The following is a 118,469-nucleotide window of genomic DNA, read 5'->3' on the forward strand; positions in this document are numbered from 1 at the left end:
GCATTCAAGAGAGGAAAGATAGCGTAGACAAAGATTTCTGTACAGATTTGTGCTCTGTTTTCCTGACTCTTACTTTTGTAAGAGAAACAAACTGTGGCATAAATACTGCATTAAGGTTTGTGGCTGAAATGTACAAAATGCAGGTGATGAAAAAGGTGACAAGCCAGGGATCACCGGGACTACACCAGTCACACACCTGGAAACAGCCTGGACGCAGAGCCCTGCTGTTTGTGAGGTGCAGCTGCACCTGGAGCTGCTTCTGCTCTCGCTAACAGTGACACTGGAAACCTGTGGAATTAAACTCATCCTACAGCACAGAAACATGGAATCAAAGTTCTGAGTTGGAAGGGACCCACAAGGATCTCTGAGTCCAACTCCTGTGACAGGACAACCCCAAGAATTACAACATGTGCCTGAGAGTGTTGTCCAAATCCTTCTAAAAATCAGACAGGTACTGTGGCCTTGGGAGCCTCTTCCAGTGCCCAATACCCTCTGGATATTTGAAAATATCCAACCTAAGCCTCTCCTGACACAGCTTCACACCATTCCCTCAAGCTCCATGTGTGAAGGCTGGTATTTCACACAGGTTCGAGCCTCATCAGCTAAAATCAGCCCTGCAAAGGAAGATTGAACCATGTGACTGAGGCCTTTGACCTGTGTTCAGGCACCCAGGGTGGTGGGGTCGATGGAGTCACCATTCCCAGTGGGAATCTCACACACAGGTCTCTGCCACAGCAGTTCAAGCACCCCCAGAATTACTGAGGGGGGATCTTATCATGGGTGGGCACAGAGGGTGTCAGCATTTCCTCCACCCATCTGCCCTGCTCCGGCCTGAGGAGCAGCTCCCAAAATGCCCATATCCCCTGTGCAGCATCCTTTGGTCTCAAAATCCCTTCTTTTTGAAATATGCACGAACTCCGTCAAATCTTGCCCAACCGCCAGCGAGGAGACAATGCCGGGGGAAACCCCTCTAGGGACGCATCTCCTGCGGCCGGCCTGGAGGGAGGGCAGAGGGGAGGGAAGCTGACACACTTTGTCTGCCCCCTGAAGCTGTGAGAGGCGCGTCCTCTCTCTCCTTCCGCCCCGTTCTGCTCCTCCCCGGCCGGTCCCGTCCTCGGCAGCGGCGCGGAGCGGCCGGCGGGGGGAGCGATGCGGCCGGGGATGGAGCCGGGGCTGCGGGGAGGCTCTGCCGGAGCGGAGCGGGCACAGGGAGCTTGTTCCGGGGCTGCCCGGGCACAGGGCGAGAGAAGAGACCCGCTCAGCTGAGGGCTCTGCCCTTCGCAGCGGAGCGGCTCAGAGCCCTGCTCCCTCTAGGGCTGCGTCCCCACCACGCTGGGCTACTGCATCCCAATGCATCCCATTGCATCCCAATGCATCCCATTGCATCCCATTGCATCCCATTGCATCCCATTGCACCACATTGCATCCCAATGCATCCTATTGCATCCCATCGCATCCCATTGCATCCCAATGCATTCTACTGCATCCCATCACATCCCATCCCATCCCATCCCGTCCCATCCCATTCCATCCCATCCCATCCCATCCCATCCCATCCCATCCCATCCCATCCCATCCCATCCCATCCCATCCCATTTGCTAAACCCTATTACAAATATATTTGTATTCATAATATTTATTATTTATTTCATAAATTATAAATTTTATCTATAATTTATTTCATAAATTACAAATATTATTTATTTATTATATTTATCACTTATTATAATAAATAACAAATAATTATTTATTGCATTTATAATAAATATTATTTGTTATATTTAATGAATATTTAATTATTAAATAAATATATAAATAAATATTTATAAATATATAAATATATTTTATATGATTTTATAAATAATTTAATAAATTTTATATAATAAATTATTTTATAAATTATAAAATTGATTTATAATGTATCTTATAAATAATAAAATTTATTTATAATTTTAAAAATAAATAATAAATATTATTTATTACATTATTATTTTATAATAAATAATAAATAATTTTATTATATTTATAGTAAGTAATTATTACATTTAATGAATATTTATAATATAAATATATAAATAAATATTTTATGTATATTTATTATATTTATAATATGTGTAATATATTATATTTGATCAAAGCAGTTGATCAAATCTCAGGCTGAGTTTGGCCAGGGGGTCCACTCTGAACCCCATGACTCAATGGGAGGCTCTTCCTTACCCTTTGCACTCTTATCTTTTTGTGTCTCTGGTCTCCAAGCAAATCCTTTTAAGATGATTTTGGTAATTTTCTTCTGTATGCTTCAGCAACCTAGGAAGTGACAGAGTGGATGTTGCCCATCAAACTCTGTTAAGTTGCAGTTTGACAAACTTTCATTCAAACTTGCTTTTGCTGACACCTTTGTCAGTGACTCTTTAAGTGACCTAATGACACCATCCCATCTCACCCCGAGGTGCCTGAGCCCCCCCTGCCCTTCTGGAGCACAGACCAGTTTGCACTCTAAAGGACTCATGGCCTGTATGATTCCAAGCTTTGTGCTTTGCAGCTCGCTCTGTCTTTCTCAGTACCATTCCCTCTAATTTTTGAACCTACTGGCTGGTCTTAACTTGATTTGATGGGCCATAAAACCAGAGCCATGGCCTTCCTCTGGGTGGCCTGAGGACAGAGAGAGGATGCAGACAGACAGACAAGTACTTCACTGCACAGTGATGCTGAATTCTAACAGGAGCTGGGCTTGGCCTGATGCTCTGGTGCCAAGGTAATTGCACAGTAAGTAATTATTTGTGTCAGGTTTTATCCAGTTTCTGCACTGCCCGTGGAGAACTTCCATTACTTTCTGTGTTATGTCCTACCACATAAACAAGGGCCATTTCCCAACTGAGTCCATTTTTTGCCAGGCTCAGTATTATGCTCCTAATCAAAGAAAGTCTGAATCTGTGATTCTTGGGAAACAACTCGCCCCAGGACATATTTTTATGTGCATTCCCTACATTTTTCTTAATTTCATATTCCTTTTGATTGCTACTCCATCTGGATTCGAGAGACTGCACAAGTCTCTTGTTGTTTCTTGTCCAAACACCTCACGGATCACCTTCACTGCCTGGGTTTTGGAGACTGCTGCTGTCAGCTCTGGGGCCAAAATTCTCCATGCTCAAAGCCAAGCCTGACCACAGCCTGATGGTCACTGTTTGCAGCTGCCCAGAGCAGTTGTGGCACCATAACCATGCCTGGCAGGACAATTCCTGGTGGCCAGGGCTGTACCTGACACTCACAGGGCTTTTCACAGCCAGGAACAGTGTAAAACCACCACAGGACTCCTACACTGAGCATCCAGTGCTGCCCAGCCATGCAATGCATTTCCTTCCCATGAAATGAGGGGTCTCCTGGAAACTGGAGGCTCTTTCTCCCCCAGCACTAATCTCCCCAGAAGAGCTGCTTCAGCTCACAAGTGCCTGAACTGGATGCAGTCTGGAAGCTGGGTTAATATCTGGGTCACCACTTGTTTGCTCTGCTCCTTCTCCCTGAAGCATCTGCTGTTGAGAGCAGAGATGAGTCAGGGCAGACCTTTGGTCTGACCCAGTCCTGCTGCTCTTCTGCACTAACCACACCTGCAATCATGCCCTGTCTGCTTGGGCTTGAGCAGCACCATTCATCCTGCAGGATTCCTGTTGTTTCCTCCTGGCCATGGTGTCCTTAATGAAAACTTTATCTTCCATCAGATGATTCCCCCTTCACTTGAGAGCCAGCTCCAGGTTTTAGCTCTGGTGCAGATTTTCATGCCCTTCAAAGAGCCCTTCCCTGTTCTGAGCACTGCCCACATGCTGTCTGTTTGGTGAGCCTTTATCCTGCTCCACAGGAATAATTTCCTTTTCCTTTACAGCTTGCTCATCCAGGAGTATTTTACTTAACATGTTCTTGTTTGCATCCTTCTCCTTTGCCCAGCAGCTGGCATGGGATGAACTACCTGTGGCAGGAAGAAACATGCTGTAATAATCAGAGGGGAAATCTGGAGGGCTCCAGAGGTTTGTTGCCCTTCAGAGGCAGATGCCCATATCCCTTGCACATTAACCATAACACAGGGCCTGTGCTGGCAAACTTCAACCCCTGGCCATGGAAACTCATTTCCCCTGGAGATCTTGGCATGGCAGACAGAGTGGAAGGAGAATAAATTTCCCTCTCCATATGCAAAGGGCAAAAGAGGAAGGGAGGAGAAGACCATCCTCTTCTCCTTGGCTGCCTCTGCCTGAAAACTGGCAGGGATGAAAGTGCTGCACCTAGAGATCACACCTACAAACCCCTGCCCATGCTGCCCTGCAGGGAGGAGAGCAGGGCTGGGAGCCAAGCAGTGCTCAGCCCAGCACTCCCACCCTGCTGTGCCCATCCCTCCTCCTGCCACCCCCAGACCCCATCACCACCACACAGCTGCAGCATCACAGGCATGACCCCCTGGCAGACCCAGTCCTCCTACTGTGGATGGTTTCTCTCCTCAAGGACGCTCAATTCTGGCTTGAAAAGCCAAATGTTAGCTGAGGAGGAGCTCTTTGGAAAGGAGCTGGGCTGGGATGTCAGGGCACACCTTGCTGCTCCAGCAGTCAGCCCCCCCCTCTTCAGCCCCAAGCTTGGGGCTCTGCTGAGGGCTCCCCTTTCCCTCCACGCTGGAGCTGTGGCTGCCTCCCCTGCTCCTGGCCTCCAGCTGTACCTTTAACATGTGTGGGCAAACCCAGGTTCCTGAATGCAGCTCGGTTCAAGGCAAAGGTGTTGGGGCACGTTCCGTTTGGGAGAGCAGGAATGACTGAACTGCTGGGGAAAGGCCAGCCTTGGACTGCCAAAGCTGGGAGAGGCTTCCTGATCCAACCCTGTCTGGGAAGGCTTTGAATGGACCCAGGGAGGAGGCAGAGAGGGATGGGATCGCTGGCAGCCACAGGGACAGAGGAAACAAGATGGGGTTGAGACATGCCCCTGCTGCTAAAGGTTCCTTCTGTGAGGATGCCAGAGGATCTGTGAAGAGAGTGAATGAACCTGCCTTGGCATCCCTGCTTCTTTGGAAATGTTTCCTCTTTCCATCCAGGTGTGAGAGCAAAAATCTTCCCCTTCCATGCAGACCAAACCAAGGCCAAATGGCAGAGCCGTGCTTCACACACACGTGTGCACACCCACGCACAAACAGGGGTTCTTGGGTTATCTGACAAGCTTCTACTTCTTCTTCCATGTTCTGTTCCCTCTCTTGCTTCTCCCTGGGCTCAGCTTATCCTTGCACAGCTCCCTCCATCCCAGTGAGTTAAGCTGAGGGTAAAGCTGAGTCCAGGTGGCTCTGACTCTGACTCTCACCAGCCCCACAGAGAACAGGAGTGGGGCTTGTTAACCCAAGAGATAACTTTGGTGGGTGAGTGCCTCTGGATGGGAGTCATCCATCCATCCATCCATCCATCCATCCATCCATCCATCCATCCATCCATCCATCCATCCAGCCATCCAAACCCTCCATCTCTGCACTCCCTCTTCCTGTCTCCATCCCATCCTGCCAAGCCAGGTCCTCAGGGCCACAGCTGGCCCCAAACTGGTCCCCACACAGGGCTGGAGAGCTTCTCTGAGCTACTCTGAGCACCCCAGGACCCCTTTGTCCTGCCCACTTTCCATCCTGCCTTCTCCAGAACCCGGCAGACCTCCCAGGAAATGCTGGAAGGGATTTTCTGCCTCTCTGTGCTGGGGTTTCCTCCTCCATATCTCCACATCTAAATCACCAGGGACATGCCACAGCCAGCAGCCACCCCAGCACTACCCCCATCCCTCTGGAGTGAAGTCAACCTTCCCCCAGAGCTAAACAGGAGGCTCTGCTCCCCACCCTCTTGGCAAGTCCATGGCTCACCCACAGGGGATTATCAGCCTTCATTCTCCTGGCCCCATCACTCTCTCCTTCCCCCCTCAGCCTCGGGGCTGGGGAAGAGCAGGCACTGATCTCTCAGCACGTTTTCCTAGCAGGACCCTGCCTGTGACCTCTGCCTAGAGACCTACAGAGGAGCAAAGTTGGAAAACATGAGCACAAACTGAAGGGTCTCAGCTTTGCAGCTGAGTTTGTTCATCTGCAGGCACCCCAGGAACGGGATTAGCTGTGGGGTCCAGCTCTTATCTGAGTACTTTGAGTCTGACTCTGCCTTGCTGAAGAAGAGATGGTTGGATTTCTTGTAGATTATTTAGGGTATCAGAAGTAGCCTGGCAACAACATTTTTCTCCCTTGCAGAACTCAGAATTAAGCCATGTGCTGCTTTGAAACAATGATCACACAGGTGATCATTGAAAAAAAAAAACACCCAAAACCTCCACTGACTCCTACCCATTTCCAGTTTTGCTCAGTGCCAGTGCCTCTCATTTCATCTGACTCTGATGATGACGAGGAGGATTCCAGCACTGGGAGGCATTGATTGACCAAGTTCCTCATCCTTTTACTCACTTCCCCATCCACCCACACGTGGCCAGGCTTCGATTCCCTGAAGGATCAGCCCTTGGCGTTCCTGGAGCCTCATCCACAGCAACAGCCAGCACAGATGCCCTCAGCAGGGTTGAACTGTTTGAGGGAGGGAGTGCTGATTTTTTGGTGGGAATCCAACGAATGATCTCATCCTAGAAAGGAAGCCAGAAATCACCATCTCCACCGGGCAAGCCATGGTGCTCGCTGTAAGCTGCACAGACCACCCCATGCTCTCTGCAGATGGCCTGTCATGCCTCCCCACCCCTCAGTCCCACCATCACCCCCACCTCCACATTCTTCAGCTTTGATTTCTTGGCAGGAATAGTCAGGACTGCTGTCATGGCTGTGACTGCCATCCCACCAAATGCCAACTGGACATCAGGCGAGCTGGCCAGAAGGAGAAGAAAACAAGTTCAGTGTCAGGGTAGCAAAACAAACCCCAGAGAAGAGTGGCAGAAGCAAGCAGTCTGTCTGATAGGGCTGGGGTGGCAGAAGCAAGCAGTCTGTCTGATAGGGCTGGGGTGGCACATGTGGTGTGGTGGGTGCTGCTGGGCCAGAGGCAGATCGTGTGTCCCTGGCATAGCCCCATCCCTGCACTGTCCCTTCGCCATTTCCCTGCTCTGGTGGTGGCAGGGCAGCCTGGCCATCCTCCACAGAGCTGGGGGCTGTTCTGCACTCCAGCTGTTGTCCCAGCCACCCCCTCTTCCCCTGCTCTGGCATTTTCTCAGCAGGCCCAGGCAGCAGCACATCAATGGCACCATGGCTGTTCTGAAACCCTCAAGTTGTCCCTTCCCAGCCCCGTGGGAGGAGGCCAGCAATGCCACAATTGATCAGCACCATTCACTGCTTGCACTTCTCACCTGAGCCCCCTCCTGCCTCTGAGCCCTTTCCTGTCTGCCTCCCAGCTGTGTTTTCCAAAGAGCAGCTACAGGTGGTGGTTTTGAAGCCCAGGAGCCATGCAGCTCCTGTGATGATCACTGAGCCTCCATCCATCACACTGCAGCCACAGCTGCACTCCAGACTGAGCCCTCAGCGCTGCCTTGCTGACCCAGCCTGCTCAGCTCCTGGAAGCAAGGACAGGGAGCACCCTGCCAAGGTCACAGAGAGGGCAGGGAGATGTGGTTTGTGCATGCCCACAGACACCACTGCAATGCTCCCACTGCCCGCGGGCCAGAGGCTCAGAGATCCCTCCTCAAGGTCTCTCCCTGACCTGCAGCAGGGCTGCTCTGTGGTGGAGTGGAGCCCTCCTGGCCCACCTGCCTCTCACACATCAATCCTCTTAGATCTCATCTTTGTTCTCTATCCCACTGTGACATCCTTTTTTCCACTCCTCTGTGTCTCCAGACATTTCTCCAGACCTCTGGCTCTTCCTTCCAGACTCTACCATCTTCACCATCTTAATTCTGCATCCAGTGCCTCTTGCCACAGCCCCCCATTTCACACATCTCATCTAAGTATTTTTGCTCTATTTCTATCACTCACCAGCACATCCCTCACTGGTTCCATTTCCCTCCCCAGCTCCCTAAAAACCACCTCCACCCCCTTCTGTCTGCTCCCAAGTGCTCTCTCTGCCTGCCTCCACCCACAGCTGCCCACAGCACTGCCTACCTCACACGTGCCTTTCCCTCCCCACCTTCAGCCCTCCCCTCTTCCAGCTCCAGGAGGGCACAGAGCCATCAGGAAAGGTTCTGCCCTTTTGGAGAGAAATCAGACCCAGATCCCCTTCCACAAGTGCAAGAGACAGCCAGAGGGAGAGGTGCTTTGGATGGGTGCCTCCCTTTGGTGGGAGGAATTGGGGTCCACAGGCAACAGGTTTTGGTTTCCTGGGCTGGAAAGTCCTGTGGGACCTCCTACCCTCCCTGCCTATCAGCCACTCTTTCCAGATAGCCCAGGGTACCCTCCGCTGAATGTGGTGCAGCTCCTTCTCTTTGTTTCTTTTCCAAACTCTGCAGTACCTTTGTTCCCTGCAGATTTCAAATTGCTGAAAGATTTATAAGACCACAGTAAATCACAAGATGCAACACCCAAACAGGGGCTTTAATTATCATCACAAAGGTATTAAACAGACATCCAAAAAGAGAGGGGGACTGCTCATCTCTCTGTGGGTATAATTCCCTGTTGATGTGTTTGGGTACATCTCTTCCCCTCACCCTGCATATTTGTATACCAGTGCATGAATTCACCTTTGAAGGCTTTACAAGAATGTATAATCTCTGCCTTTCATGTGCTTCCATATCTTTTCTCATCTCGATTACCAGGCCTCCCCTTCAGTCATGTTCACGTTATGCCATGAAAGGCATTGTGCACATCCATGGAGAGGAGCACAAACTGGTGTTTACTACCTCCAGACATATTTCCACATAAATACATTCTGCACCAACAGCTGCTTTTGCACCTTACAGAGACGTTTTGACACATGTGTGTGTTAAGTGTTTATCCCATGTCCCTACAACCATTCATTTCTGCACATGCACAACTTTGGGATGGTTTTCTCCACTGCTGCTGTCATGTCCTTGGCTCTGCACCATTCCCCACCAACCTGCCCCAGCCTCTGCATCCTGGCTGCCCAGCAGAAGGGAAACCAGAGATGTGAAGAGCTGCTGTATTTTACAGGTCACTTGTTTTATTTACAACATCTACCTTAGGTTAGCCTAAGATGTCCAACCAGCTTTGAAGGCAATCCCTTGATCCTAAAAACACCCCAACGTTTGTGTTCTTTCCCTTGGAATTACCTCTGCCTTCAGAGCTGGCTCTCATCAAAGGCCCTGGCAGAGAACAATCCCCCCCACCTTCAGTTTTCTGTCTCCTGAACCCCACACAGGTCCACATGTCTCTGTAAGAACAAAAGCACACTCAGGAAGGGTGGTGGAATACCACAGCCTGTGGTCACTTTGCCTTTACCCTCTGTTTACAGCCCATACATGCAAAAATCCACCACAGCAGAAGACATTGGCCAGGTACATCCATGTGAGGAGCTCCCAGGGATTTGTCCACTTGTCCATCTGGCACTCACATGCTCCCACTGCCTTGCTGGTCCATTCCTGTATAAACATGAGCAAGCTGTGGCCATCCTGTTGTTGTTTCCACGTTCCCCACAGCCGTTCTGCCCTCTGGTAATTTTGGACAGAAGCACTTGGGAAATTATAAACCACAGGTAATATAGAGGGGCCCTTGCAGTGCTGCTGGCAGTCAGGCTTTCTGTTCCCCATCCTCAGTGATTTCAGGTATGAAGAGAAAGGAGATAAATCAGAGATACCAGAACTTGTGAGAATCCACACACTCTCCTGTTCTGCCAGAAAACAAAGAGCAGAAGAATGTCAAACCCTGCAGCCAGGAAGCAAATGTCCCTGCTGTGCACTGTGGGGCTCCTGCCCATGCACACACTCCCTGCTGGACACACTGGGCCAGGTTTGGAGCCAGCCTGGCCAGCAGGCACACCAGCTGCCACAGGAGCCTCCTGACCTGCCCCACTCTCCAGCAACGCTGCAAGCTTTGGCTCAAGACCCCTGTTTGTGAACTAGGACCTGCCCTCACCTCACCCCAGCCTTGGCACTCATGCTGATGGATGTCCTGCTTCCCAGGACTCACAGCCAGAGCCAGTGCATGCCCAGCACAGTCACCCAGCACCTGCTTCACCCTGAAACTGCATCTCCCCAGTAAGAGCACAGCCCAGCAGGGAGGTTCTGTTCACCTTAAACCCCTTGGATTCAGTGGTTTGAAGCCATCCTCAGGGGCTCAGTCAGAACAAATACCAGCTGATGGCTCTCCCCCTCACCTGAGGATTCAGTCACAACCATTGATACCTCAGGGGCCCTTGGTGCAGGAGCTGCAAAGGCTGATCTGATCTGCCCTGAGAGAACTGTGCACAGCCAGGGGCTTTGGCTCTCCCCTCTCCAGCTCTGCATGCCCCAGGTTTCCCTGTAGCCAGCCCGGGGAGCTCCCACAGGGTCCAGCTCCACTGCACTTTCCTGTGCTGCTCTGCCCTTTCCCATCTGCTGCAGAGGTATGGTCCCTCCTAATCCCTTTATAATTTCTCCCATTAACACTACACGCTGCTTTTGCAGAAGGAAATCCTCTCCAAGCACCTAACAAAGATATGCCCCATCATTTCCTATTCATTTGGGAATCCTGCATGCTGCTGAAATCCACTGAGCTGTGCTAAGGACTGGCAGGGAGCTCACAGAGTAAGCAGTAAGGTAGTGTCTAAAGCAGAATTTCCTCTATAACCAGCTTAGGGAGCATTAAGAGCATATTAACAGCAATCTGGGCCTGGCCAAGGATCAGCCAGTGCAGATCCACATGGGAACAGCTCACAGTGCCACACTCCCCAGCAGCAGCAGCTGCAGCAGCAGCAGCAGAGACATTGACATCAGGGGTGTGTTCCCAGCTGCAGCCAGCCTGGGCTCCTCACACCCTGGGGCTGCAAGCAAGAAGTTCTCCAGACTTAAAACTGGATGAAACACCTGGCCCCAAGCTTATCTGAGAGCAGAGCTGTGTCTGGAGTGGCTCTGTGCAAGAGCCACAGCTCCTGTGCCCTTGTCCAGCTTTGAACAGCGTTAAATGAAGGGGCAGGCGGTGGCAGATGGACACAGAGAGAAGCACCTCAGCCAGCTGGGTGGATTTTGTGACAACAGAGCAAAAGAGAGGGGGCAGGATCTGTCCTCTGAGCACAGAAAAAGACATTAAGCTGCACATTGTGCCCCTCATCACGCTCCTGCAGGGCTGCTCAAGCTGATCTCAGCCAAGCAGAGCCCCAGCTGAGGCACTGGGACACCTGAAGAATTACCCCTCCCTGGTTGTGCAACGCTGGTGTGATTTGCATAACAGCAAACTATTGCCCAACAATCACATTTAGGCTGCTCACAATCATCCTCTGTACACACACACCAAGCCATGTCAGCATTGGCCAATATTTATTAGATCTCACCCATCCATCTGCCTGCCTGCATCCCTGCAACACTTGTGCTGCAGCAGACCAGAAGGCTGGGTTTCCCATGATCAGTCAAGGAACTGGTTATTTCTCAATTCCTGCTCTCCTGCTGCTTCCAATTCCATATTTCAGGCATATTTACTCCTCTGATTTGACACCAAGGATGTTCAAGCTGCTCACCTGCAGATTACTCATTGGCATTAAATAAAACCCTAACAGCAAGAAAATGCAACTGAGGTGAGACACTCTCCAGATACCAGGGAGAGCCCCTCAGAAGGCAAAATGACCCCAGTGGTCAGCCCAGCCACCTAAAGCACAGATATTGCCTCCAGAGCCTGGTGTGTGAACCCTTAGGTTATTTCCCTATGAATTCCCTAAGAAAAGTCACTTAATACCGGATGACTTCTTCTAAAACCCAGTATCAAATCACCACCCTCAGCCCCAAGGGGCAGCAATGGCACACAATTCACTTTTTAGTGAAGCCCTGGCCTCCGTGGGGCTACAGAACCGTGGGGAGAAGGTGTGCACCAGAGTCTGGAGAGGCAGGGATGCTGAATGGGAAGAAGATTCCTTACAATATTCCAGCCTGGGCTTTAGACCTCAGCCTGGCAGATGGTCCCTTTGCTGCCCAGTGCTCTCCACAGAGCCCATTTGCTGTTATTTACCTGAGTACAAGTCAGGCAGGCACAACCCTCATTGTCAGAGAGGAGCACAGGTTTTACAGCGGGGCTTTCTTCAGGCAGCTCGAGAGATGGCCGGGATATAAAACCCAGGAGAGCTTCGCTCTGGGTGGCACCCACCGGAGATAATTGCTGCTGGATACGTGCCTGGGGCTAGGGAGAAGTTCCTACATCAGCACGGAGGAGCTGCTCCCCAGGTACCCCTGCTCCTTCACCTCCTCCTGTCCCCCTTCCAACCTGCACCAGGGGAAATTCAGCCCCTCAGCGCCCAGGTGAGGTGGCTGTGAGGGGGTCCAGCAGCACGGGAGGGGTTAAACCGCAGTGCCAGCAGCAGGAGCCCACCTCCCACTCCCCTCCCTGTGGCTCCTGCCTTTTCCCGCTCCCCCCAGACGAGTTCTGGTTTGTCCTGAGGTTTGCTTCTTGCTTGCCTTGTTTATGTGAATGATAATTTTGGATGTGGTAATGGCAGAACTGTAGCAACATGCCTCCCTCCCAGCCCCCTTCCTCCATCAGGGCACTGAGCTGCTCAGTGCTGCAGCCCAGACACTTTGGGGCCTGGGAAGGACCAAGGTCCTCACCACCCAGCTCCCAGCATCCTGCTCACTGCCTCTTCCAACCCCAGCCCTGGTAACAGAGCTCAGAGCCATCCTGGCCAGCGCTGTGGGGTGTCCTTGGAAAGCCTCCCTGCCACGCTCCCACCACCCTCGCTGCAGCAGCAGGGGTGGAACCAGCTCTGGGCTTCACCTGATTTATTCCATGTGCCTTCTGTGGGCCTGTCCCCCACACAGGTCTAATAAATCATGAACCAGATCCTCTCAGAATAGTATTAACAGCCATGTTTATAGTCAGCAGATTGCAGGAAATTCCCTCCCCACACCTATCACTGTCAGGCTTATCACTGAACTTTCAGGGGCTGCGATTTTATTCTTGATTCCCGTGCCAGGAATAGACGAGCTGCAGATCCCTCACCCTGCCCCAGAGATGTGTATCTGGGATTCATCCCCTGCAGTTATTGATGGTGTGAATTACCACAGCACCTCTCAGCCCTTGTCCCAGGGTGCCTCAGCACCAGGCACGTGTGTGTGTCTGCCAGCAGCAACAGCACCAAGAAGGTGCCTGAAGGATGGTGGCACCACCAGGGTGAGGTCCCCTTCTGTCCAGGACCAGCAGGGAACAACCCCTTTGCTTGGTATCAAATAAGGGATGCATGGGTGGGTGGGATAAGCCGAGATACATCCTGAGAATGAAGGCAACAAGCAGGATGAGGAGATTCAAGTGGGTGCAGCCATGTTGTCCTTTAGGGACCTGTGTCCAGATCAGACACAGCTTTGCTGCTGCTCAGATCACTCCTTGTGTAGACAGAATGGAGCCAGCAGCAAGGCCCAACAATCCTGGCCAATATTCCCACCAGAAAGCTCAGGTCAGAGTCACAGCCGAGCACAGAGCAGCTCCACACAGGGGAACCACAGGTGGGATGTCTGTGCTCCCCACCACCTGCTCCTGCCCTTTCTGAGTGCAGCAGGCTTTTCAGTGACTGGCCACAGGGTTGCTTCGACCTGTTAGGGACATACTTTTGCAAATCCCATCTAAACAGATGCTGGATGATGCCAGGCTACCACCACATTAGCTTTTTGGAGAGCCCAAAGCAGCCTTACCCTCAGCTCCTAACTCCATTCTCCCAGGACCAGAGGATTTTGCTGCAAGTGGCTAATGCTCATCATGCTACAGAGTGTACCAAAAGCAGACAGGTCAAAGAGGAAGGCTCACCAACTGGCTTTCTTTTAAAACTGGTGTCAATGCCACAAGTTGTTTTTATTGTAGTAGTTCTTAATTTAAGAACTCTTAACTGCTCTGAGCCAGTGGAGAGCAAATGCAGACCACAGCAAATGAAACAGCACAACAGAAGGAGCACAAGGAGTCTGCTCCATCCACACAAAATGCCACCCACTGCCTGTGGGAGAGGACAGCTGGGCAGGCAGGATGGCCCTGGAGCAGCTTCCCCAGCTGGAGAATCCCCAGCCTGCAGCTGCAGCACAGGCTGTGGGAATGGCACAGAGACCAGCCCAGCTCAGGGCATGGCATGGCCATGTCCCCTCAGCAGTGTCCGTGTCCCAGCTTGCCTGAAGCACCAGCAGAGGACGAGCCACAGGGCTGGGGACAATCTGCAGCCCCTGCCGCCAGCACAGGGCAGGCTGGGCTGTCACAGACGTCTTTTATGAAAAATCCTTTCCTTAGGATTTTTCCTCCTGAGAAGCTGAGAGGCCTCAGGAACAAAATGTAAGCAATGGTTATCTGCTGCTGTGGAATGCAACAGGTGCATCTGGGATTGGTCTCATGTGGTTGTTTCTAATTAATGGCCAATCACAGTCAATTGGCTCGGACTCTCTGTCTGAGCCACAAGCCTTTATCATTCCTTCTTTTTCTATTCTTAGCTAGCCTTCTGATGAAATCCTTTCTTCTATTCTCTTAGTATAGTTTTAATATAATATATATCATAAAATAATAAATCCAGCCTTCCGAAACACGGAGTCAAATCCTCGTCTCTTCCCTCATCCTGGGACCCCTGCGAACACGGCCACACTCTGCTCTGCTCTGCTCTGCTCTGCTCTGCCCCGGGGCTGACAGCCACCAGAGTGCTCTGCAAGGCTGCACACGAGCAGCCAAGTGCCCCATCCCTGATTGTCCCCCTCTGCAAAACCTGCGTGCTGCATCGCCAAGCAGCCCCGGTGCCTGTGCAGGAGGAAGGCTGCCCACACTCCTCCTCTCCTCCCATGGCCCGTCCTGCTGGCAGCAGGCAGGGCTGGGTGAGCCACTCCTGGGTGATTCACTGCCCAGCAGGCAGAAATGCTTTCCTGGATACACACAGCTGGGCCCGGGGAGAAGGCGCGAGTGCTCTGATCCCGGCTGAATCACCGAGCTCCGGCGTGCAGGGACAGCGCTCGCTGGGGTCGTGGCCAGGTGAGAATTGCAACAGCGCGGCGTGACTCACCGAATGGCAGGGAAAATGGCATTTGGGGCAGGAGAGGGGAACGGGGGAGGAGAGAGCCCGCCGGGGCACAACCCGGGGGTGGAAGGCTCGGAAACACCCAGGTCTGTCTCAGGGCGAGGAGGGGAACGCACTCCTGCAGAGCGCTGAGAGGAGAACAAACTCCTGCAGGAATGGGGTGGGGTGAGCGAGCCCACCCCGGGAGCCTCCCCAGCCATGGATTCTGCACCCCAGAGGCAGTCACACAAGCCCCCATGAACAGAGGGTGCTCACAGGAGGTTTGGGCTGGATGCACCTCGCTGAATTCTGCCATGTCCCTGTACGGCGTTTATCTTCCATGCTGGGACTTCTGTCTTGGTAGAGATGAAGCAGTCAGTCAGTGCATCACAGCTCCTGAGATGCAGGCAGTCCATGCACATCTTTGCTCAGATGCTGTGGCATCTGGAATGGGAATGCTGCTCTTTGGGGCTGACACCAGACAGAAGCTTAAACTCATTTTTTTTATTGTCATGGCTGCTCAACAAAGCTGTCTGGGCAATTCAGAGACTGAGTGCTGTGACAGGTTAATGGTCTTCCAGTTGATTGATCACTAAGGTGAAAAAGTCTTTCCCAGCAGGGAATCCTGTGCCAGCCGCAGGATTGTAGCCTGCCATGTAGCAGTAATGTTGTGGTAATCGTGAAAGGAGCTTGGAGGGGAGGAGTGTGGAATCAGTGGCCTGGGCACTGGGAACTCTTATCCCTGACAGTGGCACTGCCAGGCTCTGGCAAAACCAACCCATGGACATTGTTCCTCTCCTCCCCTGCCCAGTCCCTGGGACAGCATGCCCTGCACCTGCACCCCAGCAGTGAGCCAGTGTCCCCATTGCCCAGAGTATGGGCACTGCTGTGGGTAATTCCAGTGGCATGCCCTGCACCTGCCCTACAGGGTAACAGGCTTTTTCCCACACCTATGTTCCTGAAGGCAAGGCAGCCCTGATCAGCATTTCCATGTTGTGTTGAAACAAGACACAAACTCCCTGGAGTGAACTGTCCTAACAGGCTTGCCAGGGGCAGCAGGAAAATGAGCAGAGATTCCCGTTCAGGTAACAAGACTTTCCTAATTCCTGCTAGGAAATGTGTGTCCCTAGTCCAGGGCACAGCCCCACCCCTACTTCCAAGGAAGGGTGAGAGCAGCAATGCTGAGCTGACAAGTCATGATGGAAAGCTGCACCCTCCTGCATCCCCCCAAACCAGCTGGATTTCCTCCTGGGGACTGCAGTGGAAGGGAAACAGGGCACCATGAACTACCCACACCCAGACCAGCAGAGGGGCTCCCCCATCTCCCTCTAATGCCTCCAGTCCTTGGAGGATTTCAGGTTAATCAGGCTGGATCATTAGCTCAAGCTGCAGCCCCGTTGTTCATGGATCCCTGGGACCCCTTGTCCCAGAGGGCAGAGCTCACAGCATCCCCAGAGCAGTGTCCCCAGAGTGGTGGCAGTGTTTATGTACATGACAACAGCATGTCAGAGCAGGGGTACAGAGCCAGAGCCCTGCTGTGCAACATGCTGTTCAAATAGAGAACTGCAAAAAAAGGTAATACCTATCTATATAAATAAACCAGGCACATCTCCATTGGGAGTTTCTGAAAAAAAAAAAAAAATCATTACCCTTTGGGATGCAAAGCAGCTAGGCCTGGAGAGCAGCTAAGAATTGTTATTAAATAAATTAATTAGCTCAGCAGAGCCCGCCAGGTACTGAACACTTTCCACTTCCAAGCAGGTAAATGAGTCCGTGGGAACAGAGGCTGCTCCACGCCTGCCAGGCAGCACAAGCTGCATTTTAATGTGCATGCAATTTCTGCAGCTCTGCCCCTGCAGGTGGCACTGGGTGCTGTGTGACCCCCGGAGGGACCAAAGAGCCCCCCAAACATCAGGGACCACAGCCACCTTCCCGTGTGCCCCAGTGCAGGAGGGGTTTGTGCACAGGGATGTCTGTGCCCAGCAGAGCCCAGAGCCTTCCCTGCAGGGCAGCAGCAGGTCTGGAGCCAGGGCTGGCACTGGGGTGGCACAGAGCAGGGCCAGGGCATGAGGAGTGCTGAGCATCACCTCGAGAGCACAGCCCCACGCTCTGCATGGCCCAGAGCTGCTGCAGGCAGCATGCCTTTGATCCCCTCCCCTGCCCTGTCTTGCTGCCTTTACACACCGACTTTCATCACCCTGGGGTCCGGCAGGAGCAGGCTGAGGGAACTCCTCTCCTCCCATGGTAATTGCAGGGCTGGCAGCAGGGACAGGGCAGCACTGCCCTCCCTGCCAGGGCCAGGGGCTCAGCTGGGCTCTGACCCGGCCAGCAGGAGGTGACCCAGGGCCAGGCTGGGGTCAGATATGCTGAGAGGAGACAAAGGAAAACAGGAGCTGGGAAGGAAAGGCGGAGGTGGTAAGCAGGAACTCTCCTCCCTCCCATCCTTCCTCCCATCCTTCCTCCCATCCTTCCTCCAGGGCAGGGCCAGCTGCAATGACCCTTCCTGCATCTCCCGCTCCAAATTTTCTGCATCAAAAGGTGAAGAAATCCCTGTTCTGCACCAGCTTTGCTGAAACTGAGAATTTCAAGGGGACTGTAGAAAACACCAGCAGTGCTCAAGCCTCCCTTCCAGGGAAGTGGGGAGTTAGATCTCTGTTACAAGAGGAAGTTCACAATTACAGCACAAGTCGTTACTGGAAAACAAAATTCCCTGGCATGTTGCAAATAAAATCTGAATTCCCCAGTCTGGGGTTCAAGACAGCCCACAGCCTTCATTCCAGGGCCCATCTGAAAGATAAAATGAGATGATATTTATGATGGCGGAGACAGATAAAAGTTGGTAGGGAAACAACTCCAGGAGGGCATTTCAAACAATGACTGTTACATCCAAAACAGCACAAGATTCACTTGCAGAAAGAAACCCACAGTGCTGAAAACTCCTGAAATTAAATCTCTGTGCACACCCTCCCCAGTAACCTGAGCAGCACTATTGCAAACAGCTCCAGAGAGCAGGATCGTTCTGCCTCTTCCTCTCCTTGTGGAAAGAGGGTTATTAAGTCACTGGGAATCTTTGAACAGCTCTTATTTTTTATTGTGGGTGACAGCAGCTGTGTCCAGGGCATTCCAGAGCACCCAGCTGCTGCAGCACACCAGGATTGGGGTCTCTGCTTTGAGTGCAGCCCTGAGGCACCAAGAGTGACCCACAAAGAGCAGTCAGTGCTCTCCCCACCCAGCAATGAATCCTCATTCAGGTTAATTCCTTAATGGACCCCAATCCCCACCCTGGATCAACCCTCAGCATCCCCCATGGGGGGAGTCCTAAGAGCAGAGCACAAGCTCAACCTTCTGAGCACCCCTGCCTGCCCATACAGATGTGCCTGCCCATATAAACACATCACCTGCCCTTTCCTCCCAGCCTCCTCCAGAGCCACCACAAGCCCCAGAAGCTCCCCAAGGGGCTGCAGAAGCCTCTCCTGTCACCCCACAGTTGAGCAATCCACAGATTTGCCACGATTTGGGCAGGATTAGGCAGAGCTGCTGCCAGGCTGATCTGCCCAGGGAGGACAGATTATTCCTGCCAGGAGCCAAGGCTCTGAAAAGGGACATTGTTTCAAGGATGATTTGCTGTTTTCCCCTCACACACACACACAGATCTGTAGCTCCAATCTGGCTTTTTTGTGAGGCACCTGCTACCACCTGTGGTCAGGGATGAGACTGGAGAGGGATGAAAGCCAGGCTGGTCAGACAAAGCCAGGATGCCCTGCTGAGGGGTGAGCTCTGTCTGGGTGCTCACCTTGCCCAAGCCCAGCTGCTCCAGGTGCTGCACAGTGATCTGAGGTCACCCTACAGCAGAAGATGCTCTGCTCCCCTCCCAGGCCAGCCCCCAACAGCCCAGCTATGCCCAGGATCCCCGTGCCCAGTCCTTGCAGCAGGGAACAGGTTCCCCATCCCATCCTGGCTTGGGTGTGCTGGCAGCTGGGCAGGGGCAGTGCTGCTGCTGACCTCAGGCCCTGCAGGAGCTGGGCTGGAGGGAGATGCACCCTGCCCTGGCCTCCTCCTGCCCCCAAAGCTGTGCTGAGCCACCAGGAGCCACAGGGCAAACTCAGCTGCTCAGGATGTGGGATCGGATTGCAGGGGCTGTACAGCAGCAAACCCACACCCCAAACACAGTTCCTCTGTCAAGCCAGCAGCCTTCCTTCCCCAGGGGGAGGCAGAAGCCCAGAGCTGCAGCTGTGGCTGCAGAGCTCTGTTCCTATTTCTCTTTGCCCTGTGAGATCCCCTGCAGCCCCTGCCCATGGCAGCACTTCTCTCCTCAGCACAGCTTGTTCCCCTGAGGTGGGATTACCCCTATCCTGCTCCAAAGCCAGCACTGCAGCCTGGCTTTGGTCACACCAATCTGAGAAGTGATGGGCAATCTCTTCTCCTGACCTTAACCTTAGTCTTAACCTTAACCTTAACTTTAGTCTTAACCTTAATCTCCAGCCAGCTGCTCCCCTCCCCTTTATCAGGCAGCAAACTCCCCACCTGCACATTTTCCCCATTTCCTTTTTCTGCCAGCACAGTCCCTGCCCAGGTGTGATGCAGGCAGACCCACACCAACCTGACCTCTAAACTTCAGGAATTCAAATTAAAATGGGCCTGAGAGATAAACCAGCCTCCCAGGTTTACTTTTAAACTCAATGCAACCAAAAGCAGAGGACATTTTGCAAAAGCCAACATTGCCTCCTGCTGCAGCGCTTCAAAACAAAAAAAAGAAACCCCTGGATTATGGGATGGCTCAGTATGAGGTTTGGTCCATGGGTCAGAAGCATCTGTCAAACATGCAGCCAAAGAGGATGGAGAATGCCTTGAGGTCTTTGCAAAGCTCCTGCAAAGGGCTCAGTGGGAGGATTTGCATCTGCCAAGCAAAGAACAGGGCCTGGGGCTGTGCCCCCAAGACCCACTGGTCCCAGTGGTGGGGGTTGCTCAAGCTCCAGGGTTCACCACGGTGCTGGGAACGGGGCAGGAGCCTGGCCAGAGGAGTCATGTTCACACCCTGGCTCCTTCCAAAACACTCAGGGATGGTTTGGAGCAGGATGCCAGAACCGCCCATCATCATACTTCACTTTTTTCCTTTAGTCTTTGCCTTAATCCTTTAATGAATTAAGTGGAGCAATTAAGCAGGATTTTTATTTCTTTTTAAAGTGAACACGCATGAAAATGGAGATGGGTATTTTTTGCAGTTTGAACGCTTAATATGATAATTAATGCAAAGCCCCTCAGCTTTAGGGATTCTCCACACCTCTCACCCAGGCCTTTTTCTGTTTATCTTCCTGGCAGACTGCCCCTCATTCCAATGAAGGTTGCCCCTTCCTCTTGCTCAGGCTATGCCTGAGCTGCACAGATCAGGGCAGGAGGGAGGGCTGGGTACTCAGAGCTGCTTCACAGCAAAAGCCCCAGCCAAGAAGCATCAGGGGTGGAGAGTGCTGCCATAGCAGAAAATGGAGAAACCTTTTTTCTGGGGAAACTCAGAGGGGACCAACCTTGCTCTCCAGCAGTGTATCCAGCCTTGATCTCAAACAGCTGAGCTGAGCCCTCATGCCCAGCTCACGGGGGAAGGGTTTGCTGGGCAGGGTGATGAGGGCAGTGCCTTCCCCAGCCCAGACAAAACAGAAGTTTTGGCTCTGCAGAGGAGGCTGGACAGGCTCACCTTCCCAGGCAGCATTTCCACACCCTGTATCTTCTGGCCCCACCAAGTCCTCAGGTCCCTGCTCCCTTCCTCTGCTTCCCCTCATCCATCTACTCCCTGTTTGGCTTAACATATTTGCAAGTATGGCTGAACACGTCCATGCCTCATTTTCCCCACCAGTGAAAAGAAGGTTAACAGATGCCCCTGTTTCCCTGGAAGGATGCAGGCACTGGGAGATGACAGACATTTGGGGAATGCCATGGGCCCAGCCCAACACTGCTGAGGCTCTGCCACCCCTGTTCTCAGCACACATTTTTTACCAAGAAGACTGTCAGCACTACAGACATCATTATCCCCTAATCCAGGAACGAAGAGACGGAGCCTGGGACTGATACACATCAGAGCAGCACAACTCCAAAGGTAAATTTCTCATATATTTCTCCAAATGCTTGGACAAAGTGCTTCAAGGATAGGGAAAGTCCTGCTGTAGCCCCAGAGGTGTTACCAAACATGGCTCAGTTGAAAGCAGGCAGTGGGCCACCAGTGAATCCCACAAAGGCCATCCTGACTGGGCTGGATGGTATCCCTCAGCACTAGGATTTGCTGTTTGGGAAATGCCTCTGCAACCTGCATTTCTTTCATTTTTCAATCCTTTTTTTTTTCCTCAACTTATTATAAACTTCTTCCTTTTTTCACCAAAACACATTTCCTGACGCAAAAAACTCCTGGTAAATGTTCTCTGACTCACTGAACTGCCCAAACACATCTGCCTCCACAGGAACTGGACCATCCTGTTTGTGGGTACCAGAGCCACCCCCAGCCGTGTGCCCAGGGCTGAGGAAAGCTGTTCCCATTGAGAAACGCTCCCTGCCAGATGTGGGCAAGCCCTCCCTCACATCTGGAGAGCAGTCAGACATTTTGATTTTCTCTCCCAGTTGTTTGTTTCCTTGTCCTGAGCAGGACAAGCCTTGGAGATGAGGCTCTTTGCCTCTTTCTGCAGAGCAGCTTTTTTTTCCTGTTGGACTGTGGTTTTGCAAACCCAGAAGGAAGACAATAATACCCCCTGAAAAGTAGCTTCAGTATTGGGAGGGAAGTTTGTCTCCTCTCTTTTGCTAGCCTGTGAGAAATCAGTGGGTTTTTTACAATGGATTTGTTCAGTAGTACAAATTCATGGAGGTTTGGGCTGCTGGGACTGTGTCCCTTGGTGGCCACTGCCCTTTACAGCACACCTGAGACCCAACCTCGTTCCATCCCAAGGCACAGAGTGCTGCAAAGCCTCTGGTGATCATGGCCAAACACAGCAGTCAATAAAGCTGATGACCTTTGCTTGCTTGTCCAGTCAGCCAAAGGAAACACTTTTCCCTTCAGGCTCCTGTACTAGATACTTCAAAAATTAGGGAGACTGCTCCCGTACCGTCCCTGGGAAATCTCAGGGACACACATCCATCAATATTTTGCAGTCTGAGACAGTAGCAACATCTCCTGCTACACTGGTACAAGCCCAGACACTGTGCTTGGCTTCCTGTAAACAAAAGCTGTTTAGCTCTAAATTCCTCTTTTGGCTGAGGCTGCCCTGGTTCAGGGAGGATGGTATCGAGATAATCATCACATGGATTGTGTTCCTGGGACTGGCTGCCTTGCACAACGGCGCCTCTTTAAAATGCCCTTGGAGCAAGGAACTTCCAGCCTGGTTTCTCTGCCAGGCAGGACTGGGTGTCAGGTCTAAGCACCAAGGCAAAGGAGAAGGAGAGAGAAGGATCTGAGAGGGGAGCATGGTACTCTGGGACTGAGGGTTAGCAGATTAATAAACATTTATGGACTGCAATGGGTTAACAGATTAATAAACATTTATGGATGCAATGCGTTAACAGATTAATAAACATTTACGGACTGCAATGGGTTAACAGATTAATAAAAATTTACAGACTGCAATGGGTTAACAGATTAATAAACATTTATGGACTGCAACGCAAAGGAGAGAGTACAAAGGACTTGGGTTGAAGAAGAACAGAACTTTTTCCCCAAAGCATGACAAAGCAGGAAAGGAGTGGTGTTTCCTCGGGAAAAGAGTTAGTGGTCCACGGTTTTTCAGGCCAGATCAGAACAAGCACAAATTATTTCCCTATTTCAAAATTAACCTCCACTTTGAAAGAGTTTCTGCTCAAGCCAGGCAATCGAGAGACATTTGGGTGAAGCAAGAGTGTGGGCAGACCCTGCTCTGCCTGTGCCCGATCTCCCAGTGCCCATGCAATCCCCAGCACACGATCCAGCAGTGCACTGGACTAAAAGTTAAACATCCAGTCCAAGCTGGTTGTGTGGCATCAGTGAGGGGAGAGACTCATCTTCTGGGAATGGCTCATTCTCCCTGGACAGACACCTGAACTATGGAGCTGTAATTTAACTTCTCATCCTTGCTCTACACTTTTAACTCACTGTCCTCTATCCCCCGCTCCTAATAAGACCCAAGCAATTCCCACCTTGTCCCCTCCTCTATTATCCACTGCCACCCACCAACACCAAGCTGAAGTTTGGTTTTGCATTCAGGGTGGTGGAAAAGCACATCTGTGTTCATCCACCCATCACAGCCCCAGCTCCTTCCTGCAAAGCTGGGCCAGCAGAAGGCACTGACCAGGTCCCTGCCCTGGCCACTATCCTAGGGTGATGTTATTATGATGCTTGCCTTGCAGTGCATGGTGGGGAGAAGGGGGTTCAGTGCAGCCACTTCAGAAAGACCTAATGTGGCACCATTCCTGGTGCACAAAAGCATGACCAAGCAAAGTCCTGTGAAGGGGGACCAGCTCCTGAGTGAGTCACACCAGGAGGGTTTAGGGGTCTGTGATACAAGAGGCATCTGGGAATGGCCAGGAATACTGAGAGAGAAACCTCCTGCCAGACCTGGAAGTCTGAGGCTGTTCCCTGGGCATGCCAGCAAGGAATTCACCTCATCCCCCACCACCCACTCTAGCCTGGTGGGCAGTTTTGCTTGAGATCATTTCCCCAGGCCTCGCTGGGACGCGCTGCCTCCTCTTCCCACAGCGTCCTGTCGAGGACTGCGGTGACACGGTGACACGGCACTCTGGAGTGAGGGCTGGTGGCACAGCCAGCAATGAGATCAGCCATCCATGAGGTCAGCCATGCCTGAGATGAGCCATCCAGGAGATCAGCCATCCCTGAGATGAGCCATCCCTGAGATCAGCCATCCGGTACACGGGGCAGGACCAGTGGCTCAGGATGAGCTCATGCCTGGATGGAGGGGAGGAGGAGACACACTGACTCACCAGCTCATCCCATGATGGGGGCCTGGTACAGCCTCCTGTCCTCCCAGGAAAACCTGCAGCTCCAGCCCCCAGTGGGGCTCTGCTCGCAGGGATGATGGCAGTGGGGCCATGGCACACCTTGGTACTCTGCCAGTGCGTCCCTACTGCCTCACCTGGACACCAACCCTTCCCCCAGGTCCTGAGCAGCACCTCTCCCCATCCCTTCAGGGTCCCATCTGTCTGTAGAGCAATGACATCCCCTCTGTGGGCTGGCATCCCAGCCTTCTGTTGCACTGAGCTCCTGACTTGTCCTGGTGCCAGATGGCTTCGGAGGGAGATGACTTCATCTCTTTTAAAGGGGCAATGGATCTATCAGCAGTGCCCTGCAGGAATCAATGTGCATCATGCTTGGTGGGAAGCCAACATGGGGAGCATGCCACAGCATCCTTATGATCCCACACGGGGCCCAAAGAGGCTTGGATTCCATTCCAACACTGCCAACAACCTCGTGCCCTTCACTCTCAGCCGTGTGTCATGCTTCATCTGTCCCAACAATAAACTTGTGGAGTGGGGGACCAACAGGAGCTCCATGTGATGCCCTCCTGAGTGTCTAAGGGCAGGGACTACCCAGCACTCAGCCTCACAAGCCAAAGATGTCTTAATAGATCCCACACTGAATGGAGGGGAGTGGTCTGCAGTGCATCAGCCTCTTATTCCCAAAATTATGTCTGATGGGTGGCCTGAGTCAAACTGATTCATCTCTGGACTCCTCTTGGACTTCAGGCCAGGATAACCTGGAGCTCAAAGGAAATCCCAGCTCAAATTTGTACTGGGTACAAAGGGTGAGTCTCAGAGTGGGAATGAGGTGTGCTAACAGAGATATGAGTCAAGGGCTGTGATTACCACTCTGCTGCAAGGGGAGAGATGGATCCAGCTTGTGCCCCTTGGGAGATTCCAAACCACCCAAACGTCCCTCTCCAGACAGCACCCCCTCATTCCCCCACAGATCCTGCCTGTCTGGGAGCTGCAGGGTGTTTTACTGGTCCATAGGAACGATCCTGAGTCATTGGAGCAGCCCTGGTCAAGGAGGCTGCAGCCAGACCCAGCTCAGGGAGCCGATCCCTGCCCAGGAGTGGATCCTCCCTGCCCCCAGCAGACGCTGCTGCTGGCTGGGGAAGCGCTGCCGCCGCCGTTCCAGGCAGATAATCGCCCCTTCCCTGGCAAGTCCCTGCACGCTGCCGTGCAAACAGACCCACAGAGCACGGCAGCAATGCAGGGCTGAAGGGCCAGACACACAGACAGGCTCTATTCCCTACAAAGGGGAAACAGGAGTCGTTTGTCCCCGAGGGAGGTAACTCAGAGACCCCTGCGCGCCCCTGAGCGGGCGCTTGCGCCAGGAGCCTGCTGCCCACCCTCACCAACACAGCTGCAGCATTCCAGCCCCCAGCTCACCCACACCCTCAGGAGGGAGGATCAAGGGGGTCACATCACACCATCGTGGCTGTTTCTGAGGGCAGAAGGGTTTGGAGTAAAACAAATCCAGTGCCACATCTCAACAGCACTGCCCTGACCTGCGGGTCCATGGAGGCAACACTGCAGTGGGGCCAGCTGCAAGTGTTGGCCAGGAAAGGCACATGCTAGGGAGGATCAGCTGGAAGATGGGCCTGCAGGCAGGACTTCAGGAGACAGGCAGGGCAGTGAGTCCAGCCACTGGCAGGGAGGCCCCTGTAAATGTTTCTTGCTGGTCCAGAGAGGCCCGTGGTGATTTCCCCGCCCCCAGCCTGAACATGCTGCTTTCTGGAAAACTGCATGCAGGTAACCCACAGCAGAACACCTTGGCTTTATTACATGGAGATCTTGGGTGGAACCAGGAAATGGAATCTCTCCCCATGATTAGGGAGAAAGAAGCACCCTTGCCAGCCAAGTGATGGAGCTCTGACATTCCCCACACCCTGGAAAGGTCCCATTGCTTCTGACAGGGTGAGATCCCGACAGCAGGACATGGTGGCATGAAATGTTGACAGCAGCTTATGGAGCGTTGCTGGCTTGTTTGACTGACTGTCTGAGTGGTGTGAAGAAGGACAAAGCCAGGCACCATGCACAGCCCCATCTTCTTTCTTTCCTCCTGGCACAGCTCCCCCAGCCAGGCCAATCCTCTCTGCTTGCAACCACAGGTAATTCTGCAACCCACCCCTTTCTGCAGGAGCAGGAGTTGCTCCTTGGGATAAACACAACGCTTTTCTTCCTAACCCAGTCTGACTTCAGGTTGAGCAGGAGAGCTGAGGAGGCAGAGCCAAAGAGTTTTCACCAGTTCCATGCTCTAGCTCACCACTGATATGGAATGAACAGCTGGACCCCAGGAAAAGCTCTCCTCTGCTTCTTGTGCTTCCTGGATCACTGGGATGGTAACCAATCCAAATGTGCTCTAAGAGACCATGTTTGTCTTTGTAAGGAAGGCAGAAGTCCATCTTTGTATTCTAGCTAACTATATATGAGGATTTTGGGGCTTCCATAGATAGGTTGCTGCTCACCCCAAAGCCATGATTTAATTAGGAAAGGTAATTTTGTTATTAAACCATCTGGTACATTTGGAAAAGCAGGTAGGCTTTTGGATAATCAAGCCCTCCTTCAGTCATATTCCTCATGTTCTGTTGCTCCATAGCCAAGGAAGTTTTTTTCTGAGAGCCAAGTCCCCTGCAGCCAACAAGAGCAGCACCATGCTCTGCCACCTCTGTGGGAAGGAACACCCAGTGCCACCAACCTGCTGGAAACAAGGTGGAGCTGTCAGTGGCTTTTGCATTCACTGGATATTGTACATTTTCTGTAAGGGGATCAGGTAATAACAGGCTCACACCCAGTTTTTCTGCAGGGCCTGACCGATACACAGCCCTTCTGTGAGCACCAGCCTCCCCAAAGAGCATTTCATCAGCAGAGCAAAGAAAAGGGATGAAAGAGGGCCCCTGTCACCACCTGGGAGAGCAAGAAGACAGTGCAGACAGGGAGAGCTGGCTCGTGGGTGGCACTGCTGAGATCAGCACTGCTGGCCTTGCTAGCTGAGGGTTCACACCTTGCTCCACAGGATGAGACCCAGTCCCCACTGCTCCAGAAGGAGCAAGGCACTTGTGCAGTGGTGAAAGGCTCCAAACTCAGGGAAATGCTGGTTCTTGCAGCAATCAGCTGATGCCCTGAAGCCAGAGGTTTGCTCACTTGCACCTTGGTGTGTCTAAATATAATACAGGTATTGTTCTGAGCCCTGCGTCAGCCCTGCTGAGATCCAGCCACCAATACCTGATTTTCTCGCCTTCCCCAGCTGTGAGACATGAGACATCAGCTTGTGTGAAGGAACTTTTCCTTTCCTTCCTCCCAAATGCACCTCCCAGTGCTATCACTGGCTGATCTGGCCTCTTCTCATGAGATGTAATTGAAAAGGAGCTAATTTGCAATTTTAAGGTACTGTTAGTTCTACTGTCACTTTCATAATCCTCAAAACTTCATTACAAGTTCTCCTATAAATCATCCAAACCAACCATCTGGAAAAAATGGACAAGCTGCACATGTAAATCCAACTAAATTTTTGCCTTCTTCCCATTCAGTTCAAACTGTTTCTGAAAGGCCATGATGAGCTTGAAACCAATGGCACTTTCCAAGTGGAGTTAAATGCTGTGAGCAGAGCACCCAACAAGAACATTTGAAACACCAAAGCTACAGAGATTTCCCAAAACCCAGCAGTGTCCCAGGGGAGATTGTTCCGTCTCACCATGCCATGCACATTTCCTTTCTCGTTTCTGGTACAAACTCCCTTGATTTAATCGAAATTCCTGACCAATTTTGATTCCATCAAAACCACATTTTCTGGTGAATTTACCATGTTGCTCTCACTCATCTCCACCAACAACTCCAAACAGTCCCAATATATCATGGGTCAACTTCTTCACATCTTTTTGGACTTGCACCATGAAATCACATGGATTTTCCAAGGGATTGGTGTCGTGTGACTTAAATTGATAGCGTCTAGTTTGAGACAAGTTCCAGTTGAGGCTGCACGTGTGGCCAGAGGATCAATAACCTCCTGTCTTGTGAGGCTTGCTGGTGACCAGTAAAGTGCAAGTTTGTGCCAACCACTCCTCCTCAAATGGGATGTTAATAGACCCTGTCTCTCTCCTCCACTCATTCCTGTGCCATCGTTGTGTGTAGTAGCCTCATGAGGAGCAGTCAGGCACCTATGTGGACAGTTTGAAGTTAAAATTTCCATACACTTTTTTTTTTTTTTTCCCCTAAAACTATACAGAGGGCTTTGTGGTAATTTCATCTGCAAAAACACACCAGAGGGGAAGGAAACTTCACTTAAAGCTGAACATTCATTTCCCATGTTGAGAACTGCCCTGTTCAAACCTCACTTCAATCTAAAGGGGAAATGTTAATATTTACTGGGGTTTGGGGTGGAAAGGAAGAGGGGAGGCAGAAGGGCACAAAGAGGACTGAAGGACCCTCACAGAAACACCCACAGAAGGGTTCCTGTCCTTCTACCTTGGTCCAGCCCTGAACAACTCCCCCAGAGCCAGGATGCTCCACTTGTACACAGAGAAATCCCCCAAAGCTCCTGCACGTTGTCGGGTCTCCCCACGCTGCCATCTCTCCTCGCTGCCTCCTGCCTTTTCAGGGCAGGACCCCCTTTTCATCCCCTCTCCTCCGTGCAGCACGGAGCCCCCGGGGCTCGCTGGCACCAGCCGAGGTTTCTGGGGGCTCCCCCAACACAAACAACAACAACAACAACCACCTTCAAAGCGCCTCTCGCACGCAGCTGCTCCGAGGGCAGATTCAGGTTTCCCCCACCCCCTTCTACCCATCCCTCCTTACAACACCCACCTGGCAGATAGCTAAAAACAATCTTTGAGTTTTTCAGGTGTGCTGGGAGGGATTTACCTGACCTATTCCACCAGCCCACCGCCACCCCCCCTGCAGTTGAAGCCCTGGATTTCAGGGCAGCGCTGGTTAATCTAACAGTAAAAAGCGCTGCAATTATTTGGCTTTAAGGCTTGGGTCCTTGCCCACTTCTGACACAGGCACACACACATACAACTTCACGGAGGGAGCGGGCGATGCCCTTCCTCCTCCTCCTCCTCCTCCTCCTCCCGCAGCCCGTCACGGAAGGGCTGGCGCTCCTGCGAGCCAGTTCCACCCCTCGCTACTTTCTCCCTCGCCGCTCCCGGCCGGTGCCGCCGGAGTTCCAGCCGGCAGAACCCCTTCCTGCAGGAGCTTCTCGGAGCCCTCTGCTCTGATTCGCAGGCAGCATGGAGCCCCGGCGGGCAGCGAGGTGCTGCTGCTGCCGGAGAGGATTTGCAGCGCAGGGAGCGCACAGACAGCAGTGAACTTCAGGAGAGGTGCCTCTCCTGTTGCAACAGGTAAGGCACGCTGCTCGCCGGTGTGGGGAGTGGGAATGACTCAGGGAGCAGTCTGTGCAGCATGGATGGAGGAAGGCATGGAGGATGCAGAGATTTAATCGTGAAACTGCTTTTGCATGTGAGTAACTTTTGCTGGGAGCAGCATTCACCTACAGAGAGAGCTTTGGGATGCAGAGCCCTTCATCTCTTCCTCACTTCTGGCAGCCCTAGCACGGGGTTTATGGAAGGAGGCAGAAAAAGTTTCATTCTTGTTTGCATCTGGCTTAGCTGGGAAGCTTCAGCAGGCTGCAGCCAGTGCAAGCAGGTGGGCTCCAGGTATCAAAGGCAAAAGCGACGCTGCAGAGCAAGGCAGGTGTGGAGGGAGTGAGCAGAGAAGCAATCCAGGTGTCTGAGCAGGGCAGGATTTCGGCAGGGAGCAAGTTTGTGCTGGAGTAAATGGATGAGCTGTGGCAGGAGCAGCGATGGCGTCTGGCTGTGGGCTCAGCTATTGGCCATGTACAGCCCTGCTAACCAGGGTGAGGTGGTACAGCTCCAAACTCTGTCCCCACGTGCCCCACTAAGCCACTTCCATTGTCACCTTGAACTGGGCTGTGCTTTGGGGATCCCCGAGTGCAGTCACAGCGCTGGTTTTCCCCTGCCCAGCTTCCCTCTACACCCTGTACATCCTCACCTGCCCTTGTGCCCCTCCACGATGGGCAGCAGAGCCAGGAAGCTGAAGCCAGAGGCACCTTTTGTGTGTCTGCACCTTCATTCACTGCCAGTGCCTTGTGATGGGATGAAATCCCAGACAGAGCAAGCCCAGTCCCACTTCAGGGCGTGCAGGAATTATTTCCTATGTACGTGTGCAGCCCTGATAAAAGAGGTGGAAATACAGGCAGGGAGGCCTGGGCACTTGGAGCCAGCCCTTCCAAACTGCAGTTATCAGCTAATCAGCCTCCCGGGAAATTGAAGTTGGACTCGGTGGAGCACAGCACACTCCAGAGGGGCAAAGATCAGCGGTCACGCGACTGGGGTTGCTTCAGAGGAAACCCTCAAAGAAAGCTCCTGCTCCTTTGCCTTTGTGGCTGCGGAGGGCTGAGAGCTCCCAGGTGGTGTGGAAATTCAGGCTGTGTGGTGGTACGAGCTGGGCAGGCTCTGCTGGGCAGGCAGGGCTGTGGCCAGCGGGCTCCTGCTCGCCCAGGGTGCCCTGGATTCCGGCAGGGGCACATGGATTGCTCTGTTCCCCCATTCTGGCACTCAGAGAGGCAAAGAGCAGGCAGGGGATGTGAAGGGAGCTGCCGTGGCTCTCCAAGCTGTCAGCTAGACAGACCTGTGAGGTTATAGGAGCTTTGGGATGGAAAGCAAACAGTCTGTATTGGGCAGAGCTGGGCTATCTCGGGATTCAGGACAGCAAAGTCTCCGGGCTTGGCATTGTGTGCTTTTATCATCTCCTAATGTGCAGCACACCTCACCTTATCAGGAATGGTTCAGGGACAGACACCTGTGTGCTGTAGGATTGGGGTTCCTGAGAGTCTGGGCAGGGAGAGGTCTCTAACACAGCCAGGGGTTTCTCCCAGCCTGCTTGTTGTGCTCAGCATGCTCTGTGACAGTCCCAAAATGAGCCCAGCTGCCTGTGGAGGGAGAGTGCAGCAGGATCTGCTCCTCTCCCGAGCCTTTCCCTTGTACCATGAATGCATTTCAAACCCTAATGTTCCCAAACCAGTGCAGCTCCCAACCCCACAAACAAACAAGCATCGCTCATGTACAGAGGGAGAGTTCAAAGGAGGCACAACACCTGGAATCAAACATCTGTGAGGAGCTAATGCATTTTGCATCCTGCTCTCCTGCCAACTGCTCCAAGGCAAGTGCTGCAGGATGGTTCCAACTACCTGCATGCTGCAGCAATGGCATTCCCTGCTCCCTGCACCTCGCTTTGTTTCGTGCCACGTGGGGAGCATGCAAGTGCAGTTGCACCTCGAGCAGTTAGCACCGGGCTTCCTCCTGTATCATGGACAAACATAAGAGGATTAAATACCCCTGAGCCCTTTTAAATTTTTTAAACTGGGTTGGCAGCATGGATGCTGCATTGTCTATTAACGAGCTGATCTGCTGAGCAAGCATTTTTTCCTCTAACCACAGTTTTTCCTTGGCAATGAGGCAGGTACTGCTTTATTAGCAAAGAAACTTTCTTCTCTAATTCTTGCAAGACGGAGCTCCAGGGAGGGGCAGGCTGCAAGGCCTGCTAGGAAGGTTTGTAGCTTAGAAATGGACAAGGAGCAGGGTTGAAATAAACCAAAGGAAACACTTTCCTTTTTGTATGGAGGGCATAATTAACTCTGGAACAAATTGCCACAGGATATTGCAGACACCAACAGTTGTGTTTGGCTTCTAACAAGGTTTTGATCCATTTGGGATGGATGGCTCCAGTGAAGGTTCTTAAATGCGATAGCCCAAGATCAGACAGGTACTTGCACTGATGCTGAAAAGTGGGAGGAGGAACAGGTTACCTGTGCCTTCTTTTTTATGCTCCTCCACTAAGCAATCAAACCTGATCGTTTTGGGAAAGAGAATAGAGAGGTAGCCAGGCAGGGCTACTTGGATGCTCTTCCATCGTGTGACTATTTTTGCGTGGCTGGGTTGCGCGTTGGACAGAAGCTGTGACTCAGGCAGCCCGGGAGACGGGGGTTGTGCCATGAATAGCCACTCCATATGGCCCCGGGTGACAGGGACACTCTGTGCCCAGCCTGCTTGTCACGGGTGCTCCACGCAGTGTCCACGCACCCGTGCTGGCCCCTCAGAGGTGCTGCGCTGGCAGGAGATCTCAGAAACACACTTAAAGCAGAGAGTCTGGAACAGGAGGGAGTGACCTGTGCTGGGAGAGCTGACAAGGACACACTGTGGCAGTGAGGCCAGCCTGGGCAAACGCGTCTGTCCTGCGGGTTGATCTTTTTTCCCGGTGAAACGCCGAGCTCCCCAGGGCACGGGCTGGCCTTGCAGCAGCTTGTGCAGCGCTTTGGACACGGCACAGGAGGTGGGAGGCTGCGGGCAGCTCTGGGAGCTGAAGGTTTTCTATCAGTTTGCATTCAATAAATACCTGCTGCAGGGAATTTTTGTGGCACGGTTAACTGGCGTGCTGGCCAGCCATCCTTGATGCCTTGATTGTCTCATTCATTTTTTTGTCCTCTGTGTCCTTACGCTGCCTCCAAAGGCAGGAAAGGGGCGGGAAGGAGCAGCTGGAGGCGGACAGATGGACACGGAGAGAGAGGGGCTGCAGGCAGAGCAGAGCTGCGCTCCGAGCTCACCTGCGGGCAGCAGGAGGGAAGCACCGGCAGGGGAAGGAGAAAAACCGTCGGATCAGTGCGGGGACAGGTCTGCAGGGTGAATGAGAATTGCCGGGTAGGAGGACAGGGTGAGGGCAGGGCTGTGCTGCAGGGCAGGCGAGGCTGAGCTGTCCCTCCTCACCTGCACCCAGCGGGGCACAAGGTCCTTCAGCAGCTTTCACGCCGAGATGCTTCTGGGCTCCTTCCCAAGGAATTTTAGCGATTTTAGGATAACATGTGTGTTCCCCACGGGGAATCGCAGAAAGGGCACTGGAGGTGATGAGGGCAGTGGCCTCGTTAGCAACAGCCAGGCTGAGTTAAGGTGGCAGTGGGGACTCGCAGGGTCAGAGCCCCTTCAGGCTGTGCAGAGCTGCTGCTCTCCCCAGGCTGGGGTGAGCCGAGCCCTGTTGGTGTCCGTGGGTCAGGTGTGAGTCGTGTGTGGGGACCTCTGCTCTCCCAGCTTTGCAGCACCTCAGTAAACAGCTGGTTTGTGAGCAGCAGAATTCATGAAGCCGGGTTGCCTGCGGCGCTCCCTCTTGTGTGGATTCTCTGATGTCTAATAATCGGGTTGGGCTCACATTAGAGCTTTTTCTTCCAGCTGGGAGTCTTAATTTGGATTTGTCTCCTCTGTCCTGCTGCTCTGCACAAGCTTGTGCAAAGTTAAATCCTTTCAAGTCTTTGCCTATCTGGTTAAATTTGGCTGGAGCTGGCCAGTGGATCTGAAGGGTAGCAGGATTGACAGTGTGGTCCCACACAGCCAAATCCCTCAGCAGTCTGCAGACAGGGGAATGATTATCAGTGTAAGGTAACTTGCATCCCAAGCATGAGGAAAAGGTGAAAGGCTCAGTATGAGTTTTGGCAGGAGAAAGCAATCAGAGAAGAGCCCAGGATCCCTTGTGGGCTCTCACAGATAGCTTGCAGTGACTGAGGTATGAGATCCTTGGTGCTACAAGCCTCCATGGCATCTGAATCACAGGGTGAGTGGTGCACAGTCCCAGCAGCAGCAGAGCTGGGGCACACTCACGTGAGATCCTGGCATGCTCCACCTGGCTCTTGTGCCAATGTGCTTGGGCTGCTGCCCAACCCCAGGGCCCCTCACCCCCTGCCTGGTGAGCAGCTCCCACCAAATCTCCTTCCTACCAACACTGGCTGCCCCTTCTTCAGCCCCCAGGGCTGTTTCTTGTCCCAGCCAGCAGGTGCCCCATTCCCATGACAGCCACAGTGGGATGTGCTGTCTCTCCCTGTCTCCTGGCTGTCACAGCTCCTCAACACCTTCTCTGGTTATCTGTGCAGTGGCAGCTTTTGGATCATAAGCAGGATTTACCCCTTTGCTCCCATAACTGGGGAGAGCAGAGGAAAGGGATCAGGAATGATGCATAAGGATGGTTCCCCTTGCACAGCCCTTCTTCACTTCCCTCCTGTCACCCTTGCCCTGGGACAGGAGCCAGCAGCAAGGCAGCTGGCACTGCAAGGTTCCCTCAAGCCCCAGACCCCACTGAGGGCTCCATAGCTCTGGAGCTGCTCAGTTAACTCTTGCTCTAGAATGATGCTGCAATGCCAAGACAGAGAGAGATCATTGACCCTCACAACTCTGCAGAGAGTTCAGGCGTGTTCAGGTTGTCCTGTGCCTAAGAGATGAGCTTACAACAGTGACACCTCAGCTAGGTGACACATCTGGGCCAGGCCTAGGTGTTGGCACAAGTGCAAAATCCAGCTTTCCCTGGGTTCCTCACAGAGCAGACAGAAATGCACATTGCAGGTGGAAAGGTGACCTTTGGCTTCACGTACCTGGCGATGCTGTGGGACAGAGGATGGCTTGGAGGCAAAGACACACAGCACCTGCTTGCTCCAATGAAGGGTCACAGCAGGGCAGCAGGAGCAGCACCAGGGCACAGGCAAAGCCCCAAGGATGGAGGAATGGGTGAGATGTCCCAGGGGGAAGGGGGTGAGTGGCTGGCTGGAGGAGGCCACAGTAAGATGTCATGGAGCAGGGTGCCTCTAGAGTCACTCTGGCTCTGAGCATCCAACCTGTGGAACCTGGCACGGTCACAAAGGTGGCAAAAGCACCCAGCTGTAAGGGGGAAGGAGGAGTTGGACATCAGAGTAACTAAATGCTTCCCAACTACCCTTCCCATCTGGAAGGCCATCCTGCCATCTCCTCTCTGGCTCTACTCATCTGTGTCTTGCACCACTCAAGGGACAGCATCCCCCCCTGTTCCCACCGTCAGCCCTGAAGGGTGGTCCTGGCAGGACCCCTCACAGGTCCCCTGGCCACAGCAGACCAGGTCTGGGGAGGGCAGGGCTGCCTCAGAATGAAGCATTTTCACCAAGCCCTGCAGCAGTACAGAGAACAAGGTTCTCTCTGCCAGATCCCCCTCCCAGCCTGGGGCCCAGAGTGCCCCACACAACTCAGTGTCTCACAGGCCTCCCCAAACTCCTTCAAGGGAGTCTCTGTTCACCAACACCCATAGAGGCTGCCAGCCCAAGCTCCTTGGGGAACCCAAACCCCCTGGGTTAAAGCACCTGCCTGGTTTAGCTGGCAGATGGTGAAGGAACATCTGTAGTGTTTTAGGGCTGTACCTGTTGTGCTCAGGGACATGTGTGTGACCTCCTGCCACGCTGGGCAGGCCAAGGAGAGAGTCCCTGCTCTGCATGCCAGCATGAGACTCATTAACCCACGGCTTTCCACGGCTCTGCAGCTGAGATGCCCTCAGTAGAGCCCACCCCATCAGTGCACAGCCCCTTTCAGCTGTGGAATGGCTGTGGCACAGGTCTGGCTCTGCCCTGACAGCATTTCATGGGACACCGGGAGCAAGGACAGTCCTTTGAGGTGAAGGGCACGTGCTCCAGGTTCTCCGTGTCCAGCCACCTTGCTCCAGGCTGCCCAGCAACCTGGAAACAATTTCCAAAACTCTGTCCAAGCCATTCAGGGATTGGAGAGTCGAGGTGGGGGAAGGAACAGCCCAACTGTGCCTGGATGGAATCTGCAAGTCCAGCAGAAAGCTGCACCCACACCAGCACAGCCCCCAAGCAGGCTGGTGCAGGCAGTTCTGCAAGCATCAGCCCTAAGAAACCATCCACAGGCGCTGGAAAACCCCGAGATACACTGAAGAAGGAAACACCATAACTTCAGGGGCTCTTTTCATTAGTTTTCTGGCTTTGTGTAGTACCTCCAGGACATGTTTCTCCTGTGCACTGCAAAACCAAGCAGAGACTGCACAACCAAAGGCAGGAGCAGGATCTCCAAGGATGGGATGGTTTTGTTTGATTCTTTTTCAAAGTCCAAGAAAACAGTTTGAAGGATACCCATCTCCACAGAGCATTCAAACCCCACGGGGTGACTGTGAGCAGCCATCAGGGAGCTCCCCAAATGGATCCAAAAGGATCAAATTCCCACCAAAATCACTGTGGCAGAGGAGAGGGCAAACATTAACCAAGCAGCACAACCTCCCTGCAGGGTGAGCACAGGCTACTTCAGCATTGGGAAGCAAAACATTTCACAGACGTGGCCAACACAGTGTCCATTTAACTCTGTGACTTTGCGACACTGAAAGCCCAGGCACTGCTTTCTGGTCAGTCCTGTTTGGGAGGCAGCTGTAAGGACATTGCCCCATCTGTAGCTGGACCCCTTCTGCTCCACCAAGCCGGGAGAACAGTGTCCCATCTCCTGCTGCCTTCCCAAAGCCTTGTACTCACCATCTACAGGATTGCTCCCTTTGCTCTCTGTTTCACAATGGCCATTGAAATGCATCGTTAAATAATTACTTGAACAGCCAGTCTCATCTCCTGTCTTTCCCTGTTCTTGCAGCCTCTGACAAAGAAGTTGATGTGTTTGGGGGTGATTTTGCTTGGTCCTTATCATGGGGAAGAGGCTGTTTCTTGTATTGAAGGAAAAAGGGAGAGAAAATGGAGGGAGGTGAGGGAAGAAAACAAGAGGCAGAAAGAAAACTTGTGATGCATGCTGGCAAAAGAGTAGTAAGGGAAGAGTTGTCCTTCTTTTCCAGTGAAAATGATGATTTTTCTTTAAGCTTCTGATCTCAAAACCTTGTGCCAAGCCCCCACCACAGCTCATGAGGGGAATGCTGCTCTGGGTGCACTCAGCACTCGCTTTGTTTTGTGTTTTGGGTTTTTATTGCTTTTAAATGCTCCTCTTGAAGGGAATCAAAAGGTGGGGCTGGGGCCACACCTGCTTCCTGGCAGGCTGCAGCACTTTCCTGTGATATGGCCAACAAACAGAGCAGCCCACACCTTGCAGGAGACCCCTGGGAGGGCCCCCAGAGACCCCCTGGCCCTGCCCCAGCCACTCACCCCAGCTGGCCAGAAGAGCCTTTCCCTGCACCAACCCCCCCAAATCACCCATCTCCAAGGTCTCCCCACGCACACACTTTGAATCTCAGCGCTGTGTTTGTTCCCTCGTTTCAAGCCAGCAGATTTGGGCATGTCTTTGACAGAGGTTCACAATTTGGATGTTAAATTTAGCCGCGCGCTCGGGCTCTGATTAGAGATACCCCGGCTGTTTACTGCCTTTGTGGGGAGTTTGCATCCACAGGGCTGAGGGGGAAGCCCCCCGAGGCTCTCTGATCCTCGCCTGGTGATTAGGAAAGGAGGCTGAATCACCACATAATGATGCCCTGGTATTTCCCTCAGTGGGAGCGAGCCCTGCCTTCCACACTCCATCCCACCGAGGGCTCCCTTCAGCACTGCTGCCTCCCCAGTGCAGCAGCTCCAGCAGGCCACCAAAGAGAACTGGAGCACTCAGGAGTAGAAAGAAATGGTCCCATGAGGTGAAGAGACCAGAGGCAAGTGAGGGTGTTCAAGTGTTAAATGCTTGCAGCTGGTCTGGCAGCCCTGAGGTGTGCATGGTCCTTGCCGCAGGTCCCATGGGTCGTGCACTAATTACTGACAGCACACGGACAGGAGGAATGGTTCTCTTAATCTGCATGAAAAATCTGTTTGATTTCACCCAGTTTCCATCTGGAGATCCTTGAAATCCGTGGCAAGGACCCCTGAGCTTGGCAGTGCTGCTCCTCCTTGGTAGCCACCTGCATTTGGGAATAAGGGCTGGTAAATTGATTTTTTTGCTGGTTTCATGCTATGCAGAGCTTTCAACCCATGGAACAAAAGTCATACTCTTTTCTGCTGGTTCATTGCTGTCATCTTCCAGGGTCAGTCCCAACAGGATTTTCCCTGGAGCTGAGCCAATTCACCAGATTTCCCCTGTCTTCAGAGCACTGTCCCCTGTTTTTCTGTTAATCTTCCCCATGGCCCTTGAAAATGTCCCAGTCCCGGATAATTTTGCGTTGTGAATGTGGCATAAATGATTCCAGAAGCAGAGGACAGATCAGGGACAACACAGACATCTCCTGGGGGATCTATTACACTTCAAATTGCATTAAAACCCTGCTGGAGAAAGAGAAACAAGACCCTCAGACATGATTGCTTCCCAGTGCAGCCTACTAAAGGAGAAACTGCAGCTGCAGGTCATAGGGGATGATTTCCAGGCCCAGGGTGGGAAGTTGCTGTCAGGGGACACAGGCTCTCTGTGATACTGCTCAACTGAGCATGGTCCTGACCCAAAGAGAAGCTCTTGAAAAGCTGATGGTGATGCCTCCCAGACACTTCTCCCTGAGTTTTGACCGTGTCTTTCAAAGTTTCAGATCATTTCCAGGGGAAATGAGGCTTCTGCCTCATGCCCCAGATGCGTAGTCACTCTCCATCCCTCATAATACCTGCTGAAGCCATTGATTGCTCTCAGTCCAGCTTGTAATTGAGAGCAAAGCTCTAAGAAATATTGAGGTCACAACAGGTTTTGAAAAATAATTATCTGGACAGAGGAGTAAAACCCTGCTAATACAGAGGGGGAAAGCAGCAATGTTAAGTGAAGCCCTTCTTAGATGTCAGGAAATAACACAGGGAAGAGGGAGGTTAAGTACATTCCAGGAGAGATTCAGACGAAAGCTTGCATCTTGTTAAATGCCAGAAAACCCACTCCTTGCTGAAGGTTATCCTCCCATATTGAATTGCTGGTGCCCAGGAAGGCATGTGCTCTGGATCCAGCTTTTCTTGTGGTTGTGGAGTTCATAACGTCTCTGCTTTGCGGCTTCTCTGATGTCTTACGAGAGATGAGTTCACATTGCCGTTCGAGTACAATTCAATTAAAAAGTCAATTAGCCCAGATACAAAGCCATCGGATTCATTAAGTCTGCTGTTGGTGGAGCAGCTCTGCTTTGGTTGCTGGTTGATTCTGCTGCCTTGCTGCACTCTGGGCCGTGTGGATTCTGGCCCCGGCGCTCGCAGCCACGCGTGCGCAGCCTGCCAACGTCTCCTCTCCAGGTTCAGCAGTTGAAAATGCTGCAAGGGAGTAGCTCTAGGCAGGTCCCTACATGCTGCACAGCTCTGAAGGGCTGTTAAGTAACGAGCAACAAGCAGAGCTTTTAAGAACATGGTTTTCGACTTCTCAGAAGGAGCCACAGTGCCTTTCTGGGTCACCCATCTCTGCCCCCCCGAGTTTTTCTTTAATTTGAAGTGCATTTGGGGTTATGTTGTGTTTCCTAGAAGTGAAATGGTGGCATGTAAAAATGAGTCTGAATTTTGTCAAAACTTAATTGTGTTGATTTCTCTCCAACGTCTGCTAGTTTGACTTCAGCTTCAGAGCAGTTGTTTCAAAAAGGAATGACCACAGAGAGATTTTTTGGATGGTTGGCTTCTATTTACCAAGGAGAAAAGGATTTGAAGCAAATATGAAATTTACAGCTTTGTATTTATCAGTAATTAGATACCTCAGTGAGAGAATATGACACATGCTCTTAGTTGGGATCTAACAATTTGTTCCTAACATTCAACTTGAGTTACAAATTGAACTAGTTCTGGTTCTTAAAGAGATGAGTCTTGAAAAAGTGTCTGGAAAAACAAGTCTTCCCTGTTTAAATTAGGAATGTGCCAAATGACTGGCAGGTACTTGATATATAATTTAAATTTAAAACAGGAAGAAACAGTTCTAGATAAAGATCTCCTAGGATATCTAGGGGAAATATATGCACCTATATTTAGCTTATCCCTGGTTTCAACCCCTAACTGCACACACAGCAGCGTGCACTTAGCTTTTGAAAAGAACAGGCCTTGATCCTTTAACAAGCTCTGCAAAGCTCCCTAATAAAGTTACATCCCTGTTAATCACATATGTGCTCCCCAGTTCCTCCTTTGATACACCATGGAGCCACAGTTCCACCTTTGATAAACCATGGAGCCACAGCTGCTCGGGAACTGCTGGAGAAGGGAGCTGATGGAAGGTGGTCATGGACAGCAGATCCTCCACAGGAATCCTGACCCTGGGGCTTTGCCATGAGAAGGCAGCAGCCAGAGAGATTACTCAAGGGCTGAGGGTGACATGGGCAAAGTGTCCAGCTGGAAACCTGCTCCTTCAGTCAGCACAGAGGAGAGAGGCAGCAGGGTCAGGCCTGTGAATTAGAAGAACTTTGAGGTAATTGAGACAGGGCTTGACTAGAAAGTGAGAGGAAGCTGTTGGAAAGACCACATAGTGGGGCTGCACATTCAGAAGGAATTTTTACAACATGGCATGTGTTCCCCATCATTACTGGGGAAGGACAACACATTCTGTAGCACAGGGAGAGAAAAGGGAAGACAGCCACAGAGAGGCACATAAATCAGTTTGTATTTTGACTCTCAAAGATAATTTTCAGAAACATCAGTGAAGAGAGAAGTTAAGATGGAGATGGGAGGCTGGAGAAGCAAAACAAGAGGAAGTTTGGATTATGGGTGGAGAGGGTAGATATGCTGTTTGACTTAGGAGAAAGCAGAATGAAGGGAGGGCAAGATTGTTCAGAGTAGCAAGTTAGCCTGATCAGAGCATTTTGCATGACTTAGCACATTTTCCCCCCTCTATAAAGACAGAAACTGAAGCAGAGAAGGTGAAGAAATTTGAGCCAACGTGGGGATGTGGGAGGACAGATCTGTCACTGGGACAGAGGGAAGAAGAGCTGAGCTAACAATTGTATTATCAATAAAGGTCAGGGTAGACAGAGCAGGGAGGTGAGGCTGAGCCCTTGCAGAATTTCATCTGTAACACACTGACCTTAATGAGAATTACCAATGTTCTTCCTTTGACACCTGCAGGGCTCAAGGAGACACCGCACCATGGAAGTCTCCATCAGGAGTCACTTCCTGAGTGTTGCTGTTTTCCTCATGCATTGTGTGGTCCACAAGGCCAGCTGTGAGAAGGGCAACACTTCCCCTCTGCACTTCACCCACTTCTTCTACAATGCCACCATCTATGAGAATTCAGCCCCCAAGACCTACGTGGAGAGCTACGTCAAGATGGGTATTTACAAGAGAGAGCCTGAGTGGGACATCAGGTACAGAATAGCTTCTGGGGACAACACTGGTCTGTTTAAAACAGAGGAGCACGTGATTGGGGATTTCTGCTTCTTGAGAATAAGAACCAGGAGCAGCAACACAGCACTTTTAAACCGTGAGGTCAAAGACAGTTACATGTTAATAATCAAGGCCACAGAGAGCACCTTTGCCTACGAAGCCTGGGCCAAAGTCTTGATTCATATTCTGGACAGAAATGACTTGAAACCTCTCTTTTCACCCCCCTCCTACAAAGTGTCCATCAGAGAAGACACTCCTCTGAAAACAGTGGTCAGCACGCTCAGTGCCACTGACGCTGACGCTGGCCAGAACGCTGAGTTCTACTATGCCCTCAACACCAAGTCCAACCTATTCACTGTGCACCCCACCACAGGGGCAGTTATGGTCACAGGCAGGCTGAACAGTACCCATCGAGGCAGGCATAACCTGCAGGTTTTGGCTGTGGACAGAATGAGAAAGATCACGGAGGGGAATGGCTTTGGGAATTTGGCTAGTCTCACCATCCAGGTGGAGCCATCTGCCAGGAAACCCCCCTCTATCTCCTCGGTGAAGGTGACATCACCTGACTCAGATGAAGACTTTATCTATGCAACTCTCTCTGTAGAAAGTGGTGACTCAGAAGCAGGGATTGATTCGGTCGAGTTTGTGGATGGAGATCCAGGAAGGCATTTCAAAGCCATCAGATCCTACTTCGGGAGCACTGAGTTCATGATTGTGTCAAACAAAGAGATAAACTGGTTACTTTACCCGTTTGGTTTCAACCTCAGTGTGCAAGCCAAGGACAAGAGCAAGCCACCACTGTTCTCTCCTGTCAGAGTTGTCCACATACCTCCCTCCAAGTATGTTTCTGCCAGGTTTGAGAAAGAAGTGTACCGGGTCCAGCTCAGTGAATTCTCCCCAGCTGGAAGCCAAGTTGTTATGGTGAAGATCACACCAGTTGTCCCAAATCTTAAATACATTTTGAGACCTACTCCTGACAGCACAAGCTTTAAGATCAATCCTCACACTGGACTGATAACTACAGTCAGAGCAATGGACTTCCATGAGCAGTCTAGTTTTGAGCTTGAAGTTACAAGCAGTAACAGTCACACATCCACCACTGTTATTGTTGACATCACCGACTGCAACAATCACGCTCCAAGTTTTACTCAGTCTTCGTATCATGGGGCCTTTGATGAAAATGTTCCTCCTGGCACCAGTGTCTTAACAGTAAGGGCTTCAGATGAAGATAAAGGAGACAATGGCTTTGTCACCTACAGCATTGCCAACCAGAAATCAGTTCCCTTTGTCATTGACCCCTATTCTGGTGTCATTTCCACCTCCAAGTCAATGGACTACGAGCTGATGCAGAGATGGTACCACCTGCGGGTGTGGGCGTCAGACTGGGGCTCACCCTTCCGCCACGAGACTGAGGTGTACGTCTCCCTCACACTCAGCAATGTCAATGACAATGCTCCTGTGTTTGAGAAGGCAAGCTGCAGTGGCACCATCCCACGGGACTTTCCAGTTGGGAGCCCTGTGGCCACGGTCTCTGCAATCGACAGTGATGAGCTGCAGCATATCAAATATGAAATCAAGTCTGGCAACGACTTACAGCATTTTGAACTGAATCCCATCTCTGGAGTAATATCCCTTAGAATATCTCTGCGAGATCTTCCTTCTGAACAGCCACTTTTCTACTCTTTGAAAATAACTGCAACAGACGGAGAGAACTACGCTTTGCCAACATCTGTAAACATCACTGTGGTCAGCCAAGGCCTCCCCGTCCAAATGCACTGTGAGGAAACAGGAGTCCTGAAGCAACTGACAGAAACCATCATACACTCCATCGAGTCTCAGTCTCAAGGCCATGGGCAGGATGATGAAACATCTCTGAACTTGCACCTTATAAACCATAATGCTCCTAAGTTTGATGACAGCTTTCCACGATCCATTGATATCATAGAGACTGTTCCCATCAACTCAACTATTGCTGACCTTTCAGCCATTGATCCTGACACTGGTTTTAATGGAAAATTGGTTTATGTGATCTCAGATGGAAATGATGATAGCTGCTTTACAATTGACCTGGAACTGGGTCTCCTTCAAGTCCTTTCTCCCTTAGATCATGAGCAAACCAGCTTTTACATTCTCAACATTACTGTGTATGACCTTGGCACACCACAGAAATCATCTTGGAAACTATTGGCTGTGAATGTATTGGATGCCAATGATAATACTCCTAAATTCACTCAAGGTGCCTATTGGGTGGCAATACCAGAACATGTAGCAGTAGGGACAACAATAGCTCAACTGAAAGCAGAAGATGCTGATACAGATGACAATGGGAGAGTAAAATACTCCCTCCTAACCCCCACAGACAAGTTTGCCATTAACAGTGTCACTGGAGAAGTGACAGTTACAGGTGCTCTGGATAGAGAATTGTGGCCTTGCTATGTGCTGAAAATAGAAGCTAGGGACCAGCCCAAAACAGGCTTCCAGCTGTTCTCTGTCACAGACCTCGTCGTGACTCTGGAGGATGTCAATGACAACACCCCTCAGTGCCTCCCAGCCCTCAACAGTGTGAAGGTCCCCGAAGACCTGCCCGTGGGGACCATTCTCCTGTTTCTGGAAGCTTTTGACCCTGATGCTGGCTCTGGGGGGGAGGTGAGGTACAGCCTCATCAACAATGAGGAGATGATGTTTCATGTGGATAAGCTGACTGGGGCGCTCCGTTTGGACAAGGAGCTGGACTATGAGAAGAGGGACTCTTACAACCTCACCGTGCAGGTCAGTGACAGTGGGAAGCCCTTCTCTCGCTCTTCCCTCTGCCACCTGGAAGTGAACGTCATTGATGTCAACGAGAACTTGAACCCACCACGCTTTGCCTCCTTTGTCTTCAAAGGCTGGGTGCAGGAGAACAGCCCAAAGGGCACGTCAGTGATGGTGGTCACAGCCAAGGACATCGACAGGGGCAAAGATGGAGAGGTTCAGTATTTCCTCCGAGAAGGCACTGGCCTGTCTGTCTTCCACATTGAAAAGGACACAGGTAAGGACTTCTTCATTTAATAGTGCACCTTGAAGGATTAAACTACCTAGTTTTGGCCTGGCTCTTTACAATGTTCTATGCATTCAAGCCTTTCTTGATTTTGCAGAGATGTACTAATTTACCCCTGGATCTGGGTAGGAACAAGCAGGAGTTTTTCTCTTTAAAATAATGGCAGATCAACGTCTGTCCTGCCCCAAAATACCAAGGTCTTCTCTATCACCCGTGTACCAAAAATTAACCTCAGCAGCAGCAAGCCCCTCACACAATCTCACAGCCACACAAGGTGGGTGTGAGAGTTTGCGTGTGCAGCAAAGAGCAGGAAGCAGACTTGAGACTGCTCTGTCATCAAGGAGTCTGAGTTCCTTAAATCCCTCACAAACACTCCCTGTCCTTCTCCTAGGCACCATACGGACCATAGGATCACTCGACCGGGAGGGAACATCTCACTACTGGCTGACTGTGCTGGCCCTTGACCTGGGAACAATTCCTCTGTCTTCTGTGACTGAAATTTATATTGAAGTCACTGATACCAATGACAACCCACCTCAGATGTCCAGACCTGTCTTCTATGCCTCTGTGATGGAGAATTCCCCACCAAACACATCTGTCCTTCAGCTTGATGCCTTTGATCCAGACTCCAGCTCAGAGGGGAAACTGACCTTTCACATCCTAACTGGAAATCCTCAGGGACTCTTCACCATTAACCTCCTTACAGGTAAGACTGACCCAGCTCAGCATCTGTTTTTGAGGCTTCCAAGTGCCCAGAGGATGTTACATATTCAATACAAACAGCCCACACAGCTGCCTTTGTCACACTTTTCTGCTGCAGCAAAAGTCCCAGTCTCCAAATACATTCTGTGGGGAGTCTGAGGATTGAAACCCTCAACCTGAGGGCTGCCATTTGCATCCATATGGCTCTTAGAATGACACAAATGTGCTGCTTTCAAAGCCCTAAACAGTTGCTTTTAATCTTCCCCCTTGTAAACAACTGTTGCACAGCCTGAGCCAGGGAACAACACCCTTCTGGAGGTGACTGTTCCTGACACAGACCCAGGCAGGATTAACAAAAATGAATTCCACTGCACTTAAAGGCTCCACCCATTCTCCAGCACCATTAATGTAGTAAGTGTAGTAAGCCTCTTCTGCCATCTTCCTAGACTATATCTTTCATCTGAGGATTATTTACCAGATCTTCCAGAGCCATCAAAACCCCGCTGATGTTTTGTGTAAACAGCTTCCTCAAAGTATCCCAGCAGAGCTGACATTGGGCCAGTCTGGCAGGGAAAGCTGTGCCGAGCCCTTCATGCCATCAGCTCCTGGGAGAGGAGGGAAGGGAGGGCACAGAGCCTGAGTATGGGAGAGGATTAATTGCATGACTTTGATCTCCTGGAGATGATAAAAGCAGTTCAGCTACTGCAGCGGGATGGAAGCTTGCTCTCAGATGAGGAGCTGGGTGGATTGGAAAAGGCTGGTGCTGCTCTCAGCTACGTGTTACCAGTGGTGTGATGGCTCTCTGGCAGTGCTCTACAGCTGGAAGAAAGAAATTATTATTATTATTATTATGAAATACTAAATTATTTTTGTCACAAGGTCGTCACAGGGTGTGTTTACATGGCACTGTATAAATGCACCTGGAGATGTCAGCTAACTGTGACCACTGCTGCCCACAGCTGTAGCTGTCTGTGCTGCCAGAAGCCTTTTAGCCTGCTCAGGACATTGCTCTGCATCCAACTTTCCCACATAATCCAAACAGCCATGCACAACGCAGCCCCAGGACAGCTTGCACAATGCAGGGTTCTGCAGAAATGTTCCTTCAGAAGCCCTGTGGCACAAAACCACTGCCTTTTTGATGGGATGTGGAGCAGGATGGCTGTCAGGACACCAAGCTGGCTCCCCTCTTCAGCTGAGCAGCCATGCACCCTGCAGGAAATTCAGCCTTTATGCTGCAGGCAAAGCTTTCAGCCCCATTTGAGTGCAAAGTCACGATCCAAGGCTGTTCCATAGGAAAATGAGTGACTGGCAAAATCCAAATGTTTGCTAATGAGACACCTCACCTCTGAGCCATCCCATTAATCCAATCTTTGACAAAAAAAGCTCTCTCAGGTATGAGTCATCTCCTCTCCATCTCTCCCTGTACTCAGGTGATTTGCATGAGAAGAGTGATAAGTTTGTCAGTTCTGAAAGAAACTCATGGGCTGATCTTATCTCTTGGACAGTTGCTGGAAGTCTCTTCTTTAAACCCTGAGCTTGGAGGTTGTTTAAGGTCCTGCTTCCAACCCTGATGACGATTCAGTTATCCATTACTTTACTTGCATGTCACCCAAAAGAACCTATAATTACCTGTGAACATTGGCATAAACGGAGCAGTTATACCCTCATGTTTACAGTATCTAAAGAGAAGTCATTTGCTGCTGCTGCCAGGAGGAATATCACAACTTGTCTAACGCTCAGGGCCCTAGGCAGCCTTTTGGAAACCCAGCAGTATTTTCATTCTGCAGGCTAGTTGCTCCATTTAGTAGAGTAAAACAATAATCTTTGGTCTCAACTTGGTAGTGCAGTGCTGGAAGATGAGCTGCTGTTATCCCCATTAGTACAGGATTATATTAAAAAAAAGTGTTATCCCGCTGCAGGGCTGAAGACTGTGATCAAGACATCTCCTTTTGGCCTATCCCACATGGTCATTTTCATCAAAGGACAGACAAATAAGTCGCACTGGCACTGAAATAAGAGCACAAGAGGGCCAGAGGTCAGTCTGAGTCTCTCCTAGGTAGGACATTTCTGGTAGTGGCCTCTAGGCAAAGGGAGAGGAGGAGGAGGAAGCTTGTTCTCATCCTGTGTCTTAATAGGAATTAAGGTCCTGATGTACTGCTACAACAGGTGTACCCACACCCAGAATAACCCTGCAGAATAGCTCTGGATAATCATTTAGGGCAGAGTGACACACTATTGCAAGTAACCGAATTCAGTTGCTGGTTGTGTGTTTGATTCAGTGTCTTGACATGGGGTGGATTGGCCAGTGAGGACATAACCAGCAGGGCCCCTTGACTTCTCCTGAGGCCTCGCAGGGGAACCAGGAACAGCCATGGTAACTGTCCTGGGCTTCTCCAGCATTCCCAAACATCACAGAAAGGCTCTAAGATCTCCAAGCTCTCAGTTCTCTAAAGAGGGTGGAGAAAAAGGAGGAAAACACATGAAAGGCTGATGAGAAGAGGGAACAAAACTGTGCACTGAGATGAAAGCTCTGTGCCATGGGCAATGGAATCTCTCCAGCCCAGCCTGGCAGCTGGTGTGGAGCAGGGTTTGTGGGAGACAGGGGTAGAGAGATACATGGAGAGATGGGCAGGTAGCAGGGCTTGGGGTGTTCTTGGGCTGGAAAAGTTTTCAGCTTGTTTTGTTCAGGATTTGATGTGAAGGGGGTTTGAGTGCAGACAGGACCAGGAGGAACTGGGAGGCTGTGGCAGGAGGAGTCAGGACAAAGCCATTCATCTTGCTGAAAGGCTGTTTGGAGAGTCCTCTTGCTCTGGATTATTTGTCTCCAGCTCTTATCTAGTGCTTGTTCTTCTGGTGTTTCTTCTGCTGTGACTGTGTCCATTGGCTTCCCCAGGGTGTCTGTGGTTCCCTGCAAGGAAAGATTTCTCCATAGGGAAGGACATCCTGCTCTTTAGGCCCAAGGGATGGTTGCATGGCTGCTCCTCAGAATTAACATAACACATAGCTGAGCATGGAGCAGTGCACAGTGGGGTCAGAACAAGAGGTGGGGTGGTAGGAAGAGAAAGATAAAAAGGTTAAATGGAAACAGGAGTAAGACAAGAGAAAGAGGGTTTTAGGAGGACAACCTCTTCCCTTCTCAAGCTCTTGTGAAAGCCTCAGTGCCTGCAAACCTGATTCTGGCTATTTTAACTATCTTAGATTTTCCCCCCTGCAGCAAGGGCAGGGGGCCAGCAACCTCCACCCCAGCCCTGTTCTTGCCAGCAGAAGTTATTATTATTTTTTGTTCCCTGACAACAGTGCCCTGGTAATTTTGGTGCTCTTGTTCCAACATGACCAGCCTTCCTCTCTGCCCTTTGCAGGCAGCAAGCAGGAGAGAGGCAGACAATCCTTTCTCACTGCTGTGTGTGGACCCGCTGCTGGAGCACAGTCTATTCTGTTGCATGCAGGCAACAGAAGGCATTGTTCCTGGACCTTCACCTGGCTAATTGGCCAGGTGCAATTAAGACCTTTGACAGTGTTGTTCAGTCTCTGTAGGATTCAGCAGAAACCATCAGGGCCTCATGCAAGAGCACAAATGCAGGACACCCACTCAACTCCATCACAGGTCCCATGGGACAGGCTGGATGGGGTTTTCCAGCAGGGCAGGGGACTGATAACTCACACACATGCACATGCACACACAAAACACTCATTAAAACTGAGCATGCACTTCCCAGGCCTTGTAGGGAACAGCAGAAAGAACCAAGGAACTGTGTCCCCAGGCCACAAAAGCTGATGGCAGCTCCCCTTTAATAACAGCTTCCAGTTGCATTTTAGCCCTCTGGCCTCAGAGGGTGTATAACCAAGCAGCAGCAAATGAAAATGTGCATTAATTCCAGCTGGCCTCTCTCAGGAGCCGTGTGCAGGGTCCCTCTCCCCAGCTCTGGGTGCTCTGTGCCTGTGTGAACACTGCTGTCAGTTTGTGCATCTCAGCACCGCGGCTGCAAACAGGAATTAGGGTGATTAACCCTAATTAATTGACCACAAGGCCTTTCAGATCCCAGCTGGTAACTGGCTCCAGAGGGGGGAACCAGGAGCTGTGGTTGGGCAGGAGTAAGGGACAGAGTTTGCCTGGGGTAGAGGAGAAGCCAACCCTTTGCCTTGTGGCTCAGCAGATGTGAAGATAAAGCAAAAAAAATTCCATCTGGTGAGACTCCCAGCTGGGATACAGCACAGGTTATGTGATAGAGAGCAGAGCCTTACTCTGAGCCATACTCCCCAGGAGAATGAGCATCTTCAGTGATACAGACATTCAAGTGTCATTAAATTCCAGTTCATCTGCCTTCACTGCAGTCCTTCTCCAGCACTAGAAAGCTGAGCTATGATCCTGCTTTCTTTCATTTTTTTCATTGAATCATAGAAGAATTTCAGGGTGTGGCCAAGCAAATCCAGATAGTTACTTTAGAGTGGTTGAGTTCCCTTCCATCAGCTGGCATGCAGTAATCCAGTACAAACAAGGTGTTAGTCTTCTGCAACTGGATTTTGGAATCTGATAAACCAGAAACATCCCCAATGTGCACATAGGTGTCTGTTTTCAATATCTGTGTGTCCTGTGAGCTTTTTGGGCCAAAATTATGAAGCATTCCCTGAAGTAGCTGCAGTTCTGGGCTCAATAGCCAACCTATTGGTAGTGAGGACAGGAACATCAGAGATCTCAGTGAGCTGCTGCTGCAATTCCTTCTCCAGGTCCCCATTAGAAGAGCATTTCCATGAATTTTGCTGCTAATGGAGCCATAGAGGCTCTCACTAACCTGGGAAAGTTTTAAAAGCTCCTCAGCCAGCAGGCTGTCTGCTGAGTCCTTTTCACCTGCTGAGATGTTAAAAGGATGATTAGGGAGAGAAAAAAACCCACTATGACAGACAAGCAAACAGAATTTTTCAAGCCATCTTGTCATAACGCATTAAGGAGTGTTGATTTATGATTATAAAGGCATCAAATAAATGTTTAGCACCATGGCTGGTGCCAAATGTGAATAATTGCAGAGAACAAGTGGAAACGGTGAACACGAGTCGTGTTCCAAGCAGCTGCTCCTTGCTCCCTCCTTCAGCTGCCTCGTGTTTCCTGCAGCCATCTGAAATTTTCTCCTGCTGTCATGCTCAGACAGACATACACAAAAACTATGGTACACCTGAAGACAAGACTGTTAATTAAAGCTGTCTGGTTTTGCACCAGAAGTGAGAGTAGAGACGGGTTCATGCAGCTGGGATGTACAAATCTTTTAGGGCGCACAAGTGCAGGTGCTCACACAGACATGGCATCCCATGGGAAGCATTGCCCAGGGTAGCATGAACCTGTGTCAGCGCTTGCCGTGCTCAGGGAAATTCACCCTGCCTTTTGTTGGTGTGAAGAAGCAGAACTTCCCTTCACAGGGAAGAGAGAGACTCCCTTGATAATTGGGAGTGGACAAAAAAACACGTGTGTCAGCCTTGATGACTTTCAGGAGGACAAATATTACATATACAATACAGTACAATATTACATATACAATTTCCATTGTTGGTAAAGCAGTTGTAAAATGATCTAGAGCTGCTTTTCCCCAAAAGTGAAGAGTCAAGGTACTCAGCAAGGACTGTTATGAAACCAGACATGGAAACAGAAGCCTCAATTCCATCCTTTTCACTCTTGCATCTACTCAGCTTTAGTCATTGACAGGCCAAAAAGGGGCAATTATGATGTTTTTGTTTCAACTCTAGTTTATTATAGCCACAGTTCTTCCCTCTTGCATCGAACCTATTCCCTGTGGTTAAACTACTGTGTATTTTTCAGAAATCCCTCAAATCTTGCAATTGTTGGAAGACTCACCCTGTGTCTCAGCAAGGCTTAAATAATATACCAACATTATTTTTGACTGTGTACCTTATTTTTAGCCTGAATGCATTTGTTCTAGCAGTTGAGCAGAGGGTATTTCCCAAGACAGGAGACAAACTTTTGTCAAAACACTGTAAATTACAGAGAACAAGGTTCAACAGAGGAAAAACAGGAGTAGAGACTTGTTAAGAGACTTGTTAAGAGGCCAGACTTGTGCCAGCACATGCAGAATGTTTCTTACTTAGAGGCATAAGAAAAGTTTTGTTTTCATGGTCCTGCAGCTTTTCTCACCTAACGCCTTGCCAACCCTCAACTGGTGCAGGCATCTGGTAGGTGTTCCCCCTCCTCCGTGGTCTCTGTGATCAGAGAGCAGCAGCAACACCTCCACAGAGGGATTCACGCTGGGAGGGGATGGGTTACCCTCTGGGGGTATCTGCCTTTCTCCTCTGATCACAAAGGGAGCCTGAAACAGGACAGGTGGGCAGGCTGATCTTGGGCATTCAGGGATCTGATCAGCCCTGGCTTTTCTTGCATGCTGAGTCTTGGAGCTCAAAGGGTTTCTTTCTTGGCAGGTCTGATTTCCACGACTTCACGGCAGCTGGATCGAGAATACAAGGCTGAACATATCCTAGAGGTGGGTAATGATGATTGTAATTAGCTTTATTTACCTACAAGTGTATTAAGTCCTCAAAGGGTTTTCCTTGCAAGTTGGAGCACAGAGAAAGAATCTCATCCCATCAGCTCCCAACTGCTGGGAAACTTAATTAAATGGTGTGTGTTAACCCCAGAGACAGCTGCAGCAGTACTGCAGGGTTTATTATTTTCTTGCTGAGGACTGGAGCAAAAGTTCTGTTCTGGAAGCTGTGGGAATGCAGGAAGAGGACTGGAACTGTCCTCTAGCAGGATAGTTTATACATCATGGGGGAAAGAACAAGCCAGAGAAACCCACCCTTGTTTATCCCATTGTATCAGATATTGCTGTGTAGCTTTGCTCACCAGCACCCATCCTCAGCTGCTCACAGCTGTAAGTATTCCCATCAGAGGGATCTGGAGGTTTTTGAGCCTATCAGGGTCTATCATTTCTGTCTGCAATGCAACATGCTGGGAGCATGCACAGGCAGGGCAGGGTGAGGACGGCTGGTACCTGGCCAAGCCATGGCAGTACAGATGTTTTGAGATCTCTAATCTGTGTGTGATCTCTAAAGACCAGCCTGACCTACTGCCCAGAGCAGCTGGAGGCAGGAGCCCTGCAAACTCACCCCCCTGTGCATGGACAGGCCCTGCACACTGCCAGACACAGCCACCAGGCTTTGCCCTGCAGAGAGGAGCAGTGCCTCTGAAAATGTTGAGATACAAATGCAGACCCACACAAAACCCCGTAGCTGAGTCCTTGCCCACCAGGCTGGAGGCTGGCTGGTCACACTCTGGGTCACCTGAGAGCCCCTGTCACCTACTCCCTTTGCTTGCTGACAGGTGGCCGTCTCTGACAACGGAGAGCCAGCCCTGAAGTCCACCAGCAGAGTCGTGATCCAAGTCCTGGATGCCAATGACAGCCCTCCCAGTTTCCCCCACAAGCTGTTCATGGTGCAGCTCCCCGAGAGAGAGGCCTCAGAGACCCCACTGCCGGTGTACAGGCTGATCGCTTCCGACCGCGACCAGGGGCAGAACAGCCAGATCACCTACACCATCGAGGAGGAGGAGGAGGGCATCTTCACCATCAACCCCACAACTGGCACAGTCTTCTCCAGGAAAGCTTTTCCTGCCTCCGAGTACAACATACTCACGGTGAGAGGAGAGGGAAGCACAAAGAGCTGATGGGGAGAGACAGGCGGAGGGGGAAAGAGAGAAAGGGGTTCAGAAAGAGAAAAGATTAAAGAGATGGAGAGAATGCAGCAGTGGAGAGGAGGAGAACTTGAATAAGGCAAATGTGTTAAGAGGGAGAGAAAGTGGGAGGGAATGGTAGGAAATGCAGAAGGTGGGAAGCTATTAAAAATGGACAATAAATTTAAAATTAACTGTCCAACCTACCTTCCGAGAGGAATACAGTGATCCATGGTTCTGTACGGATGTGGACCCAAACCTGAGCAGTCTTTGTGTTCCATCTTGCCTCTGTATGGCATTCTGATCAGGCCGTGGAGCTTGGATATGGGTTCAAAGCCTTCCCACAATCTGTGGGTCCTTGCAGACAAGACTTGTGATCCAGGTCTCTGCTATGGATAGAGCTTGGCAGATTTACTTGACAGTAAAGAGGAATTTGGGTTGCATGGCTCTGCCTTGGAAGCAGCCAGAGCATGGCCCACTGCCTCAGCATTTGTTTTGTGGGATTTTGGGCACACTGGGAGCTGAAACTTTCCATGGAGCTCCCATGAGATAACTCAGCTTTCTCCCTGGGTGCACATGCCTTTCTCTGCAGGTCAAGGCCACGGATGGTGGCAGCCCCCCGCTCTCCTCCCATGTGAGGCTCCACATCAGCTGGGTCGCCCGGCCCGGCCCTTCCTCAGAGCCTCTGGCTTTTGATGAGCCCCACTTCAACTTCGCCGTGATGGAAACAGATCCTGTGAACCACATGGTGGGAGTGATCAGCATCGAGATGGGCCCCAGCCAAGTGTGGTTTAATATCACAGGTGAGGCACAGAAATCAGAGCAGTGTCCGTGAGCGTTTGCTTCGGCTCCCTTGGCTTTCAGCGCTCACATGCCTGAGCTAATGGAATTGTTTGCTTTAGGTGTAGGTGAGCTACAGGGAAAGCTTTCTCACAGGCACAAGAGGTTTAAACAGCCATTAGACAAAGCTGCCCATCCAAGGCCTCTGGTGCCAAGTGCAATTACCCAACACACTTTTTTAATGGCAGTCTGGAACTTGCCTGTGTTTGAGGTGTTCTCCGATGTCGCACGAAAGGCAGGGCATGCCAGTGCCAGCTCCTCCTAGGAATCAAGTGACACTGTTGGTTTTGTTAAAACTGCCTGCAAGGATCCAGGTGTGTGGCTTAGTGTTACAGATACCCCCCGTATCTCTCTCCATGTTGAGTCTTGAGCAGGGAATGGAGAAGGAAGCATTCCTCAAAGACTTGGTCTGCCCCAACTTGTGGGGCTCTCCCTTCCTCCTCACCACATCCCAGGGGTGATTTAGACATGGAATGTGGAACTCTAGGGCCTCCTTCAAGACACAGGATTCAGAGGGGACGTGGGCTGTCACCCCAGGGGACTCTCCAGGCAGCATGTGCAGAACTGGTCCTACCAACAAGGGCCAATTGTGCTCATGTAATTTGATGTTTTGAAGTGGTGCCCCAATCAAACCTTGCACAGCCTTTCCCCCTGGTACTGCCTGCAGGGCCTGCCCTTTTCAGACAAAGCCTTAATTGGGCAAGTAAATAGTTTTTCCCCTTACTGTGTTAGGGCAAGGATAATGGTGTATAAATACAATTAACCAACAAGAGACACAACCCTACAAGGAGCAGACAATATCAGTGCAAGGTTTATCTGGCATTAGTAGTGTCTGCTTGGGTCTGCAGAATTAACGGTGTATTCCTCTGAACATTATCCCATTATTTCCCTGCTGAGTGCTGGAGCATAGATTGACCTCATCTTCCCCAGTTCCTAGAGCTCCAAGTGATGCTGAAGGCTCTCTTGGTTTCTATCCTGGTGGAAAAGGACAGGATTTCATTTTCCCTGCAAGGGAAGGAAAGCATCATGGTAGCTGGCAACCAAGGGGGTGATGCAGAGATCCAGGAGCCTTCAGCACCTCATTCAAAGTTTCACCTTCCCCAGACCACAATCATTCTGTCACTGGGATTGATGGAGTCTGCAAAAACTGACAAAGCAAATCATTCCTCATCTCTTTCCTTTTCTGGGCTTCTTCTTTCCGTTGGGCACTGTGCACAGGGAGCTCTTCTCTCTTTTCTCAGGGAAAGACATCCATGGGTCTCTCTCCCTCTGTCTCTGCTTCTTTGTGTCTCCTTCCCAGCAGGAGAGCAGTGGTGCAGATGGCTGGTGAGCACTGCCTTCCTCCAGCAAGGGAAGAGATGTAATTTTACAACCAGAAAAGATTTTACCAGCTGGTAATAGAATAAAGCAGAATCAGAACATCCAGTAGCCAGGAAGGAAGAACCTGAGACCTGAAATAAGTTACAGGAAACTGTTTCAGTTTCTCCGTATCTCAGAGCAGCTTTGCAGGGTTTAATGTGCAAGAGGGGCCCAACAGGCCCCAGCAAGTGAGGCATGAGAAAGGAGCTGCCATGCCAGGGCTGAGCAGCAGTAGGGTGAGGGACAGCCTTCTGCTGCTGAGCTGCTCAGGCCTGCTGTTCCTGGCCATTCTCAGCCATCTGGGTTGAGGCAACAGGCTCTGCTCACCCTGGAAGCACCGTCTGCCTCCCCAACTGTTGGAGTGTTGGGAATTCAGGGAGCTCACAGGCTCCCAGCCATGGTGATGAGGACCATTGCTGATACGCTCACAGTGTGACCTTGAATCAGAAGCCAACAAGAGCCCTGTTCTGCCCAGCAGGTCCCTGGTCCATGCTAAGCCAGTGATGGTGCGTGGCTGGAAACCTTGTGCAAATAAATCAATGCTCAAATGGGCCTGTTGCCAATCTAGCCAGGACATCACATGCATAAGTGCATCCTTTCCCCTTCTCTCCTCCTCCTCATTTCCTCTCATTCCCCTCATCTTCCTTTTCACACTCCTTTGTCACCATCTGTGATTATCCCTTTGTCCAGCTTTGCCTTGTCCTCCCCATCTCCTGTGTGCATCCATCTATCTATCTATCTATCTATCTATCTATCTATCTATCTATCTATCTATCTATCTATCTATCTATCTATCTATCCGTCTGTCTGTCTATCTATCTATCTATCTATCTATCTATCTATCTATCTATCTATCCATCCATCTGTCTATCTGTCTATCTAATCTATCTATCACATGGTGTTTTGAGTTTCCAGATTTGGAATAAACCTTACCTGTGGCACTACCCCCGGTCTGGCTGACTGTAACTGCCCTCCTGTTTCCCTTCTCCCCCGTGTCCCAGGTGGTGATGATGACATGGATTTTGACATTGAAAAGAGCACAGGCAGCATGGTCATTGCAAGACCCCTGGATGCAAGGAAGAAGTCAAGTTATAACCTCACAGTAGAAGTCACTGATGGGTCCAGTACAATCAAAACCCAGGTAATGTTTTTTTCTTTAGTGGAGACCCTGTTGAGAGGGAGGATATGCCAAAGGGAACCTTTCCTCTGGGTCTGCTGAGCTCTGGATCAGCTGCCAGGCACAGGAATGTCCTTACACTGTGATCCTCCATTACACAGTGACAGTGTAATGGAGGATCCTCCAGTACACAGATCTTATACCAAGCTAAAATTGTTTTTATGTTGTTAGAAGCACAGCTGGTCTAGGAAAGCTTGGATCTTTCCTGTTGATCCCAGGCAGCACACGGGGACACATCCACACCACCAGCCAAACTGGGGTGGCATTTCACACACTCAGACCCCAGTTTGGTCTCAGCTGCTCAGGCTGAGTTACAACAATCTGGGACAAGGGAAGTGTGTACACGGTTAGGTCAGGCTTGGGTCCGTGTTCCCATGTCAAGGTGTGTTCCTGGGATTTGCTAGCCCAGGTACAGCCAGCACAAATCCATCTGCAAGAGGTGAGGTCAGGCCCAGGGAGTGAGTGGGGCAGCTGCAGAGATGCTGTGTGCTCTGAGTTCCCACATATAAAGTAAGTGCTGGTAAAAGGAGGCACTTCACTCTCAGGCATGTCTCTGAGCCCTGGCTAAAATGATGAGATTTTGCCCATCTTTACTACCCTAAAGAGAGGTGTTCAAGGCATGATCTTTCACTAGTCATTCTCTCCATGCATAAGAGGCAGCCAAAAATCCAGCCCTCAATGCACAGGAAGACCTAGGATGTGAGTCACCTGTCAGTAATGCTTATCACAGGGAATTCTCTGTGGGGGATGATGAGTGAGAAACTCCACCATTCCTGTGAAACGTGATGCTAACGGATGGCCACATCTCAACTATCTTCAGGTATTGTTCCAAATAAACAAAGAAAGCCCCACCTTGCCTAGTGTGCATTCCATGCCACCTTGCATCTCATCCCCACGTTTATTTTGGCACTCAAGGCTGCTAGCAGATGTCAAGAAACCTGTTCGTGTAAAACCTCCCATGGCATGCTCAGGTTTGCTAAAGGAAGCCAATTATTACACTTGGTTGAGGCTTCCTAAGATGCAGGAGGCACATCAGTAGGAGGATCAGGACAGCCAGGGTAGGAGACCACACAGGAGAAAGCAGTGACTTCCCAGCAGGATTCAGGATTCCCAGTATGTGCTGTTCAGTGCAGAGAGGAAAACTTGGCTAAAAAGGGTAGAACAGAAATTTTGCTTCTCCACACACTTGCTGCTCTTGAGATGGGCCAGACCCTCCTTTCTTTAACCAAACATCCCCTTTTGTCAGCTTTCTGTTGAGTAAATAATGGGGGTTGCTGTGTAGGCACCAGCCAGCAGCAAAGCTGGCACCACGGCTGAGCTGCTGCTGCTTTCCATGGCAGGCTGTGACTGCTTCCCCACGTGCCAAGTGCAGGCACGTTCACTCTGAATGCCTTGCCAGACTGGAGGGATTTTGAACAAGGAGAGGAAGCAAACTGAAAAACACAAAAGGGGAAAGCACAGCAGGTTTTCCTTGGGATGAAGGACAAAGGGGCTCCTCCTCATCAGAGATGGCAAAGCTCCCAGAGTTGGAAAACTGTGATGGTTATGGCACCCAAGAAGCACCCAATGTCAACATCCAAGAAGGATTGGTAGCTGAGATTTTACATGGCTGCATGTCCAGTTGCTGCCCTCACTGTGCTGTCTCCCCCACAGGCATTTATCCACGTGATTGACATCAACCAGCACCGTCCCCAGTTTCTTCAGAGCCACTACGAGGAGAGGATTCCTGAAGATACCCCCCCAGGGAGAGAAATCCTTCGAGTCAGTGCAACAGACAAGGACAAAGGAAAGGGGCTCATCTACACCATCCATGGCAGTGTGGACCCCAAAAGCACAAGACTTTTCCAGCTGGATCCAGGCAATGGAGCCCTCACAACAGCAGAAGGCTTCAGTTCCCAGCCCATGCCTCAGCACACCCTCACAGTGATGGTGAGTCCTAAACAAGCCCAACCAAGCTGAGTCCACTGGTTTGGCCAGGATATATGGGTCACTGGAGAAATTAAAAGTGGTTCTAGTCTTTGAGGGAGGACTTGTCTGGAACAATAGGGAAGAGGAAAGCAGGGTGTTAACCTTTACTATATGGCTAAATGTAGTTAACACCCTGCATTCCTCTAACCACCTTCTTTGGAGGGCCACTGGATTCTTACAAAACAAAACACAGTGTGTAATAGTTAATGTTTGCTTTCAAATTCAAGGCTGAGCTTTGGTGCTGAAACTTCCCAGCCAAGGGGTCGGCACCATTGCAAAACACCCATCTCTGTAAAAGTGCTGATGAGGTACTTGGAAGATGATGCAGACAAGACTGGCTTGTCCCTGGGTGTAACTGTTCCTGCTCTCTCTCTCTGCCATTCAGGTACGAGACCAGGAGGTCCCCATCAAGCGGAACTTTGTCCGAGTCATCGTGCACGTGGACAGCTGCAACCTTCACCCTCCCCAGTTCAGCAGCATCCATTACGAAGCAGAAGTGCTGGACTCTGCAGCGGTGGGCACAGAGGTCATACAAGTCAGAGCCCTGGATCAGGACCAGGGAGCTAATGCTGAAATCCACTACTCCCTTCAGGCAGGTGAGAGCCATGCAACAAGATGGTTTAGGTTGTGATCATACCTGCATTACCATGCTCTAACTGGTGGCCACTTGACAGCTTTCTCCTTGCAAGGAACATCAAGTGGCTGCACAGTTCTAAAATGTGATTTTCTTCCTACGCAGAAAAAATCCAGAGTGAGTAGGTAATGGCCATATTATGGATTATTAGCATCTTTTCTTAAGAAGACAGCTTAATGTTGAGTCACTAGTCAAAGAAAAATAGTGACTGGATGAGTTAGAACAGCCTAAAATCTGATCCTCTTTTTCCATGGGAACTATTCAGTTGTTAGGCAAAAGTACTCCCAATTCCCACAGGAGTCATCACCATTCCACTATTTCTATCAAGAAATACATCCTCAAGGAATGGTGAGAACCCTCTCAGCATTGACTGGTGGTGGTTTTGAGTCATTCATGTTCAATGGGCAAATATTTTATCATTCACTATAAAGGTTAAAACTTAAGTATTTATGTCTGTGCCACATGGCCTATTTAGCCTGTAAACTCTTTGCAGGAGACAAGCCATCCTTTGCTCCATCTTTCTCACTGCAATTTAGATCAAGGACTGAGGAATTTAATTGCTCCTGAAGTATTGGTAATTACAAGCATGACAGGGCTTGAAGGAGCTAGTACTGTCTTTTCTACCATGTTCTGCACACGAGGCAAAAGCTTCAAGCACATGCTCTGCCACCACTAAATATGCTTAAATTAGAAGGGTGTTTATCTCCAATTTACATTTTGATTGATTCAAATGTTAGCTCACAGATCTCAATGGGTTTGTTGTTCTTACAATTAAAATTATTTAGAAATGAATTAATTTCTCTCAGTAGAAGAAATAGATGTTAATCAGGTCTGCAATCAGGAGAATCTATGAAAAAGAGTTGCAGAAAACAAAGACCAGTAAGGTGTTTGCATTCTTCACTCTGTAATTTCTCTTCTTGCAGGTAATGGGGAAGGCTTCTTTAGCATCAACCCATATTCTGGAATTGTTACAGTTGCCCAGAAACTGGACCCATCCAGGCAGGAGCGATTTACTCTCATTGTAAAGGCAGAAGATCAGGGCTTTCCTCAGCTTAAAGATTCTGCTACAGTACATGTTCACATTAGACCCTCAGATCGAACCCCTCCAAAATTTCCAGAGGCTGAATACATCACAGAGATCAGTGAATCCACTGCTATTGGCTCTCCTCTGATCCAAGTTTCAGCCACAAGCTTGTCACCAGTCAGCTATGAAATAAAAGATGGAAATGGAGATGGAGTGTTCTCCATGAACTATCAATCAGGCCTTATTTCCACTCAGAAGAACTTAGATTTTGAGCAGGTGTCTTTTTACCAGTTGAAAGTCCGTGGTACCAACATGGCTGGAGCATTTATGGATGCAGTGGTGCTCATCTATGTCATAGATGAGAATGACAATGTGCCTGTCTTTGTTAAGCCTTCCTTCATTGGCTGGATCATGGAGAATGCCCCATCCCAAAGCATGGTTCTGGATGAAAGCAATGCTCCCCTCGTCACCTATGCAACAGATGCTGACCAAGACTCCAATGCTTTGCTGACCTATGAGATTTTGGAACCAGAGGCACTGAAATATTTCACCGTGGATCCCAGCACAGGGACGCTGACCAGTCGTGCTGATATAGACTATGAGCTCACCCCAGTTTTCCACTTCAGTGTACATGTGCATGACAGTGGAAGTCCCAGCTTGTTTGCATCCAAGCCTGCCAAGGTCACAATCCACGTTAAAGATGTCAATGATTCACCTCCAGTCTTTCTCAAAGACACCTATGACATTTCTATCTTGCTACCTGCCCACCCAGGGATGGAGCTTTTGTCAGTGCAGGCAAAAGATGCAGACTCGGAGGTGACCTACAGCATCGTGGAAGGGAACCTTGACAATGCTTTCCATATCCATCCACTAACAGGTCTCATCTCCATTCTTAACACAACTGGCCTGAGGAGCTACCAAGAGCTCACAGTCAGAGCTGGTGATGGCTTGTATAAGAGCACTGCTCTGGTTAAACTAAATTTAACTCGGGCACAAGGTACCAGCTTGAAATTTGAGCAAGACATATATACAGCAACTGTGATGGAGAACTCTACAGATGAGAAGACTCTAACCATTCTTGGAGTCAAAGGGTATCAGCTAAATGAACCCCTTTTCTACTCACTTTTGAATGAAAAGGAAAGGTTCAAAATGATCCAGGCCTCTGGAGTTCTTCAGACCAAGGGTGTGAAATTTGACCGCGAAATGCAAGACATGCATGAGGTAGCTGTGGAAGTGAAGGACAACAGGAAGCCACCAAGAGTGTCCCAAGCCACAGTCAGAGTTTATGTAGAGGATGTCAATGACAACCCCCCACAGTTTGAGAATGTGCCATACTACGCCTCGGTGCAGGACAGCACAGAGCCAGGGGATGTCCTTTTTCAGGTGTCAGCAACAGACAAAGACATAGGGGATAATGGAGCTGTTACCTACTCATTTGCAGAGGAATACAAATACTTTTGTATTGACCCTTACCTTGGAGACATCTCCCTTAAGAGGCCTCTTGATTATCAAGCATTAAATAAATACAACCTCCGGGTCATTGCTAAGGACAAAGGAGAGCCTCCCCTGCACGCTGAAGAGGAGGTGGTGATCAGTGTGAGGAACAGATCCAACCCTCTGTTCCAGAGTTTGTACTACCGAGTGAAGGTGCCAGAAAACGTCCCCCCATACACATCTATCCTCCACATCCAGGCCCGCAGCCCCGAAGGCTTGCGCCTCATCTACAACATTGTGGAAGAAGATTCCCTGAAACTCTTCAACACCGACTTCAAAACTGGTGTCCTCACTGTCACAGGGCAGCTGGACTATGAGCTAGAGACAAAACACACATTCACTGTTAGAGCCACAGACACAGCACTTGGATCCTTCTCAGAAGCCAGAGTAGAGGTGGAGGTGGAGGACATTAATGACAACCCTCCCATATTTTCTCAGATCATTTACACAGCGTCTGTCTCGGAGAGTTTGCCACCACAGACCCCTGTTGTCCAGCTCTTTGCCTCTGATAAGGATTCGGGCAGAAACAAAGTGGTCTCCTATCAGATCATGGATGATGGTTCAGATGCTGCCAAGTTCTTTAATATTGATGCCAGCACAGGGCAAATAACAACAGCTCAAGCACTTGATTATGAAACAAATCAACAGTTCCGCATGAAAGTCAGAGCTGTGGATCATGGGGTGCCTCCTCTCAGTAGCGATGCCCTCGTAATCGTAGATGTGACAGACATCAATGACAATCCCCCTGAGTTCAGCCAGCTTCAGTATGAAGCCAAGGTCAGTGAAATGGCTACGTGTGGGCACATTGTGATCAAAGTCCAGGCCCTGGACCCCGACAGTGGAGACACCTCCCGGCTGGAGTACGTGATCCTCTCGGGTAATGACAACAGGCATTTTGCCATTAACAGCACTTCTGGGATAATATCCATGTTTAACCGCTGCAAAAAGGACTTGGAGCCATCTTACAATCTCAGAGTTTCTGCTTCAGATGGAGTTTTCAAGAGCACTGTGCCTGTGTATATCAACACCACAAATGCCAACAAATACAGCCCCTCTTTCCAGCAGAATGTGTACGAGGCAGAGCTGGCAGAAAATGCTGAGATAGGAACCAAAGTGATTGAGCTGCTGGCTATTGACCCAGATGGTGGCCCATATGGCACCATAGACTACACCATCATAAATAAACTTGCCCATGAGAAGTTCTCCATAGACAATAAGGGCTGTATTGCCACACTGCAAAAACTGGACAGGGAAAATTCCACAGAGAGGGTCATTGCCATTAAAGTCATGGCCAAGGATGGGGGTGGGAAGGTGGCCTTCTGCACTGTCAAAATAATCCTTACAGATGAGAATGACAACCCACCTCTGTTCAAAGCCTCTGAATACACCCTGTCCATCCAGTCCAATGTCAGCAAAGGCTCCCCTGTCATCCAGGTACTGGCTTACGATGCTGATGAAGGTGCAAATGCAGATGTCATTTACTCTGTTGACTCTGTGGAAGATGTGGCAGAAGACCTTGTGGAGATCAATGCTGCCACTGGGGTTGTTAAGGTCAAGGAGAGTCTTATTGGTTTAGAAAATAGAGCCTTTAACTTCAAGGTGAAAGCTGAAGATGGCAGACCCCCTCACTGGAACTCCCTTGTTCCAGTGAATCTCCAGATTGTCCCCAGGGAGGTGACATTGCCAAGGTTTTCTGAGCCCCTTTATACATTCTCTGCATCTGAGGATCTTCCAGAGGGGTCAGAAATAGGGTCAGTCAAAGCTTTTGCAGAAGATCCCATTATATACAGCCTGGTGAAGGGAACCACTACAGAAAGTAACAAGGATGAGGTGTTCACATTGGATGAACAGACAGGGGCTTTGAGAATCAAAAAACCTATGGATCATGAGACCACCAAGTGGTACCAGGTTGATGTCATGGCTCACTGCTCACATCTGGAGACTGAGCTGGTCTCTCTGGTCTCTGTGAATATCCACGTGCAGGACGTGAATGACAACAGACCTGTTTTTGAGGCAGATCCCTACAGAGCATTTGTCATGGAGAACATGCCTTCAGGAACCACAGTCATCCAAGTGACAGCTAATGACCAGGACATGGGAAGTGACGGGCAGGTGACCTACAGTCTGGAAGCAGAGTCTGGCAACCTCCGCGGGCTGTTCACCATCGACGGCGAGAGCGGGTGGATCACCACCCTGAAGGAGCTGGACTGCGAGGAGCAGGAGATCTATCGCTTCTACGTGGTGGCCACTGACCACGGCAGGAAGGTGCAGCTCTCTTCCCAAACCCTGGTGGAGGTCACGGTGTCTGATGAAAACGACAACGCCCCGCAGTTCACCTCAGAGTTCTACAGGGGGTCGGTCATTGAGAACGCGGAGCCGGGGCAGGTCGTTGTCACCCTGAGCACCATCGACGCCGACATCTCCGAGCAGAACCGGCGCGTCACCTGCTACATCACCGGTGAGTTGGGCCAGACTGTGAATCTCCAGTGGGCAAGGGGAGAGTGTCATCTCGAAGTGAGGGTTTGAGACCTTGTCTTACAGGTTGCTAGTACAGAAATAATGTTACACTGACAGTCCTGTCAGAAACAGGAGATGAAGGCTGAGCTCTGTCATGAGCTGGACTCAAATGAATCTGGGGAATACAAAACCCTTTAGTAACTGCAGTGGGTTGATCATTAAAATATGAATGATCATTAAAATAACTATCTCACCACTGAATTGACCTATTTCTCTGGGAATAAATAAATAAGATACATAGAAGTAATTATATATAACTGCAGTGGGTTGATCATTAAAATATGAATGATCATTAAAATAACTGTCTCACCACTGAATCGTCCTATTTCTCTAGAAATTAATAAATAAGATACATGTAAGCAATTACGCTGTTCTGTAGAAATATTTATTTACACTTTCTTAACAGAGGAATATTTAAGACAGTGTAATTGTAATAGCTATTGAAAGGACAGGAGAGGCAGTACAGCAGGAAGGAAGATTTTTCTCACACAGATACTGTGATCTGTATTTAAGTTCTTTGACCCAGCTATTTCTCTTGCCAGCACTGCAGTCAGTTTATACATCACATATATACCTGTAGCCTATTTGTGTTTTTTAATAACTATGTATAACTTTTTGGTATTGTGTGTTTCCTACAAAACCACTTGGAGGCTGGCATAGTAACAAGGCTGCAGATAGTCACTCTGCACTGGGGAATATTTAAGACTATCACGTCAATCTCAGTAAAGGTTTTGGCTAACAAGAAATACTAAAGATTACTCTTGCATCCCTGAAATATCACGTGTGCCAACTAAAATTAACCACTGCTGTAAAATAACTAAAAAGTTACACTGGAATGTTTGTTTTGTATTTGCACAAGTAGAAGCTTGCTTTTATGGTATTTTTTGACCCTAAAGGGTCTTTCTAAGACCTGGGGCAGATCCTTCAAATTAAAATGTTCGTTCAGGCTCAAACGAGGACCCTTCAGGGTCAAAACATTAGGCCAGATCATGCTGCAGCCTGTTATCTATTGTTGTAACCATCTGAAACAGGGGAGGAATGCTGGTACTTTCATTTGGTTTATGGCATGCCTCGGTATTTGCAAGCCTTTGAGAGGAAAGATTTAATCCATTATGCATTAACATTTCTGCCATCTTGAAGGTAGTAGTAACTTCCAAGTACTTTAAACCTGAGAGGATGCACACTTATGTTAGGGGTGAACACCTTGTGCTCTCTGCTCTGCACATAAAAACACAGATCAGACTTTACAAATAAACATGGACATGCAGCAAAAGAGAGGATTAGGTGAACACAGAGTCCAGCTTCCCCCTGTCCACATTGATTTCAAACACACAGAAACTAAATCTGGGCATAGGCTGGTGTTTCCCAGCATCAGAAGAAGAGCTAGTACAGGTGTCATAGTGCCTCCACAACCTCATCACTGCCACACAAATGAAAACAGAAAGGGAGTGAATTTAATTTATCCTACTGTGTGAGACCCTTCAGAGTCCAGCATGAACAGATTCCACAGCTAGCTCTCTTCAGTGACCCCCATTGCCTGTTGTGCCTGGGTCAGCAGAGAGCACCAGCTCCTTCCCAGGAGAGAGGGATTTTCCTGTGGCAGCATCCAGCCCATTTAAAATCCAACATATGTAACAACAGTAGGAGCAGCACGGATCTGGTGGACCAGAGAGCCTGCCTAGTCTGGATTTACCTGTCTCTCATCATTTGGCTCTTACAGAAACAAAAAGTAGCCCCAGAAAACAAAGAAAAAATGTTAAATACCTCTACAGGTTAGAGGAAGTACAACGGTACATGGTACCATAACAGTAAGATCCAAACCATGTCTGCAGGGTGTTTACAGCTCTCAAATCCTTTTAGGAACATGCAGAAAAAAGACTGACAGGCTTTGGGAAGGTGAGACAATGTGGTTTTGAGGCAATGAATATGCACATCTGCAGAACATTACTGACTTTTCTGCAGTCATTTGTTTCCTTCTGTCACTGTAATGTGCAGACAGGGAATAACTAAATTGTGCAGGGTATTTCCCAGCTGTGCAGTGAGGTTAACCAAAAGCTCCTCACCTGCTGGATATGCCACCAGTGCCCTCTCTGCATCACCAGTGTGAGTCAGAGTCATGGTATCATTTGGGTTGGGAAAGACCTCTAGGAGCATCCAGGTCCTTCAGGTCTCCTAAGGAGCATCAGTGGACACACCTGTATTCTGTTTCCTTACCCCTTCTGATTTTCAGCACTTAGTAAATGCCTTTTTTACTTGCTTCCTGCCCCCCTCTAGAAGGAGACGTACTGGGACAGTTCACAGTTGATCAAATTGAGGGCGAGTGGACAATTTCTTCCAAGAAGCCTCTGGACAGAGAAGATACAGAGAAATATCTCCTCAAGGTTATGGCTTCTGATGGGAAATTTCAGGCTACCACTGAAGTGGAAATTTTTGTACTGGATATCAATGACAATAGCCCTGAGTGTGGCCAGGTAAGACATCTGTTCTGGGACATCAGGGGCATAAAGGGAGATCCTGGGAGGGAAAGAGCACAATAGAAAAAAAGAAAGAACAGGCAGAGCATGTTAAAGGATTTGGCTTGTCATAATTCTTCTCACACGATCCTGTTGCTTTGATTATGCTTAACAATTTTAATTAAGCAGCATGTCAAGCAAGAATATTAAATCTAGCCTCCAAGCATGTTTGCCAGCAGCAAGTGAGAGCCTAAGCATTATGAAGAGTAATTTTTGGAGATAAACAATGCCAGGAAGCCTCCTGGGAAGGGGCATGTAAATTACTGAGTTTTATATCCTGCTAAGCTGGGAGATTCCCATCAGGAGGTTTGTTGCTGTAGAGAGCTGATTGCTGGTGTGGACGTCACCCGTGGTGAGAACGAACAGAGGTGGTTACTTCCCAAAGGAGATTCAAAGGCTTGTGTGAAATGAGCTCACTTGTCCCAGTCCACACCCCAGCAGCCAAGAATGGGAGGCACATTGTGTTCACCTATAAAACACAGAGTTTATCCTCTGTGAAGCTTCTGTGGGTCTGTTCTCCCTCCACATGGGGTGGAGGTACTTTGGAGACGGCTCAGATGCTAATGATTTCTTCTGTCCTGGCCAGATACTTTACACTGGGAGAGTCTCTGAAGATGCTGGGCCGGGTCTTTTAATTTTGAAGATATCAGCAAGTGACCCTGACGTGGGCAGCAATGCCCAGATCACCTACAGCCTGCACGGCCCTGGTGCTGAGGAGTTCCGGCTGGGCTCGCACACAGGTGAGAGCAGGGCTGCTTTCATCCTCTTCCTCACCCTCCCCTGAGAAATGCAAGCTCCCAGCATGGCTTAACACTTACCTCCTCTTGAGAAACACAAGGAGCTGTTTATTCCAGCTGTCCCAAGCTAGGAAGGAATGGCCACAGCAGAGAGGAGAGGGAGTTCTACATCATCCTGATTGCTCTGTCTGTTCTTTTGAAATGAAGAGCAGACACTATTGCTAGCAGCCAGGTCTCAAGGAGGAAAGAGCAGCAAGTATTTGGCTTCAGCCAAAGACACAAGTTCTAAATCCCAAAATACCTCTTACTGTGTCTTGGTCAGTGTATTTACCCAGACTTGATGATCATTCTAGAGATTGCTTGGGTTCATTTCATTGCAGAAAGCTCAGTGCAGTGGAGTTTAGAAGTACAATTTATTTCTGAACAGTTTTATCCCATGATGGCATCCCTTGGATGAAGTTCATCTGAACTTGCAGGACTGCCCATGCAAAGCCTTGCCAGGGCCCTGGCTGGCAACGATCTGAGGATAGCCCTGAGCAATGTGGCATGGACACATCACCACTATTAACTCAATTATTGTCTCCCACGGTTCATCCAGGAGAACAGCTGAACCTCTCTGAGGTCTTGTAGGCTGCAGCTGTGATTGCTGGAGACACGAGCACCTCCTGTTCTTTCCCACAGGGGAGCTGACGACATCTGCACCCCTGGACCGTGAGCAGAAGCCCGTGTACCACCTCGTAGCCAAAGCCACTGACGGCGGGGGCCGTTCGTGCCAGGCAGATGTGACACTGATCATTGAGGACACCAATGACAACGCTCCGAGGTTCTTCCCCAGCCACTGCGCCGTGGCCGTCTTTGATAACACCACAACCAAGACACCCATCGCTGTGGTTGCTGCCAGGGACCTTGATGAAGGTGAGTCAGAATGGGATTTATGTGTTGGTAGAGTTCATCTTTCATTCTGAATAGAAGCCTTTGAAACCTAGGGAAGTGCTACAGCAATGGGCTTAGATGATTGAATCTTGGCGAAGATGTGCCTGGATCTCATTGCTGACATATTCTTGACTACTGGGCTGGCATCAGCATTTTTGTGACCCTATTGGGAGCACAGTATCTGTAGAAACATGCAGACCTTCTTTGAGAATATGCTCAGTGACTGTGGCTGTGATGCACAGCACAAACTGTGACGCAGGGATCCAAACTGGACAGAAACTTGTTCAGAGGTGGGGACTGAGAATGAGTGTAATAAAGGAAAAAAGGAGCTTTAGGTATGGGTGGTGTAGGTAATATGGATGGAGAGGTCCTCCCTAAAACACAGAGATTCTCCGAAGTATAGGTAAGGTTCCTAAGAAAGGAACTTTCAATAAACCTCTCCAGCAGAGGCTGGATCATATTTATCTTCTTTGGAAGCAGATATGAAGAGAAATTACATTTGAAAACAAGGTAATTAAAAATGAGGAACAGTAGTCAATGCAGACAGCTGACACTGGTGGATAATGGTGAGGGCTGGCTAGATGACTGAACCTGCAGATGGGCAGGGGCACACTTAAAGTTTGTATGATGTTCATACAGCCTCCATTTATCCTGGGAATTGAAGATCATTCTGTTCATGTAGTCCTAATGCATTATAAATGACTAAACCCAGCAGCATCCCTACCCATGAATTACTGCAGCCTGTCTGTTTCCCTTCCAGGTCTCAATGCTGAGGTGGTCTATTCTCTGTCTGACTCTGCCAATGGGCACTTTTCAATTGAGGAAACCACGGGGGTGATCCGGCTGGAAAAGCCCCTGAAGGACTCCCAGCACTCAGCATTTGAGCTGACAGTCTGTGCCACCGACCGGGGCAGCCCGCAGCCCCTCTCTTCCCTCGGCACTGTCACTGTCTCTGTTGTGGATCTCAATGAGTACCTGCCTGTTTTCCTGGCCCCTGAGTACGTGGCCATGGTGAAAGAAGATGTGGCTGTTGGTACCGAGGTCCTCAACTTGTCAGTCCTGACAAGGGACAATGCAGAAAACACAGAGATCAAGTATGAAATTGTGAACGGCAATGACCACGGGAAATTTCAGCTCAACTCAAACACAGGTAAAATGATCCTGTGCCCGAGCAGGTCCAGGATGATCCAACATCAAAGGATGTCTTTGTGTGCATCTTCTCTGGTTCTTGCCCATTTGGCTCCCACTTCTGCTTACCTCTGTCTTTACACATCATAAGGGTAGGAAATAAGTCTTCTTTTCTACTTCAAATTTTACTGTCCACATCACTTAAGTAGTGATCCAAATCTTACTGAAACCAATGGAAAGATTCCTCCTACATGTATGAGACCTGAGACAGGCCCATGTGAGTCAGGGATACATGGAGAACAGGATGAGAAAATTTTCCCACTTCAAAATTCAGGAGAAAGTGTTTTCATTTAAAAAGTCTTTCCATCAAGATCCCACGAGGAACCTGCTGCCCAGGGTAACAGGCAGCTTTATTGAGTAGCACTCAATGAACATGGATAATAGTACCCTAACTATGGGCAGGTGTTGAGCCATGATTGCCAGCCAAATAAAGCCCTATTCTGTTTGCACAGAGATGTGATAAGAGCTGTTATCAGAAGGCCAGTGCTAACTCCCTGAAACGAGCCCTTGGCTGCATCAGCAATGGCCTTCTGCCCTCGGCTGTAACATCCTCATCAGTGGCTCCTCAGCCTCTCTGGTCACAAGGCTCTTGCTAATTCTTCCACATCAAGGGGGTTGAAGTTAGGTCAACTACACTGTTTCAGCTGGCAGTTTGGCAGTTGCGTTGGCATATCTGCAGTATTCCAAGAAATCCCATGTGCCGTTCATTTGAAGTATTTTCTGTCCTTTCCTTCCCATCTCCCAATGTAGGTGCCTTATACATCAATGGGAGCCTGGACTTTGAAGCAAGTCACGAGTATTACCTGTCCATTGAGGGCACGAGGAAGGGCTCAGCCTCTCTCAGTGATGTGACCATGGTGGTGATCAACATAACTGACATTAATGACCACGCACCAGAGTTCATCCAGGATCCCTACTCCACTGACATTCGGGAGGATGCTGCCATTGGAGAGATCATCCTCACGGTATGACTGAACCACGCCAACTGTCTTTACCTCTGCTTTATTTGTGCTATGCAATATTCACTCCTCTTGTGCACTTTTCTTTTCCTTGGACACAGTGACCTCAGTGGGCTTGTGGCATTCAACATCTAAGGTTAAAGCATGACTTTTAAAAAGGATGATTGGCGGAATTCCTGAAACTCCACAGGCATGGAGAACACTTTGCCTTATAAGACACCATTAAGTGAAAATTAAGGGCTTAGGAGCTTTGAGAACATCCCAAGAAAACAAAAATGCCTGAAAAAGGACCATGCCCTTGTGGCCTGGGGAAGGCAGAGGCTCACCTGGGCAGAATAGCAGAGTCCAAGGTGATGTGGAGTTCCCTGTCCAGCCTATAACCATCACAGGGGTGGTAAAGTCAGGAAAGGGATGAGGAGAAAACTGAAAAAACTATGTTGTCTTGAAAAAACTATTGGATGACACTTATTTGAAGTACCTTCCTTTCCCCCTTCTCATTTGAGACAAGCTCCAACCAATACCCTAAAATGAGAAAGTACTCCCATTTCTCCATGGCATCCTTTTTGGCCCAAGGATCCTAGTGGTTTGTTTTTTTTTTCCTCCAAACAGGTGTCAGCTGATGACTTGGATGGGTCCATGAACAATCAGATCACATATTCCATTGTGGAAGGGAACCCACTGGGACACTTTGCCATTCAACCCAAAAATGGGCAGATCAGCATTGCCAAGCATCTGGACAGGGAGGAGGTGAGCTCAGGAAAATGAGAGTGGGAAGGCTGAAACAGATGTGCCCAAAAAGACTGAGGGAGAACAGCTTCCTCAGCTACCTCCTGTTTTCTGAATTATTTACTCATAATATTGTAGGTAGAAGACAAGGCATTCATTTGTTTTCTAGACTCACAGATATTGCAGTAGGAAGGCTGGGCTTTAGGAAAGGCAGTATAGAATCATAGAATGGTTTGGATTGGGAGGGACTTTGAGGATCATCTAGTTCCAACCCCTTCCATAGGCAGAGACACCTTCCACAGCTCTGAGTTTTGGTCTCAATATTGAGAATGTTGGTTGTGGAAACCAACATGGTTGGGTTCTGCTTCTCTGCATTAGAGAAAACAGGTGTGGGGGGGGAGAAAGGTCACCTGGACAATCTCTCATTCATAAAACAGCAGCAGCTTGTCTCAGCCTGCCAGAGTTGAGAAGCCTTTGGATAACACTCTGAGGCACATGATGGAATTCTTGGGATGTCCTGCGCAGGAACAGGAGAAGATCCTGATTGGTTCCTTCCAACCCAGCTTATTGTGTGATTGTATGGTTCTTAAACAACTATTGGCAGGTGTTTGCCCAGCTTAGTTTCATCCATCTTTGCCAAGTTTCTCTTTTCTGCAACTGTCGTGAGGTTGATTTAGTTTAGCAATGAGCTTTGAGTGAGATTTATGGATGGAGAGCCTTAGCCAAAGGCAAAGCTGTTTTGGCCATGGTGCATGACCTCAGGCATTTCAACAAGCTGCAGGAGAATAAAACTGTGATGTGAAAAAGCCACCATTTTGCCCTTTCTCCAAGTAATGCTGCCCTACAAATCCTCCAGATCCCCAGTTACTCGCTGACAGTTCGAGCCACGGACAATGGCCACCCTGCTCAGTTCAGTGATGTCCCTGTGCACGTCCATGTGTCTGATGTCAATGACAACCCTCCTCGCTTCTTCCAGCTCAACTACAGTGTGGTGGTGCAGGTAAGCCAGGAGACAGTTTGTTCTCCCAGTCCCTCTCATTGCACTCAGGAACTCATTCCTAGGCTGCTGTTGGAGTAAAGTGGGGAGACAGTAATGAATCACGTTGCTGCTTTGTGCTCTGTGGGTTCTAGGGCAGGGGTGGGATTTGTTTTCCTGTCCCTGATCCAGCAGCTCCTGGGGTGCTGTAGGTTCCCCTGGGCCATTTCTCTTTGCTTGTCTTCCTCCCTCCAATAGAGTCTTTCCCCATTTCAGGAGAATGCTCCCGTGGGGACAAGTGTCCTGAAGCTGATTATGAGCGACAGAGACTCTCCAGAAAATGGACCACCCTACTCATTCCAGATCACCCAGGGCAATGATGGGAAAGCCTTTGAAGTCACCCAAAATGGTCTGCTGGTAACATCGTCTGTCCTGAACAGAAGAGTGAAAGAACAGTACCTATTGCAAGTCCAGGTAGAGCCTGTGTTACTGTCCTGGTGTCTGAATTCCCCAGTGAGCTTAAGTAGCAATAAAATGCGATTAGCATGGCCCAGCTGAACGAAAACATCTCTGGCTTTGAAGAAATCCAATCCAGGCACAAATTTTGCAGCTTGGAGCCAGCTGCAGAGCTCATTTCTCCACACAGTCTGCCCACAAGAAGCAGGGGGCCAGCTTCTGTGTTGATAAAATCAGATAATGTGATCATGAACAATACTCTGTCAGCAGTTTCCTTAGACAGATGCTTTCCCCATAATCATTCTAGTGAATTCCAATTTAAAGTGAGACCTGGATCTGGTCCTACAAGCTTTCTCTAATTATCCTTGTCATTTAAGAAGTGGTTTCAGTTCCTCTTCAAAAAGGATTTCTATTGTTGCAGAATGAATTCATTATTTTTCAACATTATCAGTAGGGGTAGTCCATTACAAACAAAAGGATAATAACATGTAAAGTACATACTTCTTCAGTAATGGCAATTGTTGCAAAAGCTGAGTACTATTATATTACAAACCTCAATCTCTAACTGCTTAGCATTAGGGAGAAATTTATCCCATAATCTGATTATTCGCATTTTTCTGTTTGAGGTTCCTTGACTCAATGCTAGGCAGACATTGTCAGAGGTGGGACAGGGGCTTAAAGAGCCTGGAAGGTGAGCGAATGTGTTGATGTGCGTAACTGCTTTACAACTCTGTACACTCAGTTACGCTTGGAACCACAAAGATTGGCAACATCACAAAAAATTATTAAGCCTAAGGAATATTCAGAGCCACTCAGAGGTGCCTCAGCTGCTGCTGAATGCACAGGGAAGTGAGCGTGACCCCACCACTAGCAGAGGGCCTCAGTCGGTCTCCAAGGCCTCATCAGTCTCCTCCATCCTTCCCTAAGGAAGGGAAGCTCCCCTTTCCCTAGGGCCTTCTCCAGGCAGAGCTCCAACACTGCTGCCAAGTTTTCCCATTCCTTCTTCACTCCCAACCTGCTGCCTGAGAGCTTCCACTCCCTTCTCCCTGAAAGGCACTCTCCTCTGCAAGAGCTCACCAGTCAGGTGAGGTGACAGTGAGTGAGTGTGTGGCTCTAACAGATCCTTCTCTTCTCCTTGCCAGGTCTCCGACAGCGGCATCCCTCCCCTCTCCTCATCTGCGTTTATAAACATCCAAGTGACTGAGCAGAGCCAGTACGCGCCCTCAGCCCTTCCCCTGGAAATATTCATCACCACCAATGAGGACGCCTTCCGAGGCGGTGTTCTGGGCAAGATCCACGCCACGGACCGGGACCCCCACGACACGCTGGTGTACACTCTGGTGGCACAGGTGCCCAAGGAGGGGCTCTTCTCTGTCGGGGCTGCAGATGGGAAGATCATTGCTGGGGACAAGCTCCCCCACGGGCACTACCTTCTGAACGTGACAGTGAGTGACGGAACGTTCACAGCCACCACGAGCGTCAGCGTCCACGTGTGGTGCTTCACGCAGGAGGCCTTGGACAAGGCCGTGGTGCTGCACTTCCGACACCTCTCCCCCGAGGAGTTTGTGGGGGACCACTGGCGCAACCTGCAGAGATTTCTGGGGAACATCCTCGTCACCCGGCGCCAGAACATCCACATGGCCAGCCTGCAGCCTGCAGCTGCCTCGGATGGAGTGGATCTGCTCCTGGCTGTCGGAGAGCCACATGGCTCCTTGTATGAGCCGCGGGTGCTGGCCAGCAAGCTCACTGGGTCAGCTGGGGAGATGGACCAGCTCGTGGGGCTCCGGATGAAGAAAGCGATCCATGTGCCCTGTCACGGGTCAGACTGTGCCCACCGTGTCTGCAAGGAGACCATCCAGCTGGACCCAGGCATGATGTCCACGTACAGCACTGCCCGGCTCAGCGTCCTCACCCCGCGGCACAGCCTGGAGCAGATCTGCTCGTGCAATGGTGAGCAATCCTTCTATAAACCTGGGCATGTTGTGCTCTCCTTCAGTACAATATAGAGCACCTGGGTTTTCCATGGAATTAGGTTGCCCAGTGACCAACAGTTCTGCCCACAACTTCAAAGACTTTAAAATCTGGAAGTTTCATATAGTCTCTTTTTAAAAATTTATCTCCTGTAGCATTTAATAACAGCAACATCTGTCTCTCTGATTGGGAAAAGTCACTCATATTTAGCAGGAAATGAAAGGTCAGTGATCAGAAGTTTTTATCTGTGATCTCGTGTGTTGATCCTGGACCAAAGCACAGAATAACAAATAAATTTGAGGAAAGCCAAATAAAATATATTTGTTACACTGGTTCAAGGATACTTCAAGAAATAAGTGGAGGGAGCAGGGATCAGTGACACTAGGGCAGGAACGTAAGGGGGTACCACAGAGTAATAGAAAACCTTGCTAAGGATGGAGAAATTCAAGGGTGTTGTAGACCACGCTGAGGGCACCTTGAAGGACAGAAATAGCCAGGTTGGTATTTCAGGGTTGCTTCACAGTTGAGTACATAGAGGAAATACTGGGAGTTCCTGGTGGGGCTGTGGGAGATGCAGTGCAGGGATCCATGAGTTGCTGTGGACGGGACTGCTCCTGGACAGTTGTGGCTTCAGGCTAGCAAAAGAGGCAAGGCTTGATACAGTGCACAGCCTCTAAGTGCCACAGAGATGAAACCTTTCTTTCACTCTCCTTTCAGGAACAGCTGTGAGGTTTGGGGGCCACAGCTACATTTGGTACCAGCACTCCCAGGCTGGCTCCTGGCACATGCACTTTCGCCTCAAGACCCACCAGCATCACGCAGTCGTGTTCCACGCCAACGGGAGCGACCACGCCACGCTGGAGGTGGGTATGGCACTGCAGGGGGACTTCTCTCACAGCTACAAAAACCTCACTCTCTCGGGGGAGGGAATCACAGAAAGAATATGCAAAAATATGTACCCTTAGTAATTTGTGAAATACAAGACTTGGGAAGCCCAAATGAGAGCCAAGCAGAGTTTGGCAATTGCTGCAACCACAACGGGAAATCATCCTCTATACATGTAAGTGCATGTGTTGGTCTCTGGTGTGACTTCTGGTGAAGTCATCAGACACCCATAGCAGGTCTACATCACCTTCTTTCTTGTTTCTTCATTCCTCTCTTGCATCTCACCTCTCAGGACAAAGCATTTATCAGGTGGACTTGTCCACAAACCATTGTTTGTTTCCACTTTAGCAAAGGGCAAACTTTCTCCCATACCTCAAATTAAAGGTCTTTTACAATAATGGACAGAAAAGAAAGAACAGGAATCCAAAATTTTATTTTTCACACACACACACACCTCTCTTCTCAACCACTTTCTTCAGATGGTTTCACTATTTTAGACACCTGCAGAGACAGGAATATTTCATTCTGATCACTCTTCCTCCCTTTGACTGAACACTGAACTTACCAAAGCATTCAGAGATCATCTCCCTCTTCCACTTTGGCAACAGAAGGAAAGCAGCAGATGACTAAAGAAAAGCTGTTTTATATATTCCTCATCAACTGAATTCAGACTAACTGGAGACTAAGATCACAGGACATGCTTACCAGCTTACAGAGATTTGTCCTTGAGACTGATCACATTGAGATCTACACACTATAACCTACCTGGAAGTGTTCATCCTATTTTTGGATTTCCCCATCCCTTCTCATGGTTTCACAACTCCATCTTCCTGTTGTTCCATCTTCCCACAGTTACAAAAGACCCACTCAGACAGGGAGCTGCACGGCAGCCAACCCCCACAGACATGCCTTTTGCACATATTTCAAGCTCCTGCTGCCACAGCCATCACTCCTGAAGAGCAGGAGCAGAGAAATACCATCCATGTGTCCTGTACCCATCTCTGAGAGTGATTTCAGGCTGAACTCTAAAGGCCCAGTGTGAAAAACTTCTCATTAAGGGTCTCATGATTTCTACCTCACCTCTGGGAAGGAGAGTCACCCAAGAGCTCATCAGAAGGAATCCAGCACTTTAGGTGGTGCTCAGGAAGTACAAGATGGCAAGAAACTCCACTGATCCAGGCCAGCACAGGGAGTCAAGGTTCATTATTGGTGGAGTTCAGTGAGCTCATGATGTGCCCAAGCTTGTCTCCACAATCTTTTCAACAGGAAACACTCATAAATCCTCCTCCATAAAAGTGTCTGTGAATAATTTCTTTCCTGACTCACTTTATTAGCAATATCTTATGGATAAAAAGGTTTCTAAACCACCTGGCCTGATAAAATTGAAGGAGTCCCTCAAGATTTTAAACTTTATAGACTGAAGTACTCCAGATATGAGCCAAAGCCTTGAAAGGACCATAACTGATGGTTTGTACATTTGATGAAGAGGATGAGCTCTCCCAAGAGCATGCATATCACCACTTTTCCAGTCTCTAAGCTCTCCTGATGTTCAGAAATAGGTTACAGGAAGAGGATGGCAGACCAGGCAAGCTGGGAAAGGCTTGGCAGTGTGTCAGTTCTTGCTCCAGGGAATCGAGTTCTCAGCTGTCTCCCAGCCCCAGAAATTGATAAGCCAAATCTACAGACCCATCTGAAGAGAAATCATGTTCCTGCAGATGAAGTGAAGTGACAAAGTTCTCTGGTGTGCTTGCCAATTGTGCAAAGGGATTTACACACGTGTTGCCCTGAGGCTCTTCCATGCCATGTGCCAGCTGCTTCTTGTTCTTTCTTCCTTCAGCAGTTGCTCTCTCCTCCCACTGTATTTATTTATACCATGGGCTCCTCTAAGAGTTAGCTGTTGTCCTGCTCTGCTCCAGAGTATCGCCTTCATATTGTGGGTGGGTTTCTCTAGAGTGTAGCCCATAATCATTGTTGCTCTTCTAACGTCTTCCAAGAATGAAACCCTTCTTGCTGTCTCTAATGGCCTCCAGGGACATCTCTCCTGCCTGGGATGAATTGCTTGATGTTACATAGCAGGCTCTGCAGGTTTCCCACCAGCACTTCATTCCATCTCTTTTCTCCTTTTCCATAGGCTCTTGGCTTCTGTGAGAGAGAGGTTTTATCAACAAAGCACTGGGGAGATAAAGGTGAAAAAGGGGTTTAACCCTGACTTCACCCTGAAACACACAACTAACTTTTTCTTTCTCCATCCTATATGACTTTTAAAGATGAATCTTGGGCCAGAAATAGGAATTTCTGATGTCCCCATTTAAGGCAGAGGACTTTGGTGTGGTTCAATTTTAGCAGCTCAGTGCTTTGTCTCTCTCCAGTCTGATGGAGATCAAGGATTGGATTGCAGTAACTTTGGCCTTGTGTTCCTGCATGGGTACAACAGTTATTCCTTTCTCTGCCTCCCAAGTCCTGCTTTTTCCTCCAGAGAAAGCTGCCAGTGCTTCTCCTCAATAAGATTCTTTCACCACCCTCACCCCTGCCAAAAGGGCAACTGGTCCAGCACCTTCCCCACTACCAATGAGACAGTGAGAACAGAACAAAAGCCACGTGGCCCAGAACAAGAGTCCATCTGTGACTGGTGGTGCTCTTATGGATAGTCTGAATTCCAGGGCTCTGATCAGGCTCAGGAAGGTGGGAGAAAGGGCAAGCAGCTGCAGCAGTAGCTTTGTGATCCCATGGCTCTATTGCATGGAAAGAGGGGCTTCCTTCCTTGCATGCTGGTCAAAGGCTGCCAGGAAGGACCATAGGTGAAATTGTGCCAGAGAGGTGAAGGTGTTCTGCAAAGTAAAGGAGTTGCAGTCCCTTAATTGATCCAGGCATAGGTTAAAAAGGTGAAAAAGGCTGCATTTGGTACTTCTTGGAATTAGAAAATTGGGAGTAATCTCAACTGTCAAGGCTGGGAGAGAGGGGAACAAGCAGCAGGAGGAATGTTGAAACCCTTCATGAAACAGCAGCCACCTGTGTCCCAGCTAGCTGTGATTCTGTGTTTTACAGATGGTTAATGGAGTGCCTCACCTTGGCTACAGCTGCCAGGGGAGCTCCTCTGGGAACCTCTCCTCCTCACGGTTTGTGAGCGACGGCGAGTGGCACTCAGTGTTCCTGGAGGTGAAGAACTCTTCCGTCCGCCTGCTCGTCGATGGCCTGGGCAACGCCTCCCTCCAGCTGCCAGGGACCTGTGGTGTCCCCCAGGGCAGGCGAGACCTGGTCTTTGGGGGCCTCCCAAAGTTGCTGCAGTCCCAGAGGGTCACACGGGGCTTCAGGGGCTGCCTGGACGTGGTTGCAATCAACGGCAGAGAAGTGGTTCTCCTTCCAGGGAAAGGGCAGTCGAGGGAAGTCTTGGAGCAGGTGGGGATAAGGCAGTGCTGCTCCCCCAGCGGTGCCTGCAGCAGCAACCCTTGCCTCAACAACGGGATGTGCTCCGAAACTCATGGAGGAGGTACGTGAACATCTCGCTCAGAGCTGTGGAGAGCAGTGAGCAGTGAGGGGGGGAAAGATGCAGCAGCTTTATTATCCCTGGGGAGGGGCTATTCCAGAGGGGAAGCAGAGATCCTCTGTCCCAGGGGACCTCAGGTGACTCAGTGCAGCAGCAGCTGCAGGGTGTGAGATCATCATCCTGGCTCTCACCAGTGGACCGTGGGCCCAGAGGGCAGGAAGGTGTTTCTAAGGAGTGTGCATGACATAGGAGAGCAGAGTGTTGCCAAAAACTCAAATGCATGTAGAGATTCCACTCACCCCTCTGCATCCTTTTTGCTTAAGGAGCTGTTAACAAGGCTGGAATCAGGCAAGATGGGATCATGTGGTGATGGTATCTGGGCAGAAACAAGCCAAGATCTTGGACTCTTCCCACTGCAGTGAGCGACTCCCCAGGGCTATGCAAAGGGATATGGGAAAACTGTAAGCTCAAATCCAAGAATCCCAGGCTAACGTGGGGTGCACACACCCAAAAGAGGTTTGATACGGGCTCTGCACCAGGCATTGTCCCTGCTGCCCCATTCCTGCCATCAGAGGGGCTCCTTGCAGTGAGCCGTGTCCTGTGTCACAGGGACAGGGGCTGTGAGCAGAGGAGCTGCTCCCAGTGATGTCCACCCGTGTGTCACTGCCCTACAACTGGCTGTAGCTGCCAGCAGAGCAGGGCTGCACCCCATAACACCCTCTATGAGATGGGTACTGCCTGTGCCTCAGCCCCTCAGAGGGGCAGTGGGGTGCTTCCCACGCTGCTGTGTGGGGCAGAGGCTGCTCCTGCAGCTCTCTGGGGCCCTTGCCAAAGCACACCCTGCCCGGCAAGCAAGTGAGGACAAAGGAGGCACCACCTTCCCCTGCCCTGCCCGCTGCCTCTGGGAACAAGATTCCCAGCCCTGTCGACTCAGCAGCTGCCTGGTTCAGGTGAACTTGTTTGACACCAGGTGTAAATGTACAGAACAGTTAGTCTGGCTGGCACTCACACCTCAGCCTTCAGACCCTCTGCACAGAAAACCTCTGGCTGGGCTGGAAGGGGCTCAAAGCCCACGAAGGGAAAACACATCTTTGCTCTAAGTCAAGGCATCCCCTGCTTTCATTGCAGAGAGAATACAGTGGGAGGGAGAGGTGAAAAATCATTCCTTCAGTAATAACCTAATGATCATCCAGCACCTTTCCCATAGTTTCCTTCTAGGATGAACAATTTCTCCTGCAAATGGCCCAGCTGGCCAGGAAAGAGCCTGTGGGACATGGCCCCAGGCAGGGCCCTGCTGCAGGGAAGGGATTGCCCAAGGGATGTTTATTTGGGAGGTCATCCTGGTTACCTGAGTGCCATGGGCTCAGTCCTGGGTACCCCAGGCAGGCAGCACGAGTTCCTGCAGAGCCCTGCCCAGGGATCTCAGTGAGTTCCTGCAGAGCTGTGCCCAGGATCTCAGTGAGTTCCTGCAGAGCCCTGCCCAGGGATCTCAGTGAGTTCCTGCAGAGCTGTGCCCAGGGATCTCAGCGAGTTCCTGCAGAGCCCTGCCCAGGGATCTCAGTGAGTTCCTGCAAAGCTGTGCCCAGGGATCTCGGTGTGGGATTGCAGCACAGGCAGCGACTCGCCTGTGGAGCAAGCCTGGGAAACCACGTGGCTGTGTGAGAACACAGCTGTGGGGAGAGCACCCAGGCCAGCCCAGCACCACCCCAGGACCACAAACACAAGTGAGCCCCACATCCAGGACATGTGTTTGGGCACACACAGGCCTGTGGGCAATGTCCAGCACCTGCTGCACCAGTGTCGGCACGTCCTTCTGGTACAGCCACTGACACACATGTGGGAACAGGCCCAGGTTGTTTGCCCTGTGCTCTAAAGCAGGGTTCTTCAGCTTGTGGAGGAGTAGCAAAGACTTTTCAAGTGCTCTGGAAGGTGCAAACTCTGAATTTCCCTCACTGCAGCACCAGCCAGGTGACGAGCAGGAGCTCAGCAAAGCCAGGGACATTCCCATGCTTAGGGCTGTGCTAAACAGCAGCCAAAAGCACAAACAGCAGGAGCCCCTCCGAGTCCCTGGCTGTGCTGGGTTTCCCTCTGTCTGTGAACAGACATCTCCTGCAAGCAGGAGAAACTCTGCATGTTGAGACAGGCACTTCATACCACGAGAACTCGCAGGACCAAAGACTCCTGAGAACAACAAATTACAGGGGATTGCACTCAACAGAGTCAGAAACTGTGAATCAGCCTGCCAAGTTCCCCTTCCTTTATCCCAGATTTGTCCCTCAGCTTCTCCATGCAATAAAGCTATGCCCTGACTCCATCTCTGATCTGTGTCAGGAGAGGACGCGCTTGACTTCTTGCTCAATCAGCTCCCTAGTGCCACTGTGTTGCCCCAGAATGGCCACCCAGCCTCCAGCAACTATGCCAGGTCCTGTAATGAACCCACCAGACCTCCAGGGATGGCCTGGGTGTCCCACAGCATCTCTACAGCAGCAAACTCCTGTGCCTGGGTAGCTGTGCAAGGGGCTGTGGGGGCCATCAGCACCAGGCTCTGCTCCTCTCTGTTCTTGCCCATTTTTTCACACGAATATGTTCACTCTCACCCTCTCCAGGTTACACCTGCATCTGCCCCGGGCTGTTCTCTGGTGAGCACTGTGAGCTTGGGGACAGTCCCTGCGAGTCCAAGCCCTGCCTGCATGGGGGAACCTGCACCCTCTCAGCCACTGGCTACTCCTGCCACTGCCCTGACTGGTACCTGGGTGAAAGGTAAGGCCTGGGGGGCTTTGGGACAGCTGACATCCCATGATGGGCTGAGAACATGAGCATTGCACCTTTCTGGAGCTCACCAGATCAACACACTCTGGGATTAATTGCAAATTGCAGGCGCCTGAGCGTTGCAGCCAGGAGGTGCTGGAGGGCAGAGCTGAGCAGAGCAGGACACAAATAACTCTGCCATCGTGTGGCCACTGCCTCTCTGAGCAGGAGGGAAAACAGAAACATCTCTGCTTACAGGTGCTTTGGTGGCTGCAGGTGCTGTGGGGCAGTGCAGAGGCTCTCTGTGATGGGACACAGTGCTGCTGACACACACTGCTACTCCCTGTGACAGGATCTGAGTTCAGCAGCAATGGGAACACCTTGGCAGTGGTGGGGGGAGCTCAGCTGTGACGGGGGGCCTGGCAGCAGGATACAGGCAGACACTGCCCTGGGTGGCAGGAGGGTGCCCTGAGGCTGGGAGAACCTGCCTGGCAGAGCTGTGAGGTGCCCCCTGCTTCAGTAGCCTGAACACCCACCCTGCAGGGTGCTAAAGAGGTTGTTTCTATCTGGGACCAGCTCTACGGAGTTCATGCAAAAGAAATCTCTGTCCCAGCTCGCAGCTTTGGGACAGAGATTGATTTGATTGGGACATCCAATTCAAATCCCAGCTCAAGACAGTGGGCATTACCACCCCAGCCCAGCAGCCCCTCCAAGACCCCCACCTTGCCTCCAGCCCAGCCTGGTCAGAGATTCCCAGTGCAGGCTCAGACAGCATCACACCCAGTTCATCCTTCTGCCTTGCCCATCACACCCAGTTCATCCTTCTGCCTTGCCCATTTAGCCAGCATGGACACTGGTCCTGTGGATCAAGGCAAAGGCAGAAATTACCTGTTCAGCTCTTGGAATAAAAGCGTGTAGCTGAGCATTAGGTGGCAGTGTAATTCCTGACATCAGCCAGACCCTGTGGGTGCATGTCACACACACCAGCTCACGCATCCTAAATCACTGACTACAACAGGAGCAGTGCAAACCTCACAGAGTTTGTTCAGTAATGAGGAAATAAAAAGGCATGAAAAGCTACTAAAGCACTGTATATTCACCCCAGCATGGGGAGGTCATTGCTCTTGGAAGGAAAGGTCCCCTGTACTGTTGGCAAACATTTAGGTTGTGTGTGGGGTGGAGTAGGACAGAGAATCAGAAATTCCATCTCAGTTCTGCAGATGCTCCATAAAAAATGTCAAAAAATTCTCTCCAGCAAGGGTGTCCATTCATCACCTCACGGGGTAGTCTTTTCCCAAATGTTTTCTGCAGCCTGCAGACATCCACAGACCATCCAGAGGCTCCACAGAGCTTGGAGGACATGGGAGGCTTCATAAGAGGTTAACACACCTCACACTGATCCTGGGCTCCCTAATTTAACAGGATGGGAGCATCTCTCTATGCAGTGTTAGCCCTAGAATTCCAAACTCCTCTGAGGCAGAAAGCCCCCTATTTTATTTTGGGTGTACAACTGAAAAATAAGACCACTCTGTAAAACATGGTCTCTTGAACAGCATCATTTTATACTCAAAGATCCTCTGTCAGGATAAGCAGGTAGCAAGAATCCAACGAGGGAGAGAGAGCAGACCAGGACAGAGCATCCATGGGTGGTGTAAGCCAGAGCCTGACCAGGATCAGGCAGTTCTGGTGCATCCCAGGCTGACAGAGGTCATCTCCATCCCTTTCTCCCCACAGGTGCGAGAAGCTGGCAGAGGAGTGCCCAGACAACCCGTGCCGCAACGCCGGGCGCTGCGTGAGCAGCCAGGGCTCCATGTACTGCATCTGCCCACCGGATTACCAGGGGGACTACTGCACCCAGCCCATCATCACCCCGGCCATCGTGCCCACGCACTGGGCGCTGGGCCCCGAGGAGATCGCGGAGATCGCGGCCGGCGTGCTGGGGGCGGCCATCCTGGCCACGGCCTTCGTGCTGGTGCGCAAGCGCTGCCGCCACCGCGCCAAGGCGCACAAGCCGGTGGCCCGCGAGGACCCCGACCTGCTCTCCAAGAGCGAGTTCTCCAAGAGCGTGGGCGTGGGCACCCAGCCCGTGCCCCCCATCGAGCTCAACATCCTCGGCGACACGGCGCACAACAACCTGGACCGGGCCACCCCCGAGCAGCGCAAAGGCACCGGCAGCCCCGAGTTCGTCACCTTCAACTCGGCCAACGCCCCCAAGCACCGGGGCACCATCGTGTGCAGCGTGGCCCCCAACCTGCCCCCCGCTGCACCCCCGTCCAACTCCGACAACGAGTCCTTCATCAAGTGCACCTGGGCCAGGGAGGAGATGGGTCAGTAGCCACAGATTCTTCTTGCTCTTAAATATCCCTCTTTCCCTTGGGAAGTGGATCTGAGGTTTGCAAACATGCAGGAAAAATGGTGTTGGCTAAAGCAAAGTAGCGTTGTCATCTTATTGCAAAAGTTTCATGCCTTCTTGGTGATTTCTCACGGGCACCTCCTTAAAGCACTGACTCCTTCATAGCACAGCCAACAAACTCCAGCTTCCTTCTCAACCAGCTAACCCCCTCTTTTATAGCACTCATCCTCATTGGACACAGCTGTGGCCTCTTAAGGGCAGGCCTATTCCTAATCTTTGGTAATCAGTACAGCTGCAACTCCTCAGGGGTGAGATTACCTTCTGCACTATCTTTATTTTCTTACATTCTATCCCCCCACAAAGTAGGGGCAAAATCTGCCTCAGCCCTGCTATAGGACCTTCATTGGCTCTTCCTTCCTGGTTCACCACTACATTGTCTGCTTTAACCTGCTTGGTTTTGTACACAATCAGCAGGGAAGCCATTAATGCACAGCAAGTTGTGATCCTGCATCAAAAAAGCCTATGAAAGAGAAAAACTGGAAAAAGAAAATTAAGATCCTAAAAGCCAGTAGGGGTTTTAATGAAGACATTTGCATCAGTGCTTCTGGGCAGAGGGATAACATTCTCAGGGAAACACCTTGAATGGCTCTGGACAGCAAGGTTACCCCATGCAGGAGTTCCTTACAGGAGTAACTGCAGGGAAAGGGAGAGATCCAGGGCATCACTGCCCCAATCCCTTCATAACATGAGTTTCTTGCATCCAAACATAATGATGAAGTGTGTCTTTTGGGTGCTGGAGTAGTGGATATCTGTAGGCTGGTGGGAACGCAGCCTCAGCACGCCCATGGGTGATCTCAGGTCCCCACAATTCCCAAAGTAGCAGCTACACCTCCCCTGTCCCTACATCTCCTCTTCTCCCTAGTCTGCCATATTTCCTGCAGGCTCAGAGCCTACAGAGGGAATTGGCAGGAGGGCAGAAGAGAGGCACCAGCTGCTAGAGCTGCATCTAACACAACTTTCTTTTGTTCCAGTCTACCCAGCAGAAACCACCTACTGGCCGCCCCGGTACCTGTCATCAGATGTCCAGGAGTATTCCCACTACGAGATCATCCAAGGCCCCCCTGCCTCCTCCTCTCACCCTCCTCTCCCGCCGCCGCCCCCTCCCCCGGCAGACGCGGAGCCGGTCGCTCTCTACGGGGGCTTCCCCTTCCCGCTGGACCAGAGCAACAAGCGCGCCCCCATCCCACCCCGCTACAGCAACCAGAACCTGGAGGACTTCCTGCCGCTGGGCCCCATGGACGTGGGGGCATCCCAGTGCCAGAACGAGTACACGGCCATCAGCTACTACCCAGCACAGCTGGTGCAGGGCGAGGGGGTCCCGTTCCAGCCCGAGCCGGGCTACAAGAGGGTCAGCATGCGCCTGAGCGTGGCCCAGCCCTCGTACGCCGACTGCGAGCTGGGCCACCAGCCCAGCATCCGAGCCCAGCCCCTGGCACCACCCAACTACGAGGGCTCTGACATGGTGGAGAGTGACTACGGGAGCTGCGAGGAGGTGATGTTCTAGTGGGGCTTGCTCCTGGGATGAGGAGAGAAGCACGTTTCCATGCAGGACAGAGGGCAGGGGGCTGGCACATGCTGCTGAAGGGAGGCTTGTGTGTTCCCTCTCAGCTTGCAGTGTCCCCCCCTGCATGGCTGGGTTGTAATTTTGGCTGGATCTTTCCCCTCGCTGCCCTCCATGGTGCTCCTGCTGCAAATGGAGGGGAAATGCTCCAGGCACTGCTGGGACATGGAGGATGCTCCTGGGATGCCAGTGACTAACCTGCCTCCTCACCAAGGGACTGCCTCCAGCACCATGCAGGACCACAGCATGCTACCTCCTCCCACGCCAGGCTTCCTGGCCACAGGGAGGATGAGGAGGAGGAGGGCAAGCACTGCAGGTATGGCAGCAGTCATGGAGGAGAAAGGTGTGGAAAGATTAGCAGTGCACAGCCTGGCAGTGCCCCTTTGTGGGGTACAGAGCTCCCTGCTCCCAGCTCTGGCTCCAAGGGCTTGCATCAAGCCAACAGTTTGATCATGGAATGGATCAGCTGCTGCAAACCCTCTTTGTGTCTGCTCCCTGACACTGGGGGAGGGAAGAGGGAATGCAGCTGGTCCCACCAGCACATCCCTGACTGGCTAACAGAAGTCCAAGGGAAAAAAAAAAAAAAAAAGAAAAAAAAATTTGTGTAGAAAAACCAAGCAACAAGGTTTGTTACAGCAGGAACCACCCACAGACTCAAACCAGGCTGCCCAGTTGGGCTGTGTGCACACGAGTAAGGGAGACCTGAGGATTGTGTGCACAGCCTTGTCCCCATGGCTGTCACAGTCCCACACTGATGCAGCTGCACACCCCGTGCTGTGTCCCAGAAAGACTGGCCAGCACTGCCTGGAATCTCTGCCCAGAGAGGGGCACTGAGGCTACTGAGCATGGGTTTGCCTGTTTGTCCTTGTGCTTGGACATGTATCGTTCTTCGTGAGAGGTTTGCTTTGGTTGGTTGTTTGATGTAACTTTTTTTGTTGTTGAATTTTTGGAAAGTATTAAAAGAGTTTGGATTTTTTTACTATTATGACATCCTTGCCTAGCTTCAGCCAAGGGAACAACAGCTTAGTTTGGGCACCAAAACCGTTCAGAAAAGTGCCGAGACAGCAAGTTAAACACTTTTTTGAGGATCCTGTAAGTGCCAGAGGGATGAGGCAGACAGACCCACAGTACCCTGTCTTGCTTTGGGAAACCATGAGCCTCCTGTATCTCTTAGCTCAGGAGTAAAGGGCTTGAAAGGACCCAAACTGAAGCTTTTGATTTTCATCCCAAACAAACACCACTTGTTTTACCTCTCAAAGCTCTCATGCACTTCCATAAAACTTTTTCACCAGCTCTGCTCAGCAGAAAGCAGTCTCTGCCTAGATTAGACCTCTTTTATGTAGTTGGTTTTATTCTGTTTGGTAAATTGCTCTGATCCTAAAATAATGCATTCCTCTACTTTGAGGACACTTAATTTTGAGGTGTCTCAGCAACAGGCACCACTTTTACCCATAGGGAAAACACAAATTGTTCTTCCCAGCAGCAGAAGCAGCACAAATAACAGTGATGTTTTCCTTTAGATTTTTTAACTCCCCAGGGCAAAGGCAGCTTGAGATGAAGCTCTTCTCAGTAATACCTGGGAAGGAGCAGCCTCAGTAAAGCCATTTCATGGGATGGGGACAGCCCTGCAATGCTCAGCCCTAAGAAAGGATGGCTGTGGATCCCACCATGGTGACTCTCCAGAGTCAGAAATACCTGAAGCACTCGGAGTGCCTGTGCTCAGCAGTCTCTCCTGCCCTGGCATTCAGGTCACCTCAGATCCACAGTCCCCATCAGCCTGCAAAAGCCTTCTAGTTTAAGGAAAAAATTCTGCCAGATTTCTAAAGATGAACTTTTTATAGCACAGATTTCCCAACAGCCCTGTAATGACACACTGCAATGGCATGAATTATTCAGCAGTGAGGATAAGCTGAGCTGCAGCAGTGCTGGCAGTCTCCCAGTGTGGGCTGACTTTTGCTCCTTTGATCTCTAGGGCGGATCTACAGCAGCTCAGCATCCCCCATCTTTTTTTCACATGCCAAGCTCTTTTTTTCAGCTGCAGCCCCACTTTTGGCATAAATATGGAGATGAAAAACCAAGGCCCAGCTTTGGTGAGGCAGAGAAAAGCTCAGCCCTACAAGCCCAGAAGCTCTGCCCACAACCTACTTGCACAAATGAGGTCAAAAGAAAAATTAAATTTTCCAAGCACCAAAGCTGGAACACTTTTATTTGAAACATTTACTGGGAGGGGAAATCGTGTGTGCTGTGTGGGGGTGGGAGCAGCACAGGATGGGATCCTGGCTGCCTGCTGGGCTCCACATCTCCTGCTCACTTCTTTTGGAAGAAAAACCCACACTTCACACCCCCAAAGCCTTTACACATAAAAAATAGATCATATTTATTGATTAAAGTAAGATACATGATTCAGGTGCAGCACCAGCTCTCCCGCTGGGCAGGCACCTGTGCTGTACACTGACAATATCCATAGGCACAAGACATGGACGTGACCATTGCTATATTTACACAGACAAGTTTCTTGGTTACTGAGCAGCCTACAATACACAAGTGTCAAGTTTCCGTGTCCATCATTGACCCCTGGCTCAGCAGAGCCCCTCACACCACCTGAGTCACCAGCACAAATTGCCCCATCTTCAAACACCCCTGCTCACCCCATTAAAAGGGAAGAGCTGCCAAACCCATTTAATGCTTCTGTGATATCCCAGCCCCCTGGGAAATGAGGTCTTCACTGCTGCTTGCAAAGTGAGTTTGGATACCCAGTGCCAGGCTGGGCACATGCCTTGGCACACAGCTGTCCCTAAAATGTGGCCAGCCTTCTTCAAGTGCTCTACTAGCAGGGCAAGGGGAAGCATCACACATCCCCTGCTCCTCACAGCACTCCCTCCTCTGCTTGACAGTTCTGACTCAAACCCAACCCCAAGGGCCACTCTGGGGTCAGTACACAGAGATGGACATGAATATTGCACTTGTCCCGCTTGTGTCATGCCCTGGAGCCCCTTCCCAGCCCTGGGTGCTTCCTCTCTATCCCCATGGTGCCCTCCAGAGGGAGGATTTGAGTTAAAGCTTTGCTCTGCTCCCGACCAAGCCAAAACCTTCCCCAGCACAGCCTTGGACGAGACAAGGTGAGCCCCAAGTGATGCAGAGAGCAAAGAGGGGCTGGAAAGGGGCAGAGACGTGGCACAGACCCACCCCACACCTGGCTATGGGTGCACATAGTGGCATGTGGCATCCAGAGCTGCAGCAAAGGGGCACAGTGCAGACACAAGCAGCAGGAGAGAGGCAGGGACACTGCTCCACACAGCCCTCCCCTCACAGAACCCAGCCAAACACCGAAAATAACTGCAAACCTCACCCTCCAGCAAAGATGGGAACACAGCCCACTGGTGCTGTACTCAGCCTCCTTTCCCACCACCAGCAGCCTTTGTCCACCCCCAGGGAGACATGGCTGCAGTGGGATGAGGGATGAAGGCTCTCCAGAGAGAGCTGGCAATTGGGAGATGCTGTGAGCAGGCAGGAGTTCGACCTGTCCTCTGGAGGATGCATTTGCTCCCTTGTCTTAAAAAAGTAGAAATCCAGTAGAAAGGTGAGGAAACTCTCTAGGGAGGAAGCTGGGCTCTCAGAGAAAGGAAAGCAGCAGTGCCACGGGACCATCCCCACCAGGCATGCACCAGCCACGACAAAAGAAGCAACAGGAGCACAGGGAAAGGTGCCAGGGAGCTGCATCCTACAGGAAGAGAGGAGCTGGGCAGAAGCAGAGGATGCAGAGGGAGTGCAACCAGGAGAGGAAGGGTTAAAAACAGAAATATTACGGAGTTTTGTGTGTGATTTGACATTCAGTATCAGCCTGCAGAGGCAGGCAGAGCGTGCCAGGGCCAGCTCAGGCACTGTAAACAAGGTGATGTATCCTTGTGGTGTGTGGGCAGCATGTGGTGACCCCTGGGGAAACCCCCTCCCACCCAAAGGGGACCAGCTCAGCCCCTCATTGTGGCAGAGCCTGTTTGCTCCCCACACACCTCAGTTCTGTAAAGCTTCTGAAAGCCAAGCGTTGGGTTGTGCGCTGGATGGGGATAAAGAAGTGTCACTACTGAAAGCATGGACCAAGGGTCAGCAAACCCTCCCAGTGCCCAGCTCCAGGGCCTGCTCAGACTTCCTGCTCAAGGCAGCTGGAAACAGAGCTGAAGCACTGCAGGAGCCAGTGCCCATGGATGGGGATCCCACTGAGAGAGCTGTGGGCCCCAGCATGCCCCGCACCTCAGGCTCTGCCCACCCTCCCAACAAGGCCAAGGTGAAGAGGGAGCTCCACACTCTCTAACCTGAGCTGAGGTTTGTCTGTTGCTGTAAAAATAAAGTGCTCAGGGAAAAAAAAATAAAAATCAAACTGGCACAAAAAAGAGTAGTCCCTGTTCCCTGCCCTGACTGAAGGGACAGGGGAAATATGGAAAGGTTGGGATTTTAAAAAATAATAAAATAAAATCTACATCCCTGGGATTCCTCACCTCTCAAAGTGCCTATTTACAGAGGGACTGTTTTGCTCTACCACCTGCCCTAAGAGCCCCAGGGAAGGCACTGCCCCAGCCTGGACCCCACCTTCCAGACAGAGCCCAGGGCAGGATCCTGCTGCAGCTGGGCCGTGGTGCTGGGCAGCCCCATCCCCTCACAGACCAAACCCACCACGCTTCCCAAGAGGAGAGGGGAGCAGTGCCCGCTGTCCATGCAGCCCCAGCTCAGCACCCAGAGGGGCCAGCAGGGATGGTCACTGCACCAGGACAGTGGTGGCATTCACCACGGTGGCCGCGGGTGCCACCAGCTCCACCAGCGCCTCGTACGTGCCCACCACGAAGCCCACGAAGCCGAAGAGGCTGATGGCGATGTCCTTGGCAATGACAAGGGGGTGCATGCCCTCCGAGTAGTAGGTGGCAATCTCCAGCAGCGGGGGGAAGATGAGAGCCAGGGCGCTGCTGCTGACGGAGCCCACCAGGGAGATGACGAGGTCCAGGCGCGGGATGAGGATGGCCAGCACGCCTGGAGAAAGAACAAGCACGACGTCACTGCTGCCACCTCCCAGATGGCAGAAAGGCTCCTCCCCGTGTCAAAGCTAGCAAAACCCCACCCAGGCATGCCACTGGCTCAGTCCCACCTCTGCCCTCCTCCCTGACACAAGACAAGGCTGCATATTTTTCCAGCAACACCTCCCCAAGAAGCAATTAAGCTGTTAAATTAACGAGCCTTTTTGTCGCCCTGGGCGCCACCAGAGCGAGCTGCAGGGCTGAGTAGGATGGGTGCTGCTGGCTGCCAGCATTCCCGACCCCCCTGTGCGAGCCAGCACTCCTGCTCCCCACACCTGGGGAGCCATAAATTCTCAGAAACCCCATAAAAGCAGGAGAAGGGGAGAAAAAGGCATCTCCCCCCACCCCAAATCAATCCGTGTGGTTTGCGTGTGTTTAGAGCTGCTCCAGCAGCAGCACACCCACGGCACAGCCTGGGGGAGAACATTTGTTAGGAATCATTTGTTAGGTGAAAACTGCAGCCAAGGAAAATCCCCCTGGGAGACTCCTGACAGCTTGAGCTTAGCAGTGTGAGCTTCAGCTTTGGGATATTCCTGCTCCTCCTCCTGCATGGCACCAGGAGGGGACAGAAGGATGTCAGAACACAAGAGAACCCCCTGCAAACAAAGCAGACTTCAGTGCTTAACCAGTGACCAAGAGAAATAAATTGGTTTATTGCTATGAAAGCTTTTCTGCTTAGAAACAGGAGACACCTAGAAGGGCCTAGGTGGAGCAGCCCCTGTGGAGAAGGGACATCTCAGGGCTCCTTACTGGAGGGATTTGTTCTCTCCCTGGCCATCAGCTATAGGTAAGAGAGGCTGTTAGAGCCTCCCTGAGCCAAAGATCACCCATGGAACTACAGAAGAAGGAAAGTTTGGGAGACTGACTGTGCCACTACTGCAACACTGCTGTTATCTGGATAAGCCTAGAGATAAACCATCCCTTCACCAAGGGAAACAGCAGCAAAGGTCCTGAGCCAGTTTATCCTGGTGCTCAGCCCTAAACAGAGCCAAATGAGTGCTCTGCTGCAAGCAGCATCCCTGCTCCAGCAGCCTCTGAGGAGTGCAGAGCAGCTCCCCTCCAACAGCATCCTCAGCCCACCCCACACTGCTGTTAGGACTCAAAAGTAAACAAAATTATTAACTCCCCTCTAAAACAAGCAGATTTGAAGCACCAGCTGCAGTCCTCAGCCTCCGGGGAAACGGTCTGATTTCTGCAGGTATTAATTCAAAGAGGTTTTAAGCATGCTGGTTTTGAAGTTTAAGCTTGAAAGAGACCCATACACCAGATTGCATCCTCTCTTTAGAAGCCAAAGCCCTGGTGGGGGCTTGTTGTGCAGCCACACAATCCTCCAATGAATATTCATGCAACCCCCCTAATGGCTTTTATCCTCGGCAGGAGCCACAGAGATCCCTTAATGGAAGGGTGAGGGGAGGAGGTACAAAGGAACCTGCATCCTTCCACCAACACCTCTGCTGCCTCCCTATCCCCCAAACAGGAGGGCACTGCCGATGCCTAAAGCCATCCCAACTCTCCTTCACTTCCATGGCTTGCCACAGCCCAACACCCCCCCAGAGAGGCTCCAACCCCACAAGCAACTTCCAAGTTCACCCACAGCACGAGGGTGACCAGAGCATATCATCCAGCAGGGCAGGATTTCATCCCTGCACCCTCTGAGGACATCAAGGCTTCAGGAACTCAGCACAGAGGAGATGGGCTTTGCCCACCTCTGTTAATGCACTGCTTCAGGCCTTTCATTAGTGAGAGCCAGAAGCAGCAGCACCCTGCTCTCAGCCAGCTCCACCACCCTGAGTTAGCACCTTGCTCCTCTCAAACCCAAGCCAAAGCCAGCTGGGACACAGGGCCAGGTCCCTGATGCTCAGCTCTGGTGCATCAGCAGCATCAAGCCATGGAGCAAAGCTCCATTTCAGCAGGGGACGCCAGGGAGCTCAGTCAAGCATCTCAGCTGTGCTGACAACAGCAAGCATTTGGTCCTCAGGAATCAAAGCCAGCCAAAATCAGAGACCATCTGATTTGCTCCACACCTTTCCCAAAGGTCCACCAGGCTCAAGTCAGGAGCCTGATCCACCAAAACCTCACTACAGGCCCCAGAGACCATGAAGGAAAGGGACCCTGTGGGGCTGCTCCAGGCACACCTGCCCAGCAGCACACCAGAGCTCTGGTTATGGCCTCCCCCCTGTCAACTGCCTCCTGCTGTGCTCCATGCTGCAATGAGTGTGTGGGCACAAGAACAGCCCATCCCTCACAGTCAGTGACTCCTTTGCAGCCCTGTCCCCATCACACAGGCACAAGGAGCGTGGCTGCACACTGCCTACAGAAAACAGCCTCTAGGCTAGGCTGCCCTGGCACTGAACCCTGTGCTGAGTGTTCCACGCAAACCCTGGTGGGACTCGACATCCTGCAAAACTGCCATCCCCAGGCCTGAGGCTCCATGGGGATCTGCCACTTCTAGACAATGCAGTTTCCTACTCCTCTACTGAGAAGACTGGTCCCATACAGAGAGGGCAAAGGACCACTGCTGCTGCTCCTTGGAGGTGCCTTGTTTGTATGAGCCAGGCCCAGGGACTACCACCTGTGAGGGCTAAAGGTGCTGGGGCCAGGGGTGAAGGCTCAGTGGGAAGGAGGTGCCACAGCATCACAGGGAAGGTCAGACAAGGAGGTTTGTACTCACAGGTCACACAGACCAGGGCCATCCTGAGGAGCAAGTTGACCAGCCAGCCCCAGCGCTCCGACACCCGGGCCACGAGGGGAGGGATGATGATCTCGGCAGGCACGTAGAACTGCACGGCGTAGGTGAAGAAAATCCCAAAGGAGAAGAGCAGCTTGACAGCTTGGTACAGCCTGCAAAGGACAAGGACACAGTGAGACAGGCTCTTGCTCCAGCCCCTGCCACATCAGCAGCAGAAAAGGATGCTCTGCAAGGAGTTTTGTGAGCTAAGGATCTAAACTCCCGAACATCCTTAGAAAATTAGGGGTGATGCATTTAATTCACAAGGACCTTCACGGAGCAAGAGACAGCAAAGATGTATCAGCTGCAGCCATGATTACACATTCCAGCTGCTGCTTGGCTTCTGAGGAGGGGGAAAAGGACAGCACTGCTGGGATAAGTCTGGGCTTCCATGCAGAGTGAACATCACAATGTTCCAAAAGCAAAGTCATGTAAACAGGCAGCTCAGCCTCCTCCATCAAACAAAAGGAGCAGCTATTTTTGGAATGCTGCATGGTACATGTTTGGGGGGAAGAGAGTTAAAAGAGCAGTTTGGGCTGAGCAGAAGGAAGGCAGAGTGCAGACAGGCTGCAAACAGCACCTTGGGCTCACCCCAAGTCAAATCGCAGGGTGTCCCAGATCCTGCAGTGATACAGTGTGGCTGCAGGAGAGAGCCCGTCTCAAGTGACCAAAAGGCACCTCCCAGCCCCATCTCTGCCCTCAGCTTCCAGCAGCAGAAAAAGCCTCTCCAAAAGAGAAGTAACATCTGGTTACCTCACATATGGTCCTAACCCTTCCCCAGCTCAAGACACACGAACCAAGCAGGAAACATGGGTCCTGGCCATACCACTTGGGTAAATAAGGGGTGGATCCAAGCTGAGGAATGTATCTGGCTCCTGCCTTCCCTCTACCTTCTTTGGGCCTGTGCCCTTCTGTATGCTGGGTCTCAGCACCCACCTTCTACAACAGCCTTTAATCAGAGAAATCCAAGTATTCCCATGCAAGGCAGCTTTGAACACTAGTGGCAGAGTCTGGCAGATGGAGTCAGGGATCACCTAAGTGAATGGAATGTTACACAAGTCTATGGGACCAGTCCAGATGTATTCAAGGTTGCAGCCAACAGGAGCCTGAAGCCACCTTATCATCTTCAAAAGAGCAGGGTGCTCAGGGAGAGGACTTATTGCCTTGGGAGAAGAATAATATCCACCTTCAAGAAGGATGAGAGAAGGTACAGGCTAATCAGCCTCACCTCAATCCCCAGAAGAATATAGGTTAAGTGCTCCTGGTATCTATTTCCAGGCACATAGTGGACAGTAAAGAGCTAGCAGGGATTTGCCAAGGGGTAATCACGGAAATATCCTCATCAGTGACCTGGATGAGCTTTCAGTGACCCAGAGCACATTCTCATCAAATTCCAAGCAAGATCAAATTGGAGGAAATGTCTGACACAGCTCAGAGCAACAACATGATGTCACAAGCAAAGCTCAAGTGCAAACACAAATTCCCACACATGTGAAGGGCTGGGGCCAGGAGAACAGGACCTGGGGGTCTTGGTGGGCAGCAGACTGAACATGAGCCAGTAGCAGGACCCTGCAGTGATGAAGGTCAATCACAAAGCAGGCTGAGTTAGCAAAAGCACAGCCAGGAGGTGAAGGACAGGGATCAAGAGATTATTTTCTTGTTCGGGGCTTGTGCATCTTGAGTATTGTGTCCAGCCCTGATACTCCAGCACAGGACACTGACTTATTCTGCAGAGCAAGTTGAGTGCAGGCTACCAAAATGGTTGAGGCTGGAGCATGATGTCTAAAAAGAGGCTGCAAGCCCTGGGCTTGTTCACCATGATGAGAAGGTTAAAAGGGGATATTATTAATGTCTTCAGCTGCCTAATAGGAAGGCATGGAGGAGAGAGTAACAGCTCTTCTTGGAGTTGCACAGAAGAATAACCAGGTGCAATTAGACAGAGCTGCATCTTCAAAGGATGGTTCAGGGCCTGGATTGGTAGGCAATCACTGTCCTTACTGATAGTCAACACTTAAGCTGGTGAGAGGACCCAGTGATCCCATGGTGTCCTCTCCAACCTGAATTACCCTGAGGTTCCAGAGGCAAGCTGAACACAAAGTTACCTCCAGAGTCCAGAGTGCACCTGTGCAGCCACACATGTGCACAGGAGCCTTGAGCCACCAACCCATGGCTGGCATATCTTATCACTGCATTCCCAAGAAAGGGATTCTATAAAAGCCATAAAGTGCTCCAGGGCAATCTAAGATTAATAGTTGTTATTAAAACAAGTATGAAGGAAGGCTGTGTACCTGTCCTGCACAGGTCATGAACCATGACAACAAGATCAAAGGGCGTTTTAAATACCCTTTAAAAGAGGAAGAATTCAAGCATTACCCTTGATCCACAGAAAACAAAAGGCCCATGCAGGGCCTTGGAGAGGCACTCTGCCAACCACAGCAAGGCCTACTTCAGCCAGATTGCCATGCCAGGCCATCCCAAAAGGCTGCAAGAAGTGAAATACTCTCCTGGGACCATAAGCTCTGCCATTACCTTCAACTGGCCACATGCAACCCAACAGCTTCCCCCTCATTACAGCATTTCTTCACCCTTCACATAGTGCAGTGAGGCAACCCTTCCTAGGAGGCAAGGAAGAATTTCTGCATAGCAGCACCATATTTTGGACACTGTGGTTAGACCTGAGCACTGGGAACTGACACACTCCTCATTTGAGGAAGCTGTGGTTTCAGAGAAACGAGACTGGAAAAGTCCTTAGTCACCCTGCAACTCAACGATTCCTGCAGCACTCACCAAATCTGCTCCAGAGACCTCCAGGCAATGGCTGCAGCTAAGGAAGGCTGCAGAACCTCCACCACAATCCTTGCCTTGTCTCCCAGGCTGCAGGCAAACCCCATGACTTCTCACCCACAGTCCTTATGACCAGCTCCTACAGCCCAGCCTTTTACGGCCAGGAAGAAAACCCATGGGCGAGGCAGGATGGGCAAGACTTTCATTTCAAGAGCAAGTCTTCACCCAGCACCTGTGGTTTAATCTACAGGAGTGGTAGTGAAGGCTTTATCTCAACTGTCACAGCCCTTACTTGAGATAACCCATTTCCAAGTCCAACATCCACTGCCAAGAGGCAACATGCACAAACATCAAGGGTGACAAGTGACAAGGACCACAGCACACCTTCCCTGCAGCTGGCCTGCCACATGCCCAGGCTTCCCCAGACACTGCTTCCAAAGGGCTATTCTCTTCTCAATATCCAAAACCCCTATGGCTACTTTTAGAAAAGTAACTTTAGAATGCTTCCCTTTCAGAAAAGTAGTTTACTTTAAGAAAAGACAGAAGGTGTGGATACTCCTACAAACATGGATTTGCACTCTTCTCTCTGTAGCCTAGCAGGTCAGAGTAATCCCATTCTAAGGACCTGTTCTAAGGGACTGTCATTCCTCAGGGCACACAGAGCTGAGATTCCCTGCAGAAGCCCCTTTACAGCATTTCAGGTCAGCAGATATCATTGCAGGCATGTGCAGAGCCCAAATCTGGAAATGACCTGCTTTCCACCTTCAGGAGAAATAGCAGCATCTCATCCCCTCCCCACTGTACTTCAGTTTACTGAGCAGAAGGGATTCACACCTCCTGTGCTTGGCATGGTGGGATTCAGACCTCCCTATAACACAGGCACATCCTTGCACCAGCCCCATCCCTCCTCACTGAGAGCAGGGACCTGGCAGAGCTCCCAACACCTGCAGGGGACAGGACAAGGCTCTGGGCAGGAGCAGGATCATCTACCACACCAACACCAACATCCAGCAGTGCAGTCACTACACAGACCCAGCATGAATGAACATCCATGCACTCAAACTGAAAAGAAACCCACAAAGCAGTAATTAAAGCAAAACCAGGCTCTATTTTTGTCAAACCTGTGCTGTCTTCAGAGCCCCAGCTGTGCAGCTCTACCAGGACAGCATGTCGGAGCACCAGTGACTCAAAACTTGAGTCCTGCCCAAATTTACTCCAACAGTGAGACAGTGAGTCCCACTGCAAGGTGCTGGGTGCTACTAGGAGCAGAGAGGATGGGCTGAAGTAGAAGACAGGCACCCCCAGCTCCAGGTCTCACTCTGGTCTCTTGCACGATTTCAAGCCAACAGAGACCATCAAAGAGGACTGCTTGCATTTCTCCTGTGGAAGAGTATGGAGCCATGACACTGAGCAGCCACCCATCCTCAGGGACAGAGCAGCACACAGCTTGGGCAGCTGCTGCAGCAGCCACCAGCCCTGGCAAGAGGAGAAACAGCCTCCCAAGGCAGGCAGGCATGGGGTCAGGCATCAGGGCTCCAGAGAGAAACTGGAGCATCTCAAGAGGCTTCACCAGATCCCAGAGGACAGACAGGTTTGGGAGGCTGCTGCAGAGCTCATCCCCCACAGAAGGAAGGGGTATTCTCATGGCACCAGTGCTCATAGGCAAAGCATTGGCTCAAGATGAGCCACAACCAGGCACAACGTGGAGCCCAGAAGTGGGAGTTTCAGCTCCAGGCCTGCAAACAAGGAACACAACCCACACATGAAGATGTCACATCTCATTCTGGCAGCTCCCAGCTTTGGATTGGTTTTTCATGTGCTACATTTGAGGAAGAGAAGTTTTGCACAATTCAGTGATGTTCTGGTACGGCTGCATGGGGGTTGTGTTCAACATCTGCTAGTTAGTGCACTGCTGAGCCCCCAGAAAATGCCACAAGGCTCCAAGAAAAAAACAAGAGCTGCACCTACCCAGGCAGGGACCTTCAGGGACCCTGACGAAGCAGCCTGAGCTCCAAAACCAGGCTCAGACACTACAGCAACAAGCCTCTTCCAGCACATGCATCTGACAATCCTTGTCAAACTCCTTGAAGTTTGCCTATGGCACAGTTCCTCAAGATTCCTCAAGCCCACCCAGATTAGCTCCCGTAAGGAGTGAGGTCCCTCTCTCCCACCTGCCTATCTGGGCCCCTCATTCCACACCCCCCAGTCCCTCCACTGGCCACAGGGACTCACCAGCAGTTGGGCAGGTTGAGTGTGATGCTGGCCTGAATGTCTGTCCCGAAGCGCAGGTAGCCCAGGACACCCAGGCTGATGTACAGGATGGTGACAATGCTCATCCCCACGTACAGGATCACTGGGAACTGACGGGGCTTCTTCATCTTGTTCTCCAGAGGCAGCACCTGGGAGAAGAGGAGGAGGAAGATGACAGAGCAGCAGGTTGCTCGTTCCTCTATACCCCCCTCAGCCCCAAAAAAAAGGAGGGGCAGCCCCATGGTCAAGCACAGCCCACCATGCCAGGATGGGATAGTCCCACGTGGAGCCTGGAGAATCCAGCTGTAGAAAAAACTATACTGGAGATCTGATTTCTGTGCTCCCATTGGAGCACAGCAATTGTATTAAAAATGGGACCTGCTCCCTGCCCTTGACAGGAGCTGTGCCCAGTGCTGGGTCTTGGGGCAATGCCAACCACCCATATCTTGGGTGCATTATGCTCTGCACCCCAAAACAGCACAGCCATGCCCACTGTTTCACATCGTCCTATTTTCCCCAGTAAATTCTGGAAGACGAAGACAGACTCTCTTCTACTAGCAAGTTTATCTGGACAGATTTCAACCAGGCAGGACAATAAAAAGAGCAAGGAGAGGTAATTCTCCCACCTCTATACTACTGACACTAAATATAGGCCTTCAGCAAACAATTTTATAGCTGTCCTTGGGTGGTGTTGATTTCAAGAAGAGAGACAATGGCAGATCTGGTGAGGAGGCAGGACAAGAAAAACTTTTATTTGCCTCAGTGCTGGCAAGAACCCTCTGCCCAGGGCATAGCATTCAGTAAGCACTCCTCCTGTAATGGATTTGGCCCTCTCCAGCCCTGTGTTTACACAGCCAGCTTATATTAAGAGATGAAAACATTTTTTCCTCCTTTGAAGGGAGCTCCCGGAAACAACTCACAACATCTTAGGGAGTAATTAAGCTCTCCACCCACCCACCCAGCTTTTTTCACAGACACAGTTGGTCTATTTACAGCAACTTGCATGAGAGGCCCATTTGCATGAGCAGGCTGGGGCCACGCTGCTGCCAAAGGGAGATCTCAGTGCCCCCGCAGCAGGGTGGGAAGGGAAGGGAAGGATCACATTTTTTCATGCCACACTTTTTGGCCTCCCATCTAAGCAACTTCAGGATCCAGCCTGGTTACAAGACTCAGGACAATTCCTCATCTGCAGGTCAGCCAGCAGAGCCCAAGGCAGAGGCTGGTGATTCCCAATCTACTGCCAGATAAAGCCACCTCTAAAGCAGCAACCAACCTCCTGAGGTTTGGAGCACGTGCTCTTCCAGCCTCAGATGGAAGCACCAGAGTTTGACCCAGGAGATAGCCTGGAGCTAAAGCTAACAGCACCATCCAGAATTTGGGCTACTGTCAGAAAAGTTCAGCTGCAACTGCAGCTGCAAAGCAGAGCAGGTGCTGCAGCAAGTCCGAGCAGGGCTGAGCCTCCTGTGCAGCATCCCCACTGCCACATGCCCAGACTTACCACGCCAATGCCTTCAAAAGCAAAGATTGCAGTGCCAAAGAACAGAGGGTAGGTCTTCCAGGCTGCTGCTAGAGGCAGGTTTCTGGGATCAGGAATATCCTGGAAAAAAGCCCATGCAGAGTTCAGACACAGGGAGGATGGGGAAGACCTGGCCTGTTCCCATCACTCCCTGTCACAGCCCCACGCTGCAGGGAAAGCCCTGCAGAGCAGAGGGAACCATCATGCCCACAGGAACAAGCAGTACCCCACAGCATCCAAATGCCCCTGGCTGCCAAGCTCCCTCCACCTGCCAAAACATGGGAGAGCACAGGAATGGGAGAGGGGAGCCGTACACACGTACCCTGACAATGTACTGGTAGATCACTACAAGGCTGACAAGCATGGCCACGTTGGCCAGCATGGAGAAGATGGACAGGACCTTGAGGTTCTGGATGAACGTGAGCAGCACCACGAAAGGCAGGATGGAAAGCATGTACAGGCGGGAGTCCATGGTGGGGGTCATCACCACTGTCCTGTTTGGGCTGCAGTCATTGGTGGTCCCATTTGCAGCAGACACAACCTGGGGAAGCACAGGAAGCCCTGGTGAACTCCATCACACAGGTCTAAAAGCCACAGATCTTAGCAGCCCATCCCAGGTGGGTCAGAGTACCTCAAGAGGTCACTTCAAGCACAGCTAGCTGATTAAAATCAAACCAACACGTGTTTTCACACAGCTCTGAAGCAAATCCCTGTCATCTTGCAGGGGGCAGAGGTGGAACTGTGAGGTGGAACTATGACACCTGAGCCAGGATAGCAAATCCTGCCCAAGCCCAGATACACCGAGCAGGAGGACTCAGCAGCCAGGCACACAGAGGGCAGAAGGCACAGGCTGCATCTTTGCACTGCCCACGAGGTCAGTTGAGAAGAAAGAGGCACTAAGTGCTATTTCCAAAGGTATCCCTTCCCTCTTGCTGCACCAAGTTGTTCTCTAAGTCACACAGTCCTTCAGTTACCCAGTGCCCTGTTCACATGCAAGGACATCTGCAAACTACTGCTGGCCCCCAAGTTCACTTTCTCATGACAAACCATTCTTTCCTTGGGGTCTTTCATTCCAAAGGCACTCCAGGCCATGTGCTCACTTCTAAAGGCAGCTCAGGCCTAGGAACCAGGTGGCTGAGCCATCCCTCCCAAGAGCATGGGCTCCCTGAATCACCAAAACAACCATGACCAAGCTGGTTCAGGTACCAGGTCCTGTCCAGTCACTGCAGCAAAGAGCAGTCTGCAAACTGATTTAACCTGCTCCAGAGCAAGTCCTGTCCCAGAGGAGAGGCTGAAGAACTCTGTGTAAACCAGCATCCTCTGTGGGAGAGGGCAGTGCAGGGCCATGCACCCATGGGACAGTGCTGCTCAAGCCCCAGCCTGCCCTGCCTCTTCATGGCTTGCTCCAAAGCCATTTTCCAAACCAAAGCCCTGCCCAACACAGTGGCACCTCGCCCAAGGTACCACCTGCACTATGACTCTCCACCTAACACGCTATTCCTCACCACAAAAAGAAACAAGCAACACTCCCCTCTCCCCACCCAAAAAAATTCCAAAACCAAAGCCAAGGGGTTTCCCACCTGTGGCCTAAAAAACTGGTGCGGATTTGCAGGTTTTTGAAAATTTCCCCTGAGGCTTGAGACAGCCTTCGGTCTTTGCTGTGAGGGGCTGAGGAGAAAGAACAGGGGGCTGTTCCCAGGGGTGGGGGCCAGCAGCAGCCTGGCCCCTGCATACACCCTGGTCCCTCCTGCTCTCAGGGCTGGTGGATCACCAGTGTTGACCTATTTACTCCTCCTGCCACCCAACAATGGGAATCTCCTCACTGCTGCTGCAAGAGCAGAGGAAGAATCTCACACTGGAGGGACCCCCCCCTTGCTCCCCAGGAGCCCCCTCTGAAGCTGATGGCCACCACTGAAAAGCTGACAAAGGGTACAGCCATGGTGGCAGTGACCAGAGCACTGCTGCAAGAGCACAGCAGGAACACATGGGGAAAAAAGCTGAGCAGTGCCTGCAAGGCACTGAGCTGGTGGAGGCTGGCAATGGGGACTCATTATCCCCAGTTTCTTGCAGAACAGGAGCCAGCCAAAAGGTTCGGGGTTTCTGTTTATTTCCTCCTGAGGCCTGGCAGGAAGAAACTCTTTCTCTAAAGATGTAATTAAGCTTCAGAGCCACAGGATGAGGAAAGAAACTGGAATGCAAACAGATCCAAGGAAGGGAGAAGAGAGGTTCACAGCAGGTCTTGGGACTTACACATTACCATCGACACCAATAAACCAATTACTGAGGGGGACAGGATAGAAAATGCACAGTCCCTCTGCTTTCATCCCTTTCCTGTTGTTCCCTCACCAAGGATGGCCTCACTTTTCCTGAGCAACACAGACACCTCCAGAACCTCTGCAAAATCACAGAGATTCTCAGGAAAACCTGCTCTGTTTGAACAGGAAAACCAATCCTCAAAAGTATCTGGGCAGAGGAGCGAGAGGAGCGGCCTTTTCAGAGCAGCATATCCTACAGAAACCAGACCTTTGGGGGAAAACAGGGCACAGGAGCTAAGAAAAACCCAAGCACCTTCACACCCTCTCACCTCCCCCCAGCTCATGAAGGAGGTGTAAGTCCAACCTGTTTCAGATTGTCCGCCAGAAAGACAAAGTACACGCAGCAGAAACCCAGCTGAGTGATGATCAGGAAAAGTCCCACTATACGCCTGGAAAGCAAAAGAACAGCATTTGTCAGCCAGATCATAAGGAAATAAGAGCCCACTTGGGTTGCACTTGCAGAGCACAGCAATGCTGCTCTCCCCAAGGTTGGGGTGTACAGGTCAGAGCACACCCAGCTCACTTCTCTGTGATCAGGACAGAGGACCTTCTCTCCACCCAAACTCATAGATCTCAGGCTCTCCAGTCTCCCCCTCTCAGCCTTTCACAAGGTCAGGACCAGCCTTAGGAGAAAAGTCTCCCTTTTAGGTTCAGCATATCCAGTCTGTTGCTGAATTGTCAGAGCTGGAGGCAACACTCCCTGGACACAGGAACAGGTGATTGCTCCCATCCCCTGATGGGCAATGATCTGTGTGATGCAATGTGGGACACCCACAGGGCAGGGAGCAGCCACTGGACACGTTCCATGTCTGGCGAGATGGGCCAGCACTGCAAGACCCTACTCACCCCTTTGTTATGCTGTGGAGACTTAGTTATCCCACATATTTAGTGTAAGTCACATCTAGCTGGGGACAGTACTGGATCAAAGACCTCAGCATTACCCTATGGGGGACACTGAGCACTCAGGGCAGGTGAGCCAAAGAGTGTTTTATGGCACTTGTGCTTATCTGCTGACACAGCTCAGTGACCAGAGGCTCTTCTGTCCCAGTTGCAGCACATGCTAGGCTCAAAGACGAGTCCCTGCCTGGGGCAGGGGAACAGTACCTTCCCCAGATGGCATGTGTCCTCAGGCAGGCACTGGGAGTTGCCTCCAGCCCATACATCACAGCACCTCCATAGTCCAGGAACTGCTTCTGGAACCTGTCCAGAGAAGGGAGAAGGATCATCACATCAGCCCTGTGTGCTAGTTCCCAAGGCAAATAGTGACATTAAAAGGAAAACAGTTCCTGTGAAAAAGAAGAGAAGTTCCCAACTGAGGATTTGGCATGAGCAACTTGCTGCTGAGGGGCTTCAGAAAAACCCCAGGGCTTTTTGGGCAAGAGGGAAGAACTGTAGGAGTTGCAGGGCTGAGAAGGGGAGTTGCTCCTTACCTGTTGCAGAAGTGATGGGCGCATTTGACCAGGATGCCCATGCAGTGCACAGCCACAACTCCCATCACCAGCAGGCTCAGAGGACCCAGCTGCAGGGAAGAGAGGGGGAAGGCTGCACTCTGATGGCCAGAGGCAGAGCTGCACTGTGCCTTCTACTTCCAGACAAAACTCCACGGGCTGGGTGAGTGCAAGCACTGCTGGAGGCTGAACCAGAGCTCTGGTGCAGCTCCCAGGAACAGCCCCCCAGGACCAAGTAACCTGACAGAGCCACGAGCTTGGCAGGAATTATGCAAAATAAGCAAGTTGGGGCAGTTTGGCTGTAGCAAAACACTTCTAGGATTGTTTTCCAAACTATTTTGCACATCTCTACTATACAGGTGATGAAGAGGTCATGACCTGGACACAGTGTCCTGCCTGACCCCAGCAGAGGAAACCACAGGCCCAGCTCACACACTGACCTCCCCCATACCAGACAGCAACAATGCAGGAGCAGCAGGAACAGTCTCAGCAGTGAAACAAAGCCACAGAGCTTCAGGTGCAAACACGGGCAAGTCACCAAACAATGAGAGGTGATTGGGCATGGACTCAAGCCCCAAAACCCCCAACACTGGCCATGTGAGCTGCCCAGTGCCTCGGGGTCACTCTGCCCCACAAGCTCCAGCACAGCAGGGCTGAGCTGCCTTACCAGGATGCCAGCATTCTTCACAGCCAGAGGCAGCCCCAGCAGCCCTGTCCCAATATTCCCCTTCAGCAGATGGATCAGGGTCTGGTACCACCTGAGGGAGAGCAGATGCAGAGGTCACTGTCAGCAGGTGCCCACTGCCAGACCATACACAGCTTATCCTGTTAAGGGTCCACAGCAGCTCTGAACTGCTCCAGGGAATGCACATGGAGGTCATGATCCTGTCCCCTGAACCCACCTCAACCAGCTGGGACCCAGCTAGGTGTGAAAGCAAAGACTGAAAAACAGATTTTGGATGGGCATTTGCAAAACCATCTTCATGGCAAAACTCAGCATAAGCACAGCCCAGCACCAAGGACCTGCATAAGGAAGTCCCTGAGGTGAAGGGATCAGTCTCTGTCAGGCAAAGACAGCATCCTCTGCACACCTGGGCACAAGGAAGCCCCCAGACCATGGCTGGCTCTGAATGTGGGCATGCTGTTTGCTTGCCAGAGTTCCTCATCGAATGAAGGTGGAATGGGAAAATATTGGGAAAAGCATCAATCACTGCCCACTGTCAGCAAGCCCAGCTTCAGCAGAGAGCAAAGAGCTACAGTGGAGCAGCTGCCACTTGGTGCCAGCACCCCACAGAGGCAGGACCACAGCTCTGCCCTCATCACCCTCATGAGATCTCCCCATAAAACCACAGTTCCACCATCCTCTAGCAAAGTCAGCAGGGAGCCAGCACGACCTCCTCCACCCTCCCCAGTGCCAGGCAGCCCAGGAAGGAGGGAAGCATCACTCACGTTGTCCCGTTGGTCTCCCCGAAGCGCTGGTAGGACTCGGGGTGGGCAAAGCCATTCATGCCATCAGGAGGGCTCCCCTCAGGTGTCACATCTGTGGAACTGTAGTCGTTGTAGTCCTCGCTGCGGAGGCGCCGTGTGGACATGGTCCCTGTGGGGGCAGTGGCATTAGGGGTGCCCAGCTCAACAGCCCCATCCTCAGGCACCTTGGGGTCAGCCATTGTGCAGAGAGACGGCTCGCACTGCCAGAGCAAGGTCTCCTCCAGGGCTGTTATACAGCCACGTGCTCCCGCCCCAGCAATCACAGAGCTGGCATGTCCTAAGGTCAAAGGTGCATGGCACATTCCCACTGGCTCTTCCTTCAGGCTCGTGCCCATGTTTTGGGCACACCCAGGCAGAATGGGGTCAGGATCCTGCAGGCAGAGCCTGGATGTGACCCAATTCATGTCAGGCATGGGAGCTGTGTACCTCTGCTCTAAGGGTGGTGAGTATGACACCACAGGCAGTGGGGTAGGAGGGGACATGCTGGCACTGTGTCCCCTGCTCTGGCACTTGGGACTAGGGCTGTCAAGTGGACGGGCCAGGAAAGTGTAACTGCTTTTAACTCGCACACAGTGTGCTGCAAGGGAACAGTTTGCTCTTGCCAGGGAAGGGAAAGTTTCCTAACTTCTCTTTTTTTCTTTTCCTTTTTATTTTTTTCCTTATTGAAGAAATTGTACTAAGGAGAATTTTTACAAAAATTTATTTTACTCCCATTAGTGAGGAGCACAGACCATGTGCTGACAGCAAAACACCTGCCCCAAAGGTTTCACAGCCAAGGAGGTGCCTATGGGGAAAAGAGACTTCCCAGGATGAGGCACCTGCACAGCCTGGAGCTCTTGCTCCAACAGAAACTCCAACAGTGTCCAGCAAACCAGGAGCACCAGCACAAGCCTCACCAAGGACACACACCTCATGCCTTTGTCTGGAAAACAATCAGCTGGTTCAATTCCCACACATGCCACACCCAGTATCCCAAACACCCACTGGGAAGGAGCACCAGAGGCAGGGAAATTATGTGTAAGGCTCTTGCGCCACAGACTGGTGTTCCAGTCCCTGCCTCACGGCTCCTCTGGGCTGTCATGCCCCAGGCTTCACACCTGCTCCAGCAGTCCTGGTGCTCCCCCATCCCACTCCCCAGCACTGGTAAAGAGCTGGGAGCAAGAGGAAGCAGCAGAGAAATGTTACTACTGCAAAAAAAACTGTCTCGTTTCCTGGCAGAGCTCTTCATGAACCCACCAAGTCATGCAAGCGCCTGCCAGATGCAACCTCAGCACAGACCAGCACATCTGGCCGTGCCAGGAATGCTCAGCCTGGGCCACCTGGGTGCTGCTTCACCCACAGAGCACACAGGCATTCCCCAGAGCACTGCTCTGCCAACCTGGCTGCTACATGGAAAACAAGCCAAGGGCTGCAACCACTGGGAGGGAGGGTCCAGCCTGGCGATCAGAAGGGTAGCAGGGAGCAGGAGTTTTCCCTCAGGTCTGGATGCTCCAGATCCCAGCTGCTCTGGAGCAGTTATCCAGGCCACAACAGCAGTGCTGTATTTCCTGCGGCACCAGGCAACACCAGCAGCAGGAAGCAGCAGTGTGTCCCATGGAGTACCAGGCTCTGGAGCAGCAGTGAGGCTGGCTGGCTGGCAGGCTGGCAGGCACTCCAGAGCCAAAGGCAGCACATGCATCACTCCTGCCCAGCCTCCTCCCTCACAGCTGGGATGTGTAATCGTGTCCTGAACCGGCTCTGCCGCAGGCAGGGCCATCCGGCGGGGCAGGGACCGGGAAGAGCGGCAGCAGGAGTTTACACAAGGAAAGCGTTAGAAGCCGTTTGTCATCAGTGACAGCCCAAGGGGCAGCAGAGAAACCTGGGAGGCTCTGCCAAACCCCCATGGGCTGGCAGAGGGCAAGGAGAGTGGGCAGAGGTGGTGCAGGACTGAATTGGGCACGGGTACCCTTCCCAAGGATGGCCTGCAAAGCATCCAGAGTATCCAAGAGCAGTGAGTTTGAGATAAACACAACGTGCTGACATCACTCTGCCTGATTGCTCCCTGTGGATTTTTTTTCCCTTTCAAGCAGGCCCGTCTGCTTTCTGCTTTGAAGAGCCAGGGAAATGCATTCATCGTGACTTGCCTGCCTTGTGTCTGGATTAAAGGTTGCATAGCAGCAGGGAGCGAGCACTCTGCTCTACCTCAACCAACAAGGAAAAGCTGCAAAACTTGTCTCATCCACAAGAAAAACATTTAAAACCAAAGCAAAACCCCACTACACCATTTCCTTGTGATTGAAAACAGCAAAGGCAGGAACATTCGGTTCCCACTTCAAACTCAACTCCTCAGCCACTCTCATGTGCTTTTTTTGCCACCCACACACAGAAGCAATTTCATCCTATTAGGAAAGCTGGGGGGGTAGTGACAGCAATTTGTCCCTTACAGTGACAGCCCCATGCCAGAAGTCAAAAGCAAGTTGTTACTTGCTGCTGACCGTGACAGCTCTCCCCAGCTGAGCTGGGGTTATGTGTAGATCAGGAAATCTTCCAGAAAAGTGAGCTTCACAGCAAAACTCACTGCTGCTTCCCACCACATGTGTTGAATCCTTCATTTCCAAAGCACTACTTATAATAATCCACTTCAGTGTGAGACAAGGGAGAGCCAACAACAAGCCCCTTCCCGAGGCCACCATGTCCATGCCAGCCTGACACCTCCCAGTCACAGCATCAGTCCTCTTGTCCCTGTGCTACCCAGTGCTTCCACAGCTCCAGAAAGCCCCCAGATTCACCTTTCCAACATTTCACAGCATGGCCCAGCACCCAGAAAGGCTGCTGGGCACAAACCCCACAAGTCCCCACAGCTCCCACCCCAGCCAGGCTGTGCTGCCCAGCTCCCCTTGCCCCTCCACAGAGCAGCACAGCTGAAGCCTGCAGAGTGTGGGGCTCCCTGCACCCTCCCAGTGCCACAGAGCATCCCGCACCCTTCCCAGCAGCTCACATCGGGGGCAGTGCCCCCTACACTGCACGGCACGCCCGGAGGAGCCCCATGGGGTGCCAGCCTTCCTGCAGGGCATCGCCAGCACGCCCAGCACACCCATGTCAGCCTCCAGCACACCCATGCCAGCCTCCAGCACACCCATGTCAGCTTCCAGCACACCCATGTCAGCTTCCAGCACACCCATGTCAGCCTCCAGCACCCCCAGCACCCAGGTCAGCTGCCAGGACCCCCAGGCCCTGAGCACCCGCCCATGCACAAGGGCTGCCAACGAGGCCCCGGAGCCCCGAGTCCCTCAGCGCACCCCGGGTGATCAGCGCAGTCCCTCAGTGCCCCGAGCACCCACGCGGGACGGCGGCACTGCCGGCACCCCGCGCATCCACCGCGCCCCCGGCTCTCCGGGCACGCGGCGGGCTGACAGGCGGCTGGCAGCCCCCACCCACCGACCCACCCGCAGCCCCGCGGTGCCAGTGCCGGTGCCAGTCCCGGTGCCTGTCCCGGTGCCGGTTCCGCACCTCTCCGCCGCCCGCACCGCCCGGCCCCGCCGGGCCCGCTCGCTCGGCCGCGTCGTCACGTGACCGCGGCTCAGCTGAGCGCGGCGCGTGCGCGCGGGCAGCGCTGAGGGCGAGGGGCGGGGCCGGGCGGGGCCGGGCGCGGGCGGTGGCGCCCCCTGGCGGCGGGCGGGCCCCGAGGCCGCTGTGGGGAAAGGCGGGAGCGCCGAGCCCCGAACCCCCGAGGGGCGGCCGGGGACGGGAAGCGAGCTGGGCAGCGGTCTGGAGCACAGGACTGTGAGGGAACTGAGGTTGTTCGGCCTGGAGGAGGCTCGGGGGTGGCTTTATCACGCTCTACAGCTCCCTGAAGGGAGGGTGAAGCCGTGTGGCGTCGGGCTCTGCTCCCAGGCAACCAGCGACATGACAGGAGGACAAGGTGCTGAGCTGCGCCGGGGAATGTTTAGGTTGGACTTTAAGAAGGCTTTCTTCACAGAGAGAGTGATCAGACTGCCCAGGAAGATGGTGGAGTCACCATCCCTGGAGGTGTTTAAGGAAAGGCAGGACCTGGCACTCAGCACCATGGTGAAGGGGACATGGTGGTGCTCAGTCATGGGTTGGACTCATAGAGTGAGATCGTGATCACAGAGATCTTCTTCAAGCTCATTGATTCTGTGCCTCTGTGATCCCCCTTGCCTTGGGGCAAGGCCTGCAGAGCCATGCAGGTATCATGGTTATAGAAAGTCACCCAGATGAGTGACACCCTCAAAGCCCCCTGGGCCATGGCTGTGTCCCCATGTCCCCACATCACAAAGCAGCGCTTGCATATCTCTGCCCCTCACACAGGAACTGGGTTCGGGGCTGCTTAGCTCCACTGGCCACAGCATCCTCCACTGCTGCCCCCACCACACCATCTCCACTTCCCCCATCTCACACCCACATCCACACTATTCCCAGGGAAATAAATGTCACCTCCAGGTCACCCCCAGCAACAAGAGGCACTGGCTCTATGTCCTGGTAAAAAGATTTATTAAGAACCTGCAGAACCTGCCCAAAAGGAGGTTGCAGCTATGGCACTGAAGGAGCAGGGGCAGAGGGTTAGTGCTTCTCCAGGCAAAGCCACAGGGTAAAACAAAGTGAGTGGAGGGCACAGAAAGGCAGTGGGAGCACATCTGCATGGTGGAGGAACACCCGCAGCAGTTAAGGCATATAAAGTGCTTGTAGAAGACCAGCCCTGTTGAGGGGCTACAAAACAACAAGCAGGCAGGGACAGCAAGGGATGTGGGTGGCTGGTGGCACCTGGCACAGGGGAGTGATGACAGGCTCACGCCCTGCCCAAAGCTGCAGCAAGAAGGACACTGCCTGCCCACATGACAGTCCCCAGCCAGGACACCCCCAAATAGGATCTAGGCTGGTGGTCTTCATGGTCATCTCCCAGTTATCCCATGTTCAGGATGTTGCTGTGTTTGGGTGCCTCTGCCAGCACAGGGGAAGGATAGTCCCAGTGCAGCATCCTGCCTCGGCTCACTCCCAGAGGAAAAATTAGATGAGTGGGACTGGTCCTCAGCCAGGCTGTGCCCCAGCAGTGCATCACAGCCTTGTGTCCCCCTCTGGAGCAAGCACAGCCATCAACCAGCAACCTCTTCTGCTGCTGGGAGCACTACCAACCTCTTGGTCCCCCCTAAGTGGGAATGTCCATGTGGGGCTCGGGTGGTTTCCATCCTCAGGTGTTCCTGTTTGCCACAGGAGGAGCATGGGGAGGCACAGGTACCTCATGCCACCAAGCTGGTTCCCCATGCAGGACAGGGATGCAGCAACAGCAGGTTCAAAGCTGCTGTGTGGGGTGGGGACACTTCTGCAAAACAGCCCCCTGCTCTGGCCAGAGATGGTGGGAAGCAGGAACACCCTCTGCAACTAGTGCTGCCTCCTTCTAGCCTGCCCCAGCACTCCCAAACACTCCCTCATCCCAACAGACTGCTCCAAGAAATACTGCTTTTCTCTGGAATGTTTTTGTCTAAAATTGCCCTGATAAGAATAAAAGAAAAAAAAAAAAAGAAATTGGATAAAAAATAACAACCCCAGATCATGCTGGAGTTAGGCTCCAAGGCCACCCTGTCCAGGCAGGAGACACCCTGGTGATGGGTTTGGGGAGAGCAGAACAGCCAAAGGGGCCTCTCTGGGTGTAGCAGGGGAGGAGGCACTGGGGGGGACAGGAGGCGCCTCCTCCTGACAGCAGGAGGGATGGGCCTCACAGGGATGGGTTGGCACAGGATGGGATGGGACAGGGGGCCAAGCTGGAGGGGATATGAGGGCCGGTGTCGCACCCCTCAGTGGGAGTGCAGGGAGAAGGCCAGTTTGACACAGCTGAGCTCCTCCCCGCCATTGCTGACCACCACCCGCACGCGGTAGTTGCCGTTGGTCATCCAGGAAGGGAGCTCCACATCGGGCACGTCAAAATCGCTGGCTGGCAGGGAGTAGGAGCCCTATGGAGAGAGGGGACAGACAGGCAAGAGGTCAACCAAAAGGCCAGCCCAGCACCAGAGGGCACAGTGGCACCCAGCGGCAGTGCCAGCGTCACCGCAGGGCGCGGCCGTACCGCTTTGAAGGGGCAGTGGCAGGGGATGCCGTAGGTCAGCAGGGGCTCCGGGCAGGGCGTGCCGGGTGGGATGAGCTCATCCAGAATGCTGCAGACGTCGTTGTAGGTGCAGCTGCCCAGCTGGTCGATGCAGGGCAGCTGGATCCAGAGGTCACCCAGTGCCTTCTCTACCACCAGCGCTGCCTGGAGGGAAGGTGTTCAGCACCAGCACAACCAGCAGGGGCACCCACAGCTCCTCACCAGCCAACTCCCTCAGCTCCTGATCATGCAATCTTTGGGATGTCCATGAGGTCACCAAACCCCCTCCTGCCTCCCCCTCCCGGCTTTCAGTTCCTCTCAACCTGCAGCTTCTGTTCCTCCAACCCTTGATCCCTTAAGCTAACACCACCCAACACCTCACATCCCCACCTGCTTCCCCTCTCTTCTGCCTGTCCCAAAACTCCCCAGCGTGCTTCCATCCTGCAGCTCTGGCTCCTCACTCCTCCAGCACTCACCCCACAGTTCCAGGCCCAAACAGACACCATAGCATTGCTCAAGACAGCCCATGCACACTGGACAAGAGACATGTTCTGTCTCATTCCAAAAAACTTCCCAAAAAGTGTTGCAGGGCAGCTGGCATGGCCCAAGGCTCCCAGAGCAGTGGGGAGTGGCATGTCCTTGGAGGGAGCAGCTGGGTTGGCTGCTGAAAAACAAGTGCAGCAGTTACCTCCAGGAGCACCCACAGCACTTGGGTTTCACTTCCCTCCTGGAGCCAATACATCCCCAGGACATGAAACGAGTCAGGTGGTTTCTGCCCTAGGAACAAGGTTGGGAGGCTCCTACTGAACTGTCTGCTCCCACTACAGGTCTCTCCATGCCCCCTGCCCTGTTCTGGCTTACAGAGCCCAGTGTGCTCAGCCCTGCACCTCACTCCCCAAGGGCTGCTCATTCCTGCACCCATTTCCCAGCTGCCAGTGGTTTGGGGAAGCTCTGCCCTCCCTCACCACACAGAGGGACATCTGGCACTTACCTTCAGAGGGGAGCCCATGGTCTTGCCACTCTTGACAGCCGCGCTGACACGCAGGCTCCCCGGGATGCTGATGGGGTCGGGTGCCACAGAGAGGCTCTGCAGCACCACGGGGTCTGTCTTATCACCACAGTTCTCCCAGGCAAAGCCACCAACCTGCAGCACCAAGGGACAGGAGGAGTTAGAAGCGGGACAAGCCCTGCCTTATGTTTGCAGGAGGTTTATCCAGAGCTGCACTCTGACCCCGGCCAAACGTCTGCTCACAAAGAGCCAGAAAATTACCTTCAGCCCCTTCAAATGCCAGTTCTTGAACTCCCAGCTCTCCGAGACTGAGGACACTGCAGAACCCTCTGTCCATGTGCCTCTGCATGTACTTTACACCCATAGAGGATTACCAGGCTGCAATTTCCAAACTTGCCTCAGCTCTGCCTCCAAACACTTGATGTGCGACCAAGGCAAGTTACATCCTTCATGCCAAGGGCACCAAGCAAGGTGTGTGAGGACAGGTCAGAGCAAGCTGGGACCAGGTGGTGGCTGCACTGTCCAGCAGGATGCTGAGCAGGGGTGTGGGGATCCCCTTGGAGGGGCTGTGGGGTTGGCACAGCTTCCCACCTCATCTCAGCCCTGCTTTGTGAGCCCTCATCCACCAGCTCCAGCCACCTAGCTCCACATAGGAGCAGGAATCACACTCGGGGACCAGGTGAGTGTCTGGGCTCATCCTCTGCCTGATGCACCCCAGGGGCCTGGTCCTGAGCTACAAATGAGTACAAATCCTGATCCACAGTACAAATGAGCCAGGGAAGCAGCACTGCCTATGAGATAATGAAAATCCACATGTAAGGAGATGTCACCCGAATGAGGGACATCACTTATGTGTCTGGTCTGAGTTAAGAGTCATGCTGGGACATCTCCCCTGTTTCCTACAAGTCACACCAACCTCTCCAGCCACCACCAGTAAAGACACTTTGATTCAAAGGTGGAGGGCGAGCAGCACTTGGCTGCAACAGCCACTTCTGAGCCTGCCAGAGGCAAATGGTAGAGAGCAGCCCCAGCTCCCTCCCCGAGCAGGTTTGGCCGGAGCATCCCGTGTCCCCGCGGCATGACGTGGGGCTCTCCTGCCTGCTCGCAGCCGCAGAACCGGTGGAGGCTGTATTGCCTGGTGCCACACGGCAGCCCCAGCGGGCACAGCGCAGCCCACGCAGCCGAGCAGCCCATCCCACATCCCGCTCGCCCGCCGGGAGCAGCCCAGGGCAGGACACAAGCCGGGACAAGGGTAGGCTGCACCCCGACACTTGAGCAAGAGCTGGGAGCCCCCAGCCCGAGAGTCTGCAGGCAAAGAGGCTCCAGCGAGCTGAGCATCAGTGTGTGGCTGCAGAATGCTGCCCGCCGAGCCCCCTGCAGCCTTCCCAACCGGTTCCCCCTTCCCTCGGGCAAGCGCAGGAATCCTGGAAAATAAATTGCGATATTTCCCTTCACACCGCGTGAAAGTTACACGTGGTTATCGCCTGTGTCTTAATCAGCGCGTGTTAATGAGCCAGACCCAGAACTCCGTGGGAATAGGGAAGAAGAACCTGGGCTGGAAAAGATTCATGGAGCAGCAAAATGAGAGCCGGGCTACGATCAGCCGAAGGACGAGGCCGCTGGGTTTCAGCGTTGAGAAGTGTTTGTAAACACTGGATCTCTCCTGCTCCGAGCTGCCCCCAACCTCCAGCACTGCTCCCCAGCGCGGGGCTCCAGAGGGTCCATGGACCCTACTCCCCTGCCCAGCCACAAACACGCACCCACCAGCGATCTTCCACCCTGACGGGATGGGAAAAGCTCCCGATCTCCTGCAAAGCCAGCGGGATGACGGAGTCTTCCCCCTCCCCGCCCCGCCGAGTCCCCTCTCGGCAGCCCGAGGGGTGCGGGGTCCCTGCTCACCTTGCTGAGCCGCCGGGCCCCGCTGCGCTCCACCAGCAGCGGCGGCTGCGGCCCGGCCAGCGCGGCCGGGACGAGCTGCAGCGCGCACAGCGCCAGCGCCAGCCCCGCGCACAGCATCCTCCGGGAATGCGTCGGGAACGGGCCGGGATGCGTCTGGGGAGCTGCTCCGAGCGGAGGGCAGGCACCTCGCCGGGACCGGGCTGGCAGCGGCCGGTCTTTGAAGCCCCGAGCAGAGGGGACGAACCCTCTCTCGGAGCCCTGCCCACCGCCCGATTCCCCTCCCTCCCCCGAGGACGTTCACATTTTCCCTACCCCTTTTGCTTGCTTTTTTTTTTTTTTTTTTCCCCTCCCTTTCCTAGTTTCGCTGCCAAGAGCAGGACTGGACTCGCAGGGATGCTGGGACGGGAAGCGCCGCTTTCCCAAGATCCCAGAGCCGGCACTGGAGCGGAGGGGCGGGAGCTGCACCCACCATCCCGGGGCGCACACATCACCCCGCTGCCATGGGGGAAGCACGACCATCTCCCCACCACCCACCCCTCCAGCCAGGGCTGCGGCTCTCCGCGCATCCCGCTCGGGGGTGCCCCGGCTGTGCGAGGGTCCGTACCCTCTGCTGGGCAGTGCCCGGGACCCCACGCTCCCCCCGCGCTCGGCACAGGGCAGGCGGCAGCTGAAGAGCAGAGGTATTTGAGATATTTCAGATATTTGAGACCCTCGAACCCGATGTGTATGAGCAGAGGGGAGGCAACGCTGGCAGCGGGTAGCCCCTGACTGGGCAGTTTGCCACAGTACCCCTACCATCCATCTATGTAAAATGCTGGATTTATCATCCCCTCTTCCATTCCTACCCCCTGTTTGCAGATCATTTTCCAGACAGAGCTGCCCCAGGCACCCCCATCATGCTGGAATGGTCACACGGGTACCCCTCCATCAGGAGTGGCACAGTAGCATGGATTTTCCCATATATTTTGGTGGACAGATGCTTTTATCCTGCAGAGGGGACTGAGCACACATGACACAAGTGTGAGTGTGGCAGGTCTCACACCTTCCCCCCTGCCACAGCACAGTCAGGAGCCACTTGTGAGACCCTTCCTCACATTCAGCTCTGCTCTCCCTTGCACACGGACACCACTCGGCCTCCCCATATTGTTCCCAGCCCTGGGAAGGGTTGCCTGGCTTGTCCAAACCCCCGTCTCAGCTCTATTTTTAGCCTTTCGTCCTTATTTAGCAGCGAGGCCGGGCGGCAGCGTGCAGGCAGGGCGTGGGAGCAGGCAGGGGACGCGGTGGATGCTGCTGCCCACCCCGAGCCGGCAGCGACAACTGCGCCGCTGGTCCACTGCCGAGGCTTAAGGGTGAGGAATAAATAGCCCGCACCTCCCAGCCGGGGACGGAGCGGAAAGTTATCCCCTGGGATTAGCTTTCACTTTGAGGCCCTGGAGCAGCCGGAGGACAGGGATAAGGAGAGGGATGCAAGGGGAGAGGCACGGGCACAGAAGGAGCATTGTGTTTGGGGCTGGGAGGGGAGAAGAGCCCCTCACCTCGAGCCTCTGGCATCGTATGCTTTTCTGCTTCTCACAGCCATTGTGAGTGAAGGTTTCACTTCCCTATTCCCATCCTTTTCCATTTCATTTTGCCATGGGGGAAAAAAGAGAATAAAGGACTGTGAGAACAGGTTAACCCACATCTTTTTGCTTGGAAAAAAGCAGGGACAGGAATGACTTGAAATCGTTTCACTACCTCAAGGCAGAATCATGTGTGACCTAAATCCCCACTAAAAGAGCCTGTGACTTTTTTTGGGCTCCAGCACATGTGAGAACTTCTCCAATTCAAACAGTTTTTTCAGCTATCTCACCCATGCAAAATTGAGTGCAAGTCATGAGGTCTCAGCAGACCTGGCTAAACACCTCAGATTTGCATTGAAGAAAAGCAGCCAGAATTTCATTAGCTCTCATTTACAACAGCAAACAGACGGCAAATGATGAGCAGGGTGTAACCACGACCACTCTGTGTCTACTGCTTGGGCTGCGGCTCTACCAGGAGCCATCAGGCATCACCACATGCCAGCTCATCACCCAAAAACCTTCCAGCAAAATATCCTCCACCTCTCTCTTTTTTTTTCTTTTTTCCAGACTAGGTTTCTGAAAATAAGATATACAAACAAGAAAAAAAAAAGGAATGACCCCATCTGCACTCACAGAACCACTCTGCAAACAGACCATGCCAGGCTGGCACTGACACTGCCTTGTACCCATCCTGTTGTGCCCAGTCCTTACCAGCTAGAACCAGAGAGAGAGCCACAAGAGACACTTCAACAGTTTGCACAAATGCTTTTCTTATCCAAAAGCTTTGGCAAACACTTTAAATGACCATTGGTACAAATTAACTCGACTTTCCAGCTGTTATCCCATTTACGGCAATTCAGCCGAGCATGTGATAAAGCCTCCTCGTCTCACTTTTCTAGACACAGCCCTGGAGATGTCTCCAGCTGCTGTCATTCCTGGGGAGAGATCAAGATAACACCAAAAAAAGACATTAGAGCAAACTTCAAAACGAGCTGAAGCTGCCTCAGGTGGGGCACCACACCACCTCTGCTTTTCTGCCTTTGCCTGGGCAGAAATTCCCTCTTTCCCACAGTCTCCTTTTTCTCCAGGCTGTCTCATACAGACTCCAGGCCCTTGTGCTCCCCAGATCCCCGAGGTGCTCTGGTTACCCCTATGATTCCCCTGCTTCACTCAAAAGCAGCTGAACAGAGCAGTTTCTGGCTGTTAAAGTGCTGCCCTTTAAAAGGGAGCAAGTTTTCAATGTATTGGGGCAGAGGAGGATAAAGAAAGGCTGAGATGAAAGACCAGTCTGGCAGGCACATATCCCATGAAGTTTCCACAGGAAACATTGGAGAAACTGAGGAATTGCTAAAATCAAGCTAGAATAAGAGAGGTTTGGGGTAGCACAGGCAGGGCTTTTGGCAGGCAGCCTCACAAGTGCACCCACAGGCTGAAGGAAAGATATAATATGGTCTGGGCAGTCGTGTCTCCAAAAGGCAGCGATCTCTAGAAGCACAGGGCTGTCACAGCAGAGCCTGCAGCAGAGGCTGGGGATGGGGATGCTGGAGCTGGCCTTGCGGCACAGGCCCATCCCCAAGCCCCCAGCTCTGTCCTGCTGGCTCGATGCCTTAGCCTGATGTGACCAAACTGCTTTTTCTCCACCATTGTCAAGAGAAATCCTACCAGGAGCCCCACCTTGTGGCATGGGGGCATTTCCAAGCACCCCCTCGGCACCCCACAGTTAAAAGCTGAAATTTCCAGAAGCACACGTGCAAACTACTGGACCTTTGTGCACCAGCAAGACATGATGGCAGCTGGACAGGCTCCTCATCAGCTGCCCACACAGTTGCTTCTCTTTGCAGCCATGGCCCAGCGATGCAAATTCAGCCTGGAAATCTGCATGTGCTTTGTGCTTGCCCCTGTAGGCCTTCAGTCTCTGAAGTCTGGACCGGAATTTTCAATTAACCCTGGAGAGGTGGAGAACAGCACCTTGCACTTTTATCCCACAAACGATCTACTCAGCCCAAATGAGTACTCTCATGCAGGGAAGGAGTCTTGCCCCATGCTGAAGTGCTGGAAGAGATAAGAACTGAGAGCTCGCTCTCGCTCTCGGTGGTTTCTGAGCAGTGGGAGAAGATGCCAGAAGCTTCTGTGACTCACAAAATTTCACTCAGGTTTGGCAGCACCCACCCAAGAGGACGCAGGCAACTGGTCCCACCAGTCCCCGGGAGACTTGGGGCAGCGTGGGCCTGCCCCTCACCTTCCCCACCCTCCCATCCAAGTGGGTGTTTCACAACTTCCTCCCGTGCCAGGGTTACCAGGGCAAGAAAAACACCTCCAAGTCGAACGTGACAGGACGACCAGGCACCTCCACTCCCTCGCTGCCCAGGCGAAATGCCAAGGTGTTGGCATCCCCAGAGCCGCAGGCTGCTTGGACTTCTCCCAGGGGATATTTGGAAAATGTCAGAATAGAAACTTGTTGACAAAAAACTTGCAATGTTTCCATACAGGCACGGCCTCGTGACCAGGTTCAAACACTCCGATTTCAGTAGTTCTGGGTAGCACCAATGTGTTTTCAGGTCAAAATGTGTGGTCATTCATGGAATGAATAAAATGTATAAATATATTAATAAAATGTATAAAAATATAATTTTAAAAAAGCATTTTAAAAAAATCATCAAAATCAAAACATTTGGAAGAACCTACCTTTCCTCACATTATTTTTTAGATGGGACATTTTCAAATCCATGTATTTCCCTATGTGTTCAGGACCCATTTCCATAGTGTAGGATTTCTCCCTGGAAAAGGACACCCTGGCTCCAGGCCCAGCATTTGGGGTGTTTGGGATGCTCAAGGGAAGAGTTGACAGGATGCAATCCCTCAGGCAATATGGATCACACCAAAACCCTCTCCAGCCAGCACAACGACCCTCAGAGCAGAGATCCTGCCAGGAGTAACACCCCAAACCCACCACTTGTCCACAAGTACCCCCACAAAGGCTGAAACTTGATGGGGTGATGGTAAAAGCCAGATGGATTTTGCTTTCTCACTCTCATCCCTACTCCTAAGGGGGCTGGGGTGGGTTCAGCAGTGGAAGCCCCCTGAGCAGCTGGTCCTGCTCCCACCCTAGCCCTGGTGCAGGGCTCCTGTTCCCCTTTCTCCTGGTCCAGGAGAGGACACCGCCAATGCAGGGGTCCGGCTCTCCCAATCCCACACTCACAACGGGGCATCCTCAGTGCAGGGGGCCCGTGGGTCGGAGCATTCCCGAAGCACCCCGGCCCAGGGCGGGGACACCCCGGGGTGGAGGGGCC

The 118,469-nt window shown here is 51.5% G+C and overlaps 3 protein-coding genes across 4 annotated transcripts; 1 reads left to right on the plus strand and 2 right to left on the minus strand.

Annotated features, from left to right (window-relative positions):
- Positions 1-40,836: 40,836 nt before the first annotated feature.
- On the plus strand, positions 40,837-84,987 carry FAT2 (FAT atypical cadherin 2). Its single transcript, XM_066560431.1, has 23 exons — positions 40,837-44,101; positions 44,502-44,816; positions 51,233-51,294; positions 52,134-52,445; positions 53,074-53,284; positions 55,682-55,839; positions 57,511-57,786; positions 58,211-58,421; positions 59,383-63,435; positions 65,769-65,965; positions 66,594-66,747; positions 67,426-67,659; positions 68,438-68,827; positions 69,616-69,830; positions 70,434-70,571; positions 71,407-71,550; positions 71,803-72,000; positions 73,125-73,932; positions 74,671-74,816; positions 77,884-78,325; positions 80,929-81,082; positions 82,805-83,397; positions 84,455-84,987. Exons 1-23 carry the CDS (start codon positions 40,837-40,839, stop codon positions 84,985-84,987), a joined length of 13,209 nt encoding a protein of 4,402 aa, XP_066416528.1.
- A 2,409-nt stretch (positions 84,988-87,396) lies between these two features.
- LOC136563026 (proton-coupled amino acid transporter 1-like) lies at positions 87,397-108,199 on the minus strand. 2 transcript variants are annotated; one of them, XM_066560166.1, is made up of 11 exons: positions 108,126-108,199; positions 104,598-104,745; positions 103,816-103,906; positions 103,131-103,219; positions 102,805-102,900; positions 102,005-102,089; positions 99,708-99,926; positions 99,368-99,466; positions 97,852-98,018; positions 92,779-92,948; positions 87,397-90,063 (listed from the first exon to the last, which is right to left on the minus strand). In XM_066560166.1, exons 2-11 carry the CDS (start codon positions 104,738-104,740, stop codon positions 89,795-89,797), a joined length of 1,428 nt encoding a protein of 475 aa, XP_066416263.1. In that variant the 5' UTR covers positions 104,741-104,745; positions 108,126-108,199; the 3' UTR covers positions 87,397-89,794. The 2 variants fall into 2 exon arrangements, with proteins under 2 accessions (XP_066416263.1, XP_066416264.1); XM_066560167.1 differs by having other exon boundaries at positions 108,062-108,145.
- A 911-nt stretch (positions 108,200-109,110) lies between these two features.
- Positions 109,111-113,904, minus strand: GM2A (ganglioside GM2 activator). The gene is made up of 4 exons (XM_066560286.1): positions 113,621-113,904; positions 111,704-111,856; positions 110,695-110,877; positions 109,111-110,581 (listed from the first exon to the last, which is right to left on the minus strand). Exons 1-4 carry the CDS (start codon positions 113,735-113,737, stop codon positions 110,426-110,428), a joined length of 609 nt encoding a protein of 202 aa, XP_066416383.1. The 5' UTR covers positions 113,738-113,904; the 3' UTR covers positions 109,111-110,425.
- Positions 113,905-118,469: the final 4,565 nt, after the last annotated feature.

The sequence above is a fragment of the Molothrus aeneus genome, chromosome 15 (assembly GCF_037042795.1).
Source record: "Molothrus aeneus isolate 106 chromosome 15, BPBGC_Maene_1.0, whole genome shotgun sequence".
Lineage (NCBI taxonomy): Eukaryota > Metazoa > Chordata > Aves > Passeriformes > Icteridae > Molothrus > Molothrus aeneus.

What these genes read in the sequence shown, in the direction of transcription:
- FAT2 (XM_066560431.1), top strand. Translation starts at nt 40,837, where the DNA reads ATGGAAGTCTCCATCAGGAGTCACTTCCTGAGTGTTGCTGTTTTCCTC. An exon ending in ATAGCCCTGAGTGTGGCCAG is followed by an intron (nt 65,966 to 66,593) that starts GTAAGACATCTG and finishes TGTCCTGGCCAG; the next exon opens with ATACTTTACACTGGGAGAGT. An exon ending in CCGGCTGGGCTCGCACACAG is followed by an intron (nt 66,748 to 67,425) that starts GTGAGAGCAGGG and finishes TCTTTCCCACAG; the next exon opens with GGGAGCTGACGACATCTGCA.
- LOC136563026 (XM_066560166.1), bottom strand. Translation starts at nt 104,740, where the DNA reads ATGTCCACACGGCGCCTCCGCAGCGAGGACTACAACGACTACAGTTCC. An exon ending in TGAAGAATGCTGGCATCCTG is followed by an intron (nt 103,220 to 103,815) that starts GTAAGGCAGCTC and finishes TCTTCCCTGCAG; the next exon opens with CTGGGTCCTCTGAGCCTGCT. An exon ending in CTCAACCTGCCCAACTGCTG is followed by an intron (nt 92,949 to 97,851) that starts GTGAGTCCCTGT and finishes TGTCCTTTGCAG; the next exon opens with GCTGTACCAAGCTGTCAAGC.
- GM2A (XM_066560286.1), bottom strand. Translation starts at nt 113,737, where the DNA reads ATGCTGTGCGCGGGGCTGGCGCTGGCGCTGTGCGCGCTGCAGCTCGTC. An exon ending in GGGCCCGGCGGCTCAGCAAG is followed by an intron (nt 111,857 to 113,620) that starts GTGAGCAGGGAC and finishes TTGGTGCTGCAG; the next exon opens with GTTGGTGGCTTTGCCTGGGA. An exon ending in GCCACTGCCCCTTCAAAGCG is followed by an intron (nt 110,582 to 110,694) that starts GTACGGCCGCGC and finishes CTCTCTCCATAG; the next exon opens with GGCTCCTACTCCCTGCCAGC.